This window comes from Mugil cephalus, chromosome 22, assembly GCF_022458985.1.
Source record: "Mugil cephalus isolate CIBA_MC_2020 chromosome 22, CIBA_Mcephalus_1.1, whole genome shotgun sequence".
NCBI classification, from domain to species: Eukaryota; Metazoa; Chordata; class Actinopteri; order Mugiliformes; family Mugilidae; genus Mugil; species Mugil cephalus.
In genome coordinates, this window is record NC_061791.1 from 19567243 (window position 1) to 19711421 (window position 144179).

The window sequence follows — 144179 nt, forward strand, 5'->3', positions numbered from 1 at the left end:
ATGAGTGATATCAGTCAATCAAGCAAAATGTGTAATCAGCAGAAATTATCAAATGAATGAATGGCTGTAGAGTATTCTTCTGTGATGTCACGGGAAGAGAGAGAATATCAGGATACCAAACAGAAAGTGTGACCTTAATTAATTAAAGGTCAAAAAAGGTCATTTGTGCCCTGACAGCACACGTTGACATTTAAAATTGTATTTTCCAACACTCTTGCCTTTAGAAAGCTGTTTAGAAATCTATTACACAAACTCATTTTGGAAAGATTTTTTTGCGACATACTGTTGTGCACCAGCAGTAAATTACATTTCCTGGAAATTACTTTCCAAGAAAGGTTTCCAGTTATGATGGCAGGTTTACGTTGGCATTTTTTGTCTTGTTAGTGACACTGCCTTCCGCCAATTCCTTCTGTATAGTACAAGAGTATTAACAGCGAACCCCTGTAGTACTAATTGCAGGAAAAAGGCAACATGAAGCTTCCTAATCAACAACCTGAGCCCATTGACGTATATATTCTGCATTATTTGTTTTGGCAATGCAGGCACAGAAAAATAAGATTTGATTTTTTTTTTTTTTTTTAAAGAAGCTATTACTGTGGTCAGTGAACCGTGTCTAATTTCTCTTTCTACCTGACTGAAACCATAGGCAGATGGGTCCCTCAATATGAGCTGGGTTCTGCTCAAGGTTCCTTCCTGTTAAATTAACTTTTTCCTTGCCACCGTCGCCTTCATGCTTGGTCTGGGTGTTGCAAAGCATCTTAAAACTTAAAACTTTAATTGAATTAAATTAAGCTGGGGATAAAGACTAGGTATACACACAGACTGGCTCCAGCAAATTTTTGTATGACAACTGAAAGACTGGGGATTACACAACTACATCTGACAGACTGCATGATTTGTCAAACCATCTAAAGCCAAATGAATGCATCCAATCTTATGCAAACTCTTGCTAGCGTGACAGTTCTGGTATACACTGCAACCTACATTATATTGGCTCTCGTTCCCCTGCCACAACTCGATTAATCTTTCCTCCATGATTCGCTTTGTCGCCACTCTCACATTGTTCGCCTTCATTGTTTTGATATTCACACTACTTTCTGTCATCTTCAGATGCTATTTCCTGTGTCTAAGAACATAGTTAAATTATCATTTGTACTTCAAGCTATTGTGTTTTTAAACATAAAATAAGTAGTATGTTCATTAGGGTTGTTCCTGCCCCTCTCTGCTGTGTTGAATTTCTATGTCTCGTTGCCTCCCTGCCTCCTTGTGTATACAGTCTTTGTCCTGCCTTCTCCACTCTGCCAGGTAGTCCTTCTCCTAGTCTAAAGTGCTCCAGCAATATTCCCTCAGTGACTTTCTGGTGGTTGACCTTGCCTGTTTGTTTTTCCTGTCACTTTAGTGAGTTATTTGCTCACTGATTCATCTGTCTACTGAACCACTTTTTGGATTAAAGACTTTTGAGCATCTCTAAGGTTGTGGTGAGTGCATGTGTATTGTTCCCTTTCACATTAGCCACATTAAAGTCTTTTAGTTGATTCTCCTGTTTTTTGTTTTTGTTTTTTTTGTTTGTTTTTTTTTTTTTTGTCTGTATAGTTGGGCTGACTCCATATTCAAGGCAGTGAGCAGGGTTAAGGCCTCCATTTTATAGAGTGTTATGAGCCTCATTAACTTAAGTTTCTTTACTTTGTATGCTTCCTTTGGATTTGCTGCTGTTTTGCCCATAGTGCTCTGTTTTGTTTTAGGGTGTTGATTCATTTGGTTTACGCTTTTTGGCTTGTTTCATTTTGAGTTATTCCAATTAATAATAAAACTGGGTTGCTGTATTGCTTAATTTTGCTGTTAGTTCTTTTCTTTCAGTGAGGTGGGGCGCCATTTTGTTGAGGAGGCTAGGCACCCCTGGTGAGGTTCCTATACCTAATGCATGTGAGCAAGGGCACTGGGATACAATTGTTTACTACACAATAATTTGTCGCTGCGTTTCACTGAGGTGAGTAGTGGTATCTCTAGGCACCACTCAGTGTGGTCTGCCTCTACCCTTTGGCCTCTGCCTACTCTACCCTTAGTTTATATAGTTTATGTTGGACTGAGTTTTAAATATTTTAATATGTATCTGCTTTTCAGATGGTATTATGGTCATTTTTTTAGCTATTGGAATAAAGAAAATTCTGATCTTATCACTATTGTTGCTTTGACTTTGTTTTGATTTGTTAACCCTTTCCTTTTTTGCCACTCCAGTCCCTACCTACTTAATTTTTGATTGTAAATCAAGAATATTTGGTCTAATCTAAAAAATATGTCTCACTCATGTCTTAGAAGCAAACCTGTGTCCTTTTCCCCCTTACATTATTCCGAGCAGTAGTCCCCGCCAATGTGACACCATTTTCCAAAGGATAGGGCGGTGCCATCTTGCAGATTTGGAGACGGTCTGTGCGGCCTCAATACCGATGATGCAGCCTCACTTCCTTCATACTCACTGCCATTTTTAATACTACACTGCTCTGCTCCCATCAGTTACAATGAAAATGTGGATTATATACTGTACTTGAGTTAAAAAAATAAATAAAAATTTACTACTCATGGTCCCGCAAGACTGCTTTACAGAGCAGTTGGCATGGCAACTGGCAAACTCATCCAAAAAAAACTGACACTTGAACGTGCATTGTTAGTCAAGCCAAATTCATTGTCAGTTCTAACATGTGCAACACAATTCAGGATTAACAGGGGGGGGGCTGATTTAAGAGCTGACATCACTTATGTCAGTGAGGGTTCAGGGCTTGAGTCTTTAGGGGGCAGATTGGAATTGGGCCAATCTTTGACCGCAAAAATGGTGCTTGGGACCCACAATGTATTGCATGAGCACAAAGCCACATATTTAAGTTTCTTTTAATACACATTAACATGAATCTGACGTAAAAATTAATATTATTTGAATAGCTTAATACTGAATGCAAGACAATAATAACAATGTATATTTATAAATGGCACAAGGCCAAGTTTAATATACCAGTTAGTCAAGGGTCCCTACTTATTCTCTCCATCAATTTGGGGTCCTTGGCCTGAAAAACGTTGAAGACCCTTGTCCTAGAAACACATTAATGCAGCCAAATGACCAGTGCTGGTCAAGGAGCCCCTTTTTGTCAAATGTCTTAAAGTTGTACATAAAACAATTTATTTGGTTTAAATAAATTTGTCCTTTATTAGACTAACATACTTATACATTATCTTCAAACACACTTCACCCTCACCTCCCCAGGAAAAAAGGGTCACTCCAAACTCAGTTTAATGCTTGAGAGCCCTACGCATTTAAACATGACTTTTCGAAATATAGTTCAACGATGTTTCTGAATTTCTTATCAGTATCAAATTCATTTTGCCAATAAACGGGTTAATTGTACACCTGTGTGCACTACTAATTTCTGTGTGCTACTAAAATATTTAACTTGCTAGCACCAGTGCTACCACCTTAAAAAGCTTACAGCCGTCCGATCGCAGTGGTGGGCCATGCATTTTCCACCTAGGCCCTCAGTGCCCTACAGCTTTATTCAAAACACCTTAATACAATCATAATAGTACAGTATGTGTATCTGTATGATATTTGTATGTAAGTAGAGACATAAAATAAATCTTGTTTCTTGAGAAGAAACCCACAGTTAAAGTTTTCTATGTATGACACAAATGTGACCATACCATGGGTTTTTACAGTGATAGGATTATACAATTTTGATGTACTAAAATGACAAAATTTTGTTGTTTGCACTTATGTGTCAAGCAGTGGTTCAGTGTACCCACCCTTTTTGGGGGCCCTAGGATGGATGCTGGACTGCACCCTGACTGAGGACTTCAAAGCTCACATGGGCAATGACAGCGTGACCTGGAGGGGTGTGATTGGGAGGAACGGCCTGCCTCATCTGAGCCTGAGTGTTCAGTTATTGGACTTCTGTGCAAGTCACAGTCTGTCCATAACTAACATCATATTTTAACACAAGGTTCTTCATTGATGCTCTTGGCACAATGATGATCTAGATTGAAGGTTGGAGGATTGACTTAATATTCGTATCATCTGACCTGCAACCGTATGTTCTGGACACTTGGGTGAAGAGAGGATCACATGGCAGACCTGGTAGGCCGAAACAAATAGTGAGGGTGTTCTGGGAACGTCTGGTGGAGGAACCTGTCAAGATGGACTTCAACTCCCACCTCCGTCAGAACTTCAACTGCATCCTAGGGGCATTGAGTCTGAATGGGCCATGTTCCACTCCACCATTGTTGAATTGGCTGTTGCAAGTTGCGGCCGAAAGGTTGCTTGTGCTGGTCAAGGCAATAAACCCCAAACTTGCTGGTGGACACCAGAGGTGAGGCGAGTCGTCAGGCTGAAGAAGGAGGGTACCAGTTGGCTAAGTGGCCTGCAGGCAGGGCAGCCACTGAGGCTAAAACTCACATGTGGGAGAAGTTCAGTGAAGATATGGAATAAGACTATCGCTTCGCTCTGAAAAAATTCTGGCAAACCACCCAGCGCCTCAGGGGTGGTAGGCAGCAACTCAGAAGTTGCTGACATTAACTGGGTCTATTGTCGGGTGGTGGAAGGAATGGCTTTGTAACCTCTGAACCGGACCAGCTCTTTACCCTCACTAGGGTGCTGGAAGGGTTCGCCTAACCAGTCAACATGTGTTTTGTGGATTTGGAAAAGGCTTGTGACTGTGTCCCCAGAGACATGCTGTGGAAGTGCTCCAGGACCATGGGGTGGATGGCCCATGGAGTGCAAGTTTGGTCCATGTAGTCAGCTGTAAGTCGGATCTGTTCCCAGTGAGAGTTGGACTCCACCAGGCCAATGGATTACAATAATGCAGCAGTTTTCTCACAATATGAGTCATTACTACATGATAAGCTGTTATTACATTATGTGCAAAACCATTATTACATTATGCGCTTGTGATTTTATTACATTATGAGACGATTATTACATTATGAACTTTTATTACATTTAAGTTATTACATTATGAGTTGCTTCACAGCTCATTAGAGTGTGTTGCTTGCAGCACTTTTAGCATGCAATCATTAATGCATGTGTGACCGTGGTTTTTCACATAGTGGTTCATAGGAAATGTTGTACTTCAGATATCTGAGCACCACATTCACAAGACATTCACAATAGCTTAAATCCAACAGAACAAGTCTGATGATTTTTAGACACTGGGAAATTTACTGTAATTCAACCCAACAGCTAATGTGGTTGCTGGGCTAAGTATATGGATGCATGAATCTCAAGAAACGCAATGTGTATAAATCTGATGAAAGTCACATTTGTATACACTATACAAATTATGTTTAGTAGTGAGGACTCATCTGTTTCAGTGTTTAAATGTTAATATTATGACCAACATTAAAACAGACTAGGTAGATACAGTAATGCTATGCTTTCCTTAAGACATAAAAAACGTTTTGTGCTTAAAAACTGTCTACTTTCAAAGTTTTTTTTTTTACATTGTATATATTGCATCAAGTATAAAACATGTCTTTCTGATTGACAGATTGCAAGAAACAGAAAGGGCACAACAGCAGGAAATGAAGTCCAGGTTTTCTCAAACAGGAGCTAAAGTTAAATTTGTAGTATACAAGTCATGTTTCCCTTTTGTTTTGTTTTCCCTTTTTTGTAAATTGAACAGAGAACAGAGAATATTGCATTTAGCATTATGTAATTCTGATTAGGTACATAAACACCTTTACTGGAAGATGTGCTGTGACAGATTCAAAGTGTACAGTTTGGAAAAACAAGTAAACCATATTCTGTGGGACCAACAAATATAGGTGTCTCTAGTTCCATGGTGCTATAGAGTAGATAATGCAGGTAAAACCACAGTGAAATGTCTTGTTTCGTCTCTCCTTCCCTGGCGTATATTGTAGGTTAGGTGTGGCATCCCTAATGTTGATCTGTGTACCCATGGCTAAAAATTTATAATATATACACTAGGTGTATATATTATTAGCTTTCACTATTGTGCTATTACTATAATTGCTGACTTTTGCACTCGATATCTGTAGAAATCTGGGAGAAATGAGTAGCAGTGACAACTAGCAAGAGATCATTTAATTTTAAATAATTTAATTCATGAATCATTTCAAACATTAGTTTTTGAATTTGACCAAAAGCAAATGCATCATTTTCACAGAATATTCTAATCTGGGCTGCTTAAAGGCAGGGAAACAAAGTCATGAGGTAAACCTAACAGAAACACAAGGATGTGGAAATAACAAAAATAAAACACTCCCTCAGAGGACATAAAACAAACCAAACCAAGCCAAGATTAAAATAGCTCATTCACAAAAACTAAAACATTGTTGAGCTACTTTGAGTGAGTATTTTTTGTGTATGTCTCCCATTTATGAACCCTATGAGACTAATTGGGAACTTATTTCTATGCTATTTGCTTTGGTGTGATGCTGAAAGGTATACTGCTTAGCTATTCTGAGGCAGGTTTTCTTCCCTGAACTGCAGCAGTTTGGCTGCATTAATCCTCCTTTCAATTCTGAAGAGCAGCAAGAACAACATTCTTGTAAAGCTTATGGATTTTAAACGTTTGTCTAATGGTTTCACCCGTTCCTTGTTTCCCCATAAATATTCTGTGCATATACACATATTGTAGTCCTGTTTCTTGTCAGTTGAAGTGTTGTTTTCTGCAGGTTCTAGTCTAACTCTTTTGTTGAATTTTGGAATGAAGTTTTCAAGAAATGTATTTTTCCTATTTCACCCTCCCTTGTTTCCTTGTGTCTGTCCTGCACTTGGGCATTTTCCTTTTTGAGAACAATGACATATTTCTCATATTTGTCATGTTGTCTTTGTTGCAAAGAACAGAACGACAATAAATGTATCAATTTAATATATAATCTACAACACACTAGATTAAGTAAATGTTGTCATCTGCAGTATCAGTTGCCAAGACTGGTGGGCGGCAGATCTCTCATTCTCCGACACTGTTAGCAAGTGATGATGTCACTCTACCTCATCCACCTCCTCTTTTTTATTTATATATATATATATATATATATATATATATATATATATATATATATATATATATATATATTATATATATATTTTTTTTTTTGTTTTTGTTTTTTTTTGTTTTTGCCACTCTTTCTCTTTTTCTCCAGTGTTAGTAAACCAGGAACTGGGAGGGAGCAGGGGTCCTTTCAGGGGGTTTAGTGATATGGTTTGCCTGCTTGGAGATGACTTGGTGTGTGGGGCAGCATAGGACCAGCAGATGGAGCCATTAGCATGTTCAACTGGGCCATCTCTCAAGATTAAATTTGTTGCTTTCTGGGCTCACTTAGTGGTCTTTGGAAAAGAACTGTGGTTACCTTCCGAGGCAGCTGGTGTGTTGTTGGCATGTAATGATATGAAATGTAAATGAAATGTGCTATACAAAATGTCAGTCCTGCAGCAAATCCAACTCTGAAAAAATATATAATTTATATATTTTATTTTATTCCCCAGTCTTAAAAAATATGTATTGAATATGGACAATGCATTGTAAGTGATGTAACAAGCCTGCAAACACACACCTCAGTTGTCCTGCTGTACCTTATTGAAGTGATTTTAGCCTCAGAGATCCTGAAATCCATTCAAGATGAAAGACACAGCTAACCTCAAAAGCTCCTACATCTTTTGAAACCAAAGATTTTCTACTGTCACTGGATAAACCCATCACTATCTGATATTGTCAAGAAGTAACCCATGAGGAGTATTGCAGGATAAGGGATTAATCCTAGATATTGGTTATCCAGGATGAATGTAGCCTCAAGTCGGTTGCACAAAAGCAGTATAACGATCATCTTTCATCCAAATATTATAAATATAGTCATTTCATTTGCAATTTGAAAGCTTCAAAAAGATACAAAAAATCTGACAGCACAATATAATACAGTAAAAAAAAAAAAAAAACAGGAAAGAGAAAAAACGAAAGAATTATATATCACTACTTAAACATTTGGACTAAAATGAAACTGAAAAGATAAGGCAAAGAAATTGATGACTTCACTGTTGGATCTAAAGGGTTCTACATCATTCTGACTTTTCTTATTAACTTCAACAATCTTTGTGAAGTCACAAGGATATCCTCCATCACAAATACAGTTACAGGGTGCACTGGAATACTCCACCTGTTTGCAATTTCAAGTCAAAACTCATTATGCATCACTATGCACATTTAGCAAAGCAAAGTAGTTATGATGCATCATAAAATGAACAAGTGACTAGGCAGATATTGACATATTTATAATGCACCATTCAGATTAAAATTATAATCATTCATAACCAGTTGTCATAATGCATCATGAAGTTGGTTATGACGACTTGTGAATATGTATAGATGGTAATAATGACCATTATAATGCTTTATAGACACCTTATAAAACATTATGAGTGCATTCATAGGGCATTATAAATACAACCTTCATAGAAAGTGTTATCGATGTCTTTATCCTACTTTTGGACAATACTCCCCTGATGTTTCTTTGTTGTAGACAAAATACAGCATGTGTGACAGACCTGATGTAGTTCTAGTTCTTAATTACAGTAGGTCATTAGTTCTAGCCCTAAAAATGTATTGCACATACCAGAGAAGAAACACACTGAATGCTCAGCTTCAGAGAGGAGATAAACTCAGTTAGAAATTAGCATGTCAATTACGGACTAACAGGTATTAGTTCTACATTAGCTGCATGATCATTTTCCTCCACATTCCCTGTACAATTAAAGAAAATAGCTTAAAATGTGATGATATTTGAGATTTCCCAGCTGTAAGATTATTTTTCTAGAATCACATACCCAAACACCCTGCTGGGTTGGAGATGTATCAAAGTTATCTGTATGCCTCCTATTAAATTAAATCTTAAACTGAACCTGAACCCAACCTGAGCACATAATCCAGACTAGGCATTTGATCAACCAAACCTTTATCCTTGGGACACTTTAGGTGCTTCTGTTGTTTCTATTTTTATTAATAATATTACTTGTATGATGTGGAGCAGACAATGTGTGGTTATGGTTTATCCCTTTTTTCTCTGAGAAATTCTTCTTGGGGCCAGAGCACACAAAAGATAAAATGTGTTTTGTACCGTGAAAATATGAATGAATTGCTAATACAGATAAAGATGATTATATGAAGCCAACATTTACATCATTGTTAGGTCTGTTATATTCTCTGTTGATTAAAGACTCAATGATATTTTGTGGGCCTAGCAGCGGAAATCTATTTTCGGATCAAGCTTTTTTCGCTACAGCATTAATTGCACTGATAATCTGTGACACCATCACTCAGACAAAAAACAAAGTGTGTATCTCTACAGGAGAAAGTTGTTTATTTTTCATCCTTATGTGGCATTTGTTCTTCCACTTGTGACTGTCTGCTTTTTCTGTCCAATGTTACCTGTCAACTTCCAGTGGCTTGCTGGTTTATAGTTTGCATAAACACTGCTGACTTTGTATGGGTTGGAGTTATTGGGGTGTTTTTGGGGTGCATGCTAATTGCTAAGCATTTGTCGTTTGCATCTACTTCATAATTAAAAACTGTTCATTAACATTTCCTGCAGTTATATTTTTAGCCTATCTGATTCTGGGACTTTCTCAAGGCACCTTGTGATTAGCTCTCCTGATTAGCTCTACCTCTCCTCTCCTTAAAGGGGAAATGAAAAAAACATGTCCTTGTGGTCCTTGTACTGTGAACTACAACCTATTTTTTTGCAAAAGTCAAATATTATAAAAGTTGTTAATTTAAGAAGTTTATTTTTCATCATTTCCATCTGGCTTGTTTAAAATTATCTATCTTCCCCAATCTATCTTTCACTGTCTGTCGTCATCAAGCTCACTCTTCTCTCTTTCACTGTCTACCGCTATGGGAATCAGCCGCCACTCAAGCTATACTAGTCTAATAAGAACAGACTGTTCATTCTCACATAAAAATTACACAGTCTGCACAAAACACATCAGTGATCAAAAGTAGCTCCGTTGTGGGGAAACGTTGGACTGAAAGACCATGAACCTGTACTTGCTATTGTTTTTACACTTTTATTATTAAAAAAACACCTTAATTTGGAAGGTTTGTGGGGTCAAATCCACTTTTGCCAATGTGTTTGCCTTATAGTAACCAGTCTTCCCAGTTTTACAGTGGTACTGAATTTGTTCCACGCTTCGGTCTATCCTGGATTCAAATAGTTTTTGATGGACCTTTTTAAACAGTTCAGTATTTCTATTTTTTCCTCCATCTAAGCATGCGAAAATGTGTAATTCTTTCAGAGTTGTTATTAAAAGCAAGCTCTCCGTGGCGCTGCAGACCAATTGAGGAAATGTCACTCGAACGTCACTGCGCATTTGCGTCAAGACAGAGCATGTGCAGACAGAACAGAGCCGGACTTCATTTCGATTCACCGTTTACATGACTTTAGATTGGTTTGGAAAAGGAATATTATACCCCTGTGAAACTGAATGAAATTTCAACTGAGGTGTTTATATGGAGCGTTTTCATTCGGTTTGGTCTTTAAACCAGTGTTGTTTTTGGCAGCCATTTTAGATTTAGTCTTGGAATCAGAATCAGAAAAAAAAAATTAGGAGGGCGAAGAGCGGTAACAAAAGAATAAAAATTGCAAAAGTGGGCAAAAAAAACCCCCAGCATATTATGTACAATGGCAGGCCTACTGCCAGTAACAGGAGAGAGATGGATTGTGGACAATAATACCAAGACCAATATGTAAAAAAAAACTGTAAAACAGCAGATAAAGTATGACAAATAAATAAATAAATAAAGTTAAAGTGATATAGTAGTATTGCACAGCCCTGCAATGGGCTGGCGACTTGTCCAGGGTGTACCCAGCCTCTCGCCCGATGCCAGCTGGGATAGGCTCCAGCAACCCCTGCGACCCTAGTGCAGGATTAAGCGGTATGGAAGATGAGATGAGTAGTATTGCACAAGAGGTCATGTGATATTGCACTTGAGTGTAACAGAGGAGGACTTAAGTTATTGTAACCATCGTATAGTTCTTAGAGTTCAGGAGGAGAATAACATTGGGAACAAAGGTTGCTCTCCTCCTCTGGGTCTTACAAGTCGGACAGTGGAACCTGCGACCAGATGGCAGTAACTCAAATGCCGGGAACAGAGCATGGGTTGAGTCCTTGAGAATTCAACGAGCCAGGCTGCTAGTCTGCTGCTCGTACACAGTGCTCAGGTGGCGAGCAGGGAGTCCAATAATCTTAGAACACACCTTGACAATGTAATGCAGGCGGTTCCTATCCTGAACAGCTACCGAGTGATACCAGAAGCATATGAATGTGTAATAGAATGTCAGCAAGATGTTCTTACTGACAGAAAAAGAGTTCAGTTTCCTAAGTGGGTACATCCTCTGGTGGCACTTCCTCAGGATCCCTTTGGTGTTGGAAGAGAACCTCAGTTGGCAGTCCAGGATGGTTCCCAGGTATCTCTATTCCCCAACTGTCTCGACCAGAGAACCATGGATTATAGTGGTGACAGCTGCCGCCAGTTCCCTTTGGCTGCTGGAGAAGGTCACCACCATCTTCTTCGTTTTGCTGACATTCAGCTCCAGACAGGAAGAGTCACACCACTCTATGAACTGCTGCAGAGTGGGTCCATGGTGGAGGGAGGGGCCGGACAGGTATTTTGTATAATAACCAGATTTCTACCAGACTGATAGCTCTAGCCGAGACTTTCCCTTTGATAGAGATGCAATGCTGCTGTGCTGCACTTCATTGCTGTTGGGTAGAAACCTTTTATCTCCTTACTTCAGCTTGTGTTTTTTCATGAATTTATGCCCCATTGCATCATACAAGAGTGTCACACAAAAGTTGTGAAAATAGCGGATCTAAAAGATCAACACATTGCAATACTATTTTATATTTATTTATTTTCACCAATAATTGCAACAATAAATAAATGGTTTTAGACAAAGATTTCACCAAATAGCAAATAGTTTCTGATCTACTAAGTATTATGCATTACACCAAGATAAAGTGGTAACAGTGGAATCAATGCTCATTACTCCAAAACAACCAAGAACAAAAACGGTTTTAATTTGGCAATTGTGACTTAATTTCTGAGAATTCACTAAAGTGAAATAAACATACACATGCCAAAAATATGAGCAATGGAGGGGCACATATGCTCAACTTGACCTTGTTTGTCAGACAGACCATCACTGAATGTAAACATGGCTAAACATGCTGCTAACATTACATTAATTTTGTGTTGTTCATTTAGACACATGGGAAACAGCATGCAGGCGTGTTGTGCAGGGGTTTGACCAGGCGGTAGCCTCCAGGTCTGAGCAATGACGCCCATGCGGAAGTGCAAAAAATTCCAGTTCATTGAGTGGCCGCTTGAGGCTGGCTGCAAGAGGGGGTGGGGACTTCTCATCTGGGCAGAGAACACTTTGAAAGTCATCACTCCTTTTTTATTACAGCCCAGATGTGTTAACTGTAGTGTTGATGTTAACTTTGTCATTTTTGCTCTTAAAATTATTATTATTAATGATTTACTTGTATGTATTAGTATTTGCTAGGAAAATAATTAATTGAAATGAGAACTCTAATATTTTATTTATTTATTTATTTATTTTCATTTTCAAGGTTCAGAATCCAACGGGTAATGTCACAATGGGTTTGTCCATAGTATATATAGTCAGTGGTTTTGACCGGTCCATTCTTTAGGTCATCAACAAACTGAAAGCTTCACTTCTCGCTGTGAAGTTAAATGTGTCATGATGATGTTGTTCATGTGATGACGTATAAGAGGGAGGAAAAAACAGGCATGCAGCTCTCACAACGGTGGGTCGACCAGGGTCGACCCGGGATTTTCAATATGAAAGGGGTATCAGTCTCAACAGGCTGATATATAGATAACCATCTTCTCACTGTTCTTTTAATTATTTCTTTTTTTTGGATGATTTTTAGATTGATTTTAACAGCTGTTTTTACTGTTTCATGAACTGATTACCATTATTGGCTTTTTATTAAAATCAATCTACCACATCTGGCCTTCACCTGCTCCTTTGCTTACCACAGTTTGTACCTCAGTGGACAGCTGTGACTTTGTCAGTACACTGTGCTATGATGTTCCATTAGGTTTGTCTCCTGTGCATTTGCAGAGTTATTGTCCTTATACTTACAGTGTACACCCTAAAAAGTGTATTTATGTAATAGTTGAAGTAATGTGATGTTTTTGCATGAATCTTAGTCATTTTTCTTCTTTAGTCTTGGTAGTGTACTTATATAAAGTGGACTATATCAACTTGAAATTACACTTTCGATTAACCTGCTAATGTTAAACAAGTCAAACTGTGTGAGTTAGGTTTCTTCAGGTTTTGGTTTTGTGCATTTGAGCCATTAAACTGCCATTTTCTCTTGTCAACACAGAAAACACGATAAGTTTAACGCTAGATAAAATAATGTTTGTGGTCAAATAATATATTATTTAAGATATACAATTGTCTAACTGAATCGGTTAAATTGTGTTGTTAAAGTTTATGAATTTAAGCAGCTATTGTAAAGCTAATGGTAGCAAGTTTTAAATGAGTTAGCATAACATTTTAAGTGTATTGCAAGTGTAGTCCGCCCACGGTACTAAACAGACTAGGATCGCCTCTGGCGCTAAGCGCTTCGGCTGCATTGCACAGTGGGCTACTACAGCAAGAAAGACTTTCGGTAAACATCGACTTACACCGGCCACGCACGAAAGAGGCCGAACTTCAACGAAGCACTCCGGAACATCCGGCTGTAGCTTCTCAACATAAACAGCAATGGCGGAGGCAGCAGCAGCGTCCGCGGCGGCTACAGCAGTAACAGGAGGTTGGACCAAGCACGTAACCTGCAGGTAAGACACTGGAGTATCAGCACATCGAAGATGGTCGTATCCTGTTTCGGTTGACGCTAAATTCTCATTGATAAGGGGGCTGACGGGCGACTGACAACGACGTATTCTAAAGCTGGGCTTAGCTTTCGGTTAGCTAGCTGCGATGTTCCTACAGCCTTGTGTTATGTTCTGTTGTGGTCACAGAGCGGACTGGGGTGGCTGGTTAGCGGCCAGCTTGATAGCTACATTTACAGCCATTAACTCGGCGAACATTTGCCAAACTACAAAGATAAGCGTCATCAAACAACTGTCATACGTCAAAACTCTGTTAAAACCAATAATGCGAATACTAATTCCCAGGCGCTTGGTACACTTTCACTTTAAAACTAGCTGCACAGTCAACGTTAATGCCAGCTGGTTCAACAGATATTTGGATTTGAATCTCCCAACTGACGCCATTGCCAGGATAAAAAATGAAGCATGACATTCGTACACGTTTTGATAAATTCAGGCTGGCTGTAGAGCTCTTTATGTAGTCAAAATCAATTCCAGTGTTACTAGAAAACCCCTGTCTATGTAGCAACGTTGTTTTTCTTTGTATTTTCAGATATTTCATGCATGGTCTTTGCAAAGAAGGAGACAACTGCCGATATTCCCACGATCTGACCAGCAGCAAACCTGCAGCTATGATTTGCAAGTTTTTTCAGAAGGGAAACTGTGTGTTTGGGGACCGATGCAGGTAAAGACACAAAGAAAACCTGGTTTACTGGTGTGCTAGTTTACACCTGGATCAAATGTTTATGTGAAAGCCTGGGTGTTTATGCCCAGCTGGCATGTTCACGGTCAGCTGCCCCAGCCTAAAAGTGCTTTCAGGTGCCATTTGAGCTGCTATATAACTTCCTTTCTAAAACTGGCTATGTTCTTAGCCAAATGACAGCGCAACAGCTCTGCTAGCAGGGTTTCTTAGAAGTGTTGTAGCCTGTTCCTCAAGTAGATCTGACACCTGAGACTGCTGCTCTCTAATGTCAGTATGTTGTTGGTCTACATCTGTGGCTGCTCCATGCAAGACAGAGCAATCAGAACCATATGTTGCCTACTTTGCTCAGGTGGATCAAACTGTCTATTTTAAAATACTTATTTTAAGGGTTGTGTTTTTGTTTCTGTTTTTTAGTTTGGCCAGTTTGCAGAGTCTAAATACATACTGTAAGGCACTGTCACACCACTGTACGTCTCTTATCATTTGCATTGTCCACCCTAATGATTGGTTCTCTTTACGTGTCATGTGTGTACATTTGCTTATCTCTCCATTAGGCTTTGTTCAGCCGGAAAGACAGAGGTTTCAAGTACATGTAGGGATTTTGGCTAAATAATATTTGCACATGGGAATACCATTGCTGTTCTGTCAAAATCCTCTTTAGGAGATGTGTGCTGGCCTGTCATGGCCTTCTTTGAGGCCGTGGGCATGTCTGATTTTTGCTGGCTGTGGCCCAATAGATAGCGTGGCATGTCCACAAACCAGAGAGTAGTATAGAAACAGAGCAATCCCTCTGCTTCACCTGAAACAAAAGCATGCAGTGGAGCATTACGGTGCCTCATTTTCCAGTGTCACCACTTTTAAACAGGCTGGGTACAGATGGAACGACATTTCAGAAGGATTTATTATTGGGGAAAAACAAGATAGACACTTACACAGTCTAAAAGCCTGAGATTGTAAACATATGGAAAACAATCCATCCACAATGCCAGAATATATTGCATAAATGCATATGAGTACATCAAGAAATTGGCTGCCACGGCTGAAAGACTTAACGAATACCTCTAGCAGCACAAATTTCCCCTGGGGGATCAATAAAATCTTATCTTATCCAACAGGCTCTGAGTACAAGATCAATAGAGACTGAGGTGCTCCTGAAACAATGCAGCTATCAGCATTATGAACAACGTCATTATGACAATATACTGTCCACCCATTTTGAAAGTTTGTCTCAGCTACAATTTACCAGCGAAGTATTCCTTTGACGAGGGGTAGAAGGCTCTCTGCATCAGCTGTGTGCTTAGTTTACAAGTAGTATTTGAGACTCAGTGTACTGTGTTTGTAACTCAGTTCACATTGACAGTAACTCTTAATAACTTTGGCCTTGTCAAGAGATCCATTTGGCAGGGTTTTGAACCTAAACTTGCCTTTGCGTTTGCTTGCTTTCTACTGCATTACTGCTACTTTGATCGTTTCCTGTTGGGGACAAGGTCATAATAACAGAAGGTCAAGTGTTCCCCCAAGTTCCCCTAAGTGGTTTGCTTGTGCACATAGAATTTTACATTAAGGGGCTACAGTGTTATTAGTAAAGAAAAAAGTCTGTAGCCCTTCTTTCAGTAGTGCAGTCAACTGAAAATTGGGGTAAAAATGCAGTGGTATAGTCCTTTCCCTTTCAGAAATGGATTAGGTTCCTTGTCTGTTGTTGTGCTTGAGTGTACCCAGACAGCCAGACTACAAAGAGGCACTCTGAGGAGCATACTAACAACTGCAGGGATGCATTGGTTATACACATACCTCATGGTTTTTGTTGAATTGTCAGCCTGTTGCCTTTGAAATGCCTTTGCTTTAGCTGTGTGTGTTTGTATCTTTTTTCTATCCCTTAACCCGACTAGCCTCATCAGATGGGATATGAGGTACCTCCTTTGCTTGCCCTTGGGGTTTCATACTAAGGCTTCTGCAGGGTGCATTGAAATATTTTGGCTAGTTGGGGCCATTATACAAATAAAATTTAAATGAAATCATCATAAAACAGTAGTAATGCTGTTGCCAGTTTTATTATGTTGAGCCACATTCCTTCATCCTGGTGATGGAGATGTAGTAAAGAGAGTATCCTTGTTTCTGTGACCCTGTGGTGCTGTCCAGCCTGTATTACAAGTCAGAGAAAGGCTTTTTCTGTGGGGGTTTATTATGGTTGAATTCCCAGGGTCCTGTCTATTGTCATTGGCTCTGTCTGGCTTTAACTCTGTCTCTGTGTCAGTCCTATTCTTTCTACTGCAGCCCCCACAGCCAGACAGAGTGCACTGCAACCTGCATGGCAATTGCATAACATGCTCTGTTTCCCTCTTGTTCTCTATCTCAGAGCTACCCCCTCCTCCTGTGCTGTTGCTGGGTTCCCCAGGTTCACTGTGCTGCAGCACCCTCCCTTCTTGTTTTTGTATTCATAGCTCCAGCCCCCCCCCCCCCCCCCCCCCCCCCCCCCCCCCCCCACCACCACACACACACACACACACACACACACACTCTCTGCTTTTCCAGAGCTCCAGCTCCTTTCTGGGAAAATACTGGTGAACAGTCTTGCCATCTTGGAGGAGGCAGGAGAAGAGATTTAATTCATTTTTGTTTATATAGTGTCAGTAACAATACAAATTGTCTCAAGACGCTTTTTAAAAGACGTACTGAAATGTAGATAGAGATAGACTAGATCTTCCTTCTGCATGACAGTGTTTACCAGCTGCCACAGCTTGTTAGTCACAATGTATTCTAGAGTTGTTCTGTCTTCTATACTGAGGCCTCTCTAATAGATCACTGCTCAGTTACCAGGGCTACACTATTAATCATAACTGCAGTTTTGATTCATTAATGTTAAAATTTGGATTGGTCTTGCTGGCAATGGTATGCAAACTCTGCAGTACAGTGACTCTTTGATGACTAAAACATGACGAGATGTGTGTGAGTTTTTGTTGATGAAACGAAACTGGACGTAAATGTTAGTGGGTGGTCTGTCAGACGTTCAAAATGCATGACATTTCTCCCTATTGTGCGTGTAATCTGTCTGTCAAAAGCTAAAAAGTATCAGCAATGCTGATGTATCCTAACTTTGTTTGGTCATGCCCACCAATATGCAGCGCATATTCTGAACAACACGCCTACAACCAGTTAGTCACACACAGAGACACGCAATTGGGTTTATTCATTCGTTGATGTCATACAATGTTACTTGACAACCGCCTTGTGATAAAATTCATAGTAACGTTTTCCACATGTTTGTGTTACTGTTGCAGGACGTGCAGCAAGTGTAATTTGTTGTCATATTGATCCATGTCCGAGCGACTGAAACATGGAGGAATATGTAGCATTCAGACCTGTTGCTGTTTCCCATGGGTCTAAATGAACAGCACACTTCTATAGCTAATGTAATGTTAGCAGTATGTTTAGCCATGTTTACATTCAGTGACGGTCCGTCCGGTCTGGTAGACAAGGTCAAGTTGAGCATATGTGCTTATCCATTGCTCATATTTTGGGCATGTGTATGTTCATTTCAATTTAGCAAATTCTCAGAAATAAAGTCACAATTGCAAAAATAAGATTGTTTTTGTTCTTGGCTGTTTTGGAGTAATGAGCATTGATTCCACTGTTACCACTTTATCTTGGTGTAATTTATAATCTTTAGTAGATCAGAAGTATTTGCTGTTGTGTGGAAACATTGTATATCTAAAACCATTTATTTATTATTGTAATTATAAGCAAAAAATTGCCAGTCTGCAAACTCACAATGTGTTGCGGTGTGTTGATCTTGTAGATCTGCTGTTTTCACAAGTTTTGTGTGACACTCTTGTATGATGACGTAGGGCATCAATTCATGAAATAACACAGGTTGAAATATGGAGATGAAAGGTTTCTGCCCAACAGCAATGAAGTACAGCAAGGCAACATTTCATCTCCATCAATCTGGTAAGGAATCTGGTTATTATACAAAAGCGTAAAGGTTAACTGTTGCTTTATGAACACTTGATACAACCTGTCACCCTTGGTTGTGACAAAATGTGACTAAAACTAATAAGCATTTTCCTCCAAATAACACTGCTTCATTTGCCTTTGATTGTTTCTTCTTAACCATTCTCTTACTCCTACATCTCAGTTAACCTAGACAGCACTGTGGCATGTGATGAAGGTGAAACTTATGTTAAAGTTCAAAACTGGTAACGTTGAACGTCAGCATCTCTACCAGCTCTAGTCATAAATCCACCGTAAATATTAGCGCATGGTAATTCAAGTGAAAGCCACATCCTCTCCCAGAGAGGGGCGTGGAGTAGGTGTGGACAGACACAGCTTGTTAGCATTTAAAGGTAGAGGCACAGAAGCAGCCTGTTCTCAGTAGAGTTCACTAGAGCGAGTTTTTGACTGGCTGAAATTCATGACCAAGGCTGAATTTGGGGTAATGCACTTTGCCCTATGACACCTATATGAAATCGTTGAAATACTGTATAATATGGGACCTTTAAGGGATTTTAGTACTATCCAATCTAATCTATCTAAGCATGTCACATTCATCATATGCATCCACCCCACAGCCCGGCACACAAATGATAAAGAAACATGCTGTCACCTGTCTGCCGAACGTGCTATTAAGTTCCAAGAATGCCATGTTTTGCATTTTAGTGATTCCACTGCCTAAACAAGCAGCACTGTGACCTTTGATAAGGAGAGCATCTCATCTCATCTGAAATAGTACAAACTTAACAAGTGTTGTGAAAATGGTTTGGCTTACTGCTTTTTAGTTTTTAGTTTACCTCTGGGACATGAGCTAGCCTCAGAATCTTTTTTTATTCGGTGCATGCTTTTGTTTCAGAAACTACCACAGGTGGATCATGCTGCTGTGTGTAGTTGAATTTCAGTCATTATACTTTTTACAAACTTGAAGTCATGTCTACAGATAGACCAGTTGGCTTTCCAACAATAAAACAACACAGCAGCATACGTGTTTGGACTATTACATTGTGTTTTGTGTGATTGTTGGTTGGTTGTCAGTTCAGTTTTCCAGCACATTTGCAAGTTTTTTTATGTGCATATAGACCTAGAAAACCAAATGAGGGCTGAGCAGATATAAACCACATTTGCATCCAAATATGGCTGCTTTCTTTTAAACTGCAATTGGAAAACAGATGAAATTAAGGCAACATTATGCTAATTTTTGGCAGTACAGTATTTTACACCTTTTTCTAATTTGGTTTCCTACACTTTTACACTGTAATCAAACAGTTAATGAGTAATGAGTAAGTGAATGTTCCATTGTACTCAAGGTTTGAACACTGTAAACCAACAAAGAATGAGGAGCTGCCAACCTCCCAGACGCTGCCGCTGCCCTCCGCCTCGCTTGCCTGTCTATCAGACCCCAAAGCCAGTGGGCCACCTGGACTAGGGGCACCAGACTGGGTGAATGCTGCTGAATTCGTTCCAGGACAGCCATACTGTGGAAGGGGTGAGTATTCAAATAGATACCTGAATTTTTAACATTTGTTATCTAATGATGGCTGAGCATTACATTACTTGGGGATCAGAGCTGAAAGTAAAAAAGGTACACTTACAGCGGGCTCAGACCCCGTGGGTTTTTGTCCAATTTATCTCCGGACTCACCTCTTCAAAGAAGTGACTTAAATTAATTAAGTATTTTCATCATAGTGGGTGAGAGAAACATGCCTACAAGAACATGGATCAGCAGATGGTGTTGTGAGGCAAAGGTAAACATTCCAGGTCTTGAGGCTATAGTTAATAAGTCAAAATCCCCAGTTCTTATTTGTGAGCCATCTTACAGTTGAATAACAGATTCATATTTCAGCACCTTTTGTTTAGGTCCGCTTCCCCATGAACGCACCACCGCTTTGACGGTGCATTTGGTTCTCCCTAATGTGACACAATAATCTGAACAATATCCTGTATCGTGTCTGTACAAGTTTGAAATTGTCAGACGTTTCTGAAACGTGTGATGTCACCTAATCAAAAAAAATCAGGTAAGAACTCTGTAAATGCTGTGGTGTCAGTCCATCTTTTTTAGACCTGTTTCTGAGTATTGGTTTAGTTTTAGATATTTAGTCTTAGGAAATTACACTTTTATTTCACTATATGTGAGATTATGTATGGTAAAGTTCCAGCTCTAAAGCTAGCTGAGTTTTTCCTTAAAGTCAAGTGCAAATGTGATTTGTTATTCTACTAGCTACTCCTACATTAGCAGTATATTTTAAAGGAAGCCTTGGTCTTCCTGGAAAAATGTGTTCTATGCAAACATGTAACTAGTATTAGAGTAGAGTTTTTTGTGAATGCAAAATAATGCCCACAATGGGGGAAGAAAAAAAAAAAAAAAAAAAAACAGTGTAAAACATTGTGCCGAGTCTCTATTTCTGTTTGCTTTTCTATCTTCAGTACTGGAGTTATTGTATCAAAGGAATGGTAAAATCACCAAGATCTTTCAGAGTGATTTCAAAGGAAACTAGATTTCAGGCAAAGGTCTTACGTCCCAAAGCTCATGTCCAATAGCATAAAGCAGGGTCAAAAAGGAATAGATATAGATAATGGCTATAGTAACACAATCCCATAACAGCAATCAACACAACAGCCACTCGTTGCCTCCTTCCTTGATAAATCAACACAAATGACCATATAGACCTTGAAAACCAAATGACCTAGATTTCCATTAATATTATTCGCTGAGCTAATGTATGCAACATTTGCACCTAAATATAGCTGCTTTCTTTTAAACTACAATTGACAAGCAAATGAAATGAACCAACAATCAGAATTTGTATATTGAAGTCAGTTGGTGGCCTTCCCATCCTGGAGAAGGTTGACCTTACTCACATGAGGATTAATCTTTGACATTGATTGGTCTTGTATTATTTTTGACGGACTCTCTTTTAGAGTGACGTTTTGATAATGCAGTATTCCTTTTTTGGGTTGCTTTGTATGGTAGGTAGTTGTTGCCAATTCTGGGATATTGGCTTTCCAGCATCTGAAGGGATGTGCATGCGATTCTGCATTTGTAGAGCAGTCGGTAGGGCAGTCCTCGTTGTGAAATGACCTATGATCTTCCATCACGGTATAGGTATTTTAAAGCCCGAGATGTGCAAAGGTTTTTTTTCGGATGGCTTTAAGTACAATATGCTGAAAAGTTCACAAATTGGCAAGTTGCATTTAAGGCCTGTGGTTGTGATGACTTGTTTCAGCCGAGCCAGCGAAGATGGAGACCTCAGGGCCTCTCATTGAGGAGTTTGACAGTGATGCAACACCAGACAACAAAGAATTAAGGAAGCAGCTCTGTCCGTACGCAGCTGTTGGAGAGTGCAGATATGGAATCAACTGCGCCTATCTCCATGGTGACGTGTGTGACATGTGTGGCCTCCAGGTGCTCCACCCCAGTGACAATACTCAGCGTTCAGAGCACACAAAGGTAATTATTAAAGTCACTACATTTTTTTTTCTTTAAGTGATAGTGTCAGTTTTTTGTAAATGTATATCTGTTCGTATGTCTTTATGTGTATACAATAAAAAAACATTGAATAAATAAATAAAATAAGGTCCCAACATTCTGGTGGATCCGCATTCCAAAAATACTTACAGTTGAATTATCAAACTGAAATCAAGGACTTTGAAACATCCTTGCTCTCTTTATTTATATAATCTCTTATTTATTTTTTCCCACAATGTTTATTAAGGAGAAACAACGGACTAAAATAAATGCATCTGGACTTGACTTGAGTTTTCTTGAAGTTTTATCACTCATTCAAGTGGCATATTCAGTTCTAAGTGACTGGTGGGTTGTTATGGCTGTTTTGTGTATGTGGTGCTCAGCTGGAACACCAGATAATTACCATTTACCCAGTTTGGATGGTCACACCTATCAAGTGTCTAATGTGATTCTATTACTTTTCCTTACAAGCTGCAGAGGATGTGACTTTTGTCAAAAACACAAAAAGAAAACCCTGAATGGGCAGAAAGGAAGAGAACAAAAAAATGTATGTCATTGCATATGTTGCTGAGATTTCATCAAAGCAGGGCAATTCAGCTTGTGCTGAATGCCGACACCTTTATAAAACAACAATTTCCCAAATAATTTTCTTGGCACAAGAGAGCCTATTCTTTAAGTGAGGACCCAGCAGTCCATGCTCATCTGTAGAACAAGGGTCAGTCTTTTCAGGAAAGAAATCAATATGGTATATAGAGAGAAGATGGATGGTTTTGAAAGAGAAGTAAAGGAAGCCATCTATGCAATACTGAAATTTTCTTCTCTAAACTGGGAAGACAACACGTAAAAACCACTCACAACGCAGTCTTAATATCTGTCCCCATTTAAATGTTGAATCTGAAGTTTCAGGCTATAAAGAACATACCACCCAGTTTAAGCTGAACAACATCTTCTAATTATAGGTGAATATTGGCTTGTTACCAAATCCTAGTCATGTGGGTTCCCACAACCACAAATATAAAAACCTTAATCTGCCCAGCTGTCATACCTTTAGAACTGAAGAGGTTTCTTGGATGTGTGGTAAAACATCTTCAAGAAATCTAGTAATTTAGTATTTTAGTAATTAATAATTCCTTTTCTTCTGTTCACGTTATCAACCAAATGTGATTTTACTTGTGTTTACCTCTTAGAAGGTAAGAGTGACACTGACACTAATAGAAACTTTGGAAATATATTATGCTTTGTTCTAAGCCATAGACATTCTGCTGTTCTGAAAGGTTGTGGGGCTTTCAAATATTATTGTGATCTTGTCCTTTTACTGCAAGGGGAAACATTGCTGACTCCTGACCTGGGCGGAACTGCACGTCTCTAGTTATAAAAACTTGCATCTACATGTTATGAAAAGTGTCTTGTTGTTCTCCCCCTTCATGGTGTGTACCCTCTCAAATAGTTGTGATTTAGGTCTATAGAATGTTGTCAGTCTGAGTCAGCCACATTTGTTTTCAACTCATTATTTTTATTAGTACTAAAAATAAACAGAGATTGAGAGTTAAGAATTAGCTAAGTGTCATGACCCGGCTCAAGAAAATGACATGAGAATGCTGCGTGTCGTAACTTACAAAGTTATTTTACCAGGAGCTGGATTCAAAAATAGAAGTTATGTGAACCCATCCTTACCTGAGCCAGATTCAAATATTTTTCCCTGATGAAAACCACAGTTGTCTGACTACGGTATTCTCAGCAAGTCACAAATGCTTAATTTTATATGTAACTTTACTCTCAACTGAGCATTGGTATGTGCCCTGGTATTCCCTCATCTGATGTCATGTCCTTCTTTTCTGATACGGGTGATAAATAGGGATGGGTATCATTAAGGTTTTATCTGATACTGGTGCCAAAGCAGTACTTTAGAAATGATTTCTGTGCTTAAATGATGCCTGAACTGATGCTTAAAGAATGGAAAAACATACAAACTTTGCCCAAAAACAGTGTGTTTTTATTTTTGAGGCATTTGTGACGTGCGGATTAAACAGGGTATTAGTTTAAATTTACAACTAGAAAATAAATTAACCAATGTAAAATAAGATTCACAACAAACTTATAATTATCTTATAAAAACTGTGACTTGGGTTTGTACAGGCTATCAAAGACGGTATATTTCTCGGGTGTTAAAAGAAAATACTGTGCATCGTCAGAAGTTTAATCAAATTCAAGGTGTTACCTCCAAGAGTCTGTAGCGTCTGCATCTTTTGAGGTGAACTTTTCAACGTTTTGCCTTACCTCAGATTTCCACTGGATGCGTCTGCGGCGCGTACTTAAGTGGAGTCAATGCAAGTGAAAAACTGACGTGACGACATGTGTAGCGTCAGCACAGCAATAGAGCTAATAGAGTATTTAAAAAATTTTGTCACACCAAAATCTGCGTTACTTTTGGTCTGGTTACCAGTGCCATTATGGTACGGATAAGTATCGGTACCCATCTGTAGAGATAAATGGAGAAATGTTTTTGGATTTATGTTTAAACTGTTCCCCCTTTCAGGCATGCATCGAGGCCCATGAGAAAGACATGGAGATCTCATTTGCCATCCAACGCAGCAAGGATATGATGTGCGGTGTGTGTATGGAGGTGGTGTTTGAAAAGGCAAATCCAAGCGAGCGGCGTTTTGGCATCCTCTCCAACTGCAGCCACTGCTACTGTCTTAAGTGCATTCGCAAGTGGAGGAGTGCCAAGCAATTTGAGAGCAAAATTATCAAGTGAGTAGTTCTACTTGTTTGTTTACTTTGAAAGAAGCAAGCTGTAAAGTAGAATTCAGATTTTAGATTCTGTCTTTGATGTAAGGAATATTTTAAAAAGAACAACACACAGGCTAACAGACAGAGATACGTGTGCCACAAATAAATGGTTATTAAATGTTATGGAACTAAAGTGAGATTATTGCAATCTGGAGAAAAAATGCAGCACAGCAGGCAAAATCTGCTCTCCATGGGGGTGAAACTGTAGCCCAAGACCATCCGGGGAGTGGAGGATTTAGACTTGGTGAAAGGTGACCTGCCTTTAATAAGGCATCCTCAGTACAGAGGATGTCTTTTGTGAATATAGGAGGAGGCAATAAGGTGAGCTAAGGCTGTCGTGACCCAGTGTCAGTGTAAAGGTCCATAATGCCCCAAAGGATTTGACCAATATCGGTACTCCTCAAGTCTTAGTCTAGTTATTTTTTTTTTGTCATTCATAATCGGACTCAACATAACCACCTTCCTAATTTTGTATTTAATTTTGCTGCTAAAACAGCCTTGACTTATTGAGACATGGAGTACACTAGACCCTGAAGGTGTGCTGTGGTATCTGACACCAAGATGTTGGCAGCAAATCCTTTAACTCCTGTAAGTTACCAGGAGAGGCCTCCATAGATCGGACTTGTTTGTGCAGCACAAACGCGCTCGATTGGATTGAGATCCAAGTCAACACCTCAAGCTCGTGCTCCTCAAACCATTCCTGAACCATTTTTGCTCTGTGGCAGGGCCCATTATCCTACTGATAGAAGCTACAGCCGTCATTGAAAAGCGTTTACAAGAAAGAGTGTATGTGGTCTGCAGTAGTGCTTGGGTAAGTGGTATGTGTCAAAATGATATCCACATGGATGGTAGGACCCAAAGTTTCCCAAAGCATCACACTGCCTCTACTGGCTTGCCTTCTTCCCATATGTTCACGAGGTAAGCCATGCACACGCAGCCCAATCCACATTTCTGTGGTGGACAGGGGTCAGCATGGGCACCCTGACTGGCCTAAAGCTATGCAGCTCAATACACAGCAGACTGCAATGCACTGTGTATTCTGACACATTTCTACCAGAACTAGGATCAACTTCTTCAGCTCATCTGTTAGATCTGACCTCACGGGCCATCCTTCACTCCCTAGGTGCAACAATGACCCGTAGACTCCTTTACCACTGTTCCTTCCTTGAACCACTTTTGATAGATACTGACCACTAGAGACACCTTACAAGAGCTGCAGTTTTGGAGATGTTGTGATCCAGTCATCTAGCACTCACAGTGTGGCCCTTGTCCAACACGCTCAGATTCTTCATGCCCCACATGTGATTGATGTATTTTGTTGCAATGAACAGTGATCACCAGGTGTGAAGCAGTATTCTCATCCAAATCTCCTTATGGCAAACCAGTTATTTTTTTAATTATTTTAATTTCTGCCAAAACAGTGACCACACCCTTAAAGTATTTTTAATAGAACCAACTCGCTACAATCACTGTATTTTATTTATTTGTTACAGGTCGTGTCCAGAGTGTAGAATCACATCCAACTTTGTTATCCCAAGCGAGTACTGGGTGGAAGATAAGGACGAAAAGCAGAAACTCATCCAGAAATACAAGGACGGCATGGGGTACACAGCCTGTTTCCTAGACATCACACAAACAAGAAAACAATAAGTGCATCACTGCCACCCAGAAATACAATGCATCTAGAGTGTCTTCATGTTTTTACTCAGTGTCTCCGCACTGATTACTAGTAGTGTTAAACAATGAAATGATTATATTTTATATTCAAGAGGGAGATTATAACCAGATTCTTGGTTAGACACTGTTTTGGTAACAATACTGTGCCCACATTCAAACTAGTGATTGTATAGATTTTTTGTGCTGGGTTAAAGATGTGTGAAACATCAAGGTTTTAGAATTTGTTGCTTTTTGGAGCGACATCCATCTTAGGACCATTGAAATTGCTGGGGATGGACAGCTATAGTATAAAAAAAAAACTGTCTGGTACAGAGTTAAGCTTTGGAAAACTTGAGAAAATACTTGTGACTCACTGAAATCTATGCTGCCTTTATCATCTGCTTTCTTTTCATCCTCTCCAGGAGTAAACCATGTCGATACTTTGACGAAGGTCGTGGAACGTGCCCTTTTGGCTCAAATTGCTTTTACAAGCACGCCTTCCCTGACGGACGGCTGGAGGAAGTTCAACCACAGCGAAGACAGAGCGGATCCAACAACAGGAACCGGGTAACACTTGAACCTAATATGCTTAGACAGTGCTCCTAAAATACATTAGTTTTTAGAAAGTTTTCAGTGAAGCATCTAAACTCCACTAACCCCCATCCCCAGAGTTCGAGGCGAACACCACTGTGGGACATCTTTGATGAGCGGGAAAGCACCGACTCCTTTGACAATGAGGACGAGGAGATGGTGACATTTGAGCTGAGCGAAATGCTTCTAATGCTTCTTGCTGCAGGAGCTGATGATGAGGTGACAGATTCAGAGGATGAATGGGACTTGTTTCATGAGGAGCTGGATGATTTCTATGAGATTTACCTATAGCAGTCCCTTCCACAAACTCCTAATCCTATCCTAACACACATGTATACTAGACACTAGAATGGACTGTCTTGTGCCAGTGATGGACAGTAGCTTTTCCTCACACCCTCATGTATTGTGGCAGTGCCTTTAAGCAGGCCATTAATAAATGAACCCATAAAAGAAAAAAAATCCAACAAGTTGGTGCGCTTGTGCTAAACATTTTCTAGACATCTTATCCCTGTGAGTCTTTCTTGTGCCGTTCTTGTTTAAAGAATAAAATGGTAAAAAGAACGCAATATAAGATTTAACAAAAATTATAACTTTCTTTAAATATTGCTAATAAACATTGTCAGGTTTATTTGTGGGTGTGGGTTTGACTTGTTTATCATCTATCCAGGTGTTTGTACATACTTTTGAGGGTCAGGATGCACTTAAACTCGGCACCATTTACTGTAATTGTGATGGGCATGTTGTAAGATTTTTACATACAGATTTTGAAGGCCGGATCTTCTTTTTTTGTTGTTTATTAAAGCTGCTGATAGCCATTATATTGTGCTGATGTTTAATAAATTTACCATAATCATTTTCTTGTTGTACTGAAAAGTATTTACTGTCACCTCAAAATTCTATACTTTTGTTTTCTCGGAGTTAAAGAGCCTCTCATGAGGCATTTAGATCACAAAGAAACAAACTGTCATTCAAAACCCAAACAATAAAACTAAAACAACCATGAACTTGAATAGTGCTCTCTGTTACTCTGACACACTGACTCGCTGAGCAGCTCTTGATTTTCTTACAGGAAGGATACAAAACCATGAACACACTAGGCTGTAGTAGTCTTCTACTATAGAGTTGGGGTGTGAAGATAACATTGTTTGATATGATGCATTCATTGTTTTGTAGGAGGATAATTCAGCTGTGATTGTCCCAAAATGATCAGATTATTTTCCTGTCTTGGTAGTATGGCAGTGTAAGTAATTACACTACACCCCTCTTAAGTGCTTAAGTCTTCCACATGCTTTGCATTATTTATTTACAAATAAGGATAGCCTATGCACCATAGCATAACAGGTGATAAAACTTTGTGGTCCTGACTTTAAGATCATATCCGAAAGACAGTCCTGTGATCCCAGTTTTATCATCAGCCCATCAGAACATAACAACATAACTAACTGATGATCACTCAGAAATCACGAAGACCCACATGTGCCTGTTTCTTTTGACATTTCTTGATTTTTTCTGACATTTTATAACCTGTAAATGTGTGTCAACATTTATCCTTCTGATCTTCGTCGCATGTGCAGTCCATTCCACAAAGTCCACGACCATTCTTTCCACGTGGCTCTTTCTCTGCTCCTTTAAAAGTATCAGAAAGGAAGAAAGGGGAGGCAGGGAGGCGACCGTACGAATACAATGATCTCTGAAACAGTGGAAGACAATCCGAAGGCTGATTATCTGCGATATAAAGCGAGTTATTGTTCAGACTCTTCCGTGTCCTCTCCCTCTGAAGCCGCGCAGCTCAGCAGACGGAGGGACACCCAAACCACCAGCGGTAGCATCCATCCCCTGGTCTCCTCATCCGCAGCGGCCGACTGCATGATGACATCGGGGGAGTTCGTTCAGACCGCTCCCCTTCTGGCGCACAAATCTAAGAGGAGCCTGCTGTACAAGGCGCTCTGCTTCCTTTTACTTACCTTCCAGGGCGGCATCCTTGACTTCTACCTCATCATCTTCACCGACCTGTACTGGTGCTCATGGATAGCCACGGACCTGGTGGTGATCTCAGGTTGGGGGATTTTCTTCGTGAAGAACGCGCGGAGCAAGAGGGAGCGGGCCTGTGGCTTCCATCAAAAGAGCTCAATTTTCGGCTGCAATCTCGGGGAGTTCACTTATGCCTACTTGGCCTGGCTCATTTATGTCATCGCCTGCACCCCTAAGGTGGTGCTCATTCTGGAGACGTCCATTCTGGACCTGATCGCGCTGAAGGTCCCGTGCGGAGTGACCGGCTTCAAAATCATCATGCTGCTGTCTGCACCACTGCTCCTCTGTCTCATCAACTCCATCATCGAGGATATTAACGGGTCTACGCGGCACCACTCCCAGAGTTGCTTTATGAGCACCTGTCTAGACCTGCTGGACAGTTTCACGCTTGTGGAAATGCTGCTAAGGAACGAGATCCCCACGGTGTACTTGAAGTACACCGTCATCTCCGTGTATTTTGTGGCTCTCGTCGTGCCGGTGGTCTGGCTGTATGAGCTGACCGCCTCGGAGCTGCGGTGCAGCTGGCTGTGGGCCCGCTTCATCACGGGCCTGGTGGTCAACGCACCGCTGCTGGTGGTCAGGTGTTTTCAGGTGTATGTCTACAAGATGCCGGTGTCGGTGTTCATGTTCAAAAACATCTTCTTCTTGGTGTGTAAACTGCTGGAGCTGGTGGAACAGTGTGTGGCGTTTAGGGGGGTCCGGAGACTGGCTGGAGCCAGCAACCCGGCCCAGTTCTCCCACTGCGTGTCCGAGAACGACATGTGTCCGCGGGGATATGTCAACACCTTGGCCGTCACTCAGTCGTAGAGCCCAGAATGAGTATATGGTTTAGGCTGTATAAATATATTATAGGTAAACAGGCCTAAATGAGGAAAGGAATTATCCAGAGTAAAGAGTACAAGTTAGGCTGCGTCTAAGGATGAGATATTCCACTTTTAACACAGTGGCCAAGCCTGGATTAACCCGCTCCAGACGGCTCTTACAAAGAGGCACCAGCATTATGCCACACCAATAAAAATACATTATTTAAAAAGTCGACTCATTAATAGATTAATTAGTTAATCAACGAATCGGATTAATATATCGATTGATTAATTAGTCGTTATTTTTTTTTAATCGATTTTATGTTTCAGTCTGCACATCTTTCAGTTGCAGTGTATTGTTAACTCTGGACAATCCAACCGGAATCCGGAACACATTGGTTCCACTCTAAAACAAAAGCATCCGTGTGCCCTTTTACTTACCTGCGTAAACTAGACCTCCTATGTGAAAATTTTCTATAACTTTAAAAATGTGATCCTAAACTGAATTACATCCATCACTTAAGTGTTGGGGTAAAGTTAAATCTAAAATGTGCCAAGATCTAAATAATAATAATAATAATAATAATAATAATAATAATAATAATAAGAATAGAATTTGACAAATTACATGAAAAATATCTCCACAAGGCAGCTAATTAAGGTTGCATGGAGTTCTGTCAGGACTGGCTTTGATTCAGTTCTTGTGACAGTAAATACTTTTAGCTCCACACATTTTCGTCTGTATTTTGTTTGTTTGTTTGTTTTTCTTTTTTTCAGTCAGGTATAAAGTATGACCACTATTTTATGTAACTAATTCTGCAATATACAAGATCATCCATTCATCAGATTTTCAACTACTTTAAATTCTGTAAATCCAGTAAACTCAATAAGCAGCCTCAAGGTAAAACTAAGGAAGTACTTGTAGGTATACACTGACACTGCTCCAATTTCTTCAGATGCCCCCAGCTATGATATATAAAACATCAAGAACTACTTTCAGGCCTCTGTCAATTTGCAGTTCATTTTACCAATCAGATTACCAAAATGGTAATAGATGTGTGAGTCGTTGTGTTTAATTTTGGTGAATTTAATAATTTCATAACAAAAAGAATATAATAATTTCTTGATTCATTATTACAAGCTGTCAGTCTGTTGTTACTGTATCGGAATGATGTCAGATAACTGCATATCTGTATGCTTGGCACTCACTCAAATTTCAGAGGTTTCTACTTGGAATTCCACATAATAACTGAATGGATTTTACAGTTTTTGGCCAAGTCTGGTGCCATCTGTACAATGCTCATTCTTTAGACCAATCTACAGGTGCTACTGTTGGATCCAGCCTCTGCAATACTGTTCAACAAACGGAGGTTTAACGTTATTGGACTGTGTTGAGTTATAGCTGTTTGGTTTGTGTGTTTCAATGCTATATCTGACTGGAACACAGAGAGACAGCAGCTGGACTATGTGTTGTGCTGAGTGCAATTTGAACCTGCTCAACCTATTTACAGTGTTTTCTATTAATGACAGTGTTGTCCACTGGTCAGTGTTGGTTCCAAAAACTGTATGTGGTACTTCAGTAGATGAGTGTAAGTTAATATCCTGCTTACAGACCCAACAGTGCCATGACAAATACATTTTCAAAAGTCCTTTTTAAACAGACCTTTGGCCAACAGAAGTTCTGTGGTTCCCTGGCTGTGCTACTGATTTTTTACTTCTGTCGCTTTTTGAATTGTGAGTCTTAAAAGTTCACGGGCTACAGCTCACTGCGATATCTTTCATTTTAAGGGCTGTCGGCCAGTGGATCACAGGCCTAACTCACAATTTCTTTTGCAAAAAAAAAAAAGAAAAAAGCACCCTTTAATCCTTTCATACGCCTGGAGTATTCCAAAACCTTATACAAAGTACACAGAAAGGGCCAGCAGAGTGACAAGACAAGAGAAGAAGAACAGTTCTGAGGATATTAGATTAGATTCAACTTTATTGTCATTACACATGTACAGGTACAGAGCAAAGAAATGCAGTTTAGCATCTAACCTGAAGTGCAATAAGAAGTACGTGCATGTAGCATAAATAGCGATATGGTTTTATAGCATATGGACAATATTTACAGATGAAATCTATGTACAGGTGAGACCACATATACAGGTCAGTGAGCAAAACATATTGACTGAGGTACTATGGACATATTATACAGATGGACTTGTGCATTAAAAGTAAGTAGACTATAAACACAAACTATAATTTATACTAGAGAAAATGGCAGATGATAAATTAGGCAATACAAAATACAGATAAAGGGAGCATTAAACCGTGCATAAATTATAAGCAGTAGCTACATAATGCCGATTCAATATATCATGACGCAATTATGACATTTAATGTCTTTGTAGCATCTCCCAGCATTTTGGTTTTCTCTCTCATCAACCAGGTTTTTGCAGGCAGCTGTTTTCAGTGAAAAGGTTTTGGTAAAGGTTTTTGATGACCCACCGAATGTAGTGCAATAGTAGTGCACATTGTTGACTGGTGTATTTTGTATAGGGTATTTGTTTCTCCAAAAGAAATATGGGACAGCAGATGGGAGAGAGTACTGATGCAGTAGTGTGACAGGACTCTAATGGAAGCATATTGAAAACATCACACACGGATCAGGCATAATATTATGACCACCTTCCTAATATTGTGTAGGTCTTCCTTGTGCTTCCAAACCAGTTGTGACTCATCAGAAAATGAACATGGGCCTTCAGAAGGCGTCCTGTGGTGTCTGCAACAGGATGTTGTTAGTGGGTCCTATGACCCAAAGGGGAGTGTCTTCTGTGGATCATCCAACATATTCTTGATCAGTTTAGGATCTAGTGAATTTGGAGGCCAGGTCAACAACTTGTGCTGTTTTTCATGTTTTTTTGAGTTGATCCAACAATTTTTGTGTGTGTACCTGTGTCAGACTGCATCCTGCTGGGGTTGCTGCTGCAATCTAGGAATGTCATTGCTGTGGGATGGGGTTTCTGGTCTGACCTAGGTGGGTGGTACATGTCTAAGTAACATCCACATGGTTTCCAGGTCCAAACGTCTCCCAGCAGAACACTGTATTGTTACGAGATGGTCAATGTTATTTACTTCTGTCAGTGGTCATGCCTCATTGGTCTTATTTACACAGTGCTCTTGAGCACTGACATGTTGGCTGAATGATAATATTGTTGTGTCTGTATGTGTAACTACATTCAGCCAGACAGAACTGCAGGAATTTAAAGCACAGAATTGAGGGAAAGGTTGGCTCAGAGAGGCAGGTAAATAATTACTAGATGGAAGTAGTGACGTAAAAGCTGAGGATGGACTGATTTTGACAGTCAGATGATGAAATAGAGCTGCAGAAATAGCCCACACTTAGCGGAGATGTAACAAATTGCGATGGATTGGCTCTTCCATATTGAATTTTCATTTTAGCGTCATTGCTGGGACTCAGTCCCTCTACCCCAAGGTGGCATACAAACTATGGTATTATTTTAGTAACTGTGGAAGGCATACTGGGAGACACTGAGTGACACTACTGCACTTCCAGATGGTGTGCAAGATCAACAGTACTCATTTGGATCATTGTTGTAAAAAATGCTTTGCGCAGTGGCTGCATGTGGCTTCTCCAAAGAGTGGTCTGAATTTATTCTCCTCATGACAGGCTAGGGTAATAGTTTCCTCCTTTAGTTATTATGTTATGTTGGGCTTGATGGCCGTCTATGTACAGGATACATAAAGATGATAGAACAAGTTAAAACAGTCAAATGACAGAATAGTACCTGTTAATGACAGAGGTGATTCTATACTTCCACCCATTAACCTTTTTTATTAACATTTTTCTTATTACTGCTAAAGAATTTGCATTAATGATGACTTAGATCCATTAAGTACCCTTGTGAGCATGCCAGCGATACGATCATCCTTTGTCAGGTCTCTTTGTGACTCATCAAAGTATATCAGATAATTATATACGACAGAAGTCATGGCGTTGTCCAAAAAGTGATTTTAGTGCCTTTTGCTTGCTTGTTGGGATTGAGGGTTATGTGAATAGAATAGGATGACAAAATAACATCAATGACCAGGTTGTGTTGACTGCTTGTCAAGTTTCAAACCCAGATTCTATAGATCACAAATACTTATTTATAGCGTTACCTTTCCTGGCAGCCAAAACTTTCCCATGATTTCAGTACAGCTTTAAATTAAAATTTGCTTACTCCACACTTGCTAAACAGGTTAAGTTACACTTCTTTGGTAATGCACCTTTAAGAGTGGATTGATTTGAAAAGTCTGCAATGTGCTCCATGTGGGTGGTAGTACGTGTACCGGAAAACAGACAATGAACAGTTACAATTTAGGCTGGCAAAACATGACTTAAGTTGTGTCAACAGTTTGGGAAGTGTATTACTTTGTTCGGACGAGCCCCTGTGCTTATGTACAGCAATGTAAGGAATCAGGAGTTCCTCTCCCCCTGAAAAACACGCTAATGTTTGTTGCTTATTATATTTTGTATTTAAGATGTTATATTTTATACTATTTTGCATTATTTCTATGTGCTAGTTGTATCAGACAATTATGTATGCAATGCAGTTTACAATCTTTCTTTGAATTTGCACATGGAGCTTATCACAAAGTTCATTCACAGGCAAGACCATACACGTATATTTACTTTTACCCTGCACGAAGAAGCACAGTGAACAACACAGAATCTACCAAAGGATATCATGGACATGGATATTGAAAGGAGTCAATCATGCTACACAGATCCAAATGATTTTCTTCATCTATAGCCTTGGTGCAATGAAAAACAGTTTGTCCAATATGACCACTGTCATATCTTATGATATATAGGCTGTTTTATATTTTGTTTTTAGATAGAACTTTACCTGTACTGTAAAGCTGTGTGGTGTATATCTGTACTGATATAATACAATCTATGTACTGTAGATGTGCGATATAAGTATTATGTGGTTGAAACAAGGGATTCAGTCAGATGAAGGTGCTGTATTATTTATTATGGAGTCTTTTATAACAAATGTTCAGCTTGAAACAAAGAGAAGTGCTGTTAAAGAAAACACACTGATAAGAATGTTGTATACGGAGAGAAAAAACAGCAAATTAAAATGGAAACCCAAAACTTCTGACTTTGTTGTCAGTCCCTCAAAGAGTATGTGCTTCTTCTTTTCCTAAAGCTTCATTACAGCACAATGTTCAACATAATGTTCATTCACCTTTGCTTCATTATTTACAATTGCTTAATTTATCCAAAAAGGTTGCTTACACCAACTAAGATTGTAACATTAATGGAAATCTGTGTTGTTTTAACTTTTAGGGTCATTTAAAAACAGAGCGTTTCAAAGTTTTAAAAGTTTCAAAGTTGCCATCACAATGGTCATCAACGTCTGCTTCATCAGTGGCAGAGCTACGTGGTGTTATCTGCTTATTGCCACCCCTATGCAAGGGACAGTCTCACCCTGGCCACCCCACTGAAAAATTTCCAGCTCCGCCACTGTGGTTCATAGAGAATTAATTGAGTTCTAGTCTGAAACACAGATGAGGATACAATGACTACTCAACCACTTGTCACTTACAAGCAATCATGGTAAATGGTTTTGTATTAATATTGTGCTATTCTATCTATTGGTACATAAAGTGCTCTACAGTCACAATTACACATCTATCCATTCACAAACACAGACAAATTCACACACCAGTGCCAAGCACTAGGAGCAATGAGTTTCTTGCTCAAAAACACTTCCAGGGATCAAACCATTAACCTTCTGATCTGTGGGCAACCAGCGCTGTTACTACATCCATAATCAGACCAAATTCACAGTAACAGTCCAAACACTGATGTTGCTGTTGAGGGTGGACAGCCCAAAGACATCGGGCAGCTTCTGTTGTTGTGGTTGGACGTGCTCCCCCTTCCACATCTCAATAACATTGTGACGGTGTTGTGATGAAAGCGAAAGTCATGAAGGCATGTAAGATCAATGCTGCTACTCAGTCAGTGAGTCAGCATATTTTTGTTACATCCATCATTTGCATTTATGTTTCATTTATTGCTCAACATGTTTAAGTCAAATGCCATAAGGAGATTGGGTTCTGACACAGTAAGACGGGCAGTTGGTGCTGAAAATGTGTAGGAATGTCAGCTGGGAAGTGTGAATCACACTCTTTTCCTAGCTAGTTTCTAATATCAGTTCAATTCAGGACCTGTGTCAGAGTATCTGAGATTTTGCTGAAATAGTGTCTCCTGCAGTCTTGCCAAAGCCTCCAATGGATCCTCTTTAAAGGGGGGTTCATGTTGGGAGGATAATTTGGAGATGTAACCTTGATCAGATCCACTGCTTGGGTTGTGTCTGCTATGCTCCAAACCCATGTCCTCCTCCATCTCCACAGGATGAGAGTGGCAAGTTTCAGATGAAGGAGAATACTCGCTCTGTATGCCTGCACAACAGGACTCCAATGGATTTGAATCCAGAGAGTTCTGTAGGTCGAGTCTGCTCTGGTCTGAATCGGTTGAAGGCTTACTCCTACCATGAAGTAGGGAATCCTCATCATCCTCAGTGGGAATTTGACACGGGGATTGTTCCTCAAGGGAGATCCAAAGTGGTCTTGATGGTATTTGTGGTGTATTTACAAGAGGGTCAACTATGTGGGCAGCCTCTGAATAAGGGTTGTGAAGATCCATGAACTCCTTATACATGCTTGGTGGATGCTGATGTCTACTCTCAGGATTCACTACCAGTTTAAGTTCTGCCACTGATGACAACTGGGGCTCCATTTCAGGTGTGAGAATCTGAACGCTATTGTTGTTTTCATTTATTTCTACCTCTTGAATATAGCTTGGAGGCCCATCTCTAATTAAAGGGACAAACTCTAGGACAGGAGGGATCTGCAGTTGGTCAATAAGCAAACTGGATTCATTCATGATCTCCTCTTCACTGTCTAGACACTGCTTCTCAAACCAGTCAGGACTTTCCAGCTGATAAGCCTGGAAGGTTTCAATGGCATTCCTAAGGGCTTTACCTGAGGGACAGTTGAAATAGTCATCGCCACCAATTCCTTCAATGTGGTTGACTTGACCTGGCTGATACTTCTCCATATCTAAGATGCGAAAGTACATGTCTTCAAAGTGCTTCATCAAATTGTATTTGACTGCAATGTCAAACACTGACGGAACATCCTGTTCAGTGCTGATCCCATCAAAGTAAGCTACCATGTACTTGCCCAGCATACCTGCCTGGTGCATGTCTGGTAGGAAGAGGTTGAGAAAGGGAGTGAGCATGTCATCTGTGGGGGAGAGAATATCTTCCCTCAGTGTCACTCGCCCTTGACCACACAAAGCCCTCCACTTGGCCTGGACTCCTCGTGAGCACAGAACCAAGATTTTGTCAGAAGGGCTGTTTAGTTGCTGCCGTTGACACTCGAGCCAGCGAAGGCGACCCACCATGCTAACTGAGGTTGAGTCTAACATGTCTACCACAACCTTTGTGCCACACTTGGCTTGAAGGAAAGCACAGAGCTTCAGCACTATGTTCCTATAAAGGGGATGGTCCTGTGAATAGATAACTAGCACTTTGGGAGCTTGTTTAAGCGGCTGCTGTTGCTCCTGTAGTTTCTTATATGAATCATCTGGTGGTTTAGCATCAGTTTTGCCTAAACATAAAACGTAATTATTGATGAATAACGTGAAATGCACAAACAAAAACAAGAGTATAACAAAACATAGAACCAAAAATGTACGTGACAAACCTAGTTTCCTGCAGAACATACACAGAAGAACTGCTATCATTGCACTAATAAACACGACTCCCAAGGAGACTAATGTGTATGGACGGACTTCTGGGGCTTCTGTATCTGTAGGGAACATAACAGTTGTTGATTAGCAGAGCTCTTATCAATCAATCAAAAAACCCTTTATTGTCACTAGTACAAGTACCAGTGAAATTAGCCTTCAAAAAAAAGCCGCAAAGGCGTTGGATGTGGGGGTATGGAGGGGTGATTGCATATCTGTCCATATGTGTGTGTCTGTGTAGGCCTGGAGAGCCGCTTCCACCTGGCATCACAATCTTGGTGCCTCAGTCCAGAGACAACCTTGATCGGGTCCCAAACAGAGTCAACTATCAGCAGGTGTCTGTGGGAAGTGGGGGCAGGAATGCGAGAGCGTCTCACTGCAGTGATCTTCAGGGGAGTTGTTGTTCCAGCCTTTTTCCAAGGCCAGTGCTGTTAGGGCACCAATAGCTAATAAGACTGGAATTGTTTGGTCTTGGGGCGAGTAGATGCATTCTTTTGCACGACTACCCTGATTGTCCATTCTGGTCTCCAAAACGATCCATTTTCCTTTGCAAAGCCAAAAGCTTTTCCATGATGTTACCCATATTGCGATTCAAGTTCTGAATAGCCACAGTCTGAGTGCCAACAGCTCTGCCCACCACTTCAATGATCCCAGGCAGCTTTGTGGGGCTTTTGACAGCTGTCCATCGTGTAGCCAGCTGCAAACATTCCGGCAGGGCAGTCCAGCTCCCCCCAAACCCAGGCTTCTTGTCGAAAAAATTGTGTCAATTGCATTATAGACCAGTTTATCAATTCCATAATTTTGTAGTTTCGAGAGCAGTGCGGAGAGAGTCTCTCAAAAGTATAGACAGTAGACAGACGAGGCGAGAGTAGCAAAGCAGGGAAAGATAAAGGAGGGGAGAGGGAGAGCAGACAAAACACAACACCAAACTAACGTGTACGCAAGACCACTAGTCCGTAAATATATGTTATCACATACAGGTGATTTTTGGAATCATTGTAAAATGATCACCAGCTAACAAAATCTGTGTGTGTAACCACCAGATAGGGCATTCAGCCACCCCCATACCCAGCTATTACAGGGACATTCCATACCTGTCACACAAATATTCTGAGTTATCATTCGACGGGTACAGTCATTGGCACACTTTGGGAACAGGGGGTTGATCTGTAAGAAATAAAAAAACAAAAATATAAAAGTTGTGTTAAGTTCCTAAAAAAAAATCTGATTGGCAATACACTAACCATTCAATCGTATAATTAATTATAATTAATTTAATCGTATATAACCATTCAATAATTTGATATGGTTTACCTCAACATCAAACTGACAGCAGGATCGTGGCCAATCATCAAGGCTGAACATGACATTCAAGGTGGTCTGATTGTCCTGGAAGAGAGTTTTAGCATTTAATTCCACATTTATTGAGACAATTGTCAGTAGTTCAAATTCTATTATTTCTGATATATTTTAAAGAAAACCTGAAAGGGGGGATAGTTACATAGAGTTTTGTTGCTAAAAATGTTTCTTGACAGCAGCTGTGCACCTTCGTGTACACATCAAAAATTTTACAAACTAGTGTTCAAAATGACCACGCTGACTGAAATCAAAATCCATTTGTCAGCGTATCAGTGTAGCCATAGAGTGAATGTTTGGACAATGCAGTCCAGCTACTCGACAATGCAGGTGCAGGAAAATATTAAATATGTTTTGCGTGAATTAGCTTTGCAAATGGCTTACTAATATGATGAGCAGCCTATTTTACAGTTATCAGACAAAATGGTGCACAGCATTTCCTGTAGTGGAAAGAAACAATGCGCTAAAAAGCAGGTTACATTGCAAAACACAGGATGTTGTAATGAATATGTACAGTAATTTTGTAGGTCAGTCAAATACGTTTCAAATATAGAGCATTTTAATGTCCAACTCAATGTGCACTTACCTTGTTTAAGTCAGCTACTTTCTTGGAACTTGAGCACCCAACAATAACTATGTACTTCTCACACAATCCGTCAGGGTTGAAACTAACAGCCAGAGCAGATTTTCCACTCACTGCCAGACTGATGTTTGGCTTCCACAGACTTCCTACAGTAAGCAATATGGGAGATACTGTTTATATGAATTATTTAGTCTTACTTGATTTAATATACAGAATCAGTGACTCACCTGTCTCACTGCAGTACTGGGTTTTCTGCATTTTGGGATCTTGACAGCCTGAATAAACCGGAGTTGTTTTGAGTTCAGGAGTGTGCATAGATTACAACATCTGCTTGATTTCTCTCACATTTGGCAACTCACTTGGCAACACAGATTTCAGACCAATATGCTGCTATGACTTAGAAAGCTGTTTATCTGCTTCAGATATTTCATACAGCCTCCATGTAAAATTAAATTCAAAATATCTCAACAGATTAAAATAGATTTAATTACTCAATCTTATTAAACAACAACTATAACCCAATGCTGGTTCTGATTTCAACTCACCAGGGACAAGGACATTCTTATTGACATTGTAGACAGTGTGTTCTATCTCTGGTTTGGGTATGTTAAAGACAGAGACCTGGTATTCGTGAGCAGGGTCCAACACCACCATATTAGCTGAGAACATCCACTGAAAACGCAAAAATAATATTGTCAGGAAATAAACTCTTTTATCACCAAGAGGTGGTTTCTGTTTTTTTTAATTTTTTTTATACAAAACCAATCCTGGTCAGCAACATGAAATAAAGTCTCAGTAAAACTGTATCGTATTCTAAGTGAGAATATGTCATTCTGTAAATAGGAATATGACCATGACTGCCATACAGGTTGAACATGAATTTTAAAGTCACCCACCTTTTCACCAGATGGACTTCTCATTGAGAGTTTGTCTTTGAAAGAATATCGAACACACAGGTTCTCATTGGTGGACTTCACCAGAACATGAAGTTCAGTTGCTTCCAGGTAACCGATACTGCCTGAGGTAAAACACAGCAGAGGGTATGTTCTGTGTCATTGCTGTGACACAGTGACATCAATGCCAGTTCATAAGAAGTAAGAAACGAAAACCCTCAGGCAATCGGAAATGTTGGGAAAAAAACAAGATCTTAGCACTTCATTCATATCATTTTGAGTAACCTGTTTTCTTTGTTTTATAACATGTCAGATAGCCAGAACTGGGATTAAACTAAAGCAATTAGTGGAATCCACTAAAATTTTCATCGCGCCCATTACTCTATCGCTCAGCTAGCACGCTCACTTACCATCATCCTTTATCTTCCAACTAGCATTCAGAAAAGGCTGCAAGCGTTTTGCCCCGTCGTCTCTGATGTCCACTGACACGGTCAGCTCCTCTGGACCGCTGGGAGTGTATTCATAACTCTTCAGAAAAGTTTTGTCCATACAAGTACCTGTGCACACACACGCACGCACACAAGCACACACACACACACCCACACACACACACACACACACACACACACACCACGTTAGCTGAGTGTAAATTTGAATAAGTATGCATATTAACTAAACAACAAAAGACCTTTTTCATGGTAAATGTTTTGACTTGTCACAGAAGGGAAAAGCACAGGTGTATTAACAATGGATCAATTTCATTAAGTTGCCAGGTAAGCCACGACAAAGAACCAGCATGGACAAAAGCTGCATGACAGCATGAGAGAAGAGAAATATGCTCTTGAATTATGTTATCATATTGAGTCCATCTTACCATCTTATTTTTTGTGTCAACATTCATCTTTAGATTAATGGGCTACTTTATAAAACAAACGATCTTTGTTTGTTTGGTCACGCCCACCAACATGCAAGTATAATATGTTGTCATGTTGATCCATGTCCGAGTGACTGAAACATGGAGGAATATGTAGCATTCAGACCTGTTGCTGTTTCCCATGTGTCTAAATGAACAGCACACTTCTATAGCTAATGTAATGTTAGCAGCATGTTTAGTCATGTTTACATTCAGTGACGGTCTGATCTGGCAGACAAGGTCAAGTTGAGCATATGTGCTTATCCATTGCTCATAATTTGGGCATGTGTATGTTTATTTCAATTTAGCAAATTCTCAGAAATAAAGTCACAATTGCAAAAATAAGATTGTTTTTGTTCTTGGCTGTTTTGGAGTAATGAGCATTGATTCCACTGTTATCACTTTATCTTGGTGTAATTCATAATCCTTAGTAGATCAAAAAGTATTTGCAGTTGTGTGGAAACATTGTATATCTAAAACCATTTATTTATTATTGTAATTACTGGTGAAATTAGCTGATCTACAAGCTCAAAATGTGTTGCGATGTGTTGGCCTTGTAGATCTGCTGTTTTCCCAACGTTCGTGTGACACTCTTGTATGATGCAGTAGGGCATAAAGTCATGAAAAAAGTTGAAATATGGAGATAAAAGGTTTCTGCCCAACACCAATGAAGTACAGCACAGCAGCATTGCATCTTCATTAATGGGAAAGTCTCGGCTAGAGTCAGTCTGGTAGAAATCTGGTCATCATACAAAAGCGTTAAGGTTAACTGTTGTAATCTAAAATGGCTGTCAAAAACAACACAGTTAGTTAGTTAATGAATGACAAGAGGTTTGCCATTTCTTCACTTACTTGTGCTGGAATGAAACACCTGTTTAATATATTTTGCCTGTCTAAATCTCATTTAGTTACTGCATGTGTAAAATACAAACTAAATCCAGATTGTAACCGTAATAATTTTTATTTTTGTTTTTCTTAAATAACTAATGTAAAAACAAACTCTTGATGATGGAACTCGTGATGGAAAAAAAAGATGGCTAGTAATATCGACAAGACCTGACAATATCCACTACAATATTTATAAAATATTACAAAATGTATTGTATTTTAGTTCCAAATGTTGGTCATGACCACCACTTCCACTTGAGATATCTTATGGGCAATGATCCGCACAAAATGAGTGAAATAGGTGGTCTGTCGTGAGGATTTAGAGAGCTATTGAATTGAGTCTGCGTAAATGTTACCCGCCTTTCCAAAGGCAGTGGTCACCACCTATGAGGTTCATGCCCAACATAAGTTCAGCATGCAAAACCTAAACAGATCATTTTACAGATAGCAGAAAAAGGAAGATGACCCCAATGCAAATACAGGAAACTCTCTTCTTTCCCCTAAAATCTGTTAATCAATACACAAGCCACACAATTGTGTAAATTATGTAATAACTACAGTGTATACGCAATGTTTCGTAAATATAATGGATATGAAGATCAATAAACTTTCATTAGCAACTCCATTTAATTAGATCAGTTTTAAGCTGATATTGTTTAGTTATTACTGGGCAGACTGCTCATTAAACATTGAACAGAGACCTTCCTTTGTCCCCACACGGATGTGCTTTCACTTTCAGAAGCATACAAAAGTAAAAACTCTTATTGTTGTGATCATCTAATAGTACCACAGAGTATCAAGGAAATGATAGCAGAAATAAGTCAAGGAAATAATAGCAGAAACAACTCAGAAGAGATTTTACTCACTTGAGCTCACTGTGCAATTCAAATCCTGTTGCAAAAAAAAAAAAAAAAAAAAAACGAAAACAAAAAAGGAAAAACACAATTACTTTTTCGAAATGTTCCTGTCCATTATGACACGTGCAATGAATCAATCAGGCCCAGTGAACAGGCAAAATTACATTAAATTATTTTTTATTCCAAAAAATAAATAAGAAAACCCACAAACATATGAACACTCTTCACGTTTGAAGTGCGTTACAGACGTTTGTTTCTCACCTGTCTGGGGCAAGTCGATGGTAAAATCCTCACCGGTGACGACCGCGACACGCAAATGACCACTAAAACCGCTCTAAGGAGATCCATTTTAAAGATTCTTCGTTTACTGTAGAACTTCAGCTGTGAGTTTAGGCATATTCTGCCACCTAACTCGAAGACCGTGAGAGACTGTACCTAAAGCAAGCGTCGAATGTTGCTGAACTTCCTGCTCTCTTAGAAATTAACCTGTTTACTGTAAATTTCCCCCATGTTGCCTTCAAGTCCCTTGGGAATTTGGACCACTTTCCTATTTAGTGACAGTATCTGACAACTTGCCTAAAATTCAAATAATTTGACGAGCGCATTTGATACAAAAAAGAAAAGATTGATATAATAATCTATTTTAAAATAGATGAGCCTTTCGAAAGAAGCGTTTCCCGGAATTACACTTCATCGTTCGTTCAAATCAGCTCATTTTATGATCATTTCAATTTACAAAAATGTACATGTTGCACGTTATGATAAGATAGGTATATAGAAAAGCACTAGTGTCGAGTATGAAGAATGTGGGCATAGATTCTCTGTATATATTGAAGTAAATACCAGTTGAAAGCAGCAATTAAAAGTAATGTCTACCAGATATTGGTAGATTTCCTAGTCTCATTGAATGAAGCTTGAATAATTTGGTTTCTTTCCTTGTTCCGGGGAATCGCTCGCACGGCTTTAACGTCACACATTTTTGCTTGACTTTTTAACTTGACCGCATGGTGGACGTGATGATGCACTGGCTGCAGGCACTCTATCCACTGCCAAAGATGACTAAATGACTAAATGAGCACATAGTTATTTTCCACATTACTTACATTGTTTCAGAACTGCATGGTTGAATACTAACTAGCAGGAAGCACAAGAGTATCTGATTGTAAGCTTACGGAAGCAGTTACATTTATGTTTCCCCCCAGTACCATGTGTCAATACACTGGAGTGCAGCTACCAAAACGTTAGTCCTGAACAAGCTGATTAGCTTATATTGTAGACAGCACTGCAGCCTGTGTGAGTAAATCACTTGACACAGCTGTCTCTCTGAAGCTGTCTCTCTCTGAAAGTCCCAGCCATGCCCATCCCTTTTATATGTGCGTGACATTTTCAGCTTACACTTTTAGAGCATGACTGTAGTCTTGAATGAGTAAGTGAATAAACATCACTTAGCATTTGCATTCTTAACCCTGTTTACACTCAAGTTTTTAAATGGAAATATGAATAGTAAAATATTGTATCTCATAGACACTAATGCAGGTATGACAAAGCTTGTAAAGTTGTATTTGCCCCCATCTTGTGTTGATATACCAATACTGCAGTTGGAAAACCAGTGTTGCTTGATCCTGATTCATCATTAGACAACCTGACCATTTGCTTTTGAAGTGAAATCGAATGGTGTGGGGACTTTCACAGAATGGGAACTCTACAGATAAAGTGACATCTATGATCTGTCATCTAAAATAGGAACCTAATCTCTCTTTTTATGCAACCTGCATATAGCAGTATTAAATATATGATGACATACAAAAATATACTGAGCAGGCTTAACTTTATGACCACTAACAGGAGAAGTAAACAACACTAATGGTCTTCTGACAATATAATGTTCTGCTGGGATATTAACCTGGGATTAAAGTGGATGTTACTGAGACATGCACCGTACGACATAGACGTGTCTAAGTATCTCTCCTTAATGGCAGCAGCCATCCCTAGCAGGATGCAGCCTGTGACAACACACACAAAACAACTCAGAAAACATGAAGAACAGCACAAGGTGTCGACCTGGCCTCCAAATTCACTAGATAACAAACTGATCAAGTATCTATGGGATGCACTGAAAAAAGCCTGATCCGCTCTCTGATGGGTCAGAACTGTTTTGGAGGCACAGGGGAGATGTACACAATATTAGGAAGGCGGTCATAATGTTACGCCTGATCTACAGTCATGGAAAAAATTATTAGACCACCCTTGTTTTCTTCAATTTCTTGTTCATTTTAATACCTGGTACCACTAAAGATATTCCATAATACTTTATGTCTCATATTTGACAGCCTTAAGCTTAATTGTATTCCCAGGGTATTATAATGCCTAAAACAAAAGAATTATGTGAAGCCACAAAGGCAGCCATATTGGCACTGCTGGAAATTGGCATGAGTGAGAGGCAGGTAGCCAAAAAAACTGAAGATCTCCAAGACAGTCATTCATTATACCAAGAGAAAGCAAGCTGGACATGGTACATCAAATTGCTAGCTGGTCGCGACAGGAAACATCTTTCTACCCCACAAGAGGGCCATGCACTCATCTGTTCCTGTGTAAGGTTGTGTATTGATGTGTAAAATCCCTTGCCCCGATAGTAAAAAATGGGGGTGGATCAGTGATGATCCTGGGTTGTTTCGGTATGGGTGGAACAGGTCAAATGCAATTGTGTGAAGGGCAAATGAACCAGCTCACATACAAGGCTACTCCTGAAGACAGTATTCTTCCATCAGCTGATAAACTCTTTCCTGCCGCGAATGACTGGATTTTCCAACAAGACAATGCCCCTTGCCACACAGCAAAGTCAGTTAAACCCTGGATGGAGAACCAGAATATTCAAACCATGCCTTGGCCTGCTCAGGCATCAGATCTAAATCCAATTGAAAACCAGTGGAACATCATCAAACTCAAAATGGAGAAACACAAGCCCAAAAACAAAGCAAATTTATTTGAATTTTTGCAACAGGAATGGGCAGAATGTTAGAAGCTGGTGGAGAGCATGCCAAAATGCATGGCTGCAGTCATCAGTAACAATGGTTATGCAACCAAGTACTCACTCCTGTGTATATCATGTGACTTAACTGACAGAAAACACTGTTTTTGGCAGAACAATGCCATAGCTATTGATGTAAGAACTTGATTATGAGTTTGGTTATTATCAAGACAGCCATGGAAAATGGCCAGATATCAGCTCTTGAATTAAACTCTTATGAGCTATTTTGTTGTTATCATTATATTTGTCCAAACAAATGTATCTTTACTGGTACTAGTTATTAAAATGAACAAGAAATTGAAGAAAACAAGGGTGGTCCAGTAATTTTTTCCATGACTTCTGCAGTCAAGTGGCTTGGTTGAACTGAATGAAAATACACAGTGGTTTCATGTAGATTTTTTATTTGAAAATTACCTTTTCCATCTACAATTATAACACGTAATTATATGTGATATATTGCATCTTAAAGTTTAAAAGCAGGTTAAGACAAACCATGTAAAACAGGGTTAATAAAATATATGACAAAAACAGAATATAAGCAATTTCCTGTAGATGAAGAATAAGATCATTGGGTATGATTAAGTCTAAGCATTATGCTGTAACTGAAAACACATGACAGTCAGCACACATGTCTTTATATTTGTTAACCAGACTATCTTGCCTGGATGCAGATTTTAGTGTGTTTGTGGTCATAATTCTCCACAGTCAAGCTCACAAAAGCGTTAAACCAGTACTGTACATCTGGCAATCATACAGCCAACACAGACAAGTGTAATAAGGAGTGAGTCTGCATCTGCATTGAATGAATGGTTATCTAGCAGTGTGTCAAGGCTGGTTTTGTTGTTCCAACAGTAATAATTAGTGAAGTATAGTACATCCATGTACATCAGGGTGTAACCAGTTCTCTAGATACAGTTATGGAATGCTCTAATGGCCAATATTAAATTAAACATAACTATCATAATCAATATTATCAAACATAATGCAAATATGTAAAGATTCAATCAAACACTAAGGTCTGTTTTATTAAAACGGTTATTTCAGTATAGAAAATTTGAATACATGTATCACTTCCTCACTGACTGGCTAAAAGGTGATTAATGGGAATGGTTTTTAAAAACATTTTAGTTCATTTGGTTGTATTTTTTTATTTGGTAGAATCTAACATTATGTTGTGTGTTAGTGGTACTTATTTAACACTGGCCATTTCATAGGTTATTACATAAAGGCCTAACCTGCCTGACTACTTCTAATAATGAAGAAAAAATCTGCAGCCCAAACTGATCCCTCTTACAATGACGTGACAGCCTCTTTTCTCTCCCTCTCTTTGAATCAGAGTGTGCATGCTCCTGCAGCTTGTAAAAGAAAAATAACAAAGATGGAATTAAGTGTTGGTGCATTGAGGTACAGTCCTAGAAAAATAACTTGCAGAAGTAAACTCATAAATAACGCCGCTGTAACTTTCTATAAGGAAAATAATTTTTGCTGTTGACCAGAAACTCAGATATTTGGTAAGTAATATAGTTAATATTGCACATGACAGAATCAGAAACAATAGTTCAAAATTGAACAAACCTCTTCGGACTTTGTGTTGAAGAGCATATGATATAGCATATATAGCATGGTAAGTCATATTTGGCAAAGAAATTCAGTGAATCACAAAGGTCAGTCTGAAGTAAAACTTTCCGACATATGATTTGTACGGCAGTCAGTTCCATCTCAGACTGAATTCCATTCGCAGAAATCCATCAATGTATCACACAGCTTGGAGGGGGCGCCTCTGCACTGCAGGACAGACAAACAGTTTCAAATTATTATTCAGTGACGTGCACATTACAGTACATTGCAGCAAGAAATTCAGCCCTAAGCCTCAAACATTTACTAACAATTATACTAACAAATTATGTAATGGTAAATTGGATATACAGTTAATTTTCAGACATCATGGATTAAGAATTTAAGCGACCACAAAAATAAACAAAGACTACATCTTATTTAAAATTAGGAAAGGATGGCCATACTGGTGTGTTAGCCTGTTATCTCCCACATTCTATTTTAATCTGGTGCTTGGACAATTTTTTAACTGCCAGCTGCTGTAGAGATCTCAGTGGAAAATTAGACAAAAATGAATAGGTTTCCCAAATGTGTAAGTTGTAGTTGTGTAAAAAAAATAAAAATAAATAACTGTCCAACATCACTAACCAGGGCAATCAGTTTTTGGTAGAAATTATATTGGCAAATGTAACAGGTTGGTTTGTCAGAGTAATAAGAAACAATGGACCCAGTAGTTATGTCAAAAAGGTGACTATTATTTAAGGATGAAGGCAAGCAAAAGTTGCACACACAGGTTATAGGTCATTACTCTGAAAATCAGAATAAAATGTCTCATTCCACACATTGCTCAGAAGAACAGGGTCACTCATTCACTCACACAAGCACAACCGCTAACCCTCTGGTTTGTGGACATTCCACTTTACCTACTGAGCCACAGGGCTAGTGTAGAAAATGATGACAGCTGCTAAGCTAAAATGATCCCATATGCATGCAAATGGCAACCAAAACCGAAAAGACGTGGAAGAAATTGGAAAACTTCTACAGAACACTCAGCTGATGATCAGCTCCATGGAAATCAAAAAGTCTAACCTGTGAGCACTGCAACAATTGTGTTTATATAGCGTCAATAACAATATAAGTTGCCTCAATACACTTTACAAAACACGGCATGAAATCCCCAGAGCAAGCATGAAGTCAGTGGCAGTGGCAAGGAAAAATTCCCTTTTTTACAGGAAGAAACCTTGAGCAGAACCCATCTGCCTAAGACCGGCCGGGAATTGACAGCAGGAAAAACAAGATAAACTTACATCTGTCATGGAGAATACAGAATATGATGATGATACAAATACAAAATATAGCTGATGATGATACATGACAGTTTGAGAATATAAAATGAATCATAGGTGTGTTGGAGGATTGTGAATAGTAGGAGTGGATAACTGTCGGCCATGAAGACTGAGCAGGTAAAAGACACATGTGAAGACTATGGAGGACCAATTCTGACACAGTAAAAAATAAATTAATAAATACCTGAAATACATAATTACATGAATAAATACCTAAATATATATGCCAGAAATAATTAATTAAACAAATCTAAATATATGACATAAATGCTATTTAATTATTTATTTTTCCATTTATTTATTTATTTATTGATGCACCACTTCACATCTACATGTCTTTTCACAGCTAGCCAGGTACAAGTTTCTGATGGGTGTTACCCACAAAGTTTTCCTATTTAAACCTCAACTTCCCACTAGTCTCTCAGAACTGAAGAAACTACTTGGATGAGTGGCGAAACGTCTTCAAGAAAATTCTACAAGTCCAGTTGTCCTTATCCAACGCCTTTTGGATTGTCATTCAGGACTATTTACTTTTTGCAGTGCATCCTGTCTGATAGCCTGTTGCATTTAGCATCATACACCGGCACACCCTCAGATATTTGGAGGAAGTGATACATCCATTGACTGTGTCTATCTGCCACACGGTCGGATGGCCAGTATGCCCAGCGTTGGCTCCCATAGACATAATAAAGAGTAGAAGCTGCATTGACTGCTTCCACCTGTAGGAGCTGACCATACACATACGTATATATGTCTACGGAGCTGAGGAGCCGCGTGGCCGCCATCTTGGACTGGTCATCAGCTCCATTCACTCACCTGTTTAACAGGAATTAATGTGACCAGAACTCACAGGATTCTGAAATAATTTTCCTGTAGTTTTCTTTGCTGCAAACATCAGATATGTGACTATCATACAGGATGATTAGTTACGCTGAGAACGAATATTTTGATACTTTGCATGCAGACAGTAAGCTTAACAGTAATACAATATTTTGAGTCTGTGTCCAGGTACATGATGTTTGTAGCGTATCAAAAAACACACACACATACAAAGAAACAGTTCTATTCAGTTCTTTTACTTAATTAAAATAGAAGAAATAATATCTGATCCTCTGAATATAATTGTATAAACTTTATTTCAAACCTAGAAGCTGCAGCGGTCGATCTGTGCATTCTCCAATCAACCAGCGGAGATAGTTCAGCCAGTGTGGACATCACACTCATCTGAATAACATTTTGTGCATGTGAAGTGCGTGCATCAATAAATAAATAAATGGACAAAAAAAAAAAAAAAAGAATTTATGTCATATATTTAGGTATTTATTTTTTTATTTCTGGCATATATTCAGGTATTTATTTATTTAACTATTTCTGGCAGGTATTTATTTATTTATTAGGGCCAGGTCGGTGCAAGCCATTTACACTTGTGCACTCATCAGTTTCCCATGCTAGTTGGGACTGTGTCTTTTTTTGCCTGCTTGGTTAATTTTTGTTTCTAGTTCCTACTTCACTATCAACAATGGCGACTGAAAATTTGGCCAAAATTTCACTGCAGACAAGTCATACAAAAGTTTATATCTCTGAACCTCATCAGTTAACCTTTGCTCAATGTGTTCCATCTTTATTGACCCAAAACAATTAATTTGAAAATTGCAGTAATGGATAAGCAGCTGGTAATACTAAAGTGGAAACACGATACTGCCATGCAGACCAACAGCTGCAGTCTGAGTCACAGTGGCACATAGTGGTCAGTTCAATCCCTGCACTTGACTTCAATCTAACAGAATAGAAAACTTGTGGGATGACACCACAAAAATGTTTCTGAGGAAAAATGAAGAAAGTCGGAGGAATTATGCAATGTAGACCTATTGTCCTGGAGTGAAATATCCGTTGACAGGTGGCAGAAGCTGGTTGTTTCCAGACAACACAGAGACGTGAAGCAGTTCTTATATGGAAGTATTTCTTTGCCATTAGAGTTTGAGAATTAATTTCTAAATAAATTCAGTTTACAATCAAATTCAACATTTAAAAAATGCAACGTCAAAGAATGAAACCTCACAAATTCAACATCTCCAAAATTTAACCCTAAAAGAATTCAACCTTAAAAAATTTCAACCTCAAAAAGAGCCAGTCTCAACATCCGGCTAACCAGGCAGAAGCAATCGAGTCCTGTCTCAATTCATCCTACATCCAGCCAATCAGATTACATTCCATTGATCATGCTGCAACACCGACACAGGTAGGACAGAGATCAGTCATGGCCACCAACGCGAGTGATGGGGCTTCGGGGAGTATGTTTCTTCTATTTGCCATTTGTGTAATTGAGTAATAGATATTATTCGTGTTGCACATTAACCGGATTAATTGCACAGGGTCTACACTGAACTTTTAATGAGGTGGCGTTCGTGAACACTGCGTTAGCGACTAGCTAGCTAAACTGTGACAGGGTCAACATATCGTGTTTGCTGTAAGTTAGTGATGGCAGGCAGCTGAAACACAGCTACAAGCAACAAAATCAAAATGTATATGTAAATTGAATTAATTCAGGTTATTACATTGAATTAAAGTAGCACCAGTGTGTTTGTGTGTGTATGGAATTAAAAGCTATTGTAAGGATTGTGCACCTTACTCGCTTTTTTAGACACTGCTACTGTTTTGAACACAACTGCACATACGCGTCAACTATTTTCTCCAAACTGCTGTAATATTAAAATAATTCCCTCAAACCTCCAGGCATTCAACAGAGATTTAAGATACACACAGAAACTTTCGCTTTAAGCAGATTGATGTGAACTCCACACGGACATCAATGTGCACAGTAATGCTCATGTCTTACAGTGAAGGAAAAATGATGTGAAAGTGTAGTTTTTAAGCTTGCTGACTGATTAAACAGTGATCAAACCTCACACCTGGAATGTCAGGCTGCTTCATCACCTTGGGAGAGCTGTAGTCTGGCTCCACTGGTGGCTTCTCAGCTTGCTCACTGGTGTCAATGCACATCTGAAGAAAACAGCAGATGAAAGAGTATTAAAGCCTCTGAAACATTCAACATTTCTTTATAATGTACAAAATTAATTATTAATGTTATTGCTAGTGATGATCACTGTGTGTATATAGGTGGACAAGACACACCACATTTCTCTTCCTACTAGGATTGCCGTTGGTTATGTTGTCGCTGTAGGCAGTTGAGTGGAGAGGTCTGCCACGCAGCTCATCTCTTTGATGGTATGCGGCCTGTGTAGAGTGAAGCTTCCTGTAACACACATTCAGATAACTTTTAACTTTTTAATACAATTTGAAAGCTTAAAATGAATCTGTGTGGCCATTAGTTTATTGTGTATAATTAATGATGCAGTCTTAACATTTAGTTCTAATATTTTGTCCAAGTTTAAGGAGGTGGACATGTAACCGGTTAGTCTCTAGAGTTGTCTGTGTTGTGTTGTAATGAAGAGGCCCAGATCTCCATTTATTCTGACGAAATATGTAAATAACAACAAAATCCTCCGGTCAATTGTGATCAACTTGAGCTCCTACACAAATTTAATGATACAGAAATATATTAGCATACTACACAATAAGTTTAAGCTAGTAAATAAACTTATAAGTGTAGTGTGACAGAGGCCATTTCCACGGACATTTCTGTGACTATAGTGTCGCTGACCTCTCCTAAGGAGTACAACAGGAAAACGGGAGAGGCAAGAGCGGGAGACACATTTATAGGAGGGACCCACGAGAGTGAACATCGGGGTACAGAAACTGAGTCTCAAACGTTCCACATATTGACTCAGGAGGCTGGACGTGTCATCATCAGGTTATAACTGTTAACACAGATTTTTTGTAATTATAATACTACATATTACTGCTGTGTAATTGACTCTGTTACAGATACATCTTCAGCCTTTAACATATACTTAGCTTAAATGATGGTCATTGTCACAAAGGGAATTATCATAAGTGTAGACAATAATATGGGTTGGAATACTTTAACTGGTATCTGTAATAATCTGGATCAGAAAAACTGTGACAGACATGACCTAATACAGAAACTTTTATAACAAAGACTGTTCTTATGTTTGTCTCATTCATATATGTCCTTTTTCTAAACTCATGACTCCTTGGGCATGAGGGTATAAAGATAACAACAAACTGTACATATAAAATAAGTAAAATAAATCTAGATAAATGAGGGTTTGATACCCATTAAAACTCACACGTGCACATGCTTGTGTGTAGTCACATACAGGAACCACACATGTTTCTGCATTGCGTATTGCAAACAAGTCACACATATGTACACAAATGAAGGATTTTAACTAAAATAATCGCATGACATTACGGTTATTTTTACCCCACATTGTGTGTGTGTGTACATGCGTGTGTCTACCTGATAGCTGAGGTCAGACTTTGATACCAGTCATTGAGATCCTCCTGGTTGTTGGACATCAGCAGCAGTTTGGCTTTGGGGAAGGTTAACTGCAAGAAGAAGAGATAGAGGAGAGTGGTTACAAGGTTTGTTGGCAGAATAGGTGTGATGGTAAGAGTAAGATAAGATATTAGGGGTAATTAATTATTTATTATATTGAGTTTCTTGGCACTGAATAGGTCTTTATCTTTGAGTTAAATCTGGGGGTTGTACCGGTTCATACTGAATTCCAGTATTGGCATGGTGCGTGTTTAGATTTCGGGGGACATTCCCCGGCTAAAGGTGTCCCCAAATGTGTCCCCAATTTTAGCCTTTTATGAAAGAGAAAAAAAGGTTGCGTGCAGACTACAATTGTTACAGTAGACGGTCGCGCTGCTATTGACATTACAGACACAGCAGTTTAAAAATGACTAAATATGTCAAAATAAATGAAACCATAACTGTCCCTGTTTCTTCATTTCATCTTGATCATGTCCCCAGATTTCCCCCAGATCAACAGGCAGTGCTAACACGGGGCCATGCAAACCTGTTTTACTACTAGTGTGGAATTATTCTACAATATTTACTCGTCATCACAGTAAAATAGTCCAGCCTTAGCCAATCTACTGCATTAATTCCTCTCTAAACTTGTGAACATGTGATTATGCGTGAAAAATAAATACCGAGATACTGTAAGAATTTTGAAAAATACCGTGATAAACATTTTTGGTCATACCGCCCACGCTTACTTTGACTTGTTGATTTATATTCTTGTTTATGTGTATGTACACTACTAGTCAAACTTTCGGAACTTTCACCATGAAAGACGTTATCTTTAACAACATTACTGCCAAGATTCCAGGGGGGTTCTAAAAGTGTGTCAAGTAATGCTGAAAGTCATAGGTTGCGACATAGCTCTGATTAATTGGTAATACGAATGATTACTGTTCATTGGTAGAGTTACTATTGCCACACTACTAATAATAATGATTTAACTAAAAAATGGCAGCAAAAGAAATGTTTATTCTTCAGAGTGATTTATTGAATATATTACCATTACACCATTCGGTGTAAAAGGTTACACAAAAACATTATAGAAAAGTAACTGGATTAGCTGTTCTGTACTGTTGATTTATCAGTTTTCTGTATTTTTAGAGCTTCACCATTTAGCATAACCAGCCTCTCTTAGAGTTGAGCTGAAACTAACTGCAGTAACATTATAAAACCAGTAGAGGTCAGCCCCAAATCAAGCAAAGACTTCTCACGTCTGTCATTCTCCTAACAAGAATATTCCTCCAGGGTGACAGGATACTCTTCTTCTCAGAAAACAGTAACTGAGAAGAAATAGGTCTTTGCTAGTCACGTGAGTGACACGCCCCCAATGCCATTTTTAATGGTTACTGGAGGATAAAGAAAACATGAACAGACAACAGGGGAGGTTTAAATGGAATTAATTATTGGAAAAACAGAAGAAAAACAAGCAGATGCCGAGACAAATTCAGCAAAGATGCTAGGGACTTGGTACTTGGCAAAGTTGTGCACTATAGATAATAATGCTTATACTTTCGAGGAGTTTAGAAATAACAAATTCCTGGAAGCTCATGGACACTTCTATAATGTCTGGGTGCAGGGTCTAATCTTATTCTGACCGGAGGAGAAAACACGCAAAACCACTGTACCACAAAACCAAAGTGCAGGAAAAATAAAAATAAAACAAGTCACAAAAGTTGATGCTGCACATCATCATAGATAGATAGATAGATTAGTTTATTCATCCACAAAGGGATGTCATGACATCATGTAATGATATCGTAATGATCATGGCATAATTTCCAGTCTGTACTACAGTCATACATAGTTTGTTGTTCTCTAATCATACTTTCATTTGATTTATATTCACTGCTTGTCAGCGTGTTGAAGGACAGTTTTCAAGTTTTCAAGATGCACATACATATGTGTTATGTATGATTATTATGTGATTTTCTAAAATCACCCTTCTCAAAATTGTGTGGCAAAAATCACTTACTGAACTAACAAAAAGGCCATATCCAATTCAATTCAATTTTATCAACAATTTAGACTATCTCAAGATCTTTTGCAGAACCATGAGCCTGAAACCCAAACTGCAAACCTTAAGGTGACAGTGACAAGGAAAAACTCCCTTTTAACAGTAAGAAACAGAAAAACAACCGTCTCAGAATACGCTCTACTTTTAAAGGTATACAGGCTTTCACTGTAAGTAGTTACAGTACATTGGTCCATCTACACATACACCAATAGATGGCAGTAGCAGCAAAGGGTATGTGTGACTGGTCCTGTAATCTTTCATGGTCAGTTAAGGTCAGAGGTAATAACAGTGGCCATAGCAAAATAACAATTCCTTAAGTCAAGCTCAAGACAGTCAATTAGTTGCTTAACATACTATATGATCTCTGTTCCTTTAGTTAACTGTACCAATCCTTGAACACACCACACATATGAAAGCCAACAACTAAATGATGACGTTCAGTTGGGCCACTTTTTTTCACTCCAGAGAAAATATATGTTTAAACAAATGTTCAGCTATTATAGAATGAAAATTGAGAAGAGCCTTCTGTTTCTCTACACATGCACTGACTAGTGCCAACAGTGAGTGATACGTACTAACTAGGGTCACAGGTGCTCACCAATGGCCTGTGTGACTGGCCACCAGCTAACGACAGACAGCCCGCTTGGCGTGGCACAGACCTTATGCTACCAGGCAAAACCCAACTAAGCTGCCAAGTAAGTGCTAGTTTTAGAGAAGCACCAACTAATAGAATTGCCTTGCTCTCAATTAATCAGTTGCATTAATCCAGAAAATACGTTCTGACATTAAATTGCATGTACCTAACTGAGCACCTCCATGTTGCCTCTGTCTGACTGTAGGTTTTGGGCTTAAAAGTCATGTATGAGCATAAGGTGAGAGTGACCAAGTACTGCCTGGCAGAAGCCCTCTGCGTGAGGACTTCTAATGCGTTGCAAGGAAGTTTGGGACATGGAGCCTCTGTGGGCTTTTTTCATATCCTCCACTGCACTCCAGTGAAGTAAAAGCAGTGATCAGAAGGTTGTCATACCTGTTGTGGCGACAACCTCAGAACCTGCTATTGAACACTGGCAGAAAAGAATGCTGTCAAGTTAGATTGGCCAAGGGGTCTCTAGAAACGCAAGGCTTTGTTGCAAAGGTTGCAACTTTGGTAACTGCAGAAGCAAACATTCTGGTGATGGAGGAGTTCGGGGAGGCTGTTATTTCAGCACACACTGAGCTGGTTTGCTGTAGAGTGTGAAGCAACCAGGATGAGAGTCAGCACCTGAAGCCAAATCTGAGGTCACTCCGCCAGAAATGGTAGATTGCTCTTTCTAAGTTGGGGCGAGTTCCTGCCTTGGTGTAGTTGCTATAGTAATGTAGGCTTATATTGTAATCTACATTCCAACCCTGACCTGTGATCACAAACTTTGGGTCGTGACTGAAATAATGGCATCCGTGATACTAGTGGCTTTAACAAGGTTCAGCTGGTTCCAGCATCTGGTGAAGGTGCCTATTGGATGCCTCCACTTGGGAAGACTCAAGAAGTGAAAAAAAAAGAGGTGGCCACTCTTAAAATATTATATATCTCAAATATTATTATTATTATTAATTATTAATATTGGGAGGTAGAGCCTTCAGCCTTCAGGCTCCTCTCCTGTGGAACCAGCTCCCAGTTTGGATTCGGGAGGCAGACACCGTCTCTACTTTTAAGGTCAGGCTTAAGACTTTCCTATTTGACAAAGCTTATAGTTAGGACTGGACTTAACCATCCCTTAGTTATGCTGCTGTAGGCCTAGGCTGCTGGGGTACGATGCACTGAGGACATGTCCTCTACTCTCTCTTCTCTGGCTACTGTCCTCTAATATCTTATTTTCCATCTCTTATAATTTATATCATCCAGTCGTCCACTCGTACCAGATGAACAATTCACCAACCTGCTCATGATTCCTGTTCCTCACAAACTGTCACATAAGATCATGAGCTATGTGTTATATTATTAGATCCTACGTGTTACCAATGTATCTATGACAGAAGTTTGTTTATCTTGTCTTGTTTATCTTGTTTACCCTCGTCCTCAGGCTTGCTCTGGAGGTTTCAGGCCGGTTTTTGTAAAGCGTCTTGAGACAATTTGTATTGTTATTGGCACTATATAAATAAAAACTGAATTATAAATAGTTGGTAAGTTAAATCTCAGTCCACCTCCTCTGTTTGGAAACTGGCAGAAACTGGTCCACCCCAAGGACAAAACACCTAGACAGAAACAGAGCAATGTAGTGTACGCGGTTCAGTGTAGCGAGGAATGTACAGACCTGTACATTGGGGAAACCAAACAACCCATACACAAGCGCATGGCCCAACACAGGAGAGCCAGCTCATCAGGAAACGACTCAGCAGTCCACCTCCACCTGAAGGACAAAGGACACTCCTTTGAGGATAACAACGTCAAAGTCCTGGCCAGAGAGGACAGATGGTTTGAGAGAGGAGTTAAGGAAGCCATCTATGTCAAAATGGAGAAACCTTCTCTAAACAGAGGAGGTGGACTGAGATTTAACTTACCAACTATTTATAATTCAGTTTTGACTTCTGTCCCCAAGAAGTTTCAACAACATTCACACATTGAGCCTCCAGGTTCCCATGGACAATAGCCTCGTTAGAGCTCTATTCATAGGATAAGTTAGCCTAGGCACACAGTTCCCCCCATTCAAGGATAGGTAAGTATCAGCCATTATGGTAATTAATGTTTCTGGTCAAGCAAGTTTCTGGTGGGTGTTACCCACAGAGTTTTTCCTATTTAAACCTCAATTTCCCACTAGTTTATCAGAACTGAAGAAGCTACTCGGATGAGTGGCGAAACGTCTTCAAGAAATTCTACAAGTCCAGCTGACCTTATTCAACGCTTTTTTGGATTAATATCCCAGTGCCTTCCAATGATTTGGAAAGAAATGTATGACATGAACAGAAGTTATTTAAGCAGAAGGATAGCTGCCTGACACTTACACTGAGCAGGCCTCCCCGGCTCTTGGTGTGACCAAGCACTTTTTCAACAACGCAGTCCTGCAGTGGGTAGGTGTGCTGGCCTGCAAACTTGTCCCCATTGGTGAGATGCAGTGGGCTGCATCGCTTGGCCTGCAGCAGCATGTCAGAGAACAGGAAGAACATCTTGGGTTTTGCCTCTGCACCTTTTGTAGGAACCACTTTCAGCCAGCCCTCACGGATGTACCATCTTCCTGTGAGAAACATAAATAGATATTCAGCTACTCCATCTGGATTGAAGTTTACAAAACTGCAATTTTTAATCAATAACAACAACAACAACAATAATAATAACAATTATTATATAATATAAATTATTGTGTGTATTCCTGGGATCACAGCACATTTCCATTTTGAAAAATACATGAATATCAACAGGTGCATATTGATAATCGTCATCAATATAAAATCAGTACAGTGTATTTACTAGCATTTTTATATTCACCAATAATGTTATTAACTGGAGAAGAATGCTGTGCTGAAAGGTTGCTGAACTACATATTTAGTGCCTGTTGGCCTGAAAGCGACGAGGTGACCTTATTAAAGGGCTGACCACCTAATGATAGAGGTGTAGTAATTGGTGTTTCTTTGTTAGTATGAATTATATTGAGTAACCTTCTTAAACTGCAGAAAAGTGCTTTTGCTATGGTGGCCGAAAGAGCTTAACTAGGGGTGGGAAAAATATTGATATGTCAATATATCGTAATACTTCGTTTTTTAAAGAAAAAGAAAAAATCTTGTTTTGGGCAGATCCTAAACAACTCCCCCACCTCTGCTCCACAAGGTGGTGTAGACAGGAGCGAGTATAGCGGTGGTAGTGTAGGTACCAGACATTGACTGTATGGTATCAGATTATCAAGCGCTTCTGGACGACATCACAATGTAAGGATGTTGACGTCGCATCTTATGATTGGTTGGACAACAGGAAGAAGCGGAAGTGGAAGAGAGGTTAGCAGTGAGTGGTTGTTATTGAGTAACAGAGCAACTCAACGGCTTTGTTTTGTCCTTTTATTCTTTGGATACATTGATAAAAGCTGTATTTGTATATAATCTTTTTCAGGACGAAACTTTTTAAATTCTTTTGCACCTAATATACAAATAAATGGATTAAACAAAAGTATTTTGACATTTTATTTTGTATGAATAATCTGCTATCATCGTATTTCAAAATAAAAAAAATTATAAATATAATTTACAAATATAATATAAACTTCATTGGGCTACTTCTTCCAAACATATTGTGAAAAATAAATTCAACTTGTGTTGTCTAACCACGAACTGATCTCGCAGTTTGAGCCAAAAGGAGCCGAGCAAACAGGCCGAACATATAGTTGACGTTATCTAGAAGCCGAATGGAGCCGAAACATATATAGTGACGTCACCAGGAAGTGCCAGATATTTGGGGTGAGCAGATCTGGTATGGCAAGCAGAGCTGGTACCTACAGCAGCAAAGCTGATGTTTGGAGACACAGTTTGCAAACTGTGCTTTGCTCCAGTTAGATATTCAGGGAGCATGGCCATCTTGCGAACTCATCTAATGAGACACCATGAGGTATTAGCGCAGCAGTCACCGAATCCTGGTGATCCGAAGCAAACTACACTGGATAATGTAGATAGACACAGTATTTAAGCAACTTGTATTTTAAGCTGCATTTAAAAAATTCTCAGTGAACTATGTAGAATATTGCTATATGTCGCAATATCATATCATATCATATCATATCAATGTATCGTAACGTGACTCATGTGTTGTCCTTGCCGGTCCTTGCCAATACCTACCCCTAAGCTCAACTCCCTGCAGTTTGAGAAACATGTACATTATCACCACCTGTCTAGAATTGTGTAGGTCTCTGCTGTGCCTCCAAAACAGTTGGGACTCAAGAGAGAATGGGCACGGACCTTCTGAAGGTTTCCTGTAGTGTTGCTGCATTTCATGTCTTTGTGCTGTTCCTACACCATTTTCATGTGTGCCCTTGTCAGGCTGCATCATACAGGGAGGGTGCCTGCTCTGGTCTAGATGACAGATGTTTATCTCTTTCCTCTTGCTGCTCTCTCTTCTCTCTCTCTTTTTCTGTCTGTGTTTTCTGTCAGATGGATCTCTCCTTATGATCTGGGTTCAACTCAAGGTTCCTTCCTGTTAAACTTAAAGGGAGTTTTCCTCGCCCCAGTTGTCACACTTCTTCAGGAGGTTTCAGGCCTTGGTTCAGGGAGATTTCGTAAACAGTCTTGAGACAATTTGTACTGTTGTATTTGTTACTGTATTGAATTGAATGTGGGCAGCACAGCAGCTCGGTGGTTAGCGCTGATGCCTCCCAGCAAAAAGGTCCGGGTTCGACTCAGCCTTTCTGAGTTTGTATGTTCTCCCTGTATCTGCATGGGTTTTCTCCAGGTACTCTGGCTTCCTCCCACCTCCGAAGACATGCTTGTTAGGCTGATTGGTGAAATTGAACCTAGGTGAGTGTCAGTGCAAATGGTTGCTTGTCAGTGTTAGCCAGGGTGTCCCCACCTCTTGCCCAATGACAGCTGGGATAGGCTCCTGCAACCCCCGTGACCCTAGTGAGGATTAAGAGGTAGAAGATGAGATGAGATGAATTGAATGTTATCTATTTCTCCCGTCAGTGTTTGTAACGCTACGTCAGATTGATGTCTACTGAGGCTGTGCCAGGTGTTGATGCTTTTGGTGGTGCTGTGAGAATTTGTTGTAATTATATCATGACCATTTGCAGGTGTTTTCTTTTGGAATACACTGAGCTCTGTCGGCTACCATACCTTACCAATATAAATCAAGTTCTATTTTGGCTTATAATATTTGTCAGTAAATATTTTGTATAGAATCTTAAGAAGGAGAACTGATCTTGCAACTGATCAATACAACATCGGTTTCAGGTGAAGACAGGTTTGTACCACATACATTATCATATAAGCTTGATGAGAGCTGGATTCTGTACACAGCCATTATCGTTTTTTTTTTCTGAAATTATGTGCCATATTGGTTTTCAGAGGCATTTCACAGGTTGCATTTTTTAAACATATTAGGTGCTATTTCACCAGGTGTTGCTAACTACCCAAATAATCCATACATAGAAAGAAACCAAAACAAATAAGTTCAAAAATGAAGTTATGTGTAATAATGTTACAAAACAGAGGGAAAAAGCATTGAACACGCTTACTGATATTTATTTAATACTTTGTGATTTTGGCCCATTCTTCCACACAAACAGTCTTTAAATCTTGAAGGTCCTCTTCTATGAACTGATGTTTAGTTATTTCCACATATTTTCAATTGGATTCAAGTCAGGTGATTGGCTGGGCCACCCTAGAAGATTTCTAGAGTTTCTAGAGTCTCTCTAGATGTTTCCTTGGCTCTGTGTTTGGGATCATTGGTCAATGGCTGATGGCATGATGGCTTTCTAATCACTGATAGATTTCGGCTGGTGTCTTAGTTTTCCATGCCTTTTTCCACCTCCCTTTCTGTGTGTATTTACTACTGTTTCCCTCTCTTATTTTACATTATTACACATGACTTAACTTTCTGAACTCACTTGTTTTGGTTGTTACCAACACCTGGTGAAATTTTCATGTCAATGAAATATGTTTACTATGAAAAATTGTGATGTGCTAATGGCTGGCACCTGGCTGGGTGTGGCCACCAGGTCAGAGCAGAGAGGCTCAACTCTGGGAAGCGACTCTCTCTCTGCACTCTGGGTGGGTTGGACCTCCAGAACAACCTGTTGGGGTTTTGGGGGCCTTTGTTTCTTTGTTTAGTTGTTTGGGTTGGTTTGGGTTTAGATTTTTGTACAGACACCCATACACACACAGACTCTCACTCATAACAGATATGGGTGCCAGTGTTGAAGATTTTATTATCTCTCCCTCACATGAGTTATTGGAGCAATGTAGAAAGGAGAAGCTTCTGAAGTTGGCACAACCTCATACTGTTGCTGTGGATGCCAGGCACACAAAGGAGACCATCAAGAGTATACTAAATGCAAATCTGCAAGAGGAAGGAGTCCTGATGGCCAATGATGGTAAGAGTGGTGTTACTACTTCTGTGTCTGAATCAAGGCTGTAACTACCATTACATAAATACCGAGGTTGTGTCCTCTGTATTTTTATTTATTTATTTATTTTTGCTTAACTTGTGGTATATAAACTTAAAATAAATTACACATGAAAATGACTGCAGGATGATGATCTTGGTCTCCAACAAAACCGTAAGGTGATTTTTTATTTGAAGAGCCAAGAGTAGAGCGACTGTTTAATAAAACAGTAGGTCAAGAGTTTGGGCATACGTGCTGCGTGTCATCAACAACACGCACTGTCGCTATGGTAACTACCACACACAAGTCAGACGTTGATGTTGTTACCACTACCGTTAGTGAGTGAGTCAGTCACACCAGTCACTGGAAGAGGAGGACATCAAGCCAAACATGTAGGTGGTAGGTGACTGTGAGACAAAAAATCATTTTCATGTGGAAATATTTTTATTGCAGCCCAGTGTACTTCTCTATTCAGATAGCAAGGATACATCGAATCAAAGTTTAATTTTGGTCAATACATATACTCCGTCAGTACTGGTAATTAATTACCATCGTTTCAACATTCATTGTGTGATTGATATGTCAGAAACGTTTATTCAGTGTTGATTTCTCAATGTCGGATGCTGAACCCGTTATATATTTCTGCCGCCGGATGCCGGAGCATAACCAGCACATCACAGCAACACGGCACAGAGCAGTAACTTGCCCTTACTTCATGAGTCACCATAATGGTCCTTCAAAAAGCCTCAGAATGCCCCCATTTTTACCTCAAATTTTCAAAAGCTCCGCACTGCCCTCAAGGTTTTTTAAGATTTCTCAACATATGAATACAATGTTCAAATGGCATATTGTTTTAATTTCTATCAGTTTAGTATTTGACTGTGTGTGTTTATATTCTTAACTAAAGGGAAAACAGGATAGGGAGGAAAAGGCTGAGTCAAACAAAGCTCGTCTTTGGGCCAAGCAGCAAGAAGAGGAGCAGTGAAGAGAGAGATAGAGGGAGAGCCTTTTTATTCTTAATCCATGACTTGATGAAATTCATTCTCCAGTTTTAAAATGGAATTCATTTGCAAATCATTTAGGATGAGTGTGATGTTCCCTGATAACAAACAAAACAAATAAACCTATTGAAAAGTCATAATGATGTTTTTGCTCCTTAAGACTGACTGAAGAAAATGGCCAGATTTAAATAATGGAATTAAAAAAAACTTCCAGAGGAGCATGCCCCCGTACCCACCTAGAAGTTCTGATTCATGACCTCAGTATTTTTTAGGCCCTGCATGCAGCCCTGGTCTGCATTGACCTTGGAACAGCAAAGGGAATTGTTAATGCTGAAATTTGAACACGAAAAAGAGTTGAAAAAAAAAAAGGATTTAGAGAATTTTTTTTTTGCAATGTCTGAATGTGTGGCTAAGGTCAGAGGTTGGCCTGATGAGGGGCGCACACTGATGTTGCAGTGTGTTTTCACAGGAAAAGCACAGGAGGTGTATCCTCTATGTTGGTGGCAGAGTGCAAGGTCTACACAAAGGTACTGTACTGAAAGCTTATGAACTGGTGGGTGAAGAGTACTGCCAAAAGTTCAGATGCTGGAGGAAAACTGGAAAACAAACTCATGTGGAATTTGTAAGGGATTTGATACACTTTAATTGTAATGTAGCGGATGTTGAGACCTTTACAGATTCATGTGATCTGAAAGTATTGGAACAACTTAAACAGCCACTTACATTACTGAATGTGAAGTTTTCACTCCGAATGAAGCAGCTGTCTTAGCTGATGAATATGTATCAACTCATAAATGTTTGGATAGTGATGTTACAGTGAGAGAGGTCACTTCAATGGTGGGCAACCTCAGAAGACTGCTGGGTCTCCAAGGATGGAACCACAACATAATGGTAAAAGTGGGCCTGACGTGTGTCATTATTGTCGTCAAAAGGGTCTGGAAAAAAGAATGTCCTGTGCAAAATGGTAGTTCAGCACAGGTGTTTGGTAGCACCAGTGCGTAAGCCTGTTATTTCAGCTACGGATTTAGTGGCCCCTTTGGAAATGCAGGTTTGAACAATGGACACCTCTGAGGCTGATTCAGGTTATTCATCTCTGGTTGTTTTGTAAAGCTAAGAGGGAGTGACACAGAAATCCCAGTTAAAGTGTTGAAGGATTCAGGTTCTATGCATACTATTGTGGTTTCTTTCAGAGGGACGTGGAGGTTGCTGTGCATGAAGAGCTACCAGTGGGGGGAGTTGACATAATCTTGGGTAATGATCTGGTACCTGATGGCTGTATGTGGCCAGATGATGTAAGACCCTGCTCAGGCACAAGTAATGCAATTTATTTATTTTTCTCAGAGAGAGGCTCCATCCCTGAAAAATCTGTACAATTTGGTGGTGCCTTCTTGCCATATGGGGAACATTAGACAGGGTTAGGTACTCCAAGATGACTTGCTCTTTAGGATTTGGGCTGATGGTGATGGGTTGAGTACTACCTGAAAAAATTAGAACATCAGTGGTTCAGACACCACATGACAATATTGCGGGTCACATGTGGGTAAAGAAGACCTACCATCGGATGCTACAGCATTTTGTCTGGGCCAGTGTAAAACGTGATGACTCTAAATATATAAAAATATGCCACACTTTAGGTTACCAGTAAATCAAATCAAACTCTGAAACTTTTACATTCGATTCTCAATAATCTCAATGCCATGCGTGGTCTCCACCTTCTGGAACACGGAAGACGACAATAATATACATGTATATACATGTGTGTGTGTACATGTACATATACATATATATGTGTGTGTGTGTGTGTGTGTGTGTGTGTATGTATCTGTATATATACACATGTATATATACATATAAATATAGCACTATGCTGAAATGAAAAGGTAAATGACTCCTGTTTGAAGGAGAAAAGAAGGAAGAAATACAGCACACTAGGGTGTGGCTGCTGAGGAAAGCTCTTATCTTTTTCACCACGACGGCAGCAGTATGATGACAGCTAATAAGCAAGAGGCTGACATTTGGATAGATAAGATGAAAATTCAGTCCAGGTCAAAGGTGTTTTTGTAATTGTCCCACTCAGTAACCTGCGACTGCGGCAAGTCCAGGTGGACACAACTGTGCCTCTGGGGTCCAGAGAGTATATTTTCAGACACAGACAAGCTCATAAGATTATGAGGTGGGCACAGGTGGGGGTCAAATTGCTTTTAAAATGCCATGGGTCTTAAACAGACAATCTCTCTTCAGGTGTGTTGTGTCATTTTATTTAAAATAAAATAAAGCTGCAACCTGTGAAAGACACATTTACCCAAGTGCTAATAATCGTTTTCATTTATTGTTACAAAACACAGACAAATTCCTGTATTTTGTACCATGTTTGTAATTTTTGAATGAAAAAATAATAGAATCTGTTATCAAAACCTACTGATCGTTTATCAGCTAATCATTCAAATTAGGGGTGGGCGATATGACGATATTAAATCGTCAACGATTACAACGTTAAGACGATCTGTCAAACTGCAGAGATCGTGGGATCGTCTAGGGCACATTCTATAAATTGCAGTTCTGTGCTGATGCACCGACGCACCAGACATATTACGTGGTCAATCTGACCGACCAATCATAGCGAATTACGGGCAGTAATGCGCTTTCTTACACGCCCCCTTGTTTATGTGTGTAGCAGTAGCCGCATGGAGAGCTATGGCTGAAAGCCAAACAGAGTTGGTTCCGCTTCCATTATATGGAATAGGTTTGGATTTTCCTCAACTGATGAAGCGCAGGCAAATGTTTTGTGCAAAGTTTGCACACAACAGGTTCGCACGTCGGCTTGCAACATGACGAACCTGCTCAATCATTTGAAGAGGAAGCATCCCAAGCAATATGCTGAGAGCCAAACAGCGAGGGGTCCGGCAGTGGCACCGCAGACAGAGGCAGCAGCTAGCATAAGACCAAAACAGTCAACACTAACACAGGCATTTAAGAAAGGCACTCCGTATGACAAGTCAAGCAAGCGATGGAAAGAGGTAACAGAAGCAGTTACCTTTTATCTTGTAAAAGATATGGTACCGTTCAAGACGGTAGAAAACGAGGGGTTCAAACGCCTGCTTAAAGTAGTTGACCCGCGGTAAGAGCTGCCCAGCTGAAAATACTTGTACAACACTGCCATGCCACGTCTCTTAAACGTCATTGTTTGCACATGCAGGCAAAAATGTGACTACTAAAATAAAATCAGGTAAGAAAGGTTCTTTGGACTAAATTGTCTGTTTTTCATTTTTCAATTTAAGATTGGGTTAAACGCGAAATCATGATTTTATTTTTATTTTTTAAATCGTGATATGATATTTTTGCAATATGGCCCACCCCTAATTGAAATGTATTTATATATTGTCAATGACAACTCAAATTGACTCAAGACGCTTCACAGAACCCACCCTAAAGCCCCAAGAACAAACACTAAGGCGATGGTGGCAAAGAAAAATGCCTTGAGTGCCCCATCTGCATGAGGCCCGCCGGGTAGAGCATGCTCTCTTAGTCTTGTCTGACAGTATTCTTAATACCTTTCAGTTTTGACTGGTGATTGGTGAAAAGATGGGTATTTTTCACTATTTCACAGACCAAACACTTAATGAAAAAGGCATTTGAACTGGTATTTTAATTGGCACCCTATGCTATTGGGATATAAATACAGATTAACAAGGAAAATCTCCCTTTTAACAAGTATTAATTTGTGCACTTTTGTGTTTACAAAATAAAATCTCAAGCTCAAACCATTTCTGAGAACTATGATCACACAAAAAACTACTAAAGTAAATTGAATGATTTTGAAAAGGTAACGCCTTCATTGGAAAACTTGATGGGAAGGAAAACAAAATAAACTATGTTAGGCCACGACTTACCATTCATAGAGAATTGAATAATTGTGAATAATAATTTTTTGTATGGATTCAAAGGTTCTGAAAATATTAGTTATTCCAATTCCAAAAACCGTGTAATGCTTGTTTTGTTCTCACGTTGGAGAATCCAGTCTTAAATTTGTATTTGTATTTAAATGTGTATATATATATATATATATATAAAAATATATAAATTGTTGGTCAAGTCAAAATAGCTGTCAATTTATACTCTGTAGAGTGAATGATAAATCATCCAAATATTTCAGCACTTAAGAAGGAAAGAATATATGAAGATTGAGAAAGGAGCTTGAGAAAAATACACAAAAAAATACACAATTGTGTGCCAGTCACATTTTTTGTTACATCAGAAACATCTTTGTTTCAACCTAAGGAATGGGCAGGCAGACACATATCCACGGCCTCTCAGGGAAACAGGCTGTCTGTCTGCTGTATCGATGTCCCATTGATTCTAGCTTTGTGTCTCACAATGCCCCCCTCCCACCCATCTCTTACCGAGGTACTTAATATGTTAGAAGGGCTCAAAGATTTCTCATCTGTAAAAGGCAGGGCTTTTCCTTTACCCACATTAGAGGTGGTGTTGGTGGTGAGCAAAGGGAAAGATCGGTGTGCGGTTGCATAGTGGGGTAGTATTGCTGCATCTCTGAAGTCTGCCTGGTGGGACTAGAGTTTTATTGGCCGGAAAGGAAGCTGACAGAGTTGTGAGGGCCTGAGAACTTGGATGAGAGAAAGCTTTTGAAACTTCCCACAGTAGCATTAGACAGATGAGCTGCTATTTAGTCCTCACCCCAACCTAGAGCAACACATCCAGAAATACACACATAAAATAACCCTGCATAACCACACTTGTTTCAGTTTTGAGTGCACACACACAAACACAAACACACTTCAGCTTTCTTTTTATCTCCTGGTCCTCAGGATAAGGCTGGGCTCTAATTGGTCCTGGGGGAGACTGGCAGGGAGAGTAGAGCAATGACAATGTCAGATTCTCTGGAGACAAACAATGGAATCGAGAATTCAAGAAGAAAATGGCCACTGCTCTACAAATAGAGAAGGAACCACAATGGAGAGGGGGGAATTAAATGAAAATGAGAGAAGGAAGATAAAAGCTTTTATTTATTCATTTTTCTATACTTTTCGTTGGCTGTGGGGTTCGGCAGAGTGACTGTTCGTTGGTGTATTCAAGAGAGCAGCTACTAGTGATGTCTGTGCCCCCGTGATAAACTTCAGGGATGCCATGCTGGAGCAAAAGTGAAAGAGAGAGGAAGTAGGTTCAGGCCAACGGTGCCACAGTGTGTCTTTGCGAGACTTTAAGACTCTACAGGCGGATGGAGACACGCTCCAGAGTGCTGGAGTTTGCATCCCTCCCTCAGTGGGCAACAACATGCAACAAGATCCACACCACTGTTGCCATGGAACAGTCCAAACAGCCAGATCATCTTGGACAATGTTTTGCAAATTTGGTCGTAATGATAATTCTGTACATATTTTGCCACACCATTTTCTATTTTATTTTACTAGATAATACTTATATTATAATACATATATTTTATTTTAATGGTATTTTATCTTTCTTTTTACTTTTTTAGGAGTGTTTTTTATGTGCAACTAAGCTACTGTGACTAAGTAATTTCCCTTGTGGATCATTAAAGTCTAAACTTAAACTTAAATCTAAGTTTAAGTCTTACTCTTAGTTCTGCTAGATTTAGTATGATGTGCAGAATACTGCAGCAAGTCCAATAAATGCCACTAATTTAAAGCAATAAAGACAAGTACAGGCAGATTGTCTCCATATGTAGCTATTTCCTGTTCGTGTGCCTGCCTCTTCTCAGTCTTTTGTGAAATTTTAAAGGAGTTTAAGGCTCTTATTCTTTCATCACAGAATAATTTGATGTGTGAAATTTTTCATGTAAAATACTTTATAGTTCCAGCCTGGTAAATTTAATATGTTGAGCTTTTCATTTTAATTCCTTTCATATTTTAAGTTGTTTTTAATAATTCTGAAGTTTGTAAAATTGACAAATAATTATTAGTTGGAGTCCTATACAAAAAATAAGGTTAAAACAACCTACAAATATAATATCCTCCTTTTACATGTCTTTTATGCACACTCACATTGCATCCACTAAAAAAACATTATCAGCATCAAAAACATTTTCAATTCTTTCCGCAAAAAGAAGATCTGTCCTGTCCTGGCCACCACAAAACATTGTTCTAGGAACAGCTTCTTAGACCTGGTAGATAAAAGTTACCTGTTTGTAAGCAAAAACTTTGTTGGTCGCCAAATGTCCAACAAATCAAAATTCAGATTCTTCAATAACTCCAATCAAATTTGAATTTTGTCCTGGTTCTAAGTTGGAACCAGTTCTCCAACCTCAATATTAGCCCCAAACTGACATAGAGCAATAGATGCAAAAGAAAAAGTACATAAGGGAGGAAATGGAGGCAAGAACAGGAAATGAATATGTGATCAAAGATTCTAACCTGCAGCCAACACCTTCAACTTTCGCCCTTTCAGCAGTTTTTGAACACGGCAAAGTTGCAGGTGGTTTTCATGGTATTGGGTATTGTCCTGGATACGCTGGAACACCATGCACACCGCAGTCACAGCCCCTGTAGCAATCACATGATAAAACCTTTGGATACTCATTGATAAGATCCTTTCACAGTCTTGACAAGTTGGCTTAAAATACAGTGTACACCAACACAATGGTCTTGGGTATTTAATTTTATTTTTTTGACTATACTATGTGCATATTATAAATAATTACTTAGTGTATTATACATAGAATATACTGTAAACAAACTTTAACATTAAAATAAAGTAAATTACAACTCACTTTAATATGTTTCAAAATTACAAAATTCACAAAGGACCATCCTGTTAAACCATGTCAGAAAACGAGATGACACAATGGTAACTTCTTATCTAGACTAGTTCCATGTTGTCAGGATGCGCGGTATAGTCCAAGTTACATACCTGTTGTTTTGCATTGTATATGACTACTTCTAAATCCCTTTGTACGGGCTCAGTACTGTTCCCCAAGACAAACTTGAATGGCAAAGATATGACCCATATTGGCTGAGGCTTATCTGCCTTGTACCTCAAATAATGTTAAGAGGTGTTGTATGGCCTCTGGATAGTTTCTAATAAATTCAGTTTAAAAAAAAAAATGAAATAATGATGAGTTTAAAGCAACTTTTAGATAACATTTAGTTAAACAGATTATAATAAGATTCTATTTTTGTTCAACTCCAACATTTTTGGCAATATAATTAAAGCTTCTGCAGATCTCTAAAATAACCACACAAGGATGGACATGAATACATAAATAATAGAGCATAGTCTGTGTGCTTTGGGTGAGCAAGAGAGAATTCGAAGTCAATTCAATTGAAGACCTCCTGAAGTTCTAACAAAACCTGGCTCAGGTGTAATTCTAAACCACGTTTAAAACATGGTTTCTTCTTATTTTATGCTAAGTTAGCACATGGACAATACCATGAAAGAAAATGTCTGATTATTTTGGTTTTAACCTGAAAAATGTTTCTGTCCCTTTAGGAGGAAACACTGTAAAGATAGACTCTAGACCAACACAGCAGTGAATCTGGCTGAATTTGCCACTTGAATCAAGACCAATGACTGCAAAAAGATTTCAAAGCCAATAGACCCCTACAGCTCAAACTTGTATCAGCACAACAACAAAATAAACACAGAGGTTGAGGAAGACAGATACGGCTATACGACACCTGCTGCCCATACAGCTGTGTTGGAGCCTGGCTAGGCAAGACGAAAATAAGAACACAGTTTGAAGGTCCATCATTAGCGTGCTAATTTTCAACTAAGTGGTGTACAGGCGACATTCAAAAGTGAAATGTGGTAAGCTCTACAAGATGTTTGGAACCAACTTAGCTGCCAGGTACCAATACCAGAAAATGATGCCAATGAGTCAGGTTCAAAGAGCACGTAACCTATGGCTATAGTAGACCAAACTAAAATTTTGTTCCAAGAAAATCGTGACCAAATCAGACCAAGTCTTTGCCAACTTTCAGCACAGGTTTCCAACGTGCAAAATTATAGACACAATTGAACCAGTATTATGGATTATTACAGATAGGTTTTGAGTGAATGGATTAATTGTATTATCTCACATTTACTTGCATGTGGAGTCTTACTTCCTTCTACTTTCTCCTACAAAGCTTTATAACCTTTATAAATGATAAAAATAGAAGGATACATGCAATTACTGTGTGACAACATCTTACATGCATCTAAAATACCATCAGATAGATTGTTATTTCAAACTCATCTTTCTTAGAAATAGAAGTTCACAGATGAACTTAATACTCGTATAAACTTGTCCATACTAATACAATTACCATCCAATTTACTCACTTACCAATTTAAGTATTCTTGAGCCAAGTTCTGGTTGGGGCATTAATAATGCATCAAAACCATTATAAATTCTGAATACATCTTTCACTTCTTAGAGCTTACATTTATTCTATGTTTATATAGTGTTTGACCAGAATGAGAGGACTGTTAAACTTTTACTGTCTAACATAGTTGCTTCTAGTCGGGTCAGATCTATTTGTCATTAGTGTTGCTCCTGAAGCATTGCAATTACTGAATTAACTGAATTAACTGAATGGACTTTGAATAAAGAAGAAAAAAATGTTTCACAATAAAATCTCTTTTGATTCTATCTGCTAATTTGCTTAATCAGATAGAGCATGATTTTTCTGGAATGTCTTTGCTCATACAATTCCTTTTACAATACAGCCAGGTCGACTATAGGAAGATTTCGTACACACGCTTATACAGCTGGTAAAACAAGTATTGAACTCATCAGAATTTTTCATAGTAAACACATTTCTAAAGGTGCTATTAGCATACTTTGTACAAAAGCCTTTGTTGGTAATGACAGCTTCAAGACACCTCCTGTATGGAGAAACTAGTTGCGTGCATTGCTCAGGTGTGATTTTGGCCCATTCTTCCACACAAACGTCTTTAAATCTTTAGTTTTTTCCATAGATTTTCAATTGAATTCAAGTCAGGTGATTGGCTGGGCCATTTTAGCAGCTTTATTTTCTTTCTCTGAAGCCAGTTGAGAGTTTCCTTGGCTGTGTTTGGATCATTGTCTTGCTGAAATGTCCACCCTCATTTCATCGTCATCATTCTGGTCGATGGCAGCAGATTTTTCTCAAGAACGTCTTGGTACATTTTTCCATTCATCCTCCTTCAATTATATGAAGTTTGCCAGTACCATATGCAGAAAAACAGACCCACAGTACAATGTTCCCACCTCCAAACTTCACTGTTGGTATGGTGTTTTGGGGGTGATGTGCAGTGCATTTTGTCCTCCAAACATGGTGTGTGTTATGGCATCCAAAGAGTTAAATTTTGCTGTCATCTGACCAGACTACATTCTCCCAGTATTTTACAGCTTGTCCAAATGTTGTGCAGCAAACTTTAAACGAGCTTCAACATGCCGTTTCTTCAGAAATGGAGTCTTGCGTGGTGAGCGTGCACACAGGCCATGGCCATTAAGTGTGTTGCTTATTGTTTTCTTTGAAACAATTGTACCTGCTAATTTCAAGTTTTTCTCAAACTCTCCACAAGTGGTCCTTGGCTCTTGGTCAATTCTTTTCACTCCTCTGTCAGAAATCTTGCGAGGAGCACAGGTCATGGCCGGTTTGTGGTTGAATGGTGTTCTTTCCACTTCTGGATTATGGCCCCAACAGTGCTCACTGGAACATTCAGAAGTTTAGAACTCCTTCTGTAACCAATGCCATCAGAATGTTTTGCAACAGTAAGGTTGTGAAGGTCCTGAGAGTTCTTTGCTCTAACCCATCATGAGATGTTCCTTGTGTGACACCTTGGTAATGGCACAGCTTTTTATAGGCCATCAGTTTGGACTCAACCATTCATTTGCTCTGACAAGGGGCAGGATGGCTTTCTGATCACTGATAGATTTCAGCTGGTGTCTTGGTTTTCCATGCCTTTTTCCACCTCCCTTTATGTGTGTGTTCAATATTTTTTCCCTGTTATTTTACATTATTACACATAACTTAATTTCTGAACTTATTTGTTTTGGTTTCTTTCTGTGTATGGATTACTTGGGTTGTTACCAAAACTTGGTGAAATTCAATCAAGTCAAGTCAATAGCACCTTAAGAAATACGCTTACTGTGAAAAATGGAAAAAGTGATGTGTTCAGTACTTGTATATGTACACACCCACACACATATCCAGCTCCCAATAAAAGTTTAAAAAACAAATCTCTATTGATAACTCGAAGAAGTGTTAGCGAAGCAGTTGGATATTTACCTTCATCTTAGTGAAAGAGGTTGTTTTTAAGTTGTAGGCAAAAGCAGCACATCAAAAATGAGATTTGAATTTCTACAAATAAATAATTCCTTGTGTACATTCAAACATTCTCACATAAGGTAGATTTGCTGTTTACTTGACGATTAAATGAGTAATTATCAAGGCTCAAGTTGGTGTTGATGATTTTACCTATTAATATAGCTCTTGCTTAATATCTTCTGATATTCTCCCAATTTATTATGTCAAAATCCACATCAAACATACATTCTGAGCTTTTCTTTCTTTTATTTCTCTTTTGGTAAGGAAATGAGGGCTGTTTTTCAGTCAAATAATATGGTGTAATAAAATTCTTTTTCTTTTCCTGCTGCTGTGAGTGAGCCAAAAGTATTTTTGTAGCTGACAAACCCAAATCAAAGTGGAACAAGAAAGGACAGGTGTGCATGAGCAGCTCTAGGTACATCACACAACATTCACAACTGCAACATTGCAAGTGAAGGAAATGCACTTTATTTTGTAGACATTTTCCTTAAGATGCAGCGAAATTATTACTGAAGGCAAGATTGGTAAAGACACTTACTTGAAAGTTGCTCAAACTCTGGGTTATGTGGACTTGTGTTGGAAGTCAAGTCCTCCAGAAAATGCTTATACCTGTGACACAACAGAAAACAAAGTCAATCTGTTCTCACTGTCAAAAAGTGTTACTTGAAAAACAAAACAAAACAAAAAAAAGTAAACTGGAAATGATAAATGGTTATAGTTTTTTTCTTTTCTTTTTCATTCTTAGTCATGAGCATTAATTGTGCAGCCCCACCATGGTCATAACTACAACCAGTGGTTAGTAGCATGTCCTTTGTCTTGCAACTGCATATGTGATACAGATGATAGACTTTATAGTTGTACTGATGATGACAACCAGAGATAGAGGGCCTGTTCAGACCTTGCATTAAGATCTCCTTTGTCTGATTGCAAGCTGCCAGCTTTAGGCGCGTGTGTTCATACTTGGCATTTACACATGTCTCCAAATGAGAAAGAAAGAGAAATAAAAACATTGATGATTGACGAAATATAGAAATTAACAACACACGCCTCGTACATCATGACCACATCAATAATTAACACATTAATTATTTAATGTACTCAGGTAAATTCTTAATTAAATTTATATTTTTAAGTTAGTTAACAGCTACAAAAACAGAATATTTCAAAATGATCTCATCACTATTAAACAAACATCTCTTACGGTGCTTTCCCCCTTTCATTTCACTTGGAACAGCAATCTTATGAATTGCTATTGTTTTTTTTGTTTGTTTTTTTCTGAATGAATGAGGCAAAACTCCACTGATGTAAGAACACCCCCGTTGAGTATAGGCAGTTTAATGTACTGATGTACTGCATTGCATTCACACTACCAAAGGAATGCAGACACATGTGACTCAGACCACCTCCAGATGGGGATGGACATCGGATCTCTAAGATATGCTCTCAATGCATCTTTTACGCAAACGGATTGCTCAGACAGGCTCTTAATACAAGGTCTGAACAGATCAAGATTCAGCTGCAACACGAAAACATGAAATGAAGAGCTGCCCTGGTTTTTATGTGTCTTCAGATTACTTGGTAGTAAAGTTTAGATTTTAGATGATAGATGATTATATTCAGTCTATGGGTAATTTTATCTGGTTTTATTTTTTAGCTGGTGGCTAGGCTAATTAGCTGGTGTTTTATTTCTGTGGCTAGGCTAAGTGTATCTCGTTTCTGACATAGGCAGAAAGAAGAGATGTTTGAATATTTTTGTCTAATAATCGTTTGATTTATAACTGCAGGCGCACCCGCACTCCTCCATGCAAAAATTATATCACAGAAGGAATTATCAATTTTATTTGTTTCAGTTTATTGCTAAATAATGAACTTTTACGGTTCGCTTTTATCGTGTGCACATTTATTTGTATTTATTGGGTATGGGCATTTTTTATTTTCTATTTTTTTGCCTAATGCGCAATTGCGCCGTACCCACTGTTTGAAGGCTATTGTTTTGAGCCTCATTTTTCAGTAATGCACAGCTTTATTTCGTTGGGATGTTTAATTGCCTTCTTGCGCTGATATCAGTATGTTTTCAGTAATCATGGGCTATCATATTGCGCAGATGCACATGATGCAAATAGGTGTACAGTTCTGTTTTTGAATGACTAATTAGTGATCTGTAAAATAAAATCCTGAAAGGGCAGTATGGACATAAATACTTTACATCCATCCATCCTTTTTATGTTCTAAAATTACAAAGGCTGTAATTAATGTATGCACTGGAAATTTGCCTTGACAAATAATTACATCATTTCAAAAGATTTGTTATAAATGAAATACGTATTGTACCAATGTCAGTTGCCGTCTAAAGTAACAGATGCAAAGAGTGTCAACATCTTTATTTTTTTTTACTAGGATGATGTGACCTTGAAGTGCATTGACAGCTTACATTGATTTCCATTTTGTCTCTGCCAGCCCTCCCTTTGTCTCGTCTGAGCTTGTTTAGGAGACACTGTGGTGCCACAAAAGAAGCTATTCAACAGGCTGCACACCATCTCTACTGTTCCATTTAGTGGTATGAGTAGGAAGAGATTGATAACAGTGAACTGTAAAAGAATACTGATTCTTGACTATTTCTTATTGTATTTTACCTAATGTCAATCTGTTCTGACAGAAAAACAAAAACAAAAACCAAACAGTCATGCTTTCAACTGTTTATTGTGTATCATATTAAACCTGTCCTTTTCCTTCTAATTTATGTCCTAGAAGTTGTGCAGTTGTTTTAGGTGCCAAATACATGTGTCATTGCAATTGTTACACAGCAACAAAACAGAATATAAAGTTTTTGGATTTATTTTTATTTTCTCAACAACTAATCAATTATTGATTGTTAACATGATCAAAATCAATGGAAAGAAGATGTTTACAATGTTGATTTTCAACAGCAAATCCCAGTTTAGTTCAAAATAAAATCCTAGCCAAGAGGTTGGCTGCTGACTACCTCTCTATAGTGACATAGTCAGTTGAAACTCATCAGATTACGTATTGGCATTGTCTAAAAACAACAATCACTTTGTTGATGCAGAAATGGTTAGACCACTGTGTAAAGAAAAAAAATTCAAATCTAAACATAGCAGCAAGACAAACCAAAACAGGCCATAGAGGGTGTGCATGTGATGTCACAGCAAGCAATGTCTCCATGGTTACGGCCACTGAGTGGCAAAAGGTGACAGATGAACATGGAGATTAGCAACATTAGTTTGAATCATAGGCTTTATTAGCATATAAATTGTAAGATCAATTTAAAAAAAGGGGAAGAGCTGGGGAAGATTTGACAAAGAGTCAGACATATTTTTACAGATATCTCCTACTCGCAAAGAAAAGAGAAGTAAATGGATCGCTCCATTTCTAGGCACAGAAACCTGAGGTGGTTCACATTTAGTGCAAGGTAATAGTAATTCATGCTGTATTTTTTTGATGAAGTCATACCTTATCCTAATTACTTCTCAAATTACGTTCCGCAGGGCTGTCAGATAAGTTTGTGGATGTTGTTGTTTTGGTGCAGTTACAGCCGATAGTGACTGCGACAGTGATAAATGGAACATTTGCGATCACTCCTTGTCATTCTTTTAACGTCCGGTCGGACGCTACAGTATTGTATGGCTTACGTTAGTAAAGTTCTTATCATTAGCATCTTATATTTAGCTATATTTATGATAAATGAAATGACCTATAACTAATTTAAACTGAAACTGAGGCTAATCCACTTTTCCAAATCCATACTAGTTCGTATGGATCACTGTTGAGTCCAACTGCCATAATTTGATCTGATAATCCACATTTTTCCCAGTTTTATTTACTAAAACATTTCATCAGGTTTTTGCCACTTAGGGGACGTGCCCCTGGCAGCAGTGACGTCAATGCATACTCTCTATTGATGGAAAGAAATGGAAAGGGACAGGAGTGTTTCAAGAAAGACACGGTCAAAAATGCACAAAATCACTTATATTATAAGGAAACAAATGAAGCACAGATTGGGATGCAGCTGCAGAAGCAGTTATTTCAATAAACAAATCTCTGGACCAGCAGCATCATACTGCTTGACAGTAACCCTCTAAATATCCCAAGGGCGCCAATTTTGTTCATAATGTGGAGTTCGGTGGGGAGGAAACTGATGACTGCTCCAGTTACTTCTAGTGAATGCCACTTAATAAAGACAAAGATTACATTGGGCCCTCAGAAGTCACATATTCATTAATACACAGGACGACAATTCCTTGTGCCATGATCTAAGGCAAAACTCCTTTAGAAGCCCGGTCCAAACTGGATAACCAACCAGCAGACCAGTGGTCAGCTACTAACTAACCTAGCCAGCAACAGTAGGTAATAGAGATGATGGGAATGCAACTACACTCGAACCAGACATCTCTACCTTCTGCCTATGTCAGAAATGAGATACAATTAGCCTAGCCACAGAAATACAACACCAGCTAATTAGTGCAGCCACCAGCAGTAGGTAATAGAGATGATGGGAATGCGACTACACTTGGACCAGACATCTCCTCCTTCATTTATTATAGCAACCCTCTGTTCAAAAAGATATCCCAGGAAGGACAGGGAAGAGGAGTATAGCAGAAGGAAGAACATCCCCATCCCCTACATAGCTGGTGTATCAGAGAAACTGAGGAGAACTTTCAGACAACACTGCATCCCAGTTTATTTCAAACCTGGCAACACACTAAAACAGAAACTGGTCCACCCCAAAGACAAAACACCCAGACAAAAACGGAGTAATGTAGTGTATCCTGTTCAGTGTAGTGAGGAATGTACAGACTTGTATATTGGGTAAACTAAGCAACCCATCCACAAACGCATGGCCCAACACAGGAGAATGCTCATAAGGGAACGACTCAGCAGTCCACCTACACTTGAAGGACAAAGGACACTCCTTTGAAGATAGCAACGTCAACAATCCTTGCCAGAGAGGACAGATGGTTTGAGAAAGGAGTAAAGGAAGCCAAGTTGGACTAAGATTTAATTTACCATCGATTTATAATATATAATATTTTGACTTCTGTCCCCAAGAAGTTTCAACAACATTCACACCTTGAGCCTCCAGGCTCCCACCAACAATAGCCTCGTTAGAGCTCTATTCATGGGGCAAGTAGCCTAGGCACACAGTTCCCCCCATTCAAGGACATGTAAGTACCAGCCATTATGGAAATAGTGACCCCATTTTCTGGTCAAAAAAAATTCTGGTGGGTGTGCGCACAGAGTTTTCCTTATTTAAACCTCATTTTCCCACTTGTTTATCAGAACTGAAGAAGCTCGGATGAGTGGTGAAACGTTTTCAAGAAATCTTACAAGTCCAGTTGACCTTATTCAACACTTTTTGGACACTATCCTTTCTTCCTCAGACCACAACAGCAAGTCCGGTCTTTTGAGGGTCACGGCTATCTGTTGTGGAACACTCAAACCGCAATCTAAGAAATCTTACAAGTCCAGTTGACCTTATTCAACACTTTTTGGACACTATCCTTTCTTCCTCAGACCACAACAGCAAGTCCGGTCTTTTGAGGGTCACGGCTATCTGTTGTGGAACACTCAAACCGCAATCTAAATCGGTCCTCAGCTCCCAGGCTCTGCCCACACTTAGCTGCCCCGCACTGTGCCTGAATCTCGCTGGTCTGGCCTTATCTCCCTCCTGAACAAACATAATATGCTTATTCTCCTTTCTAGCAGATGAGGAATTTGCTTCAATCTGTTTGTCCTCAATTGCAGCTGCTAAGCATTTCAGAACCTGGTTGTGACGCCAGGTGTATCTCCCTTGGGAGACACTAACCCTGCAACCTGTCAAAATGTGGCTAAGCGTACATACACAAGAACAATGTGGGCAGGCAGCATCCTCCCCTAACCACTGGTTTAGGTTTTGGGGAGATGGCAGCACATCATAAATTGCTACTATCATAAATCTAATCCTATTAGCCTCCATGCTCCACAGCTCTCTCCACGACACCTTCCTTTTCTCTGCACTCTCCCAGTTCACCCACTGTCCCTGCTTAGCCTGCAACACTGCCTTAGAGCATCTCATTGCTTCCTCTTGCCTATGAATTTCCTCCACTACCATGTTCCTCTTTTTTCCTGCAGATTTCCTTGCACACAGTCCGAGCCTCCACGCCCTTGCTGCACATGCCCCATGATATCCCTAAGCCTGAGGGCAGCCTGTGCTTCCAGAACTGCGTCTCTCGGGTTCCACTTCCTCCCTGTTTTAACCGTGGGGGGTGTACACCTGGCCTACTGGATCTTTCGACTGAGTAAGAGTCATCTCCATTCTAGCCTTAGCACACTTAAACTCCTCTGTTAGACTAGTTACTGGGAGCTCCAGTATGCCTTTCCAATACAAGGCTGCACCGCTTAAGCAGCGTGGGACACCAAGCCATCTCCTAATTGATGAGTTAATCATCCTTTCAAGCTTCTCAACCTTTGTCAGAGGGACCTCATACACTGTCAGTGGTCACATTAGCCGGGGCCAATGTTCCCTCTAAGCTGCGCGCTTGCGCAATCGCGCACTGCTTGCACATTCTCAGCGCACAAGGAAATCTATGCAGCGCATAAAATAAAATTCAAGATAAACGTATTAATTAATATCTAATATTAGACCTAATCTAATCTAATTAATTAGACCAATAATATTGTTTTCTGTACCATTTTGCAACGTAACTCAGTGAGTGACAGGTGTCCATTCAATGGTACGATACAGTTCACTTACGCTACGCAGCCAATCATAGCCTTGACAGTGCTTGCGTATGTGCCCTCTGCCCTGCCCAAAGCGCCGTGCAGGCTAGCTAGCTAACAACAACCCTTACCATGGCAAAACGAACGGGCAGCGACACATCCACTCACCACTCACTCGCTAAAGTAAAAAAGAAATGCGGTTCTTTCACGATGGAATGGCTGTCAGAGAATGTGCGAATAGAAGAACAAGCAGTGAAACTGGGTGAGATTTTTTCTTTTTCGAGTGAGAAGGGTCTACTCTGTAAAACATGCAGCGAAGCCAAAGTAGCATGTGAGTTTTCGGAGGGAAAAATGTGGACTGAATGGAAGTTGGACTACCTCAAGCGTCACATTCGGCAGAAAAGTAATTTGAAAGCTGTTGGAATTGTACGAAGACTGAAGATGGGACAAGGGATTAGTACATTAGTATTGCGGGAGAGCGCAAAAGACCGAGAGAAAAGGAAGGAGCTGTCCCACAAAGCAAAATCTGACCCCGAGCAAGTTCAAGTTCTCATTGACAATATTTTACTTGACATCAAAATGATTGTCAACAAATCCACGATCACATGGCAAAGTATGTGAGTATACCAGAAAGCTGGCGAAGCAAAAACTATGCCTTTGAATTTGTGAACTCTATCAATGAGATAGTGCAGAATGAGACCATGTGCAGTGTTAAAAATGCACCCTGGCATACCCTGATAGTAGATGAGAGCACAGACATATCAGTACACAAAATGCTAGTCCTATATATTAAATACAGGGAGGAAAATGATGTTAACTATAAAACTGTGTTTGGTGGCATCATCCAGCTGACAGCATGCACTGCTCAGGACATTGTGCAGGCTCTCGGTCCACTGTGAAGAGGGGCAAAATGGAGGACCTAGCAAAGATTCTTGATGAAGATACACTGTCATTCAGGCCTTTGAACGAAGTGCGATGGCTGTCACGGCACCAAGCTGTCAATGCTGTTCTGAAGAACTACACTGTGCTTCAAGAATTCTGCAAAAGAGAATTCACCGATAACAGAGATCCAGTGGCAAAGTACTGCTACAAAAAGCTGAGTGATTCAAAGTTCAAGGTTACTTTCACTGCTCTGGGAGATGTTTTGGGTGAGCTAGCACAACTCTGCCTCACTTTACAAAGACGCAACCTGACTGTGATGGAAGGACACTGTTTTGCTAGAGCAAAGATTGAGAAGTTGCGTTCCCAATACTTGAAGGAGAAGGATGTACAGTGGAGTGACCGTGTCAAAGAGGCAATGGGGACCTCATCAGCTGATGGCAGAAATACTGGTGAGATTACTCTTTTAATTAGTAAGCTCTGTGATCACACGGATGCTCGTTTTCCAGAGGATGAATTAAAGGAGTGGTCTGCATTTGACATTGAAGTATTGAGCTCAGACATCAGTTTTGACTATGGATCAGCAGACATTGCCACACTGGCAAAGAAGTATGAGGCCATTCTCCACCACCCACAGTCTACGGAGGCCATTAACAGGCAATATGCTGAATTCAAGTACATAATGAAGCAAAAACTTAAACAGGGGTCAATCAGCACATTCTCAGATATGGTTGCTGCAGCACTTAGATGTGAGGAGCTAAAGGAAATCTCACAGCTTGTGGATATTTGTGCTACATTTCAAGCTTCCAGTGCAGATTTTGATTGAGGATTTAGTTTAATGAATCATATCAAAACAGCATCCAGAAATCGTCTTGAAGTGGCACATTTGGACCAGCTGATGCGCATAAAGTCAAAGCAAGAAGCAGACGAAGCCATCAACCTGGACAAAGTGTACAACCATTGGAGAAGTGAGAAGGACAGACGTGAAAAATAAGGTAAAATTTAAGTCAGATTTGTGCGTATTCTAGTGATATTTATTAAGATTTTTTATTTATGGATATTAATCATTAAATGCTGTTACTACTAGATAATCTATGGGTAGTAGAAATGCTAATAAAAAACTAAGTAATTAGATATTTTACAGAAAAAGAGTTACAGGAATTTACACTGTATCACAAGCTACAGCACATGTCATTGTGCAATATGTGAATGTTTTAATGTGAACAAAATGCTACGTCTGAAAGGTGTATATGTATCATTTCTTTGAGAACAGGATACTCAGCCAGGCCACAACGTGACCTCACCCAGGCCAAAGCAGGACTCTCACATATAACAGACTACACATCTCATGAACAAGATTTTTGTCTTTTTCATTTTAGGTGGGCAAAATCACTTATATTATAAGGAAACGAATGAAAATTGCTGCTGTAATTTGATTTTTTTAATTAGCCATGTAACTTGCTATGATCCAAGGTTTTGAACAGGTGTGATACTGGTGTGTGGCCACAGCGTGCGCATCTGATGTTGCTCACAGTGGTCCTCGGTGTGCTCAGGGAGCTTGTGTGTATGCCCAGACACATGAAAAATTAGAGGGAACATTGACGTCACAGTCGTCATGTCATCCATGTAGGCCCTAATTGGGGGGGGGGGGGGGGGGGGGGGGGACACACAAAGCCCTCCATGCAGCTTTTCTCCACCTACCACCCATTTCGAGGCTCTAATTATCACCTCCATCGCCAATGTAAAGGCTAGTGGAGAGATTGTACACCCTGCCATGATGCCTACCTCCAGCTGCTGCCAGGCTGTAGTATACTCTGCTGTGGTAAAGCAGAGCTGTATATCTACATAAATATATTTTGACTAGGCCATTGATACTGCCTGGAGCTCTAAAAAAAATCAAAAGTTCCCCATAACAAACTGTGAGGAACTGAACCAAACACATTAGCCAGGTCTAGAAATACAGCATGCAGGTCTCTCTTTTCTCGCTTTGCTAACTGAATTTGGTGCCAAATCACACTGGTGCGCTCTAAGCATCCAGAAAAGCCGGGAAATCCAGCCTTTTGCACCGATGTATCAATCAAGCCATTTTCCTCCAAGTACCTGGACAGCCTCTGTGCCACAACACTGAAGAAGACCTACCCCTCAACATTAAGCAAACTGATCGGTCTAAACTGACTTATCTCTACTGAGCCCTTCTGTTTGTGTACCTCCACCAAGTACTCCTCAAGTTCCTGCTTTGGCACCATCAGGCTGCCATTCTTCTCTTTACTAAATAGCAACTTCACAAATCTAAATGGATCCCTATAGAATGCTACTCTCGCCCGCGCTTTCCTTCTCCTATTTTTCCTAATGCTCTCCACCCTTCTTATTGCTGCCAGCTGCTCCTTCACACCTGCCCTGTAAGCAATTAATGCCTTTCTTCTCCTCCTCTGTAGCCTTCTTCCACTGCCTCTTAAGCATTCTCCTCTCCTGTATAAGTCTATTGATTTCCTGCTGACGCCTAGACCTAACTACCTCTCCCTCTGGTTTCTTCCGCTTCTCACTAATCTTTCCTTACCATAATCATAGATTATATCTCCCATCCTCTACAACTTATTCTCTACCGTCCCTTTTAGTTTACCTAGCGCACTGGCTAAATCATTATTGATGTCCTCCCACTTCCTATTTTCAGCTGCGCCTGGCCACTTCACTCTTGGTTTCTAAACACTGATCTTCTCCCTCCTTGGCTGGCTACGCTCTTGTTCTGCCTCCATGCTGGTACCTGCCTCAACGTTAAGGATGCTGATATCCTGCGATTTGTGGGTTATTATGTACTCCAGCCCTTTCTTGCCATCCATCATCCTTAAATTTGAATGGCTGACAACAATTTCCTGCTATTCCAAGCCACAGAACTGAAGAAAAGAAATCCACTAGCCATGGATGATTTTCTAGCCATGTCACTTTAAACTCATTATACAATTAGACATTTCTTTTTAGTCCCCTGAGATTCCCTTTGAAGGACAGGCAAATTAATGACGATGATGGAAAGTTCGGAGAAAGCTGGTCCCGGATGAATAAAACATTTCCATAACATGCTCACTCAAATAGAAAATGTACAGATCGATCTCAAGGTGATATGGTTCATTAATTCAACTGACAGCCAAACATTTTATGATATATATATATATATATCTGAAAGTTTTTCTAAGGTTACTATTGTCTCAAAATTTTGGTGGAAGTTAGACACATTTAATGCACAAACAACACACTCATCTAAGACTTCCAATTCTGTTTAAGTATTTCCTTTTTAAATTACTCCACCAGGATCTATAACACTGATATTGGATGGCCATTTCGACTGATTAAATGTGGTCAGGTGATAACAATAAGAGGAAAGGTTTGTCAGAACACAGGGGATCGACCTACCAGAAGGCAACATAGCAGATATTGACAACTAAAAGTAAGAGGCGTTAATCATCGCAGCACCGCAACAAGCCCAGAGTACAAGATCAATAGAGGTTGGGATTGACCTCATCAGGAGTGACCCTAGATAGTGCAAAAATGCCCCTGAGACAATCCAGGACATAACAACAGGGTGTAAAATGGCAGGCCATATATGGAATACAATATCCAAGTTTCTGGAAAAGTGAAAAGGAACATCAGTGCAGAGTATGATCTGAATGTCCCATATACACCTCTGAAGGTAGTGGAGAAAGACCGTGCCAAGATCATATCTCGATCTCTGGATAAAAACTATTTCCTATACCATTAAGGATGGACATTTGTAGATTATGAATATTTATACTTATTGGAGTGAGTATAATGGTGACTATATTACTCTGACAGACAGAAAACAAGATCCTTTGAAGGTTCTGAGACTGTTGCCTGAGGTTTTTCTACCTTCGTAAAACTTTATATATTATATGTGCAAAACACACTTCTTTTTTGGAAACTCTCCAGTAATGTTCAAGTAATATTCCAAAATGAACTCAGTTTATACTTGCCCAGCCTGTTGTGCAACAAGTTGTGTAATCATAGAAAAAGCAATAAATCCCTTTTTATTTGAAGAAAACAGAGAAGTCTTACTGATCAATTCGCTGAATGGGTAGCTGAAGCAAGTCCTCTAGCTTCTGGTTGTTGAACTCTGGCCGGGCTTCCTGTAGTTTCTTAAAATGTCTGAAGGCCTTGTTTTTTTTTAGCTGGATCTAAGAAAATACGTAAAGGCTGAGAGGTTACATCGATGTAAAGTGATATTTCTGAGGTGCACTGAGCATTTTCCTGGGCAGATAAGATCAATCTGCTGGAGAACCAGTGCACACTGCACAGGACTTGGTCCATATTCACTAATCCACATAATCAGTCAGTCTTTCAGTGGACCCTAACAATATTGTCTTTGCATCTTCAAGCAAGCGTGTAAGAGATCCAGCATGTTGAACAAAATGGAGCCTGGTAGACTCAGTATTTTTTTTTTTCATAATAAAACTACATAACAAGTTAAATTTTAATTTGCCACTTGCCACAAACTGGTTCTACCATGCTGTAAAGTAAATAGTCGCATTTTTGGACTTGACTGTAACTAATAAACAAATGAACACACACTGTGCAGTTTGTTCAATCTTTGGACTAATAACACTGTAATAAATGAGAATGCACTGGACAGTGTCTCAACATGTATTAAATTATATTAAATCAAGAATACTTCACAAAGTCTGACAGAATTGTGGTAGACATAATGAAATACAGTGATCCTACCCCAAGCACTTTGTTGGCATTATAGATGTTATCCACATATGTGTTGTAGTGGTGCAAATGTGAACAGAACTTGTCGAAGCCTTTCCCAAAGTACCCATTCTCCAAATGGATCAGTAGAGATCTGGGGGAGAAAACATTACAAAGGTTCAACTTATTTAAATCACAATCACAATTTGAAAGATAACAACTTTTTATTTTTAAAACTTTATTAGAAACTTTTTTAGAACAGACATCATAGGGTTTAATTAACATTGACTATGATTTGGCCAAATAGGAATTTAAGACAATGTTCGGTATCAAGCTTTGGCTATGAACTGTTGAACAAGTGGTTTATCACTAGCTTTGAAAAATTCCCCAGCCAACAAAAACTTTATGAGGAAAAGTTGGCCTGTAGTTGCTCTGTTGGGAATTGATTAGATCCATAAATATCTGCAAGCCCAATCAAATAATTCGGGCGGAATTTATTCAGTGATGGACAGAAAAGAAGAATGTGAGTGAATGGAGCTGAATTTGTTAACAACAAAATGTCTCTGATTGTTTGCAATACTATCCATTTGTGTTTTTCTGTCTTAATTGAAACACACTCTTTAATAAAATCCAAATGGTGTGTTATCACACTCAAATTCTGATTATAATCAGGCTAATTCATCACTTTCTTCAAATTCTGGCATTCATAAAATAAACACCATGTAATGTTTTAGGCATAAGGGGATGAGGATTAATTTAACTTATCTAGCCATAGAGGATGTCATTGATACTCTATAAAATACAGGCACATTGATAGATGAGCATTGTTTTATTGATTGTCTCTGTTTACAATAGCAAAATTACCGGTAAATACAAAATAATAACATCACAAGTAGCTAATGTAGTACCAATAAGTAGGTAGTCACACAGTTAACAGAGCATGTGACTCATTAGCTTAGCTAATATTGCTACTGCTCACTAATTGAACAACTTCTCAAGAGATAGCAGATCCAAATCAATTGTGATGGGTCCAGAGGCTGCTGGGTTCTGGGGCTGAGTTTAGTCTTCTTGTTTTGAGGTTTAAAAGCCAGCATATCCTCTCTGTTGAGATGCTCATAGATAGCATCTATGTTACAGTGGGTGGCAGTTTCATTAGCTCATTTTATTTTGAGCCCACTAGGTCTTGGTTTAAAGAATTCCATACTATTCATGTCCAGATTCAAACTTATCTATTTGTCATTTTTTGTTTTCCTGGCACTGGAAGCAGCACCATTGTGAAGTCAACGTATTCTACTTAAATTGACATCTTTCCATAGGCGAAGAATCACTGCAGCCCTACTTCACAGAATATACCCACTCACCTGAAAAGGAAACCGCTAACACTAGCAGAAAAATGGTCTAAATCCTCTACAGCAGTAAATTAACAACTTCACCAAACACCCTGCCAAACAGAGTACCTAGAAAACACACGTGGGAAAGCTGAAGAATCTGACCAGTTTGATCATCTATTTGATTAAAAAGAACATTGCCGGGTTTCAGTCAGAAATCCAGAATGAGATGGAGATAACTGAATTCTGAATTCCAATTGGTGGCCTTACATTATGGGAACAGTAGGCTGAGTAGACAAGAGAAGTTCATGGATTTCCTGTCGTAATAATGTTTTTTATTCCTGATATAATCTGAAGTAATTAGTGCCCAGGAGTATTATATCTACCTGCAAAGAAAACACCTCTACACAATAACAGTAACTCCTGCTAATGGTGCAGATAAGAACTATGGTTTAGTAAACTGAGGCTTTATCTGGACTGCATTCTTACACAAGCAGGTCTTTACACACCATCATCTCCAATGAATAGATATTGTTTCAATTATTCAGAGAATACTTACTGGTTTGCTGAATGAATGGCTTTAATTGTACTGAAGATGCTTTCTCTAATGTCCTGCTTCAAGGTTCCTTTAGCCTTCAAGATTTCCACAAAGAACTGAGAGAAATAAGAAAGCAGAGGGAGATAAACTGATGTTGATCTTCTATTGAGTTTTATTTATTGACACACACTCAAACAAAAAATGTAAAGCGGAATATTTTCCACAATATTATAGTATAGCGTGACCATAGGTGTCAAGCAAGTGTCTGGCCAACGCAAATATACACCAATATATATTCTACTGGTGGGATGAGTAAGTTTATATGATCCAAATCCAGATTTTATTTTATTATTCCTCGCAGAGATTATTTCCCAGATAAAATGAGTTACCATCATAAAAATAAATAAATATCAAAATTAGGCAGTCTTTTGAACGACTCTTTGAAAGGAACGGATCCACAAGATGTGTCTCCCTTCAAAGAGCTCTAAAGCCCATCTCTTCAGTACATACAGTGGTGACAAGTTCCAGTTGTTGGCAATAACGTTGCTCCGTCCGCACCAACTGTTTGGCTGTTCGACTGCGTTTTATCTCCCAGCGGTCTCTCTGCTCCTGGATACTGTTGCACCCAGGGGTACTTAATGGATGAGGGGAGAAACTCATGGTCACAATGAGGAGGAGGACCCTGCAGAAACACAAGCAGTCACACAAGCAAAAATTTACAGAGAGGCACTGCAGTGCACAAACTGCTCAAGGATGCAAACATGACTGAGCATAAGCTTGCTATTTGTTCTCTATCTTTTGTTATTAATGAAAAACAAACTTTAATCAATACGCATGTCATAGCTATGTATAACTCATAACTTCAGGCACAGGTTTTAGCCACTCCATCCTTTGCATGATTTTGAAAAATGCTTAAAAAAAAGGAGAGAGAAAAAGAAGCTTTCTCAGAAAGACCCCGGCAGAGGCATGAATGTGTGAGAATGGCCTGTCTGTATGTGTGTGTCTGTATGTGTGTGTGTGTATGTGTGTGTGTGTGTGTGTGTGTGTGTTAGTTATACACACAATGGCTCTTAAAAGTTGTTGTGCCCTTCAGAATTTTCAACATTTCAGTATAAATTTTCTCAAAACATCATGAAAGTAGACAGAGAACCAGGTGAAAAGCATGAAACAAAAATATGATACTAGTATAGTCTGGAAAATTTACCAATATTATAGCCAAATATGAACTTCCATGAGTAGGTGCACTTCAAGGAAAAAAAAAAGTTCATTTCAAACCGAAATTAGAATCAGTCTGTTCAGAAGTTTTTCCAGCTCAGGTTTCAGAGTCCCGTTCTCTTAGAAATAATCTGATATTTGTCTGAACTTCACAACATGTTTGTGGGAGTGTGCGACTGGCACAGATAAAGGAGTTTTCTGGGGATCTCAAAAGAGTAGATGTTGATTATCAGGATGCAAATGGGTTGCAAAATAGTTTGTAATCTACAAAAAGACATTCAGACAGCTTGTGGGAAAAAATGGAGTAGATTTAAGACTATTGTTACCAACTACGGGAGTGGTCGAAGTACAAAGAGCATCGTAAAGAGGTAGCGTTCCTTCGCATGAGAAACAGTACTACATCAACATAAAATGTATTTTAGCAGAGATTGTGCATAGCACCGAAGCGATAATGCTTACCTTCAGGTAACGTCTACTCTTCCAAACAAGGCGCTCTTTTCAAAGTGTAGCTTCCTGCTTCCGGGTTGCGTTGTTGACGCGCCGCTGATTGGGTCACTGCTCAGTGAAAGGGATGGGGCACGTACACATACGGGTAACTTCAATTCAACAAATTTTGAATTGTTGTTAAGGCCCAATCCGCCCCCAAAAGGGGTAGGCATACCTAGTATACAGTCAATGAGGCCTACCCAGCTGCAGGCAAGACGGCCGACAAGGCGTCATAATAATGACTTTTATTCTTAAAGGCATTGTATAATAGAGTATCTGAAGATTGTCTAAGTTGCTTATTGAATATTGAAATTAATTGAATTTATTTTCTATTTTTGTTATTTTTTTTTTATTATTTATCATTCTTGCTGCTACTACTGAAATTCGAGTGAATTGCTGCTCCAGCCGAGAAATCATATGCCATACATTTACACATAATTTTTACACATAATATTTACACATTTACACTCAGAAGTTAGAATTTAGAAGTCTACACTAATCACTAAATTATAATTTGAACATTTTATGGATTTAACTTTAATATCAATATTATAAAGACAAATGTGAATATTATCTTTGTGAGGTGGTGGTGGTAATGGCCTTCACCCACACACATTCATAATTGGACTGAATAATAATAACTGAATCCTCAGATTAAATAAATCGAGGATTAATATAATGAGAAAATACTGTGCATTTTCAGATTAGGCAGTAGTGGCAACATGCACTCACAGTCACAACAAATATCATACTTATCTTCACTTCTTATATTAATTTATGTTAACAGTATAGAAAAAACACAGTAAATCATTGGTAGTATTGGCCAGACATCATGCATTTATCATATGATCCTTCCTTTGTCTTGAACTGTGCCATCTGAGCTGCCTATTTTACTTAAGGATGATCACATCTCTTGAGAATTGTAGTAAAATGCTGCAGATGTTTAATCAGACTGTGGGGTCTAGTGTATAGTTAAATACTGGTGTCTGCATGGGAGAATGAAAATTGTTTTAAATTCCTAGTGTATTAATCTGCCTCTGCAGCAAATATCATCCAATCACTGCACAGACACAGCTCCCTACACATGGTTTGTTCAATAGCAGAGAAGAGCAGCTTAGCAAAATGACTTCAATCCTGTTGGTCGTATTTTCATCCACCATGGAACTTCAGGGATGAGTGGGGACATCATGGGCAACACACTGGTCCCAGACATTTGTTATGCAACGGAACAGGCATTTCCTGGGTCTACAAATGTGTTCATTATCAGGTTTAGCTATTAAATGAATACATTCATTATACTGTCCTATTGTCAGTCCTCTGTTAATTCTATTTTATTTCTGGAATCCAATAAAACTAAATATTATACTATCACATTGGCAATAATAACTAGACTTGGAGTTTTCTTTTTTGTAAATAAACGAGCACACTTGCTCGTTTATTTACTAGATCACTGGATGTAATTCATCCAGTGATCTAGTTAAATAAAACATCTCAAATTCTCAATTTCTCCCAAATGCAAAGAAATACATTTCCAAATCACAAATAACATCTATCCCTCTAGTGAATTAATTGATAAAAGATTTAAATTAGATGTAGAAAATTCCTACATTTGCAAAATGAGTGTAGAAACAACAGAGCACCTGTTTTATGAATGTGAACTTGTTCAAAATCTATGAAAATTTCTCTATAACTTAATTTCATCCATTGCTCCACAATGAACACTCACAATATGTCCAATATAACATTTACTAATATTATCGCTACTTTGTACTGTATACAACCCTGTGCAATAGCCGACAATCACTATCTGTTTGTAATTCAATACTTTTTGTTGCAATTCAATACTTTATTTATCATTCAATACTTGTTACAATCCAGTTAAAATGCCTTTTGTATAAAGGCCAATACTTGTACATTGTACATCTTATTATTTTTATCTTATTATTTGTCTTTTACACAGTCCACTCTTTATTTTTGTTACTTTTCTGCCCCTATTTTTGCTGTTGAAAACTGCAATTTCCCCATTGTGGGGCAATAAAGGTTTTTCTATTCTGCTCTATTCTATTCTAACCTTTGAATTCAATTCAAACAAAATGAACATTACATGTGGGGTACCTCAAGGGTCAATTCTTGGACCACTGCTATTCAATCTCTACATGCTTCCACTCTCTCATGTCATACGCAAACATAATCTTAGTTACCATAATTAGATGATCACAGATGATTCGCAACTTTATATTTCACTACACCCAGATGACCTATCACCCATAATATCCCTCACTCAGTGTATCAAAGATATTAATCAATCTTTAAAAAATCTTTAAAAACAGATTAAAAACCTTTTTTCAACAGCATACTGCTGAGCTGTGTGTGTGTGTGCATGTGTGGTTGTGTGAGTTGGTAAGTGTGTATAAGTTTAAGTGTATACGTGGTGAAAATGGCATACATATGATTGTTTACTTGCACTTATACCTTTCAATTGATTCCAAACTGATTTTTTTGTAACTGTTTGTATTGTAACTATATATACCTCTTGTAAAGCACATTGAGTCTGCCTTGTGCATGAAATGCGCTTTATAAATAAAATTGAATTGAATTGAATTGAATTATTCTAATGTAACATGGCATGTGATGACCATAAGAGAAATATGTCAGGACGAGCTTGGCAGGGAGCTTGCACAAAGATACCTAAATGAAACTGCAAGGATTACAAGGGACTAGCAGAGAAGGGTTTTTCACTATGCTTCAGATCCAGATCCAAAACCTCCTGGTTGATACTGGTGCCCTTCAGAGAAGTGAGGTTTCCTCCTGTTGAAAACCAGACACATGACAGTAAGTATGGAACTATGGGATCTGCACATAGCCCCACATACGTGACTGATGAACCAGTCCAAGACAGCAGTCACAAGGTCTCAGGCAGAAGACCAATTCGTACCTCTCTAGATGTTCCTCTCTCAAGCACATCCAGCAACTCAGCATATGTTAATGAGAGCGTGTTTAACTCCCCACACATCCAAAAAGTGGCGGTTGAGCATGTAATGCGCAGTGAGTCATCACCCCCTAGCTCCATAGCAGGATTCAAACCTTTTCTGGCAGGCTTCTTAAGTCAAATGGGGAAGTTGACTATGATGCCTAGCATACACAAGTTGAGCTCCTCCTTTGCAACCCCTCACTGTCCGAAAAACTAAGGTTTAGGAGAGTTTACTTACAGTTGTGCTCAAAAGTTTACATACCCCGGCAGAATTTTTGCTTTCTGGCCTTTTTTCAGAGAATATGAATGATAACACAAAAATATTTTTCCACTCATGCTTAGTGTTTGGGTGAAGTCATTATCATTTATTGATAAACAACTGTGTTTTCTATTTTTAAATCATAATGACAACAAAAAACGCCCAAATGACCCTGATCAAAAGTTTACATACCGCAGTTCTTAATACTGTGTATTGCCCCCTCTAACATCAATGACAGCTTGAAGTCTTTTGTGGTAGCTGTTGATGAAGCTCTTTATTTTCTCAGATCGTAAAGCTGCCCATTCTATTTGGCAAAGAGCCTCCAGTTCCTGTAAATTCCTGGGCTGTCTTGCATGAACTGCGCGCTTGAGATCTCCCCAGAGTGGCTCAATGATACTGAGGTCAGGAGACTGAGATGACCTCTCCAGAACCTTCACTTTGTTCTGCTGTAGCCAATGACAGGTCGACTTGGCCTTGTGTTTTGGATCGTTGTCATGTTGGAATGTCCAAGTACATCCCATGCGCAGCTTTTGGACTGATGAATGGAAATTTTCCTCCAGTATTTGCTGATGACGTCCTGCATTCATCTTTCCTTCAACTTTGACCAAGTTTCCTGTGCCTTTGTAGCTCACACATCCCCAAAACATCAGCGATCCACCTCCGTGCTTTACAGTAGGAATGGCGTTGCATTCATCATAGGCCTTGTTGACACCTCTCCAAATGTACGTTTATGGTTGTAGCCAAAAAATTCAATTTTGGTCTCATCACTCTAAATTACCTTGTTCCAGAAGTTTTGAGGCTTGTCTCTGTGCTGTTTGGCATATTGTAGGCAACATACTTTGTGGCATTTGCGCAGTAATGGCTTTCTTATGGCGACTCGACCATGCAGCCCATTTTTCTTTACTACAGTTCAACTATCTTTTCCCGTATATCCGTTGACAATTATTTTGCTTTCCCCATGACTCAAAATCCAGAAACGTCAGTGGCTGGATGAAAGATGCAAGAGTCTGTCTGGATCCCAGAAACTCACTCAGCTTTTATGCATACACACTAATAACAGGCAAACATATCACAGGTGAGGATGTTACCTTTAGTAGCCATTCAAACCAATTTGTCTCAACTTCTGTGCATGTTATCAGGCCAAAATCACCAGGGTATGTGAACTTTTGATCAGTATCATTTAGGTAGTTTCTGTTTTCATTATGATTTGAAAAGAAAAAACATAGTCATTTGACAATAAATGGTTTCACCCAACCACTAAGCATGAGTGGAAAAAATGTTTTTGTGTTATCATTCATATTCTCTGGAAAATGGTCAATGAATCATAGATTCTTCCAGGGTATGTAAACTTATGAGCACAACTGTAGTCCTTCTGCTGATATTGTTAAATCCCTTGGCACAAGTACACCTCTCCAGTCATAATTTGAAGCTGCATTTGGAGTTGTAGAAGATGGTGAGGAGCTGTTTGCAACCTTTTTGAGCTCCGATCAGAATTCTGGACAGAAACCCTCCACTTACCTCAGTAGGCTTCAGGGTTTATTGACCAAGGCCCTTTCTAGAGGGGGAATTGATGCCAAGGACTCGAACAAACATCTGCTACAACAGTTCCGTAGAGGTTGCTGGGACCAAAGCTTGAGGTTGCCGTACGAAAGAACACACAAATGTTGGAGAAAGATGTTGCTGAGCTAGGGAAACAAGTAGCATCACTGACACAGAAAGAGAAATGTGACCCAAAGGAAACCACCAGCACCAGCAGCCTCCTAATAAACACAAGTACACAGTACGCACAGGGTGACTGTCTCATAGCAAGCGCAGCCAGTCTCCAACCAGCTCTTAAGGCTCCCACTTATCCCAAGCCATGGTTCTGCTTTAAATGTGGTCAGGGTGGTCACATAGCAGCCAAATGTGATAATAAGGCAAACCCCGCTCTTGTGCACAAGAAAACTCAGAACTCAAAGTCAGGTATGAGAATTAGCAGATGACACAAAGACCTTCTTAGCAACCTTTAAACTACTTGCAGCTCTTGCTGTGGGACAACTGGGAGCTGATAACAATGGTCCGATATGTTCCATGATGATGACACAGATCTGGCGGTGAAGTCAACCCTAACTTACCCAATGGTCTTATTGGTCCACCTTGTGCTGCCACAGTATCAATTGAAAGTGTGCAAGTCCATATTTGACACATAGTCACAGGTTACAACCATCTCAACCATTCCATACTTCACATCTGTCTTCCTTGTCTGTACAGTCCATCCATTGCAGGCTTGAAATTGAAGATGCCGGAGAGCAGACTGTACCCTATGTTGGGTATGTGGAAGCCAATCTAACTGTCACTGGTACAGAAGTTGAGCTGACAGTCTTGGCCCTTATTGTTCCTGAATGCCACTTCAACAGTAAAACACCATTGTTAGTTGGCACTAATATTCGCGTACAGCTATACTAACATGCTCTTGAGCATGAGGGCCCAAAGTTTTTAAGGAGGTCAGACGACCATGCCCTACTTCTCCAGCAAGTAGCCTCTAGCAGCAGAGTCATTTCACAAAGCAGGTTTAGTGAAAACTCTGAGTTTATTAACCCTCAAATGAGGTTAACTTTGAGTTTTCTGATTCACAAAGGGAGGTAACTCAAAACAGAGAAAGCGGGGTAACTCTAGCCTGTTTCACGGAGAGAGGTAACTTAAGCTCTCGGTCAATTACGGTAGGAACAGACTCCATGAACCTAACCTGGTTGGGACCAGGAAAACAGCGTTATGCTGGGGATAAAACAACTGCACAGTCAAACAGCCACTGAATATTTACTTTACAGTGTAAAACATGATCAAAATGAGGTCCCTCCATGCTGAGGTCTTACCTGTTTGAACAATCTTTTTATATTCCATCTTAAGCTGCTGCTTCTCCCCCGTAGGATTACACCTATGAAATAAACGAATAGGCAGTTTTCCCCTGTAATATTATTGTGATTGCAAAGGACTAAATTTAAACTTACGCACTGACCCAAACAGCAATGTTCTCCCACGCCAACTCCCTCTCTTTTGCAGCTGTAGCAGTGTTGCACTTCTTTCGAAAAACGTGCTGAAAGTCGCCGTACGAGTGCATTAGGATTTCCACTTTGAGGTTGGTGAAAAACGTAGCCCTCCCCTTCCCCGTTGCCATGGTGACTCGTTGAATCGGGGCTCCATTGATGCTGGCTTTTTATAGTTGTGGTAACTCTGGGTCAAACTACTCCGAGTTGATTAAACCAACTCAAATACGCGGTTTTAGAGTTTAGGATTAGACTCAGAGTTTGTTGAACCTGCTTTGTGAAATGGACTCCAGGAGTATAGGTAAAACCTGCCCAGTTAAACTTTATCTCCAGTCCTCCTAAACAGATAGTTCAGGTCTTTGGAGGCGCCAGAATAGGCAAGGCAAAGCCCAACACCTCCTTTGTTCTCGAACCATCTGAGTCGTCCTCATTGCCCGGTGGGCTAATACTGCAATGTGCACTTTTGAACATTTTTTGCAAGGCTGCCAGCAAGATTCCTGCAGCAGTGTGTCTTGGGCCTTTGGGCTCTGAACGGTCCTCCTCACCTTGTTTTGGGTCTTCAGATGAGAAACTCTTCTCTTCTTACAGAAGAAGGAAAACATGCATCAAATACTACCTTAATTCTGTCCGATATGTTACCGATGAGATGCCAAATGCCCACACCAATGCAGTGAAGCACCACATTTGGTGAAGAGATGACACTCCTTTTAAAGAGAGACTGAGACCTATACATCCAAGTGACAGAGAAGCTGTCAAGAAACATTTAAGAGAGCTACGGGATGCTGTAATAATCAGGGAATCTGTGAGTTCCTTTGCATCTCCTCTTTTACTGGTCAGGAAAAAACAGGAAGATAAGACTGTGTGTTAATTACAGGAAAAAATGTAAATGTAAAAGCACACACCATAAAACATCTAACATCAAAGAGACGTTCTCAGCACTTACTGTGCTAAATGGTTTTCTAAATGGTTTTCTGTGATGGATTTAAAATCTGGTAACTTCCAGGTGGAAATGATAGAGGAAGACAAACACAAGACAGCGTTCAGTTGTCCTTTAGGCTTCTTTGAATTTCATAGAATGCCACAGGGCATAACAAATGCTCCCTCCACTGTCCAGCGTTTGATGGAAAAGTGTGATGGGGATCTCCATCCGAACGCTGGTTGTGTTCTTAGATGACCTCATTGTTTTCTCAAAATCATTTAAGGAGCACAAGGCCAGGGTAATGAGGGTGCTTCAATGCCTTACAGACCATGGCCTGAAATTAGCCCCAGAGAAGTGCCACTTTTTCCAGTCATCGATGAAGTATCTTAGCCATGTTGTCGACACTCAAGGTTTTCACACTGACTCTGATAAGACGTCTGCTTTGTAAAACTGGTCTCATTCCACAATCAGAGAGGAGCTTGAAAGTTTTTTTCGGATTTGCTGGCTATTATTGGTGCTTTGTCCACGACCGCTCCAAGGTAGCCAGGCCCCTAAATGATCTAGAAGTTGGTTGCAATCATCTACGCAAGAGAAGAAAGATCTATAAGAGACCTTGTCCAAAGGGCCCTGCAGATATTCATGTACAACCTTGCCTTCAAGACCCTTATTCAGACCCTTATCAACTCCAATCCTTGCATTTACAGACCCCAAACTTCCTTATGTGCTACACACTGATGCTAAGGGAGAGGGCCTCAGGGATGCAACAGCAAGACGGAAAGCTGAGAGTAATAGCTTACACTAGTCGAGAGGTATCCAGGAGTGAAAAGAACTACCCAACCCACAGATTGGAATATTTGGCATTGAAGTGGGCAGTATGCGAGATTTTTGTGGTTCTCACTGACAACAACCCGCTCACTTATGTGTTTGCTTCTGCTTCATTGGATGCTGACTAGCAGCTATGTCAACCTATAACATCAACAAGTCTGGCGAACAAGGATGCTGATGGGTATTCCAGATGACCAGATGGTCAACCAGTAGAGGATGATGCTTTCCTAAGGATAAGGGAATCCAAGGCTTCAAAACATGGGTTTTGGATAGTACGCGTGAGGCGATTTCCAGTGAATTCATCTCTGCGGTGTGTCAGCGTCACTGTAGTCATGATGAACCAGATCACTCTGTTCTGGCTGAATCTTTGACTTTGGGTGCCTCAGCTACACCTGATTGTTTTTCTTATTCTGAGCAAGATACCCTACCCTACTTGAAGGTCAAAGAGAAGATCCTTCACTCAAAAGCGTCACTTCCTTCCTTGAAGCAGCATGGGAGCCACATTTCAGGTAGGTTAGTAGTGAGCAGTACTCTTAAAAGAGTGAAAGAAACTTTAAGATGAAGTGTCTTGATGTCGAAGTCGAAGTTGATCAACTTGTCCTTCCTCAGGAATTCAGAGACCGTGCCTTAAAGAGCGTACATGATAAAGTTGGCCATTTAGGCACTGAGCATGCATGCCCTCAGCCTTGCTCGCACCAGATTTCATTGGCCTAATATGATGAAGGCCATTGAAGAAAGATGCCAAACCTGTGAAAGGTTCTTTAGGAGGAAAGCTAGGCCACAGAAAGTCGCACCTATGCAGAACATACAGACTGCCTATTAACTAGAACTGGAATGTATGGACTATCTAGTAGACTATCTGGCCGTGATATAAGAAACATCCTGGTTATAAGAGACCATTTTACAAAGTTCACAGTAGCGATCCCAATCAGAGACCAAAAAGTCAGAACTACTGCCAAGGTACTTTGGGAAAGGAATGTTCTATCATAGGACCGGAAAAGGTGTGCATCACGCCGTATCATCCTCAAGGGAATCCTGTGGAGTGATTCAATCGCATACTCTTGAGTATGCTTGGGACCCTAGTGGAGAAACATAAACATCATTGACATAAACAGATGCGTACAATTGTACAAAAAAATAACATGACTGACTACTCACCACAGCTGAATTTCCATACACGGCCTATCTCTTCACCACTCCACACCTCACCACACTTCACCACTCCCACCTCACCACGTTTTTTTTAACTACCTTTTCCATTCCAAAAGGCGTTGAATAAGGTCACCTGGACTTGTTGAATTTCTTGAAGACATTTCGCCACTCATCCAAGTAGCTTCTTCAGTTCTAATAAACTAGTGCGAAATTGAGGTTTAAATAGGAAAACTCTGTGAGCACACCCACCAGAAACTTGCTTGACCAGAAACTGGGGTCACTATTTCCATAATGGCTGGTACTTACCTGTCATTTATTGGGGGGAACTGTGTGCCAAGACTACTTACCCTATGAATAGAGCTCTAACAAGACTATTGTTGGTGGGATCCTGGAGGCCCAGGGTGTAGTGTTGAAACTTCTTGGGGACAGAAGTCAAAACTGAATTATAAATAGATGGTAAATTAAATCTTAGTCCACCTCCTCTGTTTAGAGAAGGGTTTTCCACTTTGACATAGATGGCTTCCTTTACTCCTCTCTCAAACCATCTGTCCTCTCTGGCCAGGACTTTGACGTTGTTATCTTCAAAGGAGTGTCCTTCAGGTGGAGGTGGAGGCTGCTGAGTCGTTCTCTGATGAGCTAGCTCTCCTGTGTTGAGCCATGCGATTGTGGATGGATTGTTTAGTTTCCCCAATGTACAAGTCTGTACATTCCTCACTACACTGAACAGCATACACTGCATTACTCTGTTTTTGTCTGTGTGTTTTTTGTTTGGGGTGGACCAGTTTCTGTTTTAGTGTGTTGCCAGGTCTCAAATAAACTGATAAAATAAAATTCACCTCAGATTCTCTGATACACCAGCTACATAGGGGATGGCGATGTTCTGATGACATAGGGGTTCTGATGACTCCTAATTTGTGTTCCAGAGGGTGTTGATGGGAATCAAACAACTAGTGCTGGTCTGTGTGCGTGGGTTTTCTATATACTTCGATGTTGAGGCTTCGGTCTTCTTCAACATGCACCAAACAGTCCAAAAAGGCCAAACTATTCCCGCTGATGTCCTCCCGGGAGAACCTGATGTTGCTGTTCACCGAACATTGATCATTGATGTGTTGTGTTAAGGATTCCACCTCTTCTCTCTTGATTTTAACCCAGGTGTCATCCACATATGGTCTCTACTTCCTCAATGTAGAGATTGGCCATGATCAGTGACACTGGTGACCCTATTGCACAGCCATGTTTCTGGCTGTAAAAACCTCCATTAAATTGGAAATAGGTGGTGGTCAGGCACAGGTTGAGTAACACACAGACTGGGGGTGGGGTTGGTTCTCGAGGCCAATGTCTCGTCCTTTTGCAGTTTTTCCCGTACTACATGCATTGCTTCTCTGGTGGGAATGCAGGTGAACAGTGAGGTTACATCAAAGGATACGATGGTTCCCTCTGGGCCCAGTGTGATGTTCTAGACTTCACAAAATACCTTGGATTTACAACTTAGTGAGGGGTGTTGCCTACCAGCAGATGGATGCCAAATGCTTGGCGATGTTGTAGGTGACCAAGTTGATGCTGTTGATAATGGGTCTGAGCAGGGCTCCTTCCTTGTGTATTTTGGGGAGTCCATAAATACACGGTGTGGCTTCCCCCGGGTACAAGCGGTAGTAGAGGAGTCTGTGGATGGCCTTCTCCTTTTCCAACTGTTGTAAGTAGTTTATTATTTTGGTTTTGTACGTGCTGCTTGGGTCACGTTTAAATGTCTCATATGTGTCCTTGTGTTGTAGTCTGCTGTGATCAGAACCACTGTGCACCTCTCCTTATCAGCTGGAAGGATGGTGATGTTCTGGTCCCTCTGCAGTGACACTATCAGAATTACTTTATTGATCCCAGGGGGATATTACTTAAAGAGCTTTCCTTTCCTGGGTGATGATGTTGGAAGGTGGCATTTTTGCACTGGCGAGGCCTGATGTTACTTCCAGTCTAAGTTGTTTGGCTTCCGTGTTATTAAGTTGGTTTTTCTTCATGGCGGATTCTGTGGTAGTGATGAGGTCTACCACTGGAATTTGTTCAGGTGTTACGGCGAAGTTCAGACCTTTGGCTAAGATCTCTTTCTCTGGCAGAGTGAGCTGTATGTCTGATCTCCACTTCTCCCGCTGGAAGCCCGGCTATGTTCTCAGTGTTGGTAGTCCGCCACTACCGCCTAGTGGGTAACTGAGGAATAGGGATTAGAGTGCAATTGATCAGGCTTTTTTCCAGTCCGACAAAGAAGAGAACAGATCGTATATGGAAGTTTTTCTGTGCCATCAATGTTTGAATATAAATTGCTAGGTAAATGTAGTTTACATAAAAAAATCAACATCAAAAAAAGTTCAACCTCATAAAATTCATCTACACTGAAAATTTAATGAAGTGGCGTTATTGAAAACTGCGTATGGATATCACAGACAGAAAGGCCCGTGCTTGACTCCGACCCAACAAGACCCCACCGAATACCTAAATGAAATGAAGGATCATCTGAGCAACATCACAAATATTTTACTGCAAATAAACGAGTCCCCGATACAGACTGATGCATGCGCATTGCAAATGTTGAATAAATAAAATATGAAATTAGATCAAATTAAAGAAAATTTAATTTCTCACTTTGCATCGCACATTATTGGGTATTGGTTGAATAAAATAATTTCACAAATACATTACATACACTGAATTCGTCATGTGCCTTTATTGAGATGAGAGTTAATCTGTGGCTCCAAATTATGTTTGGGAATCCGGCAATGACTTGAATGACTTGTTGGTGATGTCTGTATGCAAACTGGATGTAAACTGAGGCCAGAGATATGATTTCATCCATCACTGCTGCATGATTCTGCTTAGTGTCGGTTGTGAAATGCCGCGTAAGTCTCCAAACTCGCAGAAAAGTTCCGGTGGCTGAACATCTCAGGCTGGACAGGAGCTGGATGTGTATTGGGATTGCCTTGGTGTGGTTTGTGTCTCGCTCCAACAAGAATTTTAAATCACAGTGGAAATCCATCACTAGTCTATGTTTTTGGGAAAGCACCGTTTAACAGATTAACGCTCAAGATAATGAGCTGTCCTTATGCTGAAAGCGTGACTTGTCGCATAAGTCACGTCACTCCCGAGACGCTAGAATAGAATAAAATAGAATAGAATAGAATAGAATAGAATAGAATAGAATAGAATAGAATAGAATAGAATAGAATTTATTGTCATCATGCAGTGTATTATGTATAACAAGATTGAAGAACTTCTCCTTTACAGTGTCGACACAAAGTATATACAAAACAATACATGAGGTGCTATTTACAAAAGAGTTCAAATACTAAAAATAATGAAAACATATTAAAGAAATGGAAAAAATATATATTTTACCGGTGGTAACAGCAGCAGTGGTAAAATGTATAAGAGGGATAAGCGCATATCTTGCTGATATACGTTAACATTGTTTGAAAATATCTTAATAGCATGGGAGAAATGTTAAGTCATGGTCAGCTAGTTCAGCTAATTTGAGCAGGACAGTCAATATTTTGTGATCAACGCTTTTTGTGAATACTACTTTTATTTTTTATTGTTTTGTTTTGACATATGTCTATTAAATTACCCCAAAAAGGTTTAAAGTTTGCTCAATTAAACATCTGCAGTTTAAAAAATAAGACTAATGAGTTAAGCTCAATATTAAAGAACAATGATATCCACATAATGGCTATTTCTGAAACACATTCGGATAATACAATAGAAGATTCAGTAGTTTCCATACATGGATACAACTTATTTAGACTGGATAGGGATAGATTTGGAGGTGGCATAGCTGTTTTTCTGAAGGACCACATTCCAGCTAAAACCAGAAATGATGTGAGTAGGAATGGTGTGGAGGCCTTATGGCAGCAAATTCATATTCCCTATTGCAAACCAATAATAATATGTTGTGTTATAGGCCACCAAGTTCAAATGCTGAATATTTGGATAATATATGTAATGTGTTGTAGAATGCAACTGATAAGAACTTTGAAGTATTTTTTGTGGGCAATATGAATATCAACTGGTTGGCTAGTAATTGTACATTGAGAAAAAAGTTGAGTGATGCAGCTGTTGTGTGTAATCTGTCACAGATCATTGATATTCCAACAAGAATTAATACTAACATGCAAGGTTCACTCGTGTCAACTTGTATAGGTCATTGTTTTACAAATGCCAGAGAGAAATGTTCGAAAGCAGTGTCCGTACCTGTAGGTTTTAGTGATCACAAAGGTACCAAAAGCTGGACCGAACAATTCGAACAATTTTGAACTGGCATACTGTTCTGGATTGCTTGCATCCGGATACTGCATTAGTAACTTTTATGAAATTATTCTCAGCTGGTTGTAATAAACGTGCACCAGTTAAGAAGCTATCAGTTAGATCAGCTAAAGCTCCCTGGATTGACAGTGAATTGAAAAGCCATTTTAAAGAAAGAAACTTACTAAAAATGTTTGCCATTGAAAATGGTAGCCCTGCGTAATGGCAAGCTTATCGATCACTGAGGAACAAAATTACAAAAATGAACAAACAGAAGAAAAAAGATATTATAGATCTAAATTTGCTGAGTGTAAGAGAATGATAGCAAAAAGTTGTGGAGAATATTTAAGGATATTGTAGGTGAGCGTAAAGCAGATAAAGCATCTACTTTTATTGAATGTAATGGTGTATTACTAATAAAACCAAAGGATATCGCAAAATATTTTGGTGATTATTTTATGAACAAAGTTGGCACAATCAGAACTCAAATGAGGTCGGGGTACGGTGAGCTTTTAGATTCCATTATCAAAAGGAAATTATAAGGGAGAAGAATTGCAGCATTAGATATGGTATGATCAATGAAGAGGAGGAGCTTGAGAAACTTCTTTTATTGATTAAATGTGATAATCCCTGTGGCGTTGATAATTTAGATGCCAAACTATTGCAGTTAGGAGCAAGAATAGTGGTGAGGCCTATTTTTCATATTTTCAATTTGTGTTTTGACTTGGTGTGTTTCCTCAGCTGTGGAAGGTTGCAAAGGTAACTCCACTACCCAAAACATGCCTCTCTCAGGACCAAATAGCAGACCAATTTGTATCTTAACTAAACTTATCCTTTTTAACCAAATGCAGAAATATTTTGAAGAAAATGGCATTAGTTCTGAGCACCAGCATGCCTATAAAACAGGCTATTCGACCTGCTCAGCCTAATCATCTCTTACAGATGACTGGTTAGAAAGGATTGATGAGAAATTAACTGTAGGCGTGGTACTGTTAGACTTTAGCGCAGCTTTCGTCATTATAGATCATGAGTTGTTACTCAGAAAGCTGTAAGCTTATAAGTTTAATGATTCAGCGATTGAACTAATGAAAAGCTACCTGGCCAACAGACAACAATGCGCAATGTTTAACGGCACCCTCTCAAGCACTGCAATGTTGAGTAGTGGTGTTCAACAAGGGAGCAGCCTGGGGGCTCTCCTATATTCTGTCTTTGTTAGTGACATGCCATATGCATTAAAACTTGCAGGTATAGGGATTTATGCTGATGACACAACATTGTATGTCTCCGCAGAAAACATTGCATCAGTTAATAAGTTACTTCAACAAGAATTAAGACTGGTCTCAGATTGGATATTGGAGAATACGTTAAAACTGAACGTCTTGAAAACTAAAATGTATTGTTATTGGCTCTAAGCATATGCTGAGGTCTGAACCCAAACTGTGTCTTTCTATGCAAGGCACTGCTATTGAACAGGTTAGAGAAACTAAACTATTGGGAATAACAGTGAATGAAACTTTATCTTAGTCAAGTTATATTAATAATATAGTGTCTAAAATGAGTAAGAACATATCTAACATTAGAAGAAGCACTTATCTACTTGATAAATCAACTGTTCAACTATTAATTAACTCTTTAGTTCTGTCTCATCTAAATGACTGCCCAACAGTCTGGTCCAGTGAAACTGAAGGCTGTGTTTCGTCATGAAATTATGGTGAACAGCATGAGATTATGAGTTGAACAGTACTATGGAATACAGTACTATGTTAAAGCATTTACTTTGAATGTGTGAATGTAATTTTGTCTCAGTTATGTTAATATATTTATGTTGAAAGACTTCATAATGTTAATTTTAGTTTCATATGACAAATTTTAATATAATTCTTCAATAAATTATATTATATAATACACTCACATTTAATGACTTCTTCAGATAATTTTCTATAATCACGTTAGGGTATTCATGTGGTATGACTTCATGTATTTTTTTATTTATTTATCTATAAATCTATAAATTTTATTAATTATTATTATTAGTAGTAGTAGTATTATTATTTGTGTGTGTGTGTGTGAAAATGCTGTAATGTTGTAATTGTCGCTGCTTGACCTAATGTGGACCCTAGGAAGAATAGTCTTCATTTCTATGAAGACTAATGGGGATCTAAAAGACACAATAAACAATAAACACCAGGTGCATTGCAATCGCATTTGTAAATAGCACGAATTACAGCTGTGAGACCATATCACACTCGAATGATAATTAAACGATTATTTTTCTTACCAATCTACCGGTCTCCTAAAACGATCCTTTTCTTCTTCTTTGATTTTTAATGTCTGCTGGCAACCAGCTTGAATGCCAAATAAACAATTCCTTACACAAAGAAGAAACTTCTGGGGGAAAAAAGAAAAAAGTTGGGGTATGGCGGCGTCCTTGTTGGCCATCTTGCCTGCAGTTCAGTGCCTTTCCTTGGGGCACTGGCATTTGATGTGAATCTACAACACTGTAGGTAATTCCCTGACCGGTTCATAGTGAACACAAGCAATGCAATGACACACACAATAGGTGAAGGGGAGAAACTATTTATTTAGAACATAACAGAAATACATTCAAAAGTGGAAATAAAACAACCAAAGATTAGTGTCCAAAAGTGAGTAGGCAGAAGTAAAATGTGGAAGTAAAAGTATATCCTTACTCCCTTTCCAATTATTTATTAAGATGACAACTAAATACAGCTTTAAATAAATCAAGATAACTCACAATAAAATAATGCACTCCAAGTAGATATTTTTTAAAATGTTTGCAACTCCACCTCTGAGCCATTTATATATATATTATAATAATATCTCAATACGGCTCTGTTTCACCTGTCACTGCTGGCCCTGTGGACGCAAGACGCACTGGTCATAAGTGAAATCCAATACACTGCTCACACACCAGGGGGTAGCAGCAGAGCCGTTAACTGAGATATTGTTATCTCTATAACAACTCTGAGGTAAAATCGCAAAAATATCAATATTTATACATTGTTTTATTGTGAGTCATCCTGATTTATTTGAAGCTGTATTTAGTTTTCATCTTTATTTATTCATAAAGAAGCGAGAAAGACAGTGACTACTGAATTTTGTCTTTGAAATGTATTTCTGTTATGTTCAAAATAAATAAATTCAATTCAAATTGAATTCAGATGTTGCTCAGTCCTACTCCAGCTCAATAAGACGCAATAAGAGACGGCAGGACACCACCTTTCTGTTTATGTGACCTACCGAATTTGTCCCTCACATTTTTCCAGGTCTTTTTTCACATTTTCTGCGCTCTTTCTCATCATGACAGCAATTTCTATCCATGCATTCTCTGTCAATCTTATTGTATGAGTATGAGTATGGATGTGACGTGGGTGCACACATACAACCTTGCATAGTTTCTCCACCTCTCACGTTATGTATCCAACAGTCTTGTTCTGTTGTATAACTAAGTGGTTAATAAGGTCATTACATGCATTAGCAGCTCCCATAATCGCTACGTTTACACGCACGTGAAAAAAACTGCCTTAATCGGACTATAACTGGACAACTTAAGTGTATGTAAACATGTTACTCCACTAAAATGGGACTGTAGACAGAAAGTTGAATTTTCGAGCACAGCTCGATTAAGCTGTGCATGTAAATGCCCGGATTGTGTAACACGCATTACTGTGTCGGACACTGAAAAATCCTTCTGCACATCTTTCAACGCAGCAACGCATCATGGTGGCCAATGTGGCGTCATTGCTTGTGTTAACTATGAACAAGGCCCAGTTCACTGGCAGCAAGTGATGACGTTTGACAAGCCCACATAAACACAAGCACACTAGACAGAAGTGTTACTTCTGTGAACACAGCAACGGGAAGGCCCCAAAACAGAAAAAAATGTCACTTCAAAATAAAAAGGAGGATTTAGCACTTGTGTTGTGGAATCCCATTATCTATCTGTGCTGATGGGGCCAAATACTTCGTTTATGTTAGTTATAGTGTCAAGTGATGACACTTGAGCCATGCTTCCGAGATGCTCAATTGTCCATTGTCTACATTTAACAGCCTTGGTTAAATCTTTCAAGTTAGTGTTGGAAACTTTGAACTCCACCTCCACTTCTGCTTTCTAAAGAAACAATTGTACTCCTTAAAGAAAGATGACCATTTGGCCTTGGTGGAGAAAAAAGTAATTATATGGAAACAAACAGCTACACAAAATTGAGTGCCTCTCAAGTGGTGGAGGACCATCGAAACTGTCACGTGTTTGCAAAATGCAGCATGTGTTATGGGTAATGACAAAATGTCATGTCGGCAACTGCACAAACAACAGGGTTTTTATGCATGTCCATGAGGACTGCCCCTAATTGTGAGTCAAGGACACACTCAAAACTCAAGCACCAAACTGCAAAATGGGACAGTATTGAACTGTTAGATAGACAGGGTCTGGGCACTGCAAAAAAGCTCCACCAATTTATAAAACACAATGCAAAGCCCTTTTTGCATCTTACTCCTTAAAATCTGCAAACACAGGAAGTTTGTGAACTATTTTATCAACTACAAGATTGTTGTAGTGTGAGGGTTGTATATCCTATATCGTAATAGATACTGTCAATACATGTCCATGTGGAAATTTAAGTGGTCACTAAATCCTATTACCACAGATGTAAGTGAGCCTTTCATTTAGTCTTTTCTGATGGATGGTCAAAAATGGCCAGTATTATTCCTCAACACTTTTCATCACCTCCAAATACCTAAAAACCTCTATTCCTCTCATTGGAAATATTTTATTAAACGATTCAGTGTTCACTTAACTGTCTTTAAAGCAGCCATAAAATAAATAACTTGCACCTACCATTTGTCGTTTACTGACACAAATTAGGTCCATAAAGGTGGACCACTTTAAGAACCTTCCACGTTTTTGGTGCAATTCAGCAGATTTACAGATTTAGAACTTATTCAATTTCTGCTTATCAAACCAGCTGACAAGCATAGTAACCAGGGACACACACTGGTCACCCCTTAGCCCCCAACACACAAAAACAACAACAAGAATGAATTTGAAAAAATACAGACTAAAAAATAAATAGGTATACCTGCATGTGCCCTGCACCTCATCACGCAGCGACATTAAATTATAATTATTGTTGTGTATTTATGTATAATTGTTGTCCTCTTCTGCTTGCCTTTATTGGGGCTCCCTGAAGAGTGCTTTAAGGCCCCTTCAGATCATCAGGCTCCCAGGCCATTGAGTTTTCACCACTGAGAACTTTCTTTATGAATTCCATCTACCCACAAGTAATACTGTTCTTGTGTTCTTTCTTGCTTGTTTTGTTTGGTTTGTTTGTTTTGGCCAGCTTAAACATTAATAATGAATTAATATTTAAGTGTTGTCATATAAAGCTATGTTAAGTATTTGAGTATGATAAATTAAACATGTATCTGTCTGCCAGTACCTTCTAAAAATCATTACAAATGATGCCAGCACTCTAGTTTGGATTTGAATAGATTTTGACACAAACCTAGAATTATGAACTATAGTTGTGGAAAAAATTATTACTGGTATATAGATTGATTAGGGGACTTGTTTTATTAGTTTCTTAGTCAGTTTGTTTGGTAAAAGACCAAAGAAGGCCATGATAAAAATACATAAATAAATAAAAATAAAAATAAAAAAATGACATTGTTCTTTAGAAACAGTAACTGATTAACTGATCTCTGTATAGTGTTAATAAGTATGCTCAAATGTTCTTAAATGGTGAGGATGATAATTCAGGTTCAATTGAATTCAGTTTTATCGATACAGAATATACAAACCGTCTCAAAACACTTGACAAAATCCAGTCTGAAACCTGGCCTGAAACACCCAGAGTAAGCATGAAGGTGATGGAGGCAAGGAAACACTCCCTTTCAATATAAAGAAACCTTGAGCAGAACCTAGCTCATATGGAGGAAATCATCTGCCTGAAGTCGGCCCAGTAGACACAGAAAAAGAAAGAGAGAAGATAGGAGCGGGAGTAACGAGAGAGCATACATGTAAAATCTGATGATGATACAAATACAAAATATAGCTGATGATGTTACAAGACAGTTTGATATTGAATATAAATAAAACTGTTAGTGACATCAGTTGTTCTATCACAGGTGAGTTAAGTGCTATAATGATTGGATATAAGCAGTATCATAGGCAGGTTGGATAATTGTTCATTCAATTAACTGCATGTCTACATGCCTGAGCTACCTCAACACACTCCCTGTTAACTGGTAAGGTTGATGAGACAAACACAACAGGTGCAATATGGAGCTCCACAAGTCAGAAACACACAACTTCGGGGTGGAGAAACTAACTAGAAGGTGATGAAGGAGGAGGGGAGGGTTTGCTGTGGGGCACAGCAGTCAACATGCTATACAGTAGTACAACAGAATTGCATGGGTATGGTGAGGAGCGTCATGGAACCTATTCAGATCTGGTCTGAGTCCGATCACATAAAAGACAAGTGTGAACAACCCAAGCAATTGAGATTGCATTTGAGAGATCCAAACTCTGGTCACACTTGGAAGTGGTGTCAGTTGCATGTGATTGCATTCCTTCAGTAGTGCAAATGCAAATGCATCCTGAGTCGCATTACAGACCTCTTATACTAAACAAGGGTGATCCTGTGTCAGCAGACTTTTGCTTCATTCACACGGCCGCTATTATAAATGATCGCCTGGAAACAAAACAGCACCTTAATGCTTATTCATTAGAATAAAATGTGCTCAATAAACCTTGAAACCATGTTTGTCTTTTTTGTAAATCTCTTTCTGCATAAAATAAAACTTTCATCTGCACAATGACACTTTCATCTATACACTTTTTTTAATCTAAGCATTCAGCTACACACAGTTCTTTTTCACAGCATGAAACTTAAATGTACAATCACACTATCTTTATCTAAATCACACTCATTATCTCATTCTTTATGTACAGTAAGGAAGAAAAAGGAAAGGAAAAAATAAATTCACATGCAGTTGTCTCAGAATTACCCTATAGCATTTGCAACACAATAGGCTGAAACACTACAACAAGATTCTGTGATTGTGACTCCTTGAGAAATGGTCTACAAATGTATCAAGGTTCAAAGCCTTGGACCTTCTGGATTCAATGCTGAGCATCCCAACATTGCTTAGACGCTCCTCACTAATGGTGGAGGTCTTCATCTTCACCTACCTTGGCCTCTTTGCAGTAGTCCATGCAGGGCTGTTGGCTATTCACTTTCACGAATACGGCCATACTAACCTGAACGCGCCAGATCTCGTTTGATCTCGGAAGCTAAGCACGGTCGGGCCTGGTTAGTACTTGGATGGGAGACTGCCTGGGAATGCCAGGTGCTGTAAGCTTGGGGGCGGCTATGGCTCAGTAGGTAGAGTGGGTTGTCCATGAACCGAAGGGTTAGCGGTTCAATCCTCCAGTGTGCCATATGCCGAAGTGTCCTTGAGCAAGACACTGAACCCCCAGTTGCTTCCAGTGCAACTGGCATTGGTGTGTGAATGTGTGCGTGCTTGTGTGAGCGAATGGGTGGATGTGTCTCTGACTGTAAAAGCGCTTTGAGTACCTTTGAGTAGTATAAGAGCAAGACCATTTACATCCAAAGTTCCAAATTCACACTGCCGGTCTTTCAGAAGCAGGTAACACTGTGTGTGTAGCACTTCAAGGAGTCCGTGTAGAACGCTCTGTCCTGTTAGTTCCAATCTTCGAGCCAGCGCATGTCACCGTAAGAAATGAATAAACCTATTATCTGTTCAGCACAGGGGCCAGGAGCAATTTTACTGGGGCACTGGCCCCTGTTGGTCCCTACATAAAACCGCCGATGATTCATGTGTTGATGTAATGCAGTGATCACCACTGACAAGTCTTCTCTTGCATTTAAAATAGGTTTATTAAAAGAAAGAACAGTGTCAAAATACTCTTGCTGAATCTGAGGGAACTTCAGGAGCTGGTACTTTAACACCCAACAAATGGTCAATAACCTTTAACCTAACACCGTTAGACAAACCCTGGAGGAGGAAAATAAACTACATATTGAGCAAGACACTGAACCTCCAGTTGCTCCCAGTGTGTAGCACTGGTGTGTGCAAATGTGTACGCTTGTGTGTGGTTAGATGTGTCTGTGACTGTAGAGCGATTTGAGTACCAGACGTCTTAATACTAATGCAACGTAACAGAATAATCTTTATAATCTTTATATGCAACCAAAAAAAAAAAAACAGCAAAACAAAACAAAAAACATTTGACAAAAATAGTGATGCATTTAATTTGCATGTTGTGAGTCCATCAGCCTGTCAGACTTTTCAGGCACACAAATATTCACTGCGGTCACAAGAGGAATGATATCACGTTTTTCTTGTTCTTCAAATACAAATAATTTTCAAAACACACATACACATGTATATATATATATATATATCTATATATACACACATATATACATATATTCTATTTTTCTATATTTACTGTATGTGCTCTCTATTCGTATATATGGACTCTGGTTGTTCATATGCTGGTCATGTCTCCAGTTGAGGACACAACAAACTAAAGGGTAAATGTAAATCATAGACATGGCCTTTAAAACAATGTTAAAGTGAGAGTGGTGGTCCTCCTCAAGGAGAGGACAGTAAAGGTTGCACACTTCTCTGTTGGCAGGTTTTACAGCCCCTCAACACTCAGCTCTCTCATAGGCAAATACTACAAAACGATTGGAGAATTGTTACTTCTGACCTTTCCTCATATACTTTGAAATATTATCTGTGTGTTTTTTGTATGTGTGTCAAGTAGGGGAGTGTGTTGGGGTGAGGACCCAGATGTAGGACTATAGATGAGGAACAAAGTTCAAACAAAAAGTATTTAATAATCTAACAAAAGGTGCTGCAAGGCAGGAAAAACCTAAATCCAAAAAAAATCTAGGAATCATGACATGGCAAGGAAAAACAAGAACAAGGAAACCTGGAACATGACATGGAACATGGCGTGGTGACATGAAGCTAACATTGACGACGCAACAAGGAACAAAGGGAAAGGCAGGGCTATATATGCACATGAGGACTGAGGGATGATAAGACACAGATGAGACACATGAGGGCAATCAACACAGGTGAAACCAATGAACAATCAAGGGACAAACAAGGAACACAGACAGGAACAACAAAATAAAACAGGAAATACAACATGACATGGACAGACATGACAAAACCACAAGGAAACACAATGGACAGGAAACTAGGAAACATGACAAAAAAAAACAGGAAACTTCAAAACATGATCACAAAATAAAAGACAGACCTAGAACCTTGACAATGTGTTGGCGGTGTTGATTTTTTGGCCATGGGTCAGTCAAGTACATGCGGAATGGTGAATGCACAGCATTTAGCAGGTCTTCATCACCTAAACCAGAGAGTTGCAGCTCATATAGGAAAATAATTTCTTTATGACATAATAACATACTGTGTGATGTTGCCTTGTGTTGAAAGAAAAGCAAAGATCAAATATTTTGACCAGAGGTGTATCTGGCAAGCACATACATGGACTATACAGAGCAATTTACAAAATGCATACCCAGGAACAGCTATTGTGAAGAGTCTTAGTCTTTGAGGGGTGGTATATCCAAAAAATCTCAAATTAAGGAAAATCCCCAGACACGGACATGCAGCAGTTGATCAATGGATATAATGGGTGCTCCACTGAACTCCACAGGCACATTATTCAAAAGAAAAAAAAAAAAAAACTTGCACCATAGCAGGTTCTTCAGGTGAGGTGTAGAGAGTTTGTTACTTAGCATGCTAAGAATAAAAGAGACGCTGCTGGGTCTTAAAAAATGTGGGCGGTGTTCACAGTCCAACCCAAGCCCTCTGAGATGGGCGGACTAAGTCACTAAGTCTGTGTCCCACTCCACCACCTCTCTGTTGATGCTTAGACCCATGTCCACAACCTCCTAAATTCAATGATGATTTCTTGATCTTTCTGGTATGGAGTTGAGGTGGTTGTCTGTGAACCTCCTCCCTGCATGGAGCTTCACTGCCAGTCCCATGGTGGTCACGTAATCAGCGAATTTGATGATGGTGTTAGTATCGCTGGTGGTCTACGATGGGTGGACTCAGGACACATCCCTGCTACAGGTGCCCATCCTGATGTCTGTCAGAAAGTCTGTGATCCACTGACCAGTTTTGCTGTTCCTTACGTCTGTTTGGGAGCTGAAGGACACATGATTTCATGTTCTACCGCACAACGAAGGAGCTTCTTCAGGTTATCCAATTTGCTGTAATTTCATTGCAGCAATTCAAAATGGTACTCAACTGTTTGTATGGCCCCGATATGTTTGTGTGCATGCCTGACAACATAGGGGCATGCACCTAATGAGATGACAAATGGTATCCTGGACTATCTCCTGCCAGGTCAGGATCAGGTCATCACTGAGCCAGGTCATCCTGGACAGTCTGAGGTGCAACCTGGAGACATCGAACAAAAACATAATGCTCTATAGGATTTAGGTTTCTGTAGTGCAAACTGGAGAAATTTTTCCTGTTGTGATTCAACCTTCACAAATGTAACAAACTGCTGCTATTGAATATTTTAGTAGTTTTAATGTATTGGTTGGACAAACCAAGCATTTTGACAGTGTCATTTTGGGCTCTGGGTAATCTTAAGGACATTTCTTTGTATCGTCATTTTTACAAGAAGACAACAACCATTTTTGAAAAACAATGGTAAGCAGTCCTATACAAAATATTTCTGCTGCATCTCAATTAACAACAGCTTTTATATTATTGCTTTTACCTTTATCTAAGTATGTTTGCTTAAGTAAAGAGTCTGAATACTTATCATTGATTGAACAAGGAAGCAAGGCTGGACAAAGTAATACAGTTCAATTTATTTAGATTTATAACTAAAGCAATGCCAAAGGGCGCTGCAGAGTGAGACAGCAGGATCCAAATAATTCTCAATCCAAGAAGAAGTCAGGACACAGTCGGGACAGACAGGTTGACCTGTGACACAGGCCCCTCCCTCTTGTACTATCACTGTCAACCAAAACCCCTTACTCATTCTAGACGGGTTTCTTTCCATGCCTATGCAAGGAGGGAAGTGCTGGTGAAACACCTACGTACCTTACATAATGTAACCCAAAGTTCTTTTTCTAACTTCACTTGGTGTTTCACTATGGGAGATATAGGCCACTCCTATATTGCACCAGGTCCTCACAAATGAGAACTGCAGTGAAACTATTAGACACGGCCAGAAGCTCCTGTCTCCAAGACTGCATGAGACAGCAATGCCTGAGCAACATCCACCCTGTAAAAGCGTACAAAAGTGAGTGGTGTGGCCCAACTCGCCAAAGATGACGGCGCAGACATAAGCGGAGGGATGCGACCCAATGCTGAAAATCTCTCATCATTAGAAGCCCTAATTGCACCACAGATATGACTGATGCCATAAGCCCCAGAAGGCGAAGGCACAGTATGAAACACGTAACTTTTCCTCTTTGAAAAAGTGCGAGACACCGCGTGAAGGACGCTATTCTCTCTAGACATAGGCTGAATGAAATTTTCTGAAACTTGTAGGTTACATCTTCAAACGCAAACCTGAGAAACTTTCTGTGTGTGGGATAAATTGCAATGTTAAAATATACATCGGAAAGATCGATCGTCATAAACATATCATCTGGATGTATTGAGCGATAGAGCACTTTGTGTGTTGGCATTTTGATCGTGTACTTTCGCTAGTTCTTGTCTAATATGGGGCAAAGAGATGCGCTCCCTTCTTTGGAAGTAACGGGAGTAGAAACCCCATTGCACTTCCTCATTTGGCACTTTTCTGATTGCTTGTTTGTTTAACAAAGACACAATCTCATCCTCCGGGACACAAGCTGAATCTCCGTTGGCCACTGAAGTTAACACACCATTGAATTTTGGTCGTTTCATAGTGAACTGCAGTCTGTATCCATGAGAAATTGTTGTCAGTACCCAGGGATGTATTTTCGCTTCGAACCAAGTGGACTCATGGTGTCACACGAAAGTGTCTGGATGTCTGGGGTGGGTGAGGATTGGGTGTTCCAGGTAAGCAAGCTGTTTCCTACGGGTGCTTGTCTCTCTCATCTTCTCCAAAGCCAAGCCAAAGAGACCCTTATTGGGGTAATAGCGCACATTCATGACCTCAACCTTCTGAGAGTCACCTAAGCCTGATACTCAAAACCTGCCTCAAACCTGAGACTGCAACCACACACAACCACAGCCCTGGACTGGTCCTCTGATAAATTTTATTGGGCAGAGAGATGGATCAGGGGTTAGGGTGAAGATGATAAGCCACTGAAGGTTCCACTGCTGGGGGTTCAGTCAACCCCAGTTCACCTATACCCTCAATTTCTGGCTTAGAGCAGCCCTTGGTGTAAAGGGCTACCAATAGGTAGAAAAGTGGTATATAAAAGCAAGACCATTTACTTGAAGAAAGGATCATTAGAATGAATAAGGTTAATCCTGTAGGATGAGTTGTCTAATGTGAAAAATAAGAAAAAGGATTTGTTGTCACGTCTCACATGATTATTTTTCTTTACTGGTAAATACAGTAATACTTCCAAGAAAAAAGTGTCTAAAAGCTCAATACAAAACCTAGTGGCACTTCTGTTTTTAATGGTTGTACTTGTACCTATACTTTCATTAGCCACCTCTTCATTCACATTTCATTTGTAGCCCACACTCCATAGGAAACAAATGAACAATTCTGCACCGAGGACAGGTAATCTTTTTGGCAGGCCTGGAAACAATGGCAACCAAGGAAAGTTCAATTAATGGTAAGCAGATAAACCCAGGAGCAATTAAATATGTTGTAATCCTACTGAATTCAATCAAAGCAAGCAATATGTACTTTCAGAATAATGGGTGGAATAAGGGGCCAAAGGAAATGAATGACTTTGAATGCAACACCTGCAGGAATGGTTTCAGGAAATGATAACAGCACTGAGGGAATTTAATTGGCTGGCCTAAAGCTGGAGCAGACTGAAGTTTAACACAAGATTTTGTATTGAGAAAATTGAATGTCATTATGATTTTGAATGTATGATAGTACCTACTTTAAATAACTAATATAAATTGCAGCAGTGTTTAAACACTGAGAAAAGCTTTATGCTCACCACTGCTGTCTTAAAATAAACACATTTATGAGTCTGTCCAGACCAAGCCTGCTGCAGCGGTAGAGTGTCATATGAGACAGTTATATTGTAATGTACTCAGTTTTCCCAGAGCTATAGAAATCCAAATCCAGTTATGGATTTAGTGTTTACTGAAATAAAATACTTACAGGAAATGTTTATATGTGACCAAACATTCTGTCATACTCATATATTCTCATTTGGGTAGAGGTCAATAGGTAAGCGTATCAGCGGCAAGATCATATTATTTTAATGGGAGTGTTTAATGGGACTGTGTATTTATTGGAAATGGGTAATATCATGACAAATCAAAATGGTAAACTTTTTTTTTTTTTTTTTTTTACACACGGAGAGGTAATTTGTTCCAAAAAACAAATCCAAATGAGTGATTACGGACCTTGTTCACCATGAAAAAACACTTAACCAGTACAGATCAAATAATAGCAAAATCACTGGAGCAGTGTTAGACTGTGCAATGCAGTCCAGTATTAACATAAATCGGCATTGTTACTTACAAGAGTATTTATGTTTAATGTTTTTGGTACTTCTGTTGAATGTAAGGAATGTAAGGTGTAACGGAGTACATGTTCAATCCCTTTTGTGGAGGTTTATTATTAAAATTACATCGATTCAATATATTTTCACAGAAAATGGCATTCATAATCTAGCCTATGCAATACAGTGTTTAGGTATGTACTGCATAACATCTGCCACATGGTTGTGCTGTTCAATAAATGTCTTTCAAGTGGCAGAAGAAAAAAATTCTTCAAGTTTTCAGTGTAGTGGTTGCATCTATGACATGTAGAGATTTTAAGTACAGCAAACAAATTTAATATATATCAGCACCGTATTTATTATATTACTTTATTTTCAAAGTGATCATTTTTGTTAAGATTAATTTTGAAATGAAAATAACAATTTAAGGACTTCACAATGTGTAAGATCCTAGTGAGACCAGCTCCATCCAAATCCACACCCAGAAGTGTGCTATAGCTTATTTGATAACATAAATCTATAATCCTTAATTTATACATAATATAAGGTCCATGGATGTTTCAACACACATTTTTTCACAGGATCAAAAATTATTGGACACTTAATTCAAAAGCTGTTTTGCTGACCACTCTGGTATATTTCTTCATTATGTCTTCGTCACTGAAGCAGGTAAAGGGTCTGGAATCTTAACTCACCATTTGGTGTCAGATGAGCTCTCAATGGAATTGGAACAGGCTGTCCTAAGGCTGCAAAAACAAAACAAATTCAGAAGGGGTGGTTGGTAAAAGTCTATTCTGAAAGAAGTGGAAAGGAAACAGAAAAAGTAATGGACCTCCACGAATCATGTGGTGCATGTCCACAACATATTTTTTTCTATAGTAACATCCATCAAGTGACGATAACTCTCCAGGAGTCATTATCACAGTCTACCATGAAGAGAACATATTACAGCAGCAAAAACAGAGGGATCAGTATGTAGAGTCTAGAGCCTGGGGGTTTATCTCAGTTAATCATACATGAAAGATTTTGGAGATTATGCTTAAAAGATAACTATGCCAGTAACAGAAACAATAGCATTTACGGCAAAATTACCACAAGTATTGATAACATACTTTATATATTAAAGGCAATACTAGTTGTAGTCTGCTCATAGACAAACCACTGATGTCCCAGCTTTGGGAATTAAAACTGCTACATAACATAGTTAAAAGACTTTGAGTAAATCCAGCTAAATGTGGGATAAGCACCCCCTGCTGTCTATTGTGTGTATGGCTGAAATGCATATGGAGAGAGGGATTGTGGGAAATCCTCAGAAGAAATGAGGAATCCACCGAGAGGTGACACGTCCCGAAGCACGTCCCGGAGTAATGTTAAAATATTGTAGTCTGTAAGAATTTGCTGTGTGTTTGTGTTGATTTTTCCGTGCTCTCCACAACTTAAATGGTGTTTTTGTTGTTCTTTTCCCGACGGAAACGTGTAGCACAGAGCTAGATTAGCTTAACACGATGCTGTTTTCTTCCATAGATATGTGCCCATGAAAAAGAAGTGTTACCTACCATTCCCTGTTTTTCTGTCATACAACCAGGTGTGTGTGTGTGAGAGAGAGAGAGAATGAGACAGCAGAGGTGTCGTTATATTATGTTTATTTCATGTTTATCCCACGCCAGTTACCGTTATGTTGAATATAAAAATTTAAAAGGTAATAGCTAATAGAAATGTGTAGCTTGCATTTTATTTTGAAATTCTTTTTTAAATTTCTGTTTAATACACTTTCACACTTTTATTTATATTTTCAATTCATACATTGCAGTTACTTTTTATTTTATTCAGACATTCCAATATATATATATATATATATAATCCACTATATGACCAAAGTAAAAGCAGTTAAAAGTATTTAATTTTATTTGTATCATAGCTAGCTACACTTAATTGTGATATGTAGAAGAAATGAGGATTCAGCAGAGAGACAATAAACTGGCTGTTACCACTACTACCGGCTTCAAGTGATTATTGCCTGACTGAGAGAACATCAAAAACCAAGAGGGTTACACATATCCAAAAGTAGGAAACCCTGACTTGAATCTTATCACATGACCTTCAGAGAGACTCTACTGTATTAAAATTACAATATATAAATTATGGCTCCTGCAAATTATTCAACTGATTAAACAGATGTTTTTTCTATTAATTATTATTATTATCCCCCTACTAAAATTCTAAAAATCATACAGTCTGGTGAACCAGTGGTTCTGTATAAGTGGAACTCACGATAAACATAAATATCTCAGTTGTATATATAATATGGAATTCTTACAAGACAGGAATATAAATTACACCATTATACTCCGATATGCACATTACACAGTGTTATGTATGGCAAGATGGTTCATTATTGAATTATCTCTATTATTAGTCATGCAATTCTGTGCCATTACTGTATAGCATGTGCGTCCCACTGCAACCTGCTTATAACTGAATGTGAGTGAGTGGATGAAAAAGTGTTTGCCCTGTCCTGATTTCTTATTTTTTTTCTGTATTTGTCACACTTAAATGTTTCAAATCATCAAACAAATTTAAATGTACAAATACACAAAGATAACACACATAAAAACAAAATGCCATTTTTAAATGAAGGTTTTTGTTAAGGGAACCTTAAAACCTACATGGTCCTGTGTAAAAAAGTGTTTGCCCCAGCTGTTAAAACATCACTTATAACTCAACCTCAAATGGTGAAAACAGAACAGTGAACAGTGCCCACTTCTTCACAGGAGTGGACAGCCAAACAAAATTACCCCAAGGGTGCAGTGAGGTGTCATTCAAGAGGTCACAAAAGAACTCACAACATCCAAAGAACTGCATGCCTCTTGCCTCAGTTAAGGTCAGTGTTCATGACTCCACCATAAGAAAGAGACCAGGCAAAAATGGCCGAAGACAAAAACCACTGCTGAGCAAAAAGAATATAAAGGTTCTTCTCAGTTTTGCTGGAAAACATCTTGGTGATCCCTAAGACTTTCGGAAAATACTCTGTGGACTGACGGGACAAAAGATGAAATTTTTGGAAGGTGTGTGTCCCATTACATCTAGCATAAAAGTAATTCTGTATTTCAAAAAAGGAATGGCATACCAACAGTAAAATATGGTAGCGATAGTGTGATGGGCTGGGGCTGTTTTGCTACTTCATGACCTGGAAGCCTTTTTGTGATAAAGGAAACCATGAATTCTGCTACCAAAAAATTTTAAAGGAGAAAGTCCGGCCATCTGATTTCGAACTGAAGCAAGCTTGGGTTCTGCAGCAGGACAATGATCCAAAATACACCAGCAAGTCTACTTCTGAATGACTGAAGTCCAAGTCCTGACTTGAATCCTATTATTGTGCTGTCACATGAGTTTAAAAAGGCAGTTTATGCTTGAAAACTCTCCAATGTGGCTGAATTAATTCTGCAAAATGGATGGGCCAAAATCCCTCCAATGTGCTGTGAAAGACTCATTACAAGTTATCGCAAATGCCTAATTGCAGTTGTTGCTGCTGAGGGTGCCCCAAACAGTTTAGGGGGCAGTTACTTTTTCACACAGGGCCATGTAGGTTTGGATTTTGTTTTCCCTTAATAATCAAAATTTTCATTTAAAAACTGCATTTTGTGTTTACTTGTGCTATCTTTGACTAATACTTAAAAATCATCACACTCTAAAAAGTACTACAGTAGATGATGATGATTTGAAATACTTTATTCCACTGGTTTGGCTAAAAAAAAAAATTTGGTCATCTAATGTACTTTTTCCTCATTTGTCGAAGCCAAGACAAATAAATCAGAACCTAAAGAATAATTCTTCATCGGTCCAAATTCCTGCAATCACGTTCACGCCTCACGCCTTTTATTAGGTTGTTTTTTTTTTATTGTTGAATTTTATGAGGTTGAATTTTTTTGATGTTGATTTTTTTTATGTGAACTACATTTACCTAGCAATTTATATTCAAACTGATGGCACAGAAAAACTTCCATAGCTTGGTGTTTAATTACTGTTTGTCTAGTCATCCTGTAGACCCCAACCAAGATGGCCGCCCTGTGGGTAAACAGTAATAAGAAGCTCCTGTAATACTCTGTTTTACATCTTGACCTTCACTTGGAAGTCTTTGGCAACTTTGAAGTAATACAAAAGATATCCTTGTCGTGTGATACAAGACAACAATCCAGATCCTCTGATATACCGCTAGCTACCCGCCAAGCTAACATTGCAGCTAGCCATAGAAGGACGACTTCTCCGGTGTTTGTTATATCGACCCCGAATCACATCATTGAATGAGGACTGATCTTCCCGTACAGGCTGTTCAATACGCTTACAGGAGGCAGCTTTAACTCAACAGCTCCTTTCTTTGGGCCTGTGCCGGTAAGTCCCGTTTCCCGTCTTGCTGACCTAGTGTGGGATTTACAACTCTGCATTTTTCCGCTGTGGGCTCCCGTTGTGGAGCCCTTGCGAGTAAGTCTTGCTCAGTGCCACCACTTACATCCCTCACCTAACACAACAACACCTACCCTGTGTTGCATTCACCTTTACTGGCCACAGCTAATTGTGTTTTCTCAGCATTCATCACGTACAGTTTGCTATCAATCATGGCTCCACTCACCTCACCATCCTGTGGCAGCTGCACCCGCCTCGCTCAGAAAGTTACCGAGCTTGAAGGATGCATTTCTAACCTGTATCAGATCCGCGAGGCTGAGCTGTTTATGGACACAGTCACATTCGATCCAATGGGACCCGAAGCCACTTCTCCTGCCGCTGCCATTCCTCCTCCGGAAATCAACCTCCACGACCACTGGATACGCCAATGTGCCAAGCCCATAGCTCAGGGCTTCTCCACCCCATCTGCACCTGAATCCTGGTCACTGATCACTAGTCAAGACAGACGAGGGCGCCGCTCCGCTCCTAAACATTACATTCACTTGGAAAATAGATTTTCCCCGCTGGACCAAGATGATCCTACTCCTCTCACAGAGGAACCCCGACCCTCTCCTCCAGCTCCACACCAACTACACCGCTCCATGCCGTTGTTTACACCCGCGCCGTGGGGTGCGTCTCGAATACCTGAGGCAACTGCTTTACTGAAGCCCGCATCCCAGTTGGAGCTTCGGCAGCCCTCTGTGCCATCGGCCACAGGACGTCTGGGCTCAATCCTCTCTGGTCTGGTGCAAGTGGCTCAACACCCCGTGAAGCACAGCACCTCCACCTCTACTAACACCAGCTCCAACTTGGGGAAAGCGCTTCGCTTCTCCTTCAAGAATGGGCCTCAGTCAGCACGTATGCGTCACTCCAGACCCCCGCTTCTTTTTTCCGTCGTTGGGCCTCGGAGGAAAGAGGCTGCTGAGGATATTCCTGATGACCGCTCCCCTGTTCTTGTTGTATGGTCAGACACGTGGAGATCAGCAGATGCAGCACTTCCTGCCACCCAGGTGCGCTCGTTCAGGACATCAATGGCGTCCCACAGCTGCTCTCTCAATGTCCATTAGTCTCCACTGTGGTCGTTCACGCTGGTACGTGTGACCTAAAACTGCAGCAATTGGAGAAGCTTAAGGAGGACTACATGTCCCTCATAAGTACTATTATGGGCTCCAACAAACAGTGTGTAGTTTCTGGCCCCTTTGTTCCCCCCTGTTTAGGTGATGTAAAATTCAGCAGACTCAGACAACTCCACAACTGGCTCAAAGGATACTGCTGCAGCCGAGACATCCCATATGTGGACAACTTCACCTCTTTTCTCAAAAGAACTGACCTCTTCAAAAATGACCATTTCCACCCAAATCTTAACGGATCTCATCTCCTATCCCTGAACATTGAACTCACCCTGCACTCCTGCATGGCTTACTCTGTTTGACGGTCACCAATTCCACACTCCAAGCACTATAGCAGTCCAGTGATAATCTCATCTATTCCTGTTATAACAAACTTTAGGCCTAAGAAATGCACTTCTGATCTCACCAGTTCAGCTAACCTCAGTAATCTTGTCCATATCTCTCCAGTTAGCAGCTCCCCACACAGAAATGCACCTCAAAAAATAAAAATAAAAATGGCTCTATTAAATGTCAGGTCACTTACAAATAAATCATTTTTAATAAATGAACTCATTAGTACCCACAGTCTAGACTTCACTCTACTAACTGAAACCTGGCTGGATAAAAATGGAACCGTTACACTCATTGAGACTGCATCTCCAAACTTCAAATTCTTCCATACCACCAGAACTGATAGGAGAGGTGGTGGAATTGCTGCTGTTTTCTCTGACACTTCTGGCTGTAAGGAAGTCCACCTTTTTGAATTCATATCATTTGAATACCTTTCCTTGTCAGTACACTGCAAATCTACAGTCTTAATAATAACTGTTACCGTCCACCAAAATCCAAATGTGGATTTCTGGAAGATTCTTCTCAGCTATTATCTAAAGTTTCCACTGATTATGACCGTCTTATTATATCTGGTGACTTTAACATTCACATTGACATTGAAACTGATCCAGATGCCATAAGCTTTAATAGTCTGCTAGAGGCATTCAAAAGGACTTAACAGTACAATGCCTCTTGTTGTGGATGTAGCTTTTTCTGATCACTGCATTTATTTTGATGTTTCTGCTTTCCCTGTACAACATAACAGCACTCGATTACTCAAAAGACGCATAATTAATGACAATACTATCAAAAGCTTTCAAAAGAATGTAAAAGAGATGTCGCTATCCACAATATCTTCAACTGGGGACCTTGTGGACAACTTCAACTCAAAAATACAAAGTGTCTTTGACAAAATTGCACCACTCAAAACTAAATATGTAAAAAAACAAAAGGCTCCCTGGAGAAAGTAAAAGAGAAAGTGTCGTCAGGCAGAGCGACAGTGGAGAAAAACAAGACTTCAGGTTCACAACGACATTTATAAGAATAAACTGAATGACTATAACAAAGCAATCAATCAGGCTAGACGATCATTCTTTTCTAAAATTATTAATGAAAATATAAATAATAGTAAAGTGCTTTTTTCCACCATTGAGAGACTTGTTAACCCACCATCCACCATTCCCTCTGAAATGATGTCCTCATAAAAATGTGATCAATTTGCTTCTTTCTTTAATAACAAAATCATTTCTATTAGACAAAACATTAGTGCCCTTAAATCTAGCACTGAACTCACCATTCCTTTCTCCAGGAACTCCACCTGTGTCATGTCTCACTTTAACTGTTTAGACCTGACAGAACTTGACAATATTGTTAATCAGCTCAGGTCCTCGACCTGCTGCCGGGATCCTCTCCCAACTCCATTTTTCAAAGCTGTCTTTAACTCCCTAGCACCAGAGGTTCTACATATCATTAACTGGTCTCTTCAGTCAGGTATATTTCCCACATCACTAAAAACAGCTGTCATCAAACCACTTCTGAAGAAGAACAATCTGGATCAAAGTGTCATTGCAAATTATAGGCCCATCTCCAGCTCACTTAGCAAAATACTTGAAAAAACAGTTTACATTCAGCTCAAGAATTATCTGGCACCAAATAGCCTTTTAGACACTTATCAGTCTGGTTTTCGTCCCCACCATAGCACAGAAATGACACTTATTAAAGTTTTAAATGATCTACGTATAAACACAGACTCCAAAAAAATCTCGATTCTTGTTCTACTTGATCTTAGCTCTGCGTTTGACACCGTTGACCACAAAATTCTACGGGAAAGGCTTGAAAGGTGGGTTGGCTTGTCTGGCCCAGTTCTAAATTGGTTCAAAACCTACCTTTATGATCATTATGATGACCAATGTCTCCATTGGTGAATTCAATTCTAACAAAATGAACATTACATGTGGGGTACCTCAAGGGTCAATTCTTGCTATTCAATCTCTACATGCTTCCACTCTCTCATGTCATACGCAAACATAATCTTAGTTACCATAATTATGCAGATAATTCGCAACTTTATATTTCACTACACCCAGATGACCTATCAACCATAATATCCCTCACTCAGTGTATCAAAGATATTAATCAATGGATGTCAGAAAACTTTTTACAACTAAACAAAGACAAAACAGAAATAATCCTCCTTGGTGCACAGGCTCAGAGACTGAAAATCGCACAACATCTCAACTCTCTCTCTCTTGATAGCAAAACTGAAGCAAGGAATCTGGGCGTAATTATCGACAGCAATCTAAATTTCAGAAGTCATATCAATCACATTACAAGATCATCTTTTTGTCATCTCAGAAATATCTCCAAATTGAGGGGCTTTCTGTCAAAATCAGACTCGGAAAAAATGAATCCACGCATGTATAACAAGTAGAGTAGATTACTGTAATGGTTTATTCACTGGACTCCCGAATTCAAGTATTCAGAGGTTACAACTAATTCAAAATGCAGCTGCACGTATTCTGACTGGTACCAAAAAATATCAACACATCACACCCGTTCTTAAATCTTTGCACTGGTTACCTGTTAGAACAAGAATCAATTTCAAAATACTGCTCCTGGTTTATAAAGCACTACATGGTCTTGCACCTCAGTACATCACAGATATGCTCATCACTTACACGCCAGCAAGAACACTTCGGTCAACAGGCAGTGGCAATTTACTCATCCCTCGCACCAGATCCAAAGAAGGGGAGGCAGCTTTTAGTGTATATGCCCCACAAAAATGGAACACCTTGCCTGACACAGTTAGACATGCCACATCAGTAGCCATCTTTAAAAACAGATTAAAAGCCTATCTTATTTCAACAGCATTCTGCTGAGCTGTGTGTGTGCGTGTGTGCATGTCTGGTTGTGTGAGTTTAAGTGTGTATGTGGTGAAAATGGCATACATATGATTGTTTACTTGCACCTATACCTTTCAATTGATTCCAAACTGATTTTTATGTAACTGTTTGTATTGTAACCATGTATACCACTTGTAAAGCACATTGAATCTGCCTTGTGCATGAAATGCGAAAAAAAAAAAAATTGAATTGAATTGAATTGAATTGGATTGTTTTGACACACCACACCGTGTTATGTAACGTTTCTAGTGGCTTATGTCACATTCTCCGTCATGGCGTGAGTTAGCATGTTAACATTCGGATTTCCATTCGGAGATTGCCGCTATGCTGTTATGATCAGTGTTGAGGGTAATATGTCACGTTTAGTCAGTAAAGGAGTAATATAACGTGTTACTAACTATATTTTGGTAATATTATTACAGTCACTGAGTTGAGTACAAAATGGATCGGTTTGTTGTTAATAGTATATATATGTTATAACTTGGGAAATAACAGTAAGCATTTTTTGCTCATTTATCCATTATTGATTTAGTGAGGTAAAGTCCGAGACCACGTTAAAACATGAACGTCAGCTCAGAGTTCACTCATCTGGGACTGGAAAATCATTTCTGTTGCTAGGTCGTTACTAAGGTTCGGATTATTTGCTGTAGTAAGTGGTGATCTAGGTTCCATGTGAACCATGTAACCATGACATCTATGTCTAAAAATAGTACAAGTAACCTGAAGAAACACCTGGAGTTAGAGGCTAAACGACCTCGTACTAGCAATTCTCTCTCGCAAACAGACGGAAGATGACGGGGCGAGCAAATCTAAACAACGAAAGTTGTATTTCTCCGGACCAGAGATGAAGATGTTTGACCCAGGAGAAGTGAGTATGTCGTGGAGGATGCGCTGCATCTTTCTACGGTTGACTCGCCAGCATTTCAAAAGCTTGTCAGCAAAATCCCTGTTCTATCAAGTCACAAGGTAAAAACAAATCTCTAATGATATAGCCCTATTGTTAAAGTATAAACACATTTCCACAGATAGTTCATTTAAGATGAGACACTACATGTGGTGTTAGAGGTGATTCAACGATTAAAAATTAATTTAATTTGTTAAGTCAGTTGTGTTTGCAGAGGGATTTTCATGGTTGTTATTGTCACATCATCTCAGAATACTTTAACAGTAACAATAATACATCTCCATGTTTTACAGTACTCATAAACGAGACTGTGGGTAGTAATGAACAAATAGCCAACTAAGAAAAAAATATGAATAGAAATATATAAAGTTATAAGTCACTAAAGATTTGTATCTCTACGTCAGAGGAAAAATCATTCACGGAGACAACCTTTAGAACTATGCAATGTAAATTGCAGTTCATATACTTGTAGTAGATCAAAAGAATACAACTGAAAATATTAAAAGGACTATTCGCCATGACAAAATATTGCACACCTTCATTTTGTAATGCCTTGTAAATATTTATTTTGGTGAAAGTAACTAAAAAGTAATAAGTAACTTATTACTCTACACAGAGGGTAATATTATAAAGAAAATTATTACTTTCAAATGCAAGTAATTTGTAATATGAAATATATTTTTGGAAGTATTTTGGAAGTAACTTGCCCAACACTGGTTATGATGGACATCACTTTTGACCATTTCGGAGCCTTCACAGCCAGAATCTGGCGATCAATAGCCAATGAGCTTCCGCGTTGGGCAGGAGTGATTGCCATTTTTATCAGATATAGGCCAAGATTCTAGGGACATTTCGATAGATATTGATATTGAGGGGTGGTTGAAATGTCTGAGTCCACAACACTGCTGGAGTTTCAGGTATGAACACTGTTTCACCAAAATCCAATACACTTGAAGTAACTGGTGACCACATTGTAACATTTAACAACTTAAAAAAAAACATCTTTAAAACATCAGCTAGGCTGATTTCGTCTTATGGCCTGCAGCAGAGAGCTTGTACATGGTGTGCCAGTGCACCTACTTGGCTCGAGTTAAGAGGATGCGGTAGACATTTTTAATATGTGTTGTGTTTTTCAGTGTATTGTCATCATGGCTGGGAGTACATCTGCAAAGCTCCTAGTTGCCCTGGAGGAAGACAACTCCATGAGAATGGTACTTCCTGGTGAAATTCCTGAATCCCTGGAGGACCTCATCAATGACATCAAAAGAGCATGCTCATTGTCTGGTAGGATAAGGCTCCAGTACAAAGACATTGACTTTGGGGACATGTTTGTCAATTTGACTTCTACCATGGAAATTAAGGACCTAAGTATTGTCAAAGTCATTCAGATGGACGACCACCCCATCGGTTCTCCCATTGGTGCCTTAGAGACCAGCTCCCGTTCATCCATCCAGAGTGATGATTCTGGTTCTATGGGATCTTCTGGAACAGACAGTACAGTAATCCTAGACAGGTCACCTTCATCGTTGAGAACCATACAGTGGCCAAAAGAGTTCCCTATTCCGCGCTTTTCTCTTGAGACAGAGATTTGGCTGGAAAAAGGAAATGCAGAGTACAACACAAAAAAGCTCAGACTGACAGTCGGGTCAAAGATGTTGACAGATATTTTGGAAAAACTGGCAGAGGAAATCTTTAAATACAAAGCCTACCCTAAGGATGACGACTACAGTGAGGTCGCAGAAGCTTTAATAAAGAAGCATCCCAACTCAGTGAACCGGGTTCCTTCAGTGGCTGCTATGGTTGGAAACAAAGGCTCAAGTTTAAGATGGCTAACTACAGAACACAGCTCAAAGCACATGGGACCCCTGAAGTAGTTGTGAATTCCCTGAAAGTTAAGACCCCTAACAGTGCCTTGCCTGCTAAGAAGGTTAAGCGACCAAGATGAGCTGAGGTAAACTGCTACCCATCTCTGCCATGTGATGCATCTCCAGAAACCATGGAAAAAGAGAGATAGTTTCTTCTGTCAGAAGTGAAGAAAAGAAGTAATATAGCAATTGTTGCTCATAAAATGGAACAGACATTTGCCTACCCAAGACAGGAAGCCTACAGTGGATGAAGTCCTGACCAGATGGCCTGTGCTGTTTCAGATACCTGAGGTATGTTTTATGCTAAGAGAACGTTAACCCTCAGGTGACCTCTTAAACTTTATGACGTCCATGATCCTTCAGGTGGACAAAAATGTCCACTACTTATAGTAATTTGTTTTCTTCTTTTTATTTTTGTGGTACTCCATATGGGACTAGGTCTTCACTAAACATGGTCCTCAAAGCTAACCTAAAAGTACACCTCTTTACCAAGAATCTACCTCCCATGACCTCTGGTTTGTCCATGGGGGGGCTGAGATTGTAGGGATGCGATTAGGCCGCAGTGTGGGTTTGTGGGTTCATATAAATTGACGTTCATATTAATATCAGGCGGGTTGTGGATTCTGAAATAATACGTCATTAATGAGTTAAATAATAACTACATTCATTCATACATAACTACATAAAGACACTTAATGCATTAAAACATTAGTCGTGGCACCTCATGAAACTTATTGACAGTGATTTCTGTGCTCCAGTCTTCTCCTTGGAATTGTACACACTGTCCTGTTCTGTGAGTACCGACCTCAACCTGTGGAGGGGCTGGTGTGCAAGGGATTCCTCTAAACTGTTATCATCTGGAAAGCAAGTTTGTGCTGCTTGAAATAATTAAAAAGGATAGCTTGCAGACACATGAAACTGGATGCGGGGCTATTAGGATGCGGATCTGTAAATCAGAGAAAATAATTTATGCGCATGGGTGGAGGGCGTGGCATTATGCCGATGTGGGGATTCGCATGACCTAAAAGCCGATCTGTGCATCATTAGTGTGTGGACTTGATATCTTTGTTTATGTTTAGTGTCACAAATCTTTTATGTCAATGTTTGTACATAAACTGTTGACATCAACACCCGAAGAGAGAACATCTGAAATCCCTGACAGTCTACCTCGGTGAAGATTTTGAATGCCTCATGAAACAATTACCTGGTAATTGCTAATAATGTTTATATAGACGGAGAACATCATATTACTGACCACATTTTGAAGATGGTGCATTGACCTATCCTGTCACAGACCTCAAATTTCATATTGTTCTTTAGATCAGTCTGGACTTCTCCTCGCTTTCCTCCCTGTCCTGAATTTACAATATATTTAAGCCAATCAGGAACTGTGCCGTTTTCAAAACAGTAACAGCTTCTCTTAGTGCATCGAGCGGTAACATTAACATTAGTAGAGCAAACAGCAATAAGTGCAGTTATTGCAGAAATAGACTCAATAATAGTTGCTCTGCGAGTCGACTCGTGCTCTGAGAGACTGTTACTGTTTTGAAAACAGCAGCTGTATGCACGTCATCGGATACGATGCAGTCTCTGATTACCTGAGTTACCTATCAATCACAACTTGGTTCCTGATCAATTGAAAGGTTTGTCTGTCTGAAGTCTGAAATGGAAACACATTTTTTGAATGAACTCTGATGTAGAGATTGTTGAACCCACGTGACTAATCAGCTGTTTCTGCTGACACTATCTTCACGGGTTTCCTTCTTAACATGACAACATGGCTGACAGATATGCTGCATTCTTCACCTCCTTGATTATACCTGTACGACTGGGGGATAGCCATAGCTAACACTGCTAAGACTTGATCCCTGTACAACCTCTGTTCGTGCGTACTCATGTGACATGTATACACCATGTTACTCCATTAACAAAAAAATAAAACAAACAATACTGGGAAACAGGGACCATTAAAACTAAAGAAATTTAAATATGCGGGGGAAAAAAAAAAAAAATATATATATATATATAAAAAAAATATAAAGACTTTGTGATCCTCCTGTAGCATGTCCACAGACCCCCTGTATAAGACCTATGCTCTAGATTTTTTTAAAATTTATTTTAGATTTACAGAAAACGAAGAAATGACAACTCAAGACCTTCCAGTTAGATGAAAAGTGGGCATTCATTGTCTGCCAAACCACCTCACCTTCACCCTACTATCCCATTCAAATAAAGAAATCTTTAAAAAGCTACCCACCCCCATACTCCTTTATGTGTGCCACTGCTCGCGAGCTGTATCAAGTGGTATAATCTTTAATCTCTGAGATCAGCATTAATGGCTGAAGCAGCCTCAGATCTGAGGTCCACTCCCTGGCTTCTTACTCACAGTCGAAGGACTTCCAGCAGAGGAGGATGGAAAGAAGGATGGCTACACAAGCCTTTGCTCTCATATGTACACAAAATTAGCTGCTTATTAGTTAGTCTCTGTACATGATCCCTTAGAAGTATTTTCAATGCATTCAAGGCTGCTGCCTCCACTGAAGCCTCTTATCCCTGCTGGCTCCTCAGAGTGGGGGTGAGAGAGGAAGCAGGAGGAGGGAGCTGGAATTAAATTGCTTTTTAAAGACAAAAAGGGCAGCATTTTCTCCTCTTCTTGAACATCTCATGTCACAATCAGGCACTAAGCTTTAGTCTTTTACCTCTGTGGTGTGAAGTGAAGTGAATTTAATTGACATCATTCATTTTTAGTTTCCTGTGCTACCCATCACACCTATTGTTAAAATTCAGTCAGCTAAAGTAAACAGGGAGTCAGAAAAAGAAAAAAAATTGGGTTAAAGGGAGAAATACAGGGCGAAGAGTGAGGTAGAAAGCACTGCATAGCTCCTTTTGTTTTGATGTATCCCCTTGTTCGTTAACTCACTTTCTTCCTAATCAGTCATCCACCAGATGGATCATTTGCTGTTCTTTCTTGACTTCTACTGAATATGACTATCAATTATTCTTCGGGCTGTTCCATAATGTTACTATTTCTTAGTATTTCTGTGCATTAATGAGTAAGGTGATTGAATTAGGCTGGGCACTGCCTGTTAATGGGGCTTATGAAAGCTGGGGAGCAACTGCAGCCCTCGTTAGCTGAGCCGACTGCTATTGATTGCGACTAGCCACTGGGGGCTCCCTACCTGCAGCTGACTTTGTACTTGTGCAGGAGTTTTAAGGGTCTGCTGAACAACAGGGACCACGCACATCTCAAACAAGGTCTATGAAAAGCCTATCAATTAGGCTTTGAAGGTCAAGCAAACTCACTCCCCCTGTGCTCTCCTTCTGTCTCTTCCCTCTTCCATGGTCTTGAGCCGGCGGTATCTTCTCTGCTCCCTCCAAAATACATCTGAAGACTCCATTCAATTAAATATCTCTCAGCTCCAGCTGCTACCTAAGTGAAAGGTCAACTAAGTCCAGGAGGCTAAAAGAAAAAGCCTTGGCTTTTTCATAACCCCTCCCGACAACAAAGCCTCCCCCAAGCAGGCACTTTCACTCTTAATGATACCCACTGGTCAGTCCCTAACTAGCAGTGACAGTTACCCCCAGAAGCACCAATGCAGGCCAGAGCCAATCGATCAGAAAAAAAAATACATATAATGATAACCCGCAGACATAATGTCAAGCCCTTGCACAGTTCCAATTGATTGACATTCAGGTAGATAGTGGGGAGAGAGAGCTGCCCAGACATCAAAAGCAAGATGCAGCAGTAGGCTGTCATGCTCTCTTGTGCTCACTGAGGTGGGTTAACCCTCTCACATGAACTCTAATTATCCAGACTATGGCCTTGAGGAGTCCCGCAGGAATGGCCAGCAAACCCAAAGGGACATGCACTCAATAACCATCAGCACAAACACCTTCTAATTGAGTCAAATTGGGCCCATCCATTACTTAAGCTCTAGTGCAACTGAAACTGAAAATAATATTGTATAGACTTGCATCAACCATCACATGTGTGTTTATGTACAATTTCCATTCATTTCAATCATTTCCATGGGTACCATTAATTTCTCTAAGCATGACAATCACTGTAAATACAGTTTGGCCCCATTTAATCATCACATTTAAGATGCATTGCTAATTGGATAATCAAAGGTGTGTAATTCTTTTTGTGGTGAAAACTAGTAGCCTAGGCCACACCTCTGTGACCTCTCAACCTCTGTGACACAGCTCAGTTACATCCTTGTTTTCTCCATCCTTGTTTTTCTCAGAGTATCACTGTTTTATAAAATTCACGCATTAAGGCCACACCTTATTGTTGGTTTCAGTGGGATTAGGATAGCACATACTGTATATATACTGTATATTCTTTTACCTTATTGACCCATCACCCACACACGCCATTCACTACTCACTGATACAATTACAGTCATCTGATCAATCAGTATAAGTTACACTAATATTGTATTATAGAACATTTTTAATATATGTTCAGTATTATGACTACTCTTTTCTGAGTTTTCACTTGTGTCTTCCTTTCATCCTTTACATACAAATACTTTTTCCAGACTTAATATATACCCACACAACACAGCAAATCCTTAGATACATCAAACCTCCTATGTCTATTTTATGTAGTTGTTCTGTATGTGTTCCAGATATTCTGTAGCAACTAGTATGTCCCCATGCTGTAGTTATTTGTCAGTTTTGTAAAACAAACAAACAAATAACATAAAACTATTTCCATTGGTGGTGGAATAGTTTTGTGGACCTTTGCCATCAAATTTACCAGGCACATGAACATGCACAGTCACATTTTGCCAACACTGACACATATGAAGGAGTTATGAAGTCCAGCTGATGGTTCTAAAAACTCTTATCAGGCATCATAGCTGATGAGATGAGTATATATGGGGCAAGAACACTGACTTAATCTTTGGTATTGAAAAAATAATGTGGTATTGAAAAAAGAATCTCTGGCACTGAAAACAGAATTTGGCATTGAAACAAAAATTATCTGTATTTTTACATTTTTTTTTTGTTTGTTTTTTTCAGTGTCACTGAATTTCAGTTTCAATATAATTTTTCTTTTCGGTTTCAATGTTTTATTTTTCAGTTTCAACTGGCAGGATTTTGGCACGGAGGGGAGGGTTTGTGGGGAGTGGCTAGGAATACATGAATGCACCTCCAGCTTATAAAGCAGGGCTGAGAGCAATGGCGGTGGCCCTGCTGCCGCTGCCTGTTGCTACCGCAAGATGACATGGACGTTATCAGTTCGTTTAGAGCACTCCAACCGCCACTAAGTCTGTTGATCTTTTGCTTTTATTTATGGAAGCCCTAAGTGTCCATACATTCATTCGTTAATTATCTCGTTATCTCGGGAAACAGGCAACAAAGCTTCGTTTTCTTGAGATCTCCAGAAACTTAATCATAATCGTAAGTAGTTTCCAAATGTTGCGGTGGTTGCAGTTGGTCCTTATAAAGCAGAAATGAAATGGTACAGTACAATGAAATGTGTGCTTGTTAATTTGCTCACAAATACTAGTTCATGAATATTATACATACGTGTTCAGTAACAATAAATCTTTACTGCTGTTATTCATCTAGGACCCTGCGGCATTAAATTTTATCTTTGTCTTAAGGACTGACTCACTCAAAATAAGGAAACTACTGAATTTTAGCTAGCTTTGCTTAGCTTAGCTGATATTTGCACTTGTAGCAGACCTGTGTCAGTCCTTATAGACTTCACCATAATCTGGCATTGTCTGCAGGATTTGCTGTTGGTTTATTTTTTTTCTTTGCAAGACAAAGCAGAAGCTGATTTCTCAGAGACTAGTGAGATTTTTGCTACACCATTTCTGTTTGAGGTCATTAGTAGCATTGCTCGCATAACAGTTGTCAATGTGAGTGCCACTGAGGTGTTTCTCTACCTTCGCACCACTTTAGGAACATTGGATACAGTAATGTTGTCACTGTGCCTGTAAGAGTCAAAGAGGTTCCATGTGATGTAGCCACCATGGTTAGCTCTACCATGACCTATCAGATACAGGCTGCTACAGTGCATCAGTAAAGTATTCACAGCACTTTACTTTTCCAAATTTTGTTACATTACAGCCTTATTCAGAAATGGATCAAATTAATGTTTTCCCTCAACATTCACAACACCCCATAAGACAACATGGAAATGTTTTGAGATTTTTGTTAATTTATTAAAAATAAAAACATAAGAACTCACATGTATCATCTCTTTAATTTCTTTATCATGATTCCTCATTCTTTACATCATTCTCCCCCAGGTGCCATAGGTTTTCATCGCCATTTGACTCAACTCCATTGCTGGAGTAGCCAATTCCCCTCGTAATACACACCGAGACATTGAACTGGAAGTGGAAGAAAACAGAAAACAGACTGTGCAGATTGAAAACTCAATGTCACCTTACCTCAGCTGCTCAACTGGTGTACTCCAAGGTTGTATTCAGTCTCTAAGTAAACAACCTACCTAAAGTTTGCCCAAATGTTAATCTGCAACTTTATGGTGATGATACAGTACTATACGTCCATGCAAAAACAAAACAAGAAGCTGCTGCAAAATTATTAGCAGCACTGGCACCTATATCTCACTGTTTAATCAATCTTGTTTACAGTTCAGCACTAAAGACTGTTTACATGTTCTTCTCTCGTCAGTCAGCAGAGGGTGATCAATTTATGATTTATTCCCACGGATAAAGACCTCAACTGCCCCAACAGTTCAATAAATGTCCAATGCCCCACAGTACAAACAAATCAATGTAAATGTTCCCCCAAATGCCCCAGTCCATCGCTCCAAATCCCCCCCAAAGTTCAGGTGAAATCAGCATGCGTGCAATCAGTCCTTAAGTCTGTGAAGGTTCTCAGTCATCCAGGTCATGGTAATCCAGAAAAGCGTTGAATAAGGTCAGCTGGATTTGTAGAATTTCTTGAAGACGTTTTGCCACTCATCCGAGTAGCTTCTTCAGTTCTGATAAACTAGTGGGAAATTGAGGTTTAAATAGGAAAAACTCTGTGGGTAACACCCACCAGAAACTTGCTTGACCAGAAACATTAATTACCATAATGGCTGATACTTACCTATCCTTGAATGGGGGGAACTGTGTGTCTAGGCTAACTTATCCTATGAATAGAGCTCTAACGAAGCTATTGTCCATGGGAACCTGGAGGCTCAATGTGTGAATGTTGTTGAAACTTCTTGGGGACAGAAGTCAAAACTGAATTATAAATAGTTGGTAAATTAAATCTCAGTCCACCTCCTCTGTTTAGAGAAGGTTTCTCCACTTTGACATAGATGGCTTCCTTAAATCCTCTCTCAAACCATCGGTCTTCTCTGGCCAGGACTTTGACATTGGTATCTTCAAAGGAGTGTCCTTTGTCCTTCAGGTGGAGGTGGACTGCTGAGTCGTTTCCTGATGAGCTGGCTCTCCTGTGTTGGGCCATGCGTTTGTGGATGGGTTGTTTTGTTTCCCCAATGTACAAGTCTGCACATTCCTCGCTACACTGAACCGCGTAAACTACATTGCTCTGTTTCTGTCTAGGTGTTTTGTCTTTGGGGTGGACCAGTTTCTGTTTTAGTGTGTTTCCAGGTTTGAAATAAACTGGGATGCGGTGTTTACCAAAAATCCTCCTTAGTTTCTCTGATACACCAGCCCTGTACAGCACGCTGCCACCCTGGATCCGTTACCAACCCCAGTCTCCACCATTCCTCCCTTGCCACCCAGTTCCCGTATGCCGCTCAGCTTTCCCGGACCCTAGACTCACCTGCTTTCCTGTATCTGCAACCCTATCCCTATAAAGATCCTCTGTAACCGTACTTTTGGTGTCTGCATATTGGGTTGACCTTGTTACGTTCGTTGTCACAGAAAGATCTGGCCCAAACATGGATTCCGTGGACGCCGAGGCTCTCCGACATACAATTGCCAGCCAAGACAACCTCTTAAGGAAACACGACCAACTCCTTGGGAACCTCGTGGATAATTCGGCCACTCTAATGGGGCAAGTAAATGATATAACAACTCAACTATCTGTAATCTCAACTCAGATCCCTCAACTTGCTCTCATTCAGCCCACAACCTCTCCACCTGTTACCGCTGCACCACCTATGAAGCCTGTGAGTCAGTTCCCAGCCAAGGTGACCAGAACCATCGACACTGAGCCTTATTCGGATGACCCTTTAAAATGTAAATCTAAACTACACTCAAGCAAGGTTCACGCAGTTAAGCTGACTACTTTGAGTTTAGAGTGCTGGCCGCTGGTTCGGGGTGGTTCGGGGTGGAACAATGCAGCTTTAAGAGCAGTCTTTCTAGGAGGTCTATCTGAACAACTAAAAGACGAACTTGCATTCAAAGATGAAACCACCTCCCTTGATGCCTTAATTTCTTTGGCTCTGAAACTCAATAACTGACTCCGAGAAAGACTCAGGGAGAGACGATGCGAGTCATCTGCTTCACGCTCCTCTACATTCCCCATCAGCCAGACCTTTGTTCGCCAGCCTCTGGCTCCTGCTGCCCACAGTCAGTCACCTTGTTCCCCTCCTGGATCCACTCCCACACTTGAACCCATGCAATTGTGTCGAACTCGCTTGACTCCTGAGGAACGATCCCCGCGTATCTCCACTCAGGAATGCCTTTACCGTGGTCAGAAGGGCCACTTCATCGCTTTCTGCCCCCTTTGCCCAAAAGCTTAGGCTCTCCTGCTGTTGAGGAGCGGCAGGTGAGCCACACTCACTCCTCCTTCCCCCACTCTCCATTCCTGTCTCCCTGAAAACTTCCACTGGTCCACTGCAACTTTCGGCTCTTGTCGACTCTGGAGCCGAGAACTGTTTCTTGGATGAGAAAATGGCGTCACAAGCTGTTTTTTACACCGAACCTCTCAAAAGCCCCATTGTGGTGAGAGTTATTGACGGAAAATTACTCGCTTGAGTAACCCACCAAACTACACCCCTCAAGCTGTAGGTGTCCGGCAACCATGGTAAGTCCCAACCATTCAAACTTTTGTCCTCTCCCTCTGCTCCAGTAGTCCTTGACCACCCATGGCTTCACAAACCTCACATTGATTGGTCTTAATAATGAATTGGAGTCTTTATTGCCATAAAGTTTGCCTGAAATCTGCCCTTCCACCCTCTGAACTCAGTCTGTTGCCTTCCCCTTCACCACCTCCTGATCTCTCCCTCATTCCTGCTAACCATCATGCCTTACCTTCTGTCTTCAGTCATCATCATCACCATCCTTACGACTTGATCCCTGGAGACCAGCTTCCCACTGGTCACCTGTACAACCTTTCCCGACCTGAGAGAGAGGCCATGGAAAAATACATTGCCCTGGCATCCCTGGCAGCTGCAATCATTCGCCCTTCATTGTCCCCCCTGGGAGTCGGTTTCTTCATTGTGAGTAAAAAAGACAAATCTCTCTGTCCCTGCATATATTTCTGAGGGTTAAACCAGATTACTATCAAAAATAAATACCCATTGCCTCATATTTCCTCTGTGTTTGAACCTCTGCAAGGTGAAACCATCTTCACCAAACTCAATCTCAGGAACGCGTACCATGTGGTTAACATCCGAGAAGGAGATGAAAGGAAGACGGCTTTCAACAACCCGCTCGGGCACTTTGAGTATTTGGTGATGCCCTTTGGGCAAACTAACATGCCCGCCATCTTCCAGGCTCTCATCAATAACGTTTTGGGAGATTTCCCCAATCAGTTTGTCTATTAAGACGACATTCGGATCTTCTTGCACACCTTGGAGGAGCATGTGGTTTATGTCTGGCTGGTACTTCAGCAGCTTTGGAAGAACCGTCTTTCCTGGGCTGCATACTCTCAGGTGGGAAAGTGAAAGCTGATCCAGAGAAGGTTAGATCCGTGGTGGAATGGCCAGTTCCGTCCACAGTTAAACAGCTGCAAAGATTTCTTGGTTTCGTTAACTTCTATCACCGATTTATCAGGAGTTACAGTTCCATGGCGGCTCCCTTGACTCAACTCATCTCTTCCAAGATTCCTTTTCTGTGGTCCCCTTAAGCCCCCATTCTCATTCAACTGGATCCACAACGACAGTTTGTGGTGGAGGTGGACGCTTTGGATGTAGGAGTGGGGGCGGTCCTTTCTCAATGCAGTGAGTCGGCTGCATTGAGAAAGGTCAGCTTCATCCCTGTGCTTTTTTCTCTTGCAGATTAACCTGTGCTGAATGGAACTATGACGTTGGGAACTGGGAGCTGCTACAGTCAAACTACAGTCAAGTCTGCCAAACTTGATGGTTGAGTCGGCCATCTGAGAAGCTCTTCAATTTCTGACTCAGTGAGAACCCAAGTTCTGCAGTGGGGTCACTGTTCCCGTTTCACCTGTCATCCAGGAGCTAATCAAACTCTGAAGCTTCTCAAACGCCCACTATAGACTCAGACACTCCCGCCTTCATTGCCGCCTGCCAGGTGTGTGCCTGGGGTAAAGCTTCCCACACGCCCCCTGTGGGTCTCCTTCATCCCTTGCCATTTCCTAGCTGTCGCCATAGATCGCCATAGATTTTTGTCACCGGATTGCCTCCCTCTCAAGGTAACACCGTCTTTAACTGCCATAAATATTATTTACGTCATCATGTTATGTTTTGTATAATATTTTATTTAATAGTGTTTATTTTTTTATGAATATTTAATTTCTTTATTTAACACTTCAGCAAAGATAAAATAATTTTCTGTTCTTTGTTGACTGACGGACTTTTGATGCGGCACTCCACAGACTTAGTTTGGTGTAACACTTGAAGTTGAAGACGAAGTTTTTTTTTTTTGTTGTTGTTATGGTGGACTCATTCCCTCAGGGGTACAGCCAGCAAGGTGATCTGTCTTTCTTGTGCTGTGTTGTGTACCTATCTGTATATGTGTGAAATATGTTTAATTGTGCGTTGTAGTTCGACGGTGATGGTGGTGATTAGGGCTGGGTGATTTTATCGATTCCGCGATATATATTGATATTTTGTTTTCCCAGAAAGTATACATTTTTCAGCCGCAAGTATATATAAGAGAAGTACAAGAACTGAAATGTATTGGGTTTTGCTGTCTGTTTGGCCCTTGTTGGCCACCGTAGGAATGTGCTTAAAAGCTTGTTTTATGGTTTTGTTTTATGGTCTCAGAAATATGAAAAGGAAACAAAAACAGTCCTGTCCATTATGGACTGTCCGGCAAAGTGACCTCTCCTGTTGGGTCAGGGGAGAAATAAGATGTTCTCCCACACCTGATAGATGAATTAATCATCCTTTCAACCTTTTCCACCTGTGAAAGAGAGTTGCCCTGCCACATTGGCTGGGCAACAAGCCAAATTCCAAACACCATAACCTTAACTTTCCTGAGAACCCTGACTGGTCAATGTGGAATAAAAACAAGCTCAGAGTCAAAAAGGACGCCCAGATTTTTTAACAAATTGTGATGGTTTAAAATCTTACGTTTTGCTAAAAGTTTCTCTCTCTTGCCTTCAGGACCAATAGTTAAAACTTCAGTTTTGTCCTGGTTGAGCTGTAGGAAATTGTAGTAATGAAGTTGAATAATGACACCATGAAACACTGCCAAATAAACCACAAATTCATTTATTCATTCATTCATTATACTGCTAATATGAGCTTATTAGTTCAAAAAAATAATAAAGAATCATGTTAAATAATGAAGTTACATGCAAAAGCAATATATACACCATCAAGGTGATTTGATTTTGTCCTGACTCTTCTCCACTGCCTAATTAACAAGAGGTTAAAGAAGAGGTCAGTGTCATCAGGTATTCAGTTTAGAAAAAAGGAATGCTGCCATCATCTATTGATGGGCACTGGCATCAGTACCTCAGAGTAAGAAATTTCCAGGGGAACCTTTCCAACATCATCTTCATGCTTTGACACATTGAACAGGCACATTGAACACATTGACAGGCTGGCCTACATCAGGAAAAAGTTAAAAAGGGCATCCAGCTGGCCAAACACAGGTACAAGCAGCACATTGAGCAGCACTTCAATGACAACAATCCATGAAATCTGTGGAAAGGCATCAGGACATCGCAGACTACAAGACACCCTCCCTCTACCATCCAGCTGAATCTAGAAATTCTGTCCAGCAGCCCTGGCAGAGTCCAACTTACACCGGGAACGAGTCCAGCTTACAGCCAGCTACACAGACCAAACTCGTGCTCCTTTGGCACAAGGACTGAATGGCCTTTAGCAAGGGGCCATACACTCCATACTCCCAGAGCACCCCAGACAGGACGCCTCTGGGGACACTTCTCCAAATTCACAAAACACATGTGCACTGGTTGGGCAAACTCACATTTTCCCTCCAGCACACTAGCGAGACCTTGAAAAAATCTTGAGAACTTGAAAAAAAGGTGAAGATTGTTGGGGAAGTTCTGGAGATGCCAGGCTTGAGTTGGTGGTGGAGGAGCGGAGAAGCAGGTTGGGGTCACGGAGAACGTGAGGTCTTTGGCTGTGGAATGGATGAACTGTGTGTGCTTGATGGGACCCGGAGAGAGTGTGTCATGAGACCTAGACTTAGACAGACTTTAATGATCCACGAGGGCAATTACTTTGTCAACGTAGCTTTGTTGTACATTAAAGTAAACACAAGAAAGATAAAATAAAATGAGATTAGATTAAAGTAAAATAAAAATAAAAAGTGTAATCAAAAAATTACAAAATTATGAAAAAATATACAAAAATAAGTGGCAAAACAGTGTCCAATATGTTTGGTCAGTTGCATAGCAACAGCGGCATGGATCGGTGTTTCTTGTCAATGGTGTTTCTTTATTGGCTGAGGGAAGGATGTAAACACAAATAGAGTGTGTCCGCCCGTAGAGTCTGAAGCCGGGCACAGACATACTGTGGTCCTATGAGCCAGGTCACCAAAGCCCTTCATCTCATTGTGAGTGTTTACTTTTATGTGCAACGAAGCTACTGTGATAAAGTAATTTCCCTCGTAGATCATTAAAGCCTGTCTAAGTCTAAGTCTAAATCTAAGTCTAATTGCAATGTTGTTGTTTTTTTTTTTATTAATACAGCCTACTAATTTGGAATGCCTAAATTTTGTCTAAAAGTGACAGCTAATTAATGGGACTACTAAAAGAAGGAAAGTTCGAACAAGGGTTCACATTTTCACATGTAGCCTTTACTGTTCAGTGTGCAGCCTCACTGGTATTGGTGTAGCAAACCCACCCTACACTAATGAACTAACTGAACAGTGAACTGTGAAGGACTGCATTGTGTCTAGAACTGAGTGATTATTGACTTTGTGTCTAAGGTAAAGATTCATAGTATAGTGCAGTAAACATATGACTGTACTGACTATGTATTAAATCCTTTAAGGCTCCATGCCATTAACCACCCAACATAGGTGTGAGTGTGAGTGCAAATGGTTGTTTGTCTTTGTGTCAGCCCTGCGATAGACTGTGACCTGTCCAGTACCACGTATCATTTCTCATATTCAAAAAAGTCCATCCCGGGGCAATCAGTGTGTTGGGCTAGAGGAGTTACCTGGAATCCACTACAGGGATAGTAAGGCCAGAAAGGTGAGGGGGAAAAGCTGCACTTATTTGATTTTATTATAGTCACTTTGCAAGCATTCAAATAGTTCATCAGACCCTTAACTTGCAGCCTTTCCACTAACCTGTAAATCAATGCAAAAAATGTCAATTTTAAATGTCACTGTGAGCACAGAACAGAAACACAGTAACAGGTGCTCGGCCTGAGGTTAACTGCAATAAATCACCCACTATTGGTTTCTCAGAGTTCTTACATTGTTCGTTCGCAGGACACAGAACTCTGGGAGTGGAACTCATTTGTCACAAAAATACATTCAAAAGAATAAAATGCCTACCAGAATGGCATATTCCTAGGCTACATATGCAACCTATAAAATAACCTTGATAACAGTAATTGAATTTTACTGTGATAAGATTTCTTTGTGGAACAGAAGGGGCATTTGGAAATAATAGACCATCTTTATTCCATCAAAATATATATATATGTGTGTGTGTGTGTGTGTGTGTGTGTGTGTGTGTGTGCACAGAAAAAAACAAAAAAAACAATTGACAATTGTGAAAGACTCAAGCTCTTAGTAGCCAACGCTGTTACTAATGGCTACAGGTGTCCTGATTACTGTACACACTTTCACAATCCTTTTAAATGTGCTGAGATGGGCTTTTAATAACATACAACACTTTAAACCCCAGCAGACTTACTTAAGGGTAGGACTTAGCACATACAGAGATGAGCAAGGAGAAGCAAAGTGCAGGAAGAAGGGAGGATTATATCTGTGGAAGGAGGAGGTATATAAATTGTGGTGGGGGTGTTGGAAAAGGTGGAGGAGTGAGAAAGGGGTGTCATTATTTCTGCCCATCAGTTAATGTCCACATTGAAGCAACTTGCCTCTCTGGCTTCACACAGAAACAGTTTAATTCAATTCAATTTTATTTATATAGCGCCAATAACAATACAAATCATTTTTTTCTTTTAACAGGAAAAAACCTTGAGCAGAACCCAGCTCATATGGAGGGACCCATCTGCCGAAGGCCAACCGGTTAGAAACAGAGAAGATAGAGAGAAAAGAAGAGCAGGAGAAACAAGATAAACAAACTTCTGTCATAGATACATACATCAAGCGGAATGTAAGTTTAATGAACCAACACTTACAACAAAGGAGCAACCAGTCTTAATCTCTTCATCAGATTGCCTAAAATATTTAACAATGAATAGCCATGTATAACCAGGAAAAAGAAAGGATTGTTCTTTTCTTAGTGCTGACTGAGAAAAAAAATGCTTTTTAACTTGTTCTGCAGTGTGAACATTTAAAATAATGTAGCTCTCATTATCATCTTTTCTTCTTCTTTCCCTTACCTTACGAAATTTAATTTAGTATATGCACAGTGTGATTGTTGAATGACAATAAAGGAAGTCTAAGTCTAATCACATTAGCTACTATGATAACTAACAGGCTAATATTAGCATTTACAAGTACGTATTCGGCAGAATGGCTCTTCAAATGCCGTTGATGTTGTATACGGGCTGTTCGAAATTGTTGCATTCTGTAGTTCATTGACATTTGGCAGCTTTCCCGCTCCCACAGACATGATAATGACTGTCTAAGAGAGGGGGGCGTGTTTCTCCAAAATGTAGGTAGGTAGGAAGAGTGGTAGAGAGGGATGACAAATTGACAGAACCGTTATCCAATTAATACAACGGCATTCTCAGCGTGCGCTCACATACCGTGTAATATTACAGTCTAGAGATATTTTATATTTACTATTCAAACGAAAAACATGGAATGAACAACAATCAATTCATTCAAGTCATGCAAGTCTTAACGTCAGAGTTCAGAGTCACAAGTTTTTTTTATTTTTCATCAAGTCACGAGTCATCAAAACAGCTACTAGAGTCGACTCAAGTCCAAGTCACAATGACTAGAGTCAGTTATATAACCTTGTTGGACCTTCTTTTCCAGCACACTGGCATAGAATCGAGGCTGAGGAGTGTGATCCCCTATATTTGGAACACACCCTCTGGTCCCCTTTCTTAAAGATGGGAACCACCACCCTGGTCTGCCACTCCAGAGGCGCTGCCCCCAATATCCATGCAATGCTGCAGAGGTGTGTCAACCAGGACAGCCCTACAACATCCAGAGCCTTAAGATACCCAGGGCGTATCTCATCCTCTCCTGGAGCTCCGACGCCAAGGAGATGTTT

At 39.6% G+C, this 144179-nt stretch overlaps 4 protein-coding genes and 1 pseudogene across 7 annotated transcripts; 3 read left to right on the forward strand and 2 right to left on the reverse strand.

Moving 5' to 3' along the window:
* The first annotated feature begins 13730 nt into the window (after nt 1–13730).
* Nucleotides 13731–27959, forward strand: mkrn1 (makorin, ring finger protein, 1). Its single transcript, XM_047574694.1, has 8 exons — nt 13731–13874; nt 14461–14592; nt 19908–20086; nt 21825–22048; nt 24603–24817; nt 26350–26460; nt 26935–27079; nt 27182–27959. Exons 1-8 carry the CDS (start codon nt 13801–13803, stop codon nt 27392–27394), a joined length of 1293 nt encoding a protein of 430 aa, XP_047430650.1. The 5' UTR covers nt 13731–13800; the 3' UTR covers nt 27395–27959.
* A 147-nt stretch (nt 27960–28106) lies between these two features.
* Nucleotides 28107–35111, forward strand: tmem121b (transmembrane protein 121B). The gene has a single exon (XM_047574695.1). The coding sequence runs from the start codon at nt 28787–28789 to the stop codon at nt 29939–29941; it is 1155 nt and encodes a 384-aa protein (XP_047430651.1). The 5' UTR covers nt 28107–28786; the 3' UTR covers nt 29942–35111.
* il17ra1a (interleukin 17 receptor A1a) lies at nt 34941–43733 on the reverse strand. Its single transcript, XM_047574693.1, has 11 exons — nt 43499–43733; nt 43247–43271; nt 40990–41136; nt 40583–40704; nt 40232–40358; nt 39914–39961; nt 39690–39832; nt 39062–39136; nt 38842–38914; nt 37705–37809; nt 34941–37608 (listed from the first exon to the last, which is right to left on the reverse strand). The coding sequence occupies exons 1-11, from the start codon at nt 43583–43585 to the stop codon at nt 36146–36148; spliced, it is 2415 nt and encodes an 804-aa protein (XP_047430649.1). The 5' UTR covers nt 43586–43733; the 3' UTR covers nt 34941–36145.
* Nucleotides 43734–46649: 2916 nt separating this feature from the next.
* arhgef39 (Rho guanine nucleotide exchange factor (GEF) 39) lies at nt 46650–89905 on the reverse strand. Of its 4 annotated transcripts, none has more exons than XM_047575837.1 (12): nt 89794–89905; nt 88630–88801; nt 88141–88235; nt 86287–86407; nt 85621–85739; nt 74498–74568; nt 70078–70206; nt 58612–58841; nt 53550–53638; nt 52298–52418; nt 52100–52165; nt 46650–48050 (listed from the first exon to the last, which is right to left on the reverse strand). In XM_047575837.1, the coding sequence occupies exons 2-12, from the start codon at nt 88777–88779 to the stop codon at nt 47985–47987; spliced, it is 1257 nt and encodes a 418-aa protein (XP_047431793.1). In that variant the 5' UTR covers nt 88780–88801; nt 89794–89905; the 3' UTR covers nt 46650–47984. The 4 variants fall into 4 exon arrangements, with proteins under 4 accessions (XP_047431793.1, XP_047431794.1, XP_047431795.1 ...); XM_047575838.1 differs by having other exon boundaries at nt 52075–52165; XM_047575839.1 differs by lacking the exon at nt 70078–70206.
* A 20612-nt stretch (nt 89906–110517) lies between these two features.
* Nucleotides 110518–110636, forward strand: LOC125000460 (annotated as a pseudogene).
* The last annotated feature ends 33543 nt before the right edge of the window (nt 110637–144179 follow it).

What these genes read in the sequence shown, in the direction of transcription:
- mkrn1 (XM_047574694.1), top strand. Translation starts at nt 13,801, where the DNA reads ATGGCGGAGGCAGCAGCAGCGTCCGCGGCGGCTACAGCAGTAACAGGA. An exon ending in ACCAAGCACGTAACCTGCAG is followed by an intron (nt 13,875 to 14,460) that starts GTAAGACACTGG and finishes TTGTATTTTCAG; the next exon opens with ATATTTCATGCATGGTCTTT. An exon ending in GATCCAACAACAGGAACCGG is followed by an intron (nt 27,080 to 27,181) that starts GTAACACTTGAA and finishes CCCCATCCCCAG; the next exon opens with AGTTCGAGGCGAACACCACT.
- il17ra1a (XM_047574693.1), bottom strand. Translation starts at nt 43,585, where the DNA reads ATGGATCTCCTTAGAGCGGTTTTAGTGGTCATTTGCGTGTCGCGGTCG. An exon ending in GAATTGCACAGTGAGCTCAA is followed by an intron (nt 41,137 to 43,246) that starts GTGAGTAAAATC and finishes GTGTGTGCACAG; the next exon opens with GTACTTGTATGGACAAAACT. An exon ending in CCAGTACTGCAGTGAGACAG is followed by an intron (nt 39,833 to 39,913) that starts GTGAGTCACTGA and finishes TGCTTACTGTAG; the next exon opens with GAAGTCTGTGGAAGCCAAAC.
- tmem121b (XM_047574695.1), top strand. Translation starts at nt 28,787, where the DNA reads ATGATCTCTGAAACAGTGGAAGACAATCCGAAGGCTGATTATCTGCGA.
- arhgef39 (XM_047575837.1), bottom strand. Translation starts at nt 88,779, where the DNA reads ATGAGTTTCTCCCCTCATCCATTAAGTACCCCTGGGTGCAACAGTATC. An exon ending in AACTGGAACTTGTCACCACT is followed by an intron (nt 88,236 to 88,629) that starts GTATGTACTGAA and finishes TATTTCTCTCAG; the next exon opens with TTCTTTGTGGAAATCTTGAA. An exon ending in CTAGTAGGAAGAGAAATGTG is followed by an intron (nt 52,166 to 52,297) that starts GTGTGTCTTGTC and finishes TGTTTTCTTCAG; the next exon opens with ATGTGCATTGACACCAGTGA.